This window comes from Solea senegalensis, linkage group LG2, assembly GCF_019176455.1.
Source record: "Solea senegalensis isolate Sse05_10M linkage group LG2, IFAPA_SoseM_1, whole genome shotgun sequence".
Taxonomy (NCBI): Eukaryota; Metazoa; Chordata; class Actinopteri; order Pleuronectiformes; family Soleidae; genus Solea; species Solea senegalensis.
In genome coordinates, this window is record NC_058022.1 from 7,209,711 (window position 1) to 7,315,144 (window position 105,434).

Below are 105,434 nucleotides of genomic sequence, written 5' to 3' on the forward strand. Positions count from 1 at the left end.
AATTAAACGTTAGCCAAAACAACTTTATCAAACATTTTTAGAAACACAACACTTTTAAAGAAATCACCAGGTACCTAATAAGTGAATGAATAACAGATAAAAACAATCATTTTAAACCCAGACTTAAGACTTTTAAGTCTTTGCACATTTTCAGCACTGGTGACAATATCGGACAGTTAAAATATACTTTTATAGAAAGCATCTCAAAACAATGTGCAACAGCAATTTATTTACATATATATTTTTTATTTTCTGGAAACCAATTTCAGTATTAAAACTGAATATCAATTTACAGTCAGGTGGTCAATGTGAGCAGCTTAGGTTTCCCTCACTAGGTCAAAATGCCCTTGAGCAAAAAAAACCCAGTATCCCTCAAGAGCTTTACTTCAAATGACCCTATACTGTAGCTACTAAGTCTTACAGTTTTGTAGTGTAGTTATTGTTGTGTATTAAAGCATGTAACCCTTCCTCGTAGTGCAAAGTTGTGGACTGCTGCAACACATTCATTTCTGTTAATATATAACATAAAACTGTTTATCACTATTTACATAAAAATATAAAAAGAACTACTTAGTCCCACTTAAAAGCCAAAACAGAGACATATTACTGATTTCACAGCAGTCAAGTTAACAGGTGTTAATAATGAGTCTTTACTCAATCTAACCAAAAACTTGTTCATATCATTAGTTACCCCTGTGTTTACCTGCCGTTTCACGTCAAATGGTCGTCTACATTCTTAGGTTTTTGCTTAGTGACTGCATCACCATTCAGAATTGTTGAGTTTATGAACAAATAAAACACTTTGTGCTCACAAAATCTGAGATACAAAAATAATAATTAAAGCCTAGTGTTTAAGTAGTTGCCTGCTGTCTAATGGAGTGTATTCAAATCAGAATGTTTTGTTAACATTACAAGTGAAGTAAATTGCACTAAAACCACTTATTCCCTGTAAAACCTTAAATCTGGGGTACACAACATATTTTTGGTGTTATTAAATGAAAAATTCTATAACAACCTTACAATATAATCTAAAAAAAAAAGAGAAGCTGATTCTACTCATCCTTGGAGAAATATGTCCAGTGACTGGAGTTATTCTGCAGAGCAGCCATTTTGACAGGTCCCATTGGGAAAATCACTGATGTAAATAATTAAATGCATATATATTGATTGATTGTTTCAGGGTGAATACTGGTTCAGGCACACTGATCTGACTTATATAAAATTAACAGGGATGTTGTTAATGTGATCAGTAACATCTGTGATTTTCCTCTTGAAACATGTCAAAATGGCTGCTGCGCAAAGAGCCCACTGACCAATCACAGTGCAATTTTGAGATAATATGCATTCCTACTAATGTATACAAATCTCTTGAAGAACAGGTCATTATTTCAGCATCGGTGACAACTGCCTACGCTGCAAAGGAACCCAAAAAACAAAAGGTGGGACAAGTGCGATTGTTTTGAGACATCAGTCAGGTATGAAAAGAATGCTTTTGTTCCTGCACATCTGGTGGGACGGGATTATCACTATTACAGCAATCCTGCCTACCCCAGCTTTTAGTAGGACCAAAATGACTAGCATGTCCAGTATCTGCGGTTGGTTTCACTGCTGCATTTGCAAAAAAAAAAACACCAAACAAACCATAATTTGATCAGTGAAGATAAGGAATATTCTCAGGATATTTATGAGGCCTGCAGTTTGCCATGTTGTGACAGAGAAGCTGCCGTTCAAGCTGGGAGGAGAAGTTTGATCCTCCGGTATCTAGCTGGATTTCTTCAGCCCAGGCAGCAAGAGTTCATACCTTTTAAAGAGGAAAGATATCCGAAATATTAAGATACAAAAAACATTTGTTTCATCGCATGCAGATTAATCGGTTCATCAGCAATAATAGGAAAGAAGGGAATATACCATTCAGTAGTGCCTTTGACCAGATCTATTTGGGAAAGATCAACCACGACCTGTGGAAACAAGCAGAGCAGTGACGACCACAGCAGTTAGGACACTGGACACAATATTCTGTACATTTGTAACAAGCCCTTGTGTAAGGAATTTAAAAATAAAAGCACATGCATTAACTACCATGCCAATGTCTTTCCTCTCTCGTATGTGGAACATTTTGTTGTTTTTCACAGAAACATCTAATTTCCTTGTTTGCGCCGCCTCAAGTGACACATCAAACTCAAACCTGCGAGAAAAGAGGACCAAAATAAAGACCAGAAAAAACATCTACATAGAGGTCGGCTATCCGAAAATGACAGCTTACTTGTCGTTGAAGACGGGATTGACTGTCCTCCTTTTGACATGTGTCCTCTTGCGGTGTCTCCAGCTTTGGTCAGGGAGCAAATACAGGCGAACATAGGAGTCTGTGCCGTTGTCACTGCAGGGGAATATGTTCCTGTGGGGAAACAGGTAGATACATTGAGTTGTTGTGAACAACTCAGAGTTTGGCCTAGGTTAATTTGCAAAATACAAACCAGAAAATACTGATATGTGTTCCGTAAAAATGCTTCTACAGGCTTCAGTGTCTTTTGAGGGACCACTCAAAGTATTTCGATAGACCTCCCTTTACACCTGAACAAAAGCAGTGGCCTGGTGGAGATGACCCCTAATTAATTGGTAACATGTGTGTTTGTCTGACAATTTAATGTCAAAAATGGATGCTGTGTAAAAATTAAAATAAATTTAAAAAAAAAAAAGGCCCATTACAACACTAGGTTTATTGAAAACATTCTTGAGCATGGCATAAATGCAAATACAAAATGCATGAGTTTAACTTACTGGACGTTTACTAATACATAAAACCAACTGTCAATCACCTGACATGAAAATCATAATTTCACATCAGCAAGGCCAACGCCAATCTGACCATTCATTTCTACATAAAATGTCCATAAAATGTTGAAAAATGTTGATCAGTGTTTGTCAAACATGGAAGTGACGATGTTCTCAAATGTCTTGTTTTTGTCCACAAACCAAAATGATTCAGTTTTAAGGATTTCTGTTTTATGGAGCAAAGAAACCAGAACATATTCACATTTAAGATGCTGATCTTGTTTTAATAATGAAAAAAGCTTCAAACCAATGAGTCGATTATCAAAATAGCTGAAGATTAATTTAGTGAACAATTATAATCGAGTAATCATTTCAGCTCTAAAAGTAATAATGTAAATATTCTCCACATTAAGTTCAGCTATCCTATTTACAATCTGCGTCTTTTATCATGTCCTCCTAATAAAGTTGAAGTTCTAAAATTATATTTGACCTCAACACTATGTGTAAATCCCTGCTGGTGCTGCTGGGTAGTGAATTTCTAAGTGTACCTGCAAGCGTTGACCAGGACGATGAGTTTTTTTCTCAGAGAGGCATAGCGTACAGTCAGGTGGATCTCCCCAAAAGAACCCTGGTGATTCCTGAGGGCCCTGTATTGATTCATATATAAAGAAAAGTTCAGGTAATGAAAGAAATCAGCGCATGACACAATTGAAAATAACACACAGAAACATAGACTCACAGTGGATACGAGGCCCCATCTGAGAGGTCAAAACGCGAGGAAGCGATGGAGTTCTCCGACAGGAGGCTGTGAGAGTCGTACCGACGCATGCTTTTCGATGCGGGCTGTGACCGCATAGTTTCAGAGGCCAGAAAAGACCCACGGCGGTGAGTCAAATGATCTCCTCCAGTGCCTCTCTGGGAAAGAGCTGCTGGGTCATTGGTGGTGGGAATATTGTTGGAGGAAAGTGCTGGAGAGGAGGACGTTGCTTCGGAGGGAGTGAACGCGGAGCCGTTGTTGCTTTGTGGAGAAGGATTCAAAATGATCTTGGGTGGAGGCTTTTCCACTGTAAGAACCTGTTGTGGGATTGACGAGACAGCAATTTTTAACAATTGCAGGTTTAGATTTAATTCAATGACCCTCCTGTTAAGTGGCCAAGACCAGTTTTTCCTTCTGTCCCGCTCTCAGGAGGTTCAATGAAAACAGTCAATGTTGATCATTATGTGCCAATACCACATGAAGAGGTTCAGGTTCTGTGTACTCACCCTGAGAGTGGCCTTCAGTTTGAGCTGGCTGTTTGCTCCAGAGCGCTCCAGCAGGAAGCGCTGGTCCAGTGTCATGTCGGACGCGTTGAGGAGGCGAGTGAGGGGCAAGCTTAGCGACCCAAGTGGAGTCTTCTTCTCAGGCTCTTTGACCTGAACCATTTTTAGAAGATTTAAGCGTTGAATACTTTTAAGTTTGTATTTCTTGTCCATATCTGACATTAGTCTATTTTATCCTGTGGTCATTTTTTTACTTTTCAATTTTAGTTGGACTTTCCATATACTTCCATATACGTAGACTTTCCAGGACCAATTCCCTGTGCTGACACAGTTTAAGATGGGAGGGATACTTGTAAGAGCCGCTTGGCCCATGGTGTCCACTATTGATTTGCAGCACGCTCTGTATCTGGACAAGTGATTGTCATAGACATCTTGAGCAAAGTTAGTCTTTGTAATTTCCTTTGGTGAGCCAGAGATCTTGGAATTTGCATTTTTGCAACCACGTCACGTAATTGCTCTCTCTTGCTTAATGTTAGTCTCAAGTCAACAACAGAGAGAGACAGTGTATGTACAGCATCCACAACTCCACGTTTGTTCTGCGTAGGCCTAGTCTACGTACCTCAAGAATAGCAGGGTGCATGAAACAGTAGATGGTGTCGTAACAAACGAGGGCAAATCGGAGGCGGGATACATTTACCTAAATATCAACTTAACTTCTTTCTTGCACAAAATGACCTGTCAATGACCCATGATTTTCCTTGGAAAAATAAAAAAAATTCAAATTCACAAAATTAGTATTATTTCTTATTAGTATTTCAAGGACCTGTGGCAACCCTGTTTGTTGTAGGTGTGCGATAAATAGATACTAACTCATACAGGACCATAGTGATCAGCTGTTTTGGGTACATCTGGTCTTCGGTTAAAAGCAGAGTGACTTTCAACAGCAATGATTGACATGTTAGATCATAGAACATACCATCAGGCACAGTTGAGCCAATTAGATCTACTTGTGTTCAAATGTATGTTACAAACCTGAAGACTGAGCTGCTGTGTTTTCACGTCGTGCACAAAGAAGGTGAAGCCCTCCTCCCACGCTGGGTCTTTGGACGCAAACACAACCTGTGGAGGGAAAACAATTTATTTAAATTTTTGGGGGGCGTTTTTTGTAAACAACAACTTTACGCCACACTGATTAAGCATTCTGAATGTCGTCCAGTGGGGGGCAGTACCTTGCTTTTCTGAACTTCATTATCAATGGAAAGTTCCACATAGGAGTTGGGATCAGGAACCCTCCTTGTGAGCTGAAAACAAAGCAAATATCCACATATGCAAATAAACTCATAATTGCTTAGTTGACTCTTTGTTTGTTTTCTTCACGTCTTTGATGCTGCAGTTTAAATAAACAGGGTCAGGAAAATCCATCAGCTATAAAATAATGGTCGATTGATTAATCAGTTTGGATCAATTATAATCTCCGAGCAAGCACAGTCATTTAAATGCTTCATATGAAACTTTTGTTTTGCACCCACCGACAGTTGAAAACTGAAAAAAATGTGGCTGGGATCACCATCTATTTTAGTTTTCTTGATTTTCTACTTGTTTATGTTTCCTCTGAAGTCTTTGTATCCTTTCTATATGCTGTAGCCTGCAGTTCTTTGTTAAAAGGAACACATACACATTCCTTGCCATAATTTTCAACATTCCAGGACAAGGTAACATGAGGAGACTCAGTTTTTCCATTTTGTGAATGTAATTTGAGATAGTGACCAGCAGGGGGCATTCAAACCCCATTGCTTCTTTGAACAGGTCAAGTTAGGTTCCAAAATGAGATAGGTTTGTTTAAAAAAATCAAATCGAAACCTTTCCCTTTAATTGTTCTTGGAGTAAGATTAGAATTACTGAAACAACCAGATGGGTGGGATTCGTAAGATTTACTCAAGTCTGAACGTGCAGCAAACGGAGTGAGTAACAGAAACTGTGAGGGAATCTGTGACCACAATGGCAGTTATTCATTTGTCCCATAAAGCAGTACCACTATTTGGTTTACAAGTCTATAAAGCAAAGGTCCTCGCCAGAAATCAGAAGGCTTCTGTGTGTTTCTACGGGCCTGTGGAACGCACCCTGAACAAGCCTCCGGGGTTAGGTAGCAAACACCAGCCTTCAGTTTATCAGCTGGTGCACCAACACCAGCTGGTAAAAACACACCCACATAAAATGACAGACGTGTACCAGACAAACAGGATATACGAGCTGTGAACCTGGGACAAACGCACCTGGAACACCAACAGAAAGTATCTGATTCACAGACAAACAAAAGGCCTGTCAACTGTGAGACAGTAAAAGTGAAAGAGAATCGACCAGAAAATACCAATCTGCAGATTAAATCCAACATGCAATCCAACCAATTCTTTCCAAACATCTTTTGAATACAATACATTCTAAAGGTGTTTTTAAAAAAAACATAATTCATGAGGACATAGGCAGCCTTTTTATGCTACACATATATTTTCCAAAAATTGGAAGATAGTGTGCTCTAACAGAGATAAATCTTAGGGGGATATTCAGCAATAAAGTGTCTGCACGAACAGGTTGTGTTAGAGAGAGAGAGGGAGAGAGAAAGACGCCTGCATACCTAAGATTCCTGGATTAAAAATCCTCATAAACCTGTGTCCAATCAAGCATAGGCGTCACACTATTGCTTAAAAGAAACAGTTTGGTTCTTTTAAGCAATAGTGTGACGCTGTGATTAAAGAAGTAAAAGGATTAGGAGTGACTTCTGATTCGAAACAGGTGTCGACAAGCAGCAGTGCTTTCATGTTTACTTTTAAATAGCGATGGTATTTAATCTAAACAAACCAACCAAACGTTAGATAGCAGGGTTGATAATAAGAAGAATTTAGACACATACAGTGTCTTTCAAGGTATCCAAGGCCACTTTTTTTTAAAGTTGAAAGAAAACTAAGAATGGAAAATTATAGCAGGAATACGGAATAGATGAATGAATGGATGACCTGAATTCCTGAATATATGAGACTGTAGAGGGATTCCTACAGTTTCAGACCTGGGCTTAATTTTAGTCTTGACTGAGAGACAGGGTTGAGCCAATGTCGCCCGATGTGTCTCATGTGACCATTTGTGATCTGCTCTAACATCTGGTGACCGCATGCAAATGCACACGGACGTCGGGGCAGCCCGTGGCCAAGTGGAAAGGGAACTTGACTTGTAACCGGAGGCCCAAAAAGGGCTGGGGTACCCCTGAGCAAGGTACCCAACCCCCAATGCTCCCCGGGCGCTACTCCTTGTGGCAGCCCACTGCTCCTAATTCTAGGATGGGTCAAATGCAGAGGAATACTTTAATAAAATTCAATTCTTAATTCTTTCTGTGAATTCATTAATATGTGGCCACATGAGTCCTCAAACCTGGATCTGAGGTCACATTCAAGATTAGGTGTGTTCACACCTGTGCCACATGTGATGGGATCACTCAGGACACTCTGAACATGCCATGTGACGTGAATGTAACACTGTTTATGTGACGACGCTCTCTGCTTCTTGTCTCACCCGAGCTTCCTTTGCGTGCTTCCCATGTTTGTGGAGGTCAGCGATCTCACTGTGGTCTTTCTGAAAAACAAGCACAAATACACAATATCAACACACAAGTTTAAACCGTGTTCCATCACCTGATCTCCACAACAACAACAACCAAAAGCCACTCACTGGTATATTCGAAGCACTGTCCAGATACACTGAAAGCATTGCACAAGCAAGGCCGTCTGTAGACTGGGAGAGAGTCAAGGCACAGCACAAAACACAGTTAAAATGCACTGGTAACTGTGGCAAGGAGACTGTCAAGTTGAGATTGAAGCAACCCTGGTGCTACAGTACCTTAGTCAGCAGACTGACATCTGTGTTCAGGGAAAGCCACTGGAGCTTGAGATGAACTTCTCCATTCTGGACCCCTTCCAGAGGAAACCACTACACCAGAGAGAGATACAGTACATTCATCAACTCCACTTTGATATTAAGGCATATTTATAACAAATGACTGCGTGTGTGGAGACTACTTTGTAAGGAATTCATTTAATACTCTGAGGTGTCCTCTAAAGCTGGCAATCATTTTGTTAACACCACATTCTTTTCCCCCCACAGCGGAGGGAAAACTGTACATACTCGACAAAAATCATTTAGCGTAACCACAACAATAAATAACAACTCACCCGATCCATTTCTTTCTCCCTCTTTACTTCTCCAAAATCAAGGTTGTACCTGTAACACAGAAGGTGCACATGTCTTTATGAAATATGATAATAAAAAAACAATAAAAAGTACTAAATTGTGTAGTTTCAGTGCCAATTACATCATCATTTATTATATACATTCTACAGGTTCCGTTTCTCCAAAGAAACTTCTACATTTAAAGATTTATTTTCAAAAACGACTCTATAGAATCTCTATAGAGATGAGGAAAAACACCCATTCACACCACTCTCAGATTTGTACTTTTTTATTTACTACCTAACAGTTTTACAGTAATTGCCAATAAAAGGTGCAAAAAATTCTGTTCTTGTTGATGTTGTTATTATTCTGTCTCTGTTTGGCCTCTGACGTCTGTGTGGATTTTGGCTTAACAGTTCATTGAAATTTCATCAAAATCGCGATGCGGCTTGCTGCAATACTCAATTCGCAGGAGTTGCAATATCTCTTAAAGCCAAATGTGTTGACTAATGACCATTTTAGATTAAATATTGTCCTGGCCTACACACACCTAGTCTACAGACTGAAGAAAATGCAAAAATGTCATTTTAAACATGTTATTCAAATTAAAAAGAGAATAATTATGTAAAAAGTACCATTCCCTCTCATATCGTGAATTATATTGCAATAGCAATTTCAGGCAAGAATAATCCCAATTACATATTTAGTCAAAAAAGTTCCGCCTTAGTGTGGATACAGCAGTGCGGGGACAACAAGCTTTTATCATTTCACTGTCCATGGAGCACTTTAATGTTTCCGTTACCTCTGTCTGTCTTGACATAAAAAGAATCACTTCCTGTGTGTGCCACATAAATGTCGCCAGGCAACACAAGATCTAAACACTGCTATAATGATTAACAGAGAGAGTCATGTGGAGCTGCTGGACTGGGCTGGAATTGCATTTGCTTCTATTTAAAAGCTACACACTTTTGTTTAACATAAACAAATTAGAAGGGAAAATAGAGGGCCAAATATTCTACACGCGACTCAAAAGAGCACTGGTCCTACTTGTCAGCAGTGATTTTAGACAGTGTCTTACCTTCCAATGAAGTCGTCTTTATCTGTATCATCATCGTATATCTCCAACTCCAACTCTTGCCCCGGGGCCTCGTGGACAACAAACTGCACACAGACAAAGAAGAGGAGGAGGATGTTTTGAAGATGGTATACGATTGATGTAGAAGGACTACACCCAGACTCAGCTTAAAATAGCATCAATAACAATCAAGAAGGAACAATCTCTGCACTGACATTTAGTGATGTAAGAAACCCAAAGCAAAAAATAATACTAAAATGACTGAAGTTCTACCACCACCTCACCTGGAACACTTCATCCCATACTGGGTTCAGATTCTCTTTCACGATCTTGCTCTTGAAATGGTTGTTGCCGACGCGTAGTGTCGCATATGGGTCAGATTTGCCCTTGACTAATCCCATCATGTACGTATCCTTGGGCACCAGGTCTCTGGCCTCCAGTAAGTGAACCCTGACCACACCCTGAGGAGCAGAGTTAAAAAACATAACATTAAAAATACTTATTTTCCCTTTATTCAAAATGTGTAATGGTATTTTTTTTTTAAAAAAAAAAGGGGGAAATGGGATCATGCTTGCGTGAAACGTGTATGCAAAAGTGTGTCTTACATACACGAGGTAGCGGGAACCTCATCTGATCCACTTTGACCTGGTCTATGAGCGGGATGCACATGCGATTAGGCAACACCATGAGCGAGGCGATGATGTCCAGGATGGTCTCCTCAGACAATGAACTGGGACGAGGCAGGTGGAACAAGAGAGCTTTACAAAGAGACTGATAATGAAAGCAGAAAACACTGGTGCAACCAGATTAGGCCTCACCAAACAAGTCCAACTCCTGAAGATAAGACGCACTTGTTTTTTTTTTGTTTTTTTGGGGCCTGAATCCAAAGCTGGCTATATCCTTAAATAAAATTTTGTTTAAATTGACACCTTCCAGTATTATGTTTGGGGTTCTGGGACAAAATAAAAATTAAATTAAATTTGCCATGAATAATCACTTTTTGAGAAAATACTTGCTTGATAAAAAAGCACAGTGGAACAATGTGGTGTTAAAAATGCATGCATACTTGCCATATCCTTTATTTTAGAACCGTAAAAACGATTGTATGAATTATTAAAAGAATCCTGTTTCACTTTCTTTCAGGATTTATTCATTACATTGTTGTTGTTGTTGTTGGTTGGGAGTTGTTTCCTCCACATGAGGGTCAATGGTGCCAATCCCAGCTGACAAAGGGCAAAAGGCGGGGTACACCCTGGCCGGTCCATCACAGGGCCATTCATGCTCACACTCAATTTAGAGTGTCCAATTTTTCTAATCCCATGAGGAGAACATACAAACTCCATGTATACATGAAAGGCCCTTAACATATTAAAAAATAAATAATGATAAACAAAAAAAAACCTGAAAGCAGGACTGTCCAGGAGGTTGGTCATGCCGGTCCAGTTGATCTGCAAGGTCTGAAAGATTTGACGATTTAGAGTTTGAAACACAAATAAGTGACACCACTCCACGTTGTGTGGGAACACTCACCGGGCGACGGATGAAAAAGAAGGTGACTCCTCCCACTAACGGCACTTGACCAATGAGAGGCTCCAAAATGACCCTGATCATTCCTTTGAGCTGGAAGATTCAGGACAGGTTAACACATGCAGCATATGACGAGGGTGACGTAAGTGCAGAGGAGAGGGAAAAAAATGGATGACGGTGCTCACTTTGAGGCCTTTGACGCCGGCCGTGACGGGCGGCTTCACCGAGGCGTCGATGTCGACGTCGCCCTCGTAACTGTGGAGTGAAAAGTGTGAGTGAAAATGCAGAACATTGTTCAGAGTGGAAACACAGATGAAAGAGAGCGGTTGTGACAGACCATATATTCATGTCCAGAATCACCTCCCTCTGGTCCACTTCTTCGGTGTAGGCTTTAATTCCAGTGATTTTCAGAGGCTGGAATTGGGGGTAACTCGTTTTAAAAGGACACTCCTCAACCATCAGTTTATGAGATACGGTTGTGATATCGTTGTAAATAACATTGTAACCCACTGTACATGTGCCAACCACATATACACATGTGAGCTCATGACAGACATGCATGCATATCAAAGAGACAGTGCTTGATGGTAACATTTCCTGGTTACAAATGTGGTTATTTTTAGGCACAGGAAAAAAAAACACCTGGTCAGAGTTTTTCCTCATAGCATCAACATCTTTTAGATCAGTGGTTCTCAAACCAAAGAAAATATTATATAATAAAATAAAATAGAATAGGAGGCAGATTTATTTCCCAATAAGACAATTTGCTCTCTCATCATCATCCTCCTCTTCCTCAAATATAGTTCACACACTAGTATAATGAAATTAGATTGAGGGGGAGTGAGAGATAAGGTGACTACGCACTCCGGTCAGAATTCCTAGGCTCCTATTCAACCACATACCTTGGTATATAAAGTAGAACAGTATTTCTGATTTACTACCACCAGAGGAAGCTCGCGTACCACTAGTGGTACACGTACCACAGTTTGAGAACCACAAATTGTGCCATGTGGTTGAAACACACCTGGATCATGTCTCCATAACGGCATCAAATCCATAAAAACACAAGCTATCGCAGGGTAAAAAAACAAAATACACCACTCCCCCTCTGACAAATATGAAACAATTGGCCAAAACATAACACAATCATCTTCTTCCTGTACAGAATACAGAGTGATGGAGGACAAACGTCAACTTACTATGTGTCCAAAGTGGACCTTAGTGAAGGTAAACATTCTGAGGGCCGCGTTGGAGAGTCTGACAGAAGGCTGGATATTTTCTTTGAGGAGTTTCTCCATGTACATCCCAAAGAAAGGCCAGGCCTGGTCCAACACCTGGACACATGACAACACAGAGTGTTACATTAAATAGTAAGAATCATTTAGCAACATAATCATTTTTGATGAGTCACTGATTTGCAAAAGGAAAACATTAGATCTTTCAATCCCAGTCTACACCTAATGAGAGTACAAAAACTGTGATACGTGTGTAACTTAACCCTTGAACACAGCCGACACATTCATGCAAGTGCAACCCAGTTTCTGAAAGCTGAGAAGTTGCACGTCAAAGTTATTACAGTAATTTCACACGTGCTGTTGCAGGAAGCCGACAAATCAGTGGCTTTGTTGCCAAAAAGTGAAAGCGTGGGAAAAAACGCCTGCACATAGTTTTTTTTTGGCCTGTTTTTGGACATTGAGACAAAAACTCAAATTCTTTTATTTCAAATATGTACTGTTAAATATACTGTTAAAATATATAAAATATAATATATATGAATATATATATATATATATATACACATATATAATATATAATATAAAAGATAAAAATATACTGTTCAAATTTCAAATTTAATCTGCAAAATCTGGTGTTCATGTACAACTACAGTGTACAGTCTTTTTGTTTTTCCTTCATTTTAAATTGTAACATGCAGTAAATTGTAAATAACTGCCAGATATTATAAGTTATTCTGGAAAAATTGACAAAAGCACTCATAAACGTGATAAAAATAACAAAAACATGGAAGTCGGCTTGGATATCCACTGTCTGTTTCTGTGGGTAATACTGTATCTGTCGTTGCCCCTGGAAGCGAATGGGTTCTGATCTTAGTAAAAGTGAAGTTGCACAGTGCTGCTTTAAATTGTGAAATAAATGAAAACTAAAACAAGTACTTGGGCAGTCAGACACATACACAAGAACTTAGTCTCAATAATATGAATCAAATGTGTTCAAATAAAATTCAAATGCAGGCCATGAAGACTCTGCCATGATGGAATAACTGGAGTAGAAGTTAAAACGGTATAAAAGCAGTAAAAAGCTTTGCAGCATTCCACGTAAAAAATAACTTTCTCTTTTCTTTTTTTATATACTGCACCTTGTTAACCCAGTCAACTTTCTCAACATCAGGGAAGTGGACCTAAAAAACAAAAACAGACAATTATAATATTTGTTAAATTGATCTTGAAACATATACATGATCAGAATCACAATCAGGTTTATTAAAGTTTACACAAAACTAGACAAGTGTTCTGATCTGTGGTGCAAGATAAGAAGAGAGAGATAGAAACATAATATAAGGAAAATAAAATAGAAAAGGCATTACAATGGGATAATTGTTGTTATTGATTTATTTTGGAGTCAACTAGGCAGATATATAAGATCAAAAATGTTTCTGTGATTGTTGCATATCAATTTAGCAATGTGTTATTCTGGGCTTCTCTCTCTTTTGTTATTATTATTTCAATTCCATGTCATGTTTACTGTCATTTGTAAGAACATTAATATCATCTCTACCTCCAGTTCTCGTCCATTTTCTCTTCATTGTGTGAACAGTTGGGTTTCTCTACTTTTAAAAGGGTCCTGTTTGTGATTGTGATTTATTTATGTTAGGTTTATTTTATTTCAGGTTAAAGTTACTTATATTTAAAGACAAGAGTCCTGTTTGTGATTGTGATTTATTTATGTTAGATTTATTTTATTTCAGGTTAAAGTTACTTATATTTAAAGACAAGAGTCCTGTTTGTGAATGTGATTGACTTATTTTAGATTAATTGAATTTATATCAGGTTGAAGTTAAGTCTTTACTTATAAAGATAATTAGGTTATGCTGTAATTGTGCACCTACTTTGTATGTAAATGTAAAATTCTGCTGAATCGGGCCCCAGTTTGCCCAGGAGCGGCCCTGCCACTGTTGATAGGAGTGTGTTTTTAAGTAGAACATGAATCTCTAACATTCCCATGAGTCACTGTTTGAGTGGGTGTGGTGAAGAATAATGTGCTGCAGAGGGAAAAACATCCAGCAGAGGAAACAGCAGCAACATACTATTCAGTATTTTTTCTCACTTGTCAAGTTAGACGTGGTTCCCGCCCAACTGTGGCATGTCACGTCAATAAAAAAAAGGCGTTGTTGTCATGGCAACAGCGAACATAGAGGAGCAGCACTGGTTGCCAAAGTGTAACCGTGATCGACTCCACGTCCAGTGAATCACTCATTAGTCCTCACTCACTCACTCACTCACTCACCCATGATGCCATCTGCAGCGCGCTGTGCAGTTCCCTGTTGATCACGTGCGTCTCGTTGTCCACGAAGTCGATCGCGGTTCCGATGCGCGCGTCCTTCCACTGGCGGTTCTTGCCCCACCAGGTGACCATCATCATACACAGCAGCACCCAGCTGACGCTGAGGCCCAGGTAGCCCGTGAGGTAGACCGGGTAAAAGAGGAGCACGGCTCTGCCAAAGTACGTCAAGCACTCCATGAGGATGCGGTTGACCGCGTTGGAGTTCAGCTTCTCTGAGCTGCCGTGGATCGACAGACTATCCCGGAGGCCCGCCGGCCCGACAGGCTGCAGTTGTCCGGCGGACGCCATCTGGGTCCGAGTCCCGCCCGAGACTTCAGGAAGAACCTGAGAGAGTTTCTGTCAGATTAAACTGAGAGAGAAAGCAACAGCTCAGTGTCTGCTGTTCTCACTGTGTGTGTGTGTGTTTGGAGGCAACCTCACTGCAAACTTCCGTGTTTGAAAACCCACACACACACACACACACACAGGTACACAGTGACACACCTGCGCCAATGGGTGGGAAATATGTGCAACTAAAACAGGAATTCCACCCTAAAACATTAGAGATGGGACATACCATTTTGTGCGTGCGTGTGTGTGTGTCTGATACCGATATCGCAAATTCGAGTATCTAGCAATACCGAAGGTATTCCGATATTATGCCGTCATTTTTGACCATTTTGAATGCAGTTGGTCTTTATTTATCAGTGACAATGTAGTGAGACATTAAGTGCATCTGTGGTGTACTGCACATATATAGAGCTGCAATCAACAATTACTTTCATAATGGATTAATCTCTCGATTATTTTCTCAATTAATCAATTTTATCCATAAAATGTTGAAAAATATTGCATCAGTGTTTGTCAAACCTGTCTTGTTTTGTCCACTAATGAAAATGATTCAGTTTTAACGATTTCTTTGAAGATATTCACATTTAAGAAGCTAAAACAATCATGAATCTTGTTTTAAAGATGGAAAAAAAACCTCAAACCGGCAAAAGTCAGAATAATTGACGATGCATTTAGTAATCGATTAATAATCAATTATTTGATTAATTGTTTCAGCCCTACACATAGAATATATAGCAATTTGCGAGTTTTGAAACTAAATTACCCAACTTCAACTATAAAATCAAATCACTTGAGATAAAGACTATTTAGATATCTAAATATATATAATGATATTGCTTTAATAAGTTAAAATGTTTGGGATGTTTCTTTCTCTCCAACTTCTCTCCAAATTTCTGAGAACAAAAAAAATATGTAAAATGACAGTATGTTTGTAAACTTAGAAATAATATCTTACTTATTATTAATATGAGCTATGCCCAAAATTATGGACAGATCTTGAGTTTCTTTTTTTGTAGCTACCCAGCTCCCTGAGTTCAACGTTAAATATGCTGTGTCTGCATTAATCCAGAAGATGGTGCCCTTTCATACTTTGTCAACACACATTTGTCTTAATCCACAATAGTCTACCTTCATTTCACTGTATTTTCACCTTTTATTTGACCGTTTAAATTACTGTTATGTCTTCTTATACGTCAATGTGTGTTGAAACTGTTTCTATACATACAACTTCCCTTTCCAAGTGTGTTGGAGAATCTATGCAGCCTTCATTTAGCATCAAAAAAGATGTAGATTGTGGCCTTTTGTATGAAACTAATTTCAGCTACATTTTTGCACACTGCTCCTTTACAAACACAACACAATTCTGTGCTTGTATCAAGTTTATTTGCAGTGACGTGGATTGTAACTGAGGAAAAAAAAACAACAACAACAACCAAACAAAGAGCTTCCATGATAATATACACATGATGAGACGAAAAGTTAAACTAACTCCTCCAATTTCCATTGTATAAGAGAGACAGTTATACTGGTGTCTGACTTGTGATTACCACTGACAACTTGTAAACCAGGAAAGAACTAGATTAAACTTTTTCCATTTACATAGATTTAATAAAAATGTAAAAGAAAAAAAAAAAAAAGAAAAAGCACTACGTTATGATAAGGGTATGCTTTCCAGTGGCAGCATAACATTTTAAGGGATGTGTTATTGTTATGACAGTGCATAGTAACGTCATTTGAATGTAATCAAATACTCAGGACAAGCCTGGCTGTCGTGGAATATTACAAACATGCTGGGATTGACCGCATTGTCCACGACGCTGTCGTACATCTGGACAGAGCTGGCACCCTTGGCTGGCGGCGTGATCATGTTTTTTTGTCCGACAGTGAAATCCCCGGTGAGCACCCGGCAGAGGTACATGCACTTCTCTCCATTCGGATTCGGCTTGGAGTATGTGTCATTGGCCGAGTAGTTCGCTTGGACGGCAAAGTATGTGCCATTGCCGTAACAAGCAGCTGAAAATGTAATGTAAGGAGAAAAGTTAGATAATTCACTGTCTTAGCACCTATCATAAATATCACCTGGAGAGGAATTAGTGTACTCTGCAGCTCTGTTGTCGAGGCAAATACAAGCATTTAGTCAAAAGATTGGTATCGGGTGATCGGTACACCCCTGATCATTCACAATCTATCTGGGATTGTCCTCAGGTTTTCAATAAATATGAAGGAAAGGTCTGATGAAACAACTTCTCACCGTTCTTTCCTGCGTAGCTCCTGTTGAAGCCGAGCTCGTTGATCGTTTTTATGGTGGTCTGGCAGGTGCCGTGAAAGAGACGTCTCTCGTTGTTCTGATGACCGTTCCTCTGCTCCATGTCACGCTTCTTGATCTGAAGGCTTTTCCACAACACAGGATTCTGGATTCTCTCAATCTAGAAGCCAGTTTATGAATTCGGGGAGGGGGGGACAAAGTGTTTGAATTTTCAGTTACAGATAATTGTCGGTACAATATTGTCACCAAAGTATGATGCATTGAAGGTCCAGTGGGCTCCTAAATTTCACACACTGCGCCTGTAAACATGGAGCGTGTTAAATATGGGATACCTTAGTGACGGCACGATTGCAAGAGGCCTGGAACAGATTCAACACTTCAGTGTACTCGGGTGTTCCAGCCTTGATGGTGACAGCGTGACTCGACGTGTTGGGAGGCATAGGATCCCAGTGGACCGGTACTTCTTCTCCTGGTAGCAAAATAAACTATTATACTTTTCGTGTATGTTTGCTTTGTAGAATCAAGATATCAAATTAATTTATGGTAAAAGCAAACACTTGATGGATTATCATCTCTTGAGTTATTATCTTTGTTTGACAAGCAAAATTTCAAGATGTCTCTATCAATACCTTTCAGTTTGTCAATTCTCTTTATCTGCAGAGTATTGCCCTGGCTGTCAGTGGCTGGTCCTTTCGGCAAAGCGACAGTGTAGTTGCGGCCCTGTACTGTGACTGTGACATTTGGTTGATTCTTCTGCCATGCTTGCTCGAGCTGGAAGTTTGTCATGGAATCAAAACTCTGAAACTGACTCCCTTGCGGTTGGTACTGCCAGTCTGCCACTGTGCTCACCATCTCCACGTCCTTTTGTAGATCCTCGTCATCCTTCATCTTCTTCAGCATTTTCATAATCACACTGGTGGCCTTCAGAACGTTCTTGCTGAATCCCTCGATTGTCAACGTGGCTTGGACCTTGTCAATCGTTATGGTCACCCTCTTCTGGATGTCAGCAATGTGATGAAGGTCTGCATCAGAGAAGCTTAGGACGGCGGGGTCTGAAATAACGTGTGAGGTTTGGTCACTGGTTATCCAGTCAGTGATCCACTTCTTGGCTGACTCAACTTTGGCCTTTGTGTCGCCGCAGATGTGAAACAAAGTTGGTTCTACTTCCACGGGTGGGAGGTCTCCTCCTCCATTCTGTTGTTTGTCAGCACCATCGCCTTTTATATATGCTGAAAGAACATATTCCACAGTCTTTGTTAGAAATGACATAGTCAAAACAGATTACGGATTGAGTGACATGAACATTTAACAGCTTGTTTCCACAAAGCTCTGTGTCTGTATGAGAAAAAACAAAACTCCTGCCCTCTCATGTTTTTCTGTCCAAAATCAAAGCCCTGATTCTCTTCTCTGTACTTACATCTGATGGTGCGTAAGCTTCCCCAGAACCAGTTGTTGTCCTTATCATTAGTTCCCTTATCTTTAAGTTTAGGGGCTTCTCTTTGTTCTCTTTGGAGCATACTACTGTGGAAGTCCTGCAGCATCTGGGGCTGGAAAATAACGATCCGAATTGTCTTCAGGGAGACGGAAGTGTTTTGGCTCAGCACATCAGTCACTGCGTCAAACATGGCGTCGGCCACCTGCCTTGGCTGAACATTGCCTTGACCTAAAATGGCACAGCACATATAATTATAGACTTATGCAGGCATCAAAGGTTACAGCAGGGCTTTTTCTTTTTATAATAGTAAGTGGATGCACACACAGACACATTTGTGATCACAGAACATTCTATTAATGCAACCCTAACCAAATTCAGAAATGTAAAGTGACAACTGTGAGCCAGATCAGGCAGTCGACTTATAGTAAGCTGCACTGATTTAATCATGTGACATATCTTCCACTTTACAACAGATATTTGCTTAGACATTTCAAGCAAAAACATAAATATAAAGTAAAAATAATCAACAATAAACAATTCTATTAACTGCCAAAATTACCACTAAGAACCAAAACGAATAAAAGGCTCCAACAGTTTTATATTATATTTATCGCATAATTAAATGTATTAAATTCCACATTAAATGATGTATAAGCTTGTCGAGTGTTCTACTTACAATTGTCTACATGTTTTGATTTTATTGTATTTCTATTCCTTACCAGACTAGAAGTTTACTGGCCCCCAGGTCATTTGAGTTAGGTCCTTGCCCTATTCCCTTACCCTAACCTTAACAATCAAAACTAACCCTAACTGTTAACCTAACCATACATAATGCCTTAACCTTAATGTAATCATTTACATTATGGGGGACTTGCTTTTTGTCCCCATAAGGAAGACAAGTCCCCATAATGTGAGTGTAAAAACAACTTTTAGATCTCGACAACATGAGTAAGAACTGGAACACACACATTACTTTCTTATATTTGAGGATTCCCCATGAAATAAAAATCTATAGACCAATAAGTTGACAAATCTCACCTGTGCCAATGGCAGGAATTGAGACCGAGGTGAAGGAGTTTTTCATACACATTTGGAGTGCGTCTTTCACAACATTATGGATTTTTACTAGGTCAGTCTGTCCGGCCAGGTGGAGGATCTTCTTACACTTCAGGTTACCAGGCTGGGTCAATATCATGCCTGTGTTGGCCTGGGCACCTACATGTACAGGTGACTTTGTTTTTACAATAACAATCATGTGCATACATTTGGGTCACACTTATTTCTGTTAGGATGTGGACCACAGAATTTAATCACAGACAATTGTCCTCGCTAAGCATATACAGCATTAATACTGGGGCTATAGTGTCACGTCAGGATGTGTCGTAAGAGGTTTATTTGTAAACCTATGTTTCCTTACCGAGGGTTTGACATTCTGCTTCAACAGCCTGTCCAGCTGCATCCAGGATAGCCTTGGATACTCCTGGAGAAGAGAAAGACACAGTAAATGTCATATACTGCATAACGTCATCACAAAATAACTAGAGGGCACAGTCAGTGTTGATGTTAAACCAGTATGATGTGTAAAATATGTTGAATTTATCAAATGAGTCATGTCATCAACTATATGTATATGTGTGACTATATATAACTTAATCTAAGATTATTCTGCATATTTCTAACATTCCAGTTCTCGCTGTCATTTACCTGACTTCAGAGAGAAGGCTTCATTGGAGGAGTTGACAACGACTTCACTTGTCTCCTTGGTTATGTCTCCTGTGACCACCTGGATCACCACACTTTTCATTTTTGTCTCGTGTGCTCCCGAGCTCGAGACCACTTTAGAGAAGTGACCTTAGAACAAATAATGGATTTAACCACAGCGTTACAAACCGCGGGGTACAGTTTTGTTGACAAATAATGAAGTGTTTGCTCAATGAATTGAAAGAGATACTTGATGTACTGGTGAGAATGTGAGGGGTTGATAAAACAAGAGACAATTATGACTCTAGGTCCACTGACAGTACATAAAAAGGTCAGATCAATCAGGAATAACATATCATTTAAATCCAGTGGCTTTTCTTGTGTTGCTTCTGATTATTTATCAACAACTTATTTTAAAATTTAAAAAACTATTTATACATTATTGTTAATGACCTCTCACAGCCCACCTGCATTGCATTCAGACCCACACACCCACCCATCACTGATTTAAGCAAATGAATCATCAAGCATAACAAAAATATAAAAAAGCTGTCACCAACCTTGAGCTTGCGGTGAACTCGGGGACACTGAACCACCTGAGGCACTAGTGAACTCGTTCATAAACTCATCACTAAAAGCCTGTGAATAGAATCAAAGGATTATACAATACACTAAAAAAAGGCTCAATGTCACTTATTTGACATTGAAGTTTCCTTGGAAATTAAACACAAAAGCAGTGCAGGGCTCCTTTTGTTCCCTTACCTGAATAGTCTGTGCGTCTTGTGGATAAAGGATAATAACAACCGTGTTCAGGTGCTTGGGTTGTTTGTTACTGCTAAAGGCTGAGATTTCTTTCAACAGCAAAGAAGCCACAAGGTTTTTTGGGAAACCCAGGTTTCCTGTGCCAATGGCGGGGAAGGATATGGAGGTCAGGCCAGTATCCTCAGCCGTCTCCAAGCAACTCTTAAAAATGTCACTCAACGTCTGTAAGGCAAAGGTTAAGTAGGTTAAGGAGTGAGCAAAGATGTCCTTTGTTTACAGTCTGCACTCTCATCATTAGACGTCCATTAGATTAATCAAAGTCAGACCAATCACGGAACACACATGAACACGTATAAAAGGTTTACCTTTTCAGCGGTGCCTTGTCCGTTGTCCCAATGAGGTGCAACTGCATGAAAGACTTGCTTACTCTTCAGCTTGCAGCCATTCGTCACAATTATCTCCCCAATATTTCCACCAGCACTCTTGGCATTTACCAGCTGCTGAAGTTGGGGTCCAGCCACACTGAAGATGGCGTGTGACACTGCTCCTTTGTTCAGTGCAAGATCTTCAGACACAGTGTTTACAGTCACCGCCGTCTGAGAGCGGGTTAACACAATGTTAGCACTTGCATGTTCTTCATTCTATGTTTGCTTAGACAATCCATGTAATGAGACAGGCAACTGCGTGTTGCCTCTGTGTGTCTGACTTACCGTGGCTTTCTGGATTTTTCCTTTTGTAAGAATAATGTCCAAGCCCTCTTTGGTCTTCACGTGACCCAAGCAGTTTGGGTCACCTGAGGAAGATCCTACAGGTTTCTTAAGTGGAGATCTGGTAGCTTTAGCCTGAAGACGTGGCGACTGACTGGCACTGTCGTTTTTAAACTCACGTCTAAGAGCTTTCTCTATTGCCTGAACAGCAGTGTCCTCGTTGTCCACCAAATGAATCCTCCTCAAGTCATCATCATCATCATCACACTCATCGCAGTGTTCCTTCACTGCTTTGACGATGGTTGTCACACACAAATCGAGAGGAAAGCCCTGGACTCTGCTGATGGTGGGCAGAGCAACAGAGCTTAAGCGATGCCTTTCAGCAAGTTCTAAGCTTCCTCTAACGGCTCTTTTCATTTGTGCCACAGCCTTCTGGGATGCAGCTGGATCAAATATTGGTCCCACCACGTGGATAATTTTTTTGCAACAAAGCTGCCCTCCTGCATCAGTTATGACACATTCTCCGGGCTTGAGCTGCCCCATCGAGGCAATTATTTTGTTACATTCAACTTGCAGCTGGTGACCAGCGGCTTTCAATAGGGCTGCTGAGAGACCTCCATCATGTTTCAAGACTTTGTTAGAAGAATTGACAACTGCATCCACTGGGTAAGTGCACATATCTGCCTTACAAACAGCTATTTCCACTCCATGAAATGTCTGAACTTTGTAAACAGGGATTGGTCCCTGATCCTGTTTACCATTGGTGTCATCAACCAGTTGGACCAGGCAGCCAGTTTCATCCAACAGTGAGGAAACATACATTCTTTCATTTTCCCTGAAGAATGTTTGGACTGCAGGATTGGAGACTTTTAATCTGTCACAGATGACAGAGTTGACCAAGCCTTCAACCGAACTCTTGCAGTATGTGACCTCAGCTCTAGAACCACTCAGACAAATGGCTTCATTTCTGAAGGACACCACCACGTTGCCTTTCACCTTCTCCAAACAAGATGATTTGCGTTTTTTAACATATTCAACTATGGTGTTGGGCTTGACGACAATAATTTCTTCAACTTGAGCATTCTGCTTTAGGAACTCGTGAAGCTCACTGCTAACTTTCACAACACTGTCCGTGTGACCGCACACCACAACTTGTTGATCAGTGGTGTGGATCTGGAGATTTCTGCATGGCTTACTGTTGGCATTCTCTACTTGACTGACTAGATGCATCCACTCTGGCTTCTCCAGAATACTACAATCTTCAACTTCAATGTACTCTGATATCAGAAGCCCTTGCAGGTGTTCTGTAGCTTCATTAAGATCTCTATCTGAAAAAGCAAGAAGCTGCACCTTCTGTGCATTGATCTCGAATGCGGCATTTATTCCATTAGATGTTAAGAGAGCATTTGTAAGCTCGCCTTCCTCTTCACCCTTCAACAAATCAAGCACAAATGTATCCATTTCTAAAGTTGATCGTTTTACTGAACATGTTGCATCGCATATGACTCTGTGTGCTTCCAAAATCTCCTCGCTGACGCCGGTTACTATCAAAGCTGAACTCTCTGTCCTGAATGACATTTTGAGTTCTGGGTACACGCTTAGCAACTTTTTCTTTAGATCGTCATGAGACAAGAGGCGGAATACTGATGGAGGCACATTGATCACTTGGGTTATGCTCGATTTCTCCCTCTGCCTCCGTTTGACAATTTCTTTTATGACTTCACAAAGAGTGTCCTCAAGACTGTTGACATCGTCCTCAAGGCCAACCACTGATAAGATGCCACTGGTTCTGTCAGGCACAACGACAACACCCTTATTCTGTAGCGTTTGTCTGAAATTCTCCTCAGACTCTTCCCACACCTCTGACTCAGGCCTAAACTTGATGGATTTATATTTTGACACAGCTTGCGCAAAGGCTGACTTCACAGTTTCCCCCCACTCCCTGACCATGGCTTTGGCTTCCATTTGCTTAAGTAGTGAGGGCATGGGGCTCAAGCACACAGTAGATTGGTGGAGGTTTACATCACAGAAGTGTTTAGCTAAGTCACTGCGAATGGACTCTGCTGCCGATTGACTGTCCTTGAGGAATCTCCAGACAGCGTTGTCAATGGGTTTAGAGACAGGAGCTGGGAGATTTAGGGAAGGCCTGTCTTGGCCATAGAGGGCAGTTCCCAATGATTTATAGAAAGGAAAAACTCTGATCTTTTTCTCTCCGATGCAATGCTTCTTCTTCAGGATTTTCTGAAAAGCTATGGGAGAAAATTGCAATAGTTTTCAAACACTCTTTGATTGTCATGTATACTGACACACTAATATGCAACATGTTGTGCAATTGCGCTACCTTTATCGTCTTTAAACGTGATGACGGCAGATTGTTCCACTTCATTGAGCTCAACATTTTCCACATCTCCACCTTGAGTCTCAAAATACAGCTGTAAGACACCTTTATTTAAATTTTGGATGTCTTCCACCGCAACCTGCTTTGTGACTTCAAGAGGTCGCACTGACAGTCCCTTGCTTGTAAATGTCCTGCTTTCAGGGCAGCGCCTGACAAAGTCCAGGTTTTCTGTGGAATAGAGAGACAAGATAGTGAGGCAACAACTCTTTCATTCTTTTCAGTCTTTCAAAAAGACCTTTGGTAAGAGGAGCTGAGGGTTCGTTTAATTCATTTTGGTGAATTTTACCTTTTGTCGCCTGGAAAGAAACCACAGTAGACGAGATTTCAGGAATGATTTCCAATGTGAAACATGGGGGGTCAGATGGAGAGTCGTGTTTCTTTAATATGTCTTCCACCACCAACTCCAACATCATCCGGTCAAAGGTCTCTGGAATGTTTCCTAAAACAGCTGAGGTGGAGTAGGGCTCTTCCTCTTCTGCATCATCATCATCTCTGCCTTTTGCCTCTGCAACATCCGCTGTTGAAAGGACATGAAAAGCATGATTCATTCATTGTCTATCGCACGGCAATCTGGTGCCAATCTCAGTACACCGCAGACATTGCGTTCTCACATTCACACCTACGGTCACGACTGTAGGAGGAAGCTAGAGAACACCTACATATGCACGGAAAGAACATGCAAACTCCATGCAGAAAGGCCCTTGTTCCGGCTAGGTCGTGAACCCAGGTCTTTTTGCTGCAAAGGCACTGACCACTACACCAACCATGTGGACATATAAAAATTAGTGGGTGTTTCATTTCAGATTACCTGTGCCAGCCTGTGTAAAATTCTCACACACTCATTTAGAACTGAATGGAAAGAGCAAGAACAAGAGCTGTCTTAGAATATAGAACACTGCCGTGAGATGCTACAGGACTGTGGTCATTAACTTAAAACTTAATTACCTATAATTAACCAAAAATAATAGGGAGAGGAAGATAGCCAGAAAGGTGTGGTAGTGACAATCACAACTCGAAAAAAATCAGTCCATTACATGCATGAAATTCTCTTGTTTATCAGTTAGATGGCCTAAACAAGAGCCTAAGCAGTGCCACATGCGAATTAAAGAGTCGCTTAACGTTAAAGTTCATTACAATAACTTGTTTTTGTAAAGGCTGGGTTAAAGACACAATTTTGGTGTGTACATTATGATCATAATATAAACGTTTAACATTTGTATGTACCCAAACTTGGCAACAATTTGGCCTCAGTGTAATATTAAATTACAAATAATAATATATATTTAACAGGATCTTCCTGAATTCACCTCAGCTTGGTGTGAAAATGTCCTTCCAGAGATATATACCCAAAAACAGAAGACTACCTTATTTATTTTTCTTCTTCTATGGATTAAAATAATCATAAATTGAATTATGGCTTGGAATGTACAGTTTCTGTAATCGGACACTATAAATTCCCTTTATCTTTTCTTATTGTAATGAGAAGACGCAAGAAGGTGTGAGGTTGCAAGTAAAACGGTACCTATACCAAACAAAAGAATAAGAAACATGCTGGTTTTATTTACACCAGTAACTACTTACATTTCTTGTCAAGTTGATCAGGTGAACCTGATTCCTGTTTAGAAAACACACACACACAAAAACTAATGTCAGGATATAGGATCATTTGACACGTGCTATGTAACTTTGAATAGTTTTGATTTTAAAGGAAAAGAGGAAGAAAGATAGATGGTAACACATTCTGTGGCCCCTTACATTAACCTTATGTCTATGAGGTGTGGATAAAATATAAGGTTTGTGTGTACCAGGAAATGAGAAGAACTTAAAAACACTGATACAGCACATAATTGGGTGCGATGACTCACAAGATTATCAGCGACATGTCAGCTGTGAAAGAGCCAGTTTATATTCTCACACAAAGCATACACAAACCATTTCAGTGTGAAACATTTTATTGGGAGGGTGTGTTGAAGGGTCATTAGGAGGAAAAGGTACAGAGAAAAAGGTTAAGAATCAAAGCAAAACTTTAAAGATAAACAACAGAGGTTCCCAAAGCAGTGTACATTCTTTGCTTACACTGACCTGTGCTGCTTTCTCATCTGGAGGTAAGCGAACTGTCATTTTGAGAGTAACACCTTTACTCAAAGTCATCTCATGTGTTGCTTTCCCCAAAACATTCATCTGGTCTGTGAATGAAAAGAAGTGAGGTGAGTGGATTGTGGGGCTGCGAAAACCTTTTTTGACGACTGATTATTTGGTCTGAGTAAACGTCCAGTGTGTGCCAAAATTATTTCCATACCAGCAGGAAGGCAATATAAAATTTAAATTTAAAAACGGCTGAATTGTTGTTGTCATTACCACAGAATGAGCTTTTTAAAATCGTATCAGAGGCAGATAGTCTCTACAGAGGCCACCATGTTGGACCACCATGTTTTTAACGCACATGCATCAGTTTCATTTACTACCCTCATAAGTCATTAAGGACAAAAATGTCCACTTCAAATTTTTTTTTTTTTCTGCAAACAACTTCAGCCCTGCTCAAAACTATCAAACATTAAATCATTTGAAGCCTTTAAATGACAGTTTGCTACTAAATACCACAGACAATTAGTGTTATTTCACATAATAACAAATGTTGAGGGGCTGGGGGATTTTTTTTTTAAATCAGCCCTATATATATATATATATATATATATATATATATATATATATATATATATATATATATATATATATACATACATATGTCAAAAAATAGCCAAACTATTGACTTTAATGCATTATTTTAGTGTAGCATGAGATTTAAAATGCACTACACTCTTAAGTTATCAAGGACAAGGACTTAATGACATATCCAAGACTGATTAAAAAAAAATAAAAACAACAGTGACATCAAGTAATCAACATTTTGACATTTATGACACCACACAGTACTGCCCCAAGCCTTTATGGGACCCTAAGCTGAATTTCATATGAGGGTCCCACTCCCACCTCCAAGGATTAGTTGGTGCTTGATTATTATTGATACAAATTCAACAGTGTAAATTGCATTAATTATAGTTGTGTTATTTACACCAAACCAGTGAAACTTTTTCAATTTTTTTCTGACATTAGAGGGCAGTAAAATCACAAAAGTGCGCAAGTATTACCCAAGTAAACCAGTTCGAAAATATGTACTAAAATGAGCAAATCTTCAACTCCAAAGCAAAACCAAATAACTTAAACTTAACACTATGTTGATATCTAAATAGATCTTAAGGCATCTAGATTTTTGTGAGTGTGTTTTCTCTCTCTCCACACAAGTCTTTGGCCATGCTTGGAAAGAGTGAGGTGAGAGATATTCAGCTGCAATATGTAACTTCACCAGTAGATCCCAGCAGTTAATTCCACACAATACCTTTAACACGTGAATTGTAGACATTTGAGGATGTCATCGGTTTCGTTTTGAGTGCAACTGACCAACATTTATCCCTAAGTTTAAGAGCACGCCCCGCCCATTGTAGTTACGGAGTTCAGAGCCGGAAGTGAAGGGCAGTGTGCGAGAGACGTGCTCTGACTGAAAAGATTTACTGAATAAAACTAGCCGGGAACACGTCTCCTCGTCACTTGAGAGTGTTACTATATATATATATATTTGTTTTACCATTTTCTGACATTTTATGAACCAACAACTCATATACATCGATAAATATAGATATATGAGGGTTTTTTTTATCCTCTGTGACATCCTGTAAATTAATTTGAATTGTAGACATTTGATGATGTCATCAGTCTAAGCTTTGAGCTGACCTGACCAACATTATTCACCATGTTTTGGCATTTTATGAACTAACAAGTTTTTCTTTGAGTGAATTAAACTGGTCCATACTCACCTCCCTGTGTGCGGAAGCGCAGCGCTGCTGTTCTGCTACCGCTTTCATGTTCCACTTCACAGTCTCCGCCGTTGGCTTTCTTGCTTTGAAAGTATTTAGTCAACTTAAACTTTAATCTCTCTACGTTGTTTTCCTCGAGCTCGACGAGCAGAGGGTAAGAATACTCGTCTGCCATATCTGCTTGCTGTTTGTGTCTGTGTTAGTTTCACTTTTGTTTCTCGGGAAATGATAGCGTGATGTTCGTGTGTTAATGACAAGTTGGGTTACACTTTCTCTTTCTCGGTACTTTCCAGCGTACAGCAGGTGAGCACACATTGCAGTATTGTTGTTCTTATTCTGTAAAGTTGAACGTTAACTTGGCTGAACTGAATATCTTCACCTCAACGGTTGCAGTTAAACACAACACACAGGTGCTGTGTTTTTTTTTTGTTTTGTTTTGTTTTGTTGTGATGTGTTTTGTTGTGTTACCAAACATAAGATGGCGGCGGTTTGCAACGTTCGCAAAGAAAGCTAACGCTTCAAGTGTATCCGTGAAACTACGGGTAAAATGATAAAACGAAGATAGATAGAAACTGACACACACGACGTTGTTAACTGCTGTTCACTGAAGCTAACTTTGTTTTTAAACGTGCAATGCGAGGCACACACGGAACATTCTAGACTCCAGTGAGGCAGAAAATAATGTCTGTGAGGCGACATGGCATTGAGCTACGAGCACGTCTGTCTTCTGTCGCTACGGTTTCCAATCTTTACGTTAAAAATAACATAAAACTTTGGGCTGTCGTATTTTAGAGTGTTCATTAGTTGGCCATGTCTCCCTCTGCTGGAAGGGAAAGTTAACACAGTACTTGTTTAAAAAATACCAGCAAAAAGTGATCTTGGGAATGCTTTTTTTATTGTTGTCTGTTGAATATTTGTTTGAGTATTTTATTTTTGAGTATATAAAATCACAAAACAATATAAATAGGTGTGACAATGCCATCAATGAGCCAAAATATATTGTCAATAATAAGCATTCCCAACTAATAAAGAAAACAGGAACACTAAATGCTGATAAAGCATTCTCAATTAATACTATAAAACGTACACTAATTCTGCTGGAAGGAAGATGAGAAGTCCTATAGACCTATAAAGACTTATGCATGTACTTTTCCCCATCTCCATCATTTTATTGCAAACACAAAATATTGATTTGTCACCCACCCCTAACGTGAGAATGCTTTGTAATGAATATCTCAAACAAACACTCAAGTCACTGTATGGGTTTTTCCTTTTCTATCATAGCTCTGATTCGGGAACCATGTCTGCTACTACTGTAGTAGTTCCGCTCCCAGAGTCTACAGTCAGCATCGTGAGACAGTGTGGACCCACTCTGATTGATGTCCTTCTAAGCAAATTTGGGTGTATGACCGTCATTGAGGGTGTGGATTTTGAACAAGATCCAACCGTTTCATGGCAAAGGAAGTCAAAGGTTGTAGCGGAGAAAAGGTTCACATGTGCACTGCGTGGAGCAGTAAAGGTGTCTGTGTGGAAGGATGATCTCGTCAATTTGCAGGTGGATGCTGTCGTAAATGCCGCAAATCCCAAGCTTCAGCATTATGGTGGCCTTGCTCTTGCTCTGTCCATTGCTGGTGGTCCACAAGTCCAAAAGGACAGTGATGACTATATTAAACAGCATGGAGACTTGCAAACAGGAGATGCAGTTATTGGTGATTCTGGGTCCCTGCCTTGCAAGAAATTAATCCATGCTGTGGGTCCCTGCCTGCCCCCACATTCCAGCAAGTCAGAGGTTACATCGGGTCAAGTGCTACTGGAGAAGGCCATCAGAAGCATTCTGGACAAAGTTCGAGAACACCATTTGAAGACTGTCGCCATACCTGCTATAAGCTCAGGACTGTTTAACTTCCCACTGCCACTATGTGCAGACACCATTGTGTCCACTGTGAAACATTACTATGACCATTTGAAGACAGGACATCGTCCTGAGGAGATCCTCCTTGTGAATAATGACGAACCCTCAGTAAGGGCAATGGAGAAGGCCTGTCGTGAGATACTACACTCCCACCCACCCAAGACCCACAGCTATGCAGCAGTGGACAAAACCATTTCTGTTCACATCGATAATGTTCTTCTGACACTGACGTATGGTAAAATTGAGGAACAGCAGGTATTAATCTCTTTTCTTCTTCATTATTTGTTGAAGTAGCGATGTACTTATCTAATGCCTCGAAGTGAAAAATGCTTTATCCATATTTTTTAGTTGCACAGAATTGGCAAATTAGGTGTCTTGTGAAATAGTTTCAGAATATAAGTCTGCTTTTTTAGGCACTCTTGATACATAATCATTAAGAATTCCTTGTTTTGACACATTTTTATTCACATTTTTGTATCTTTGCAGACTGATGTCATCGTCAACACTGCAAGATCAGACTATAATTTGAGCTTTGGCGAAATCGCCAATGCAGTGCTGAAGAAAGCAGGTCCTGGAATACAACAGGAAATTTTTAGAAACCCAAAAAAAGATAAAATCATTGCCACGGCAGGCCACAACCTGCAGTGTAAAAAGGTGTATCATACTTTTTGCACTGAGAAAGGAGCGCATTCAGCTGAGCAGGTAAATCACACGTTTGAATTCATGTGGCATGGAGGGAAGAGTTATGAATAGTAACATATAATATTCATAATAAATATCTACCAGATTTGTAGTATTTGTACTATTTTCTTCTTCCTTCTTATAAGCATATGTTATATTTTGTTACATGTATATGTTGTTGCAATATCATATCTTCTATCTCTTTATAGTAAGTCTTGTTAATTCCCTGTATACATTTATACATATTAATACCCTAAATTAAGTTCTTTTTAAATTCATTTTAACATAGCAAAATAACAAAGTTTTTTTTTTTTAACAACACTATTCCACAAGGTACCATCTCCAGTAATTTCCAGACTAGGCTCTCACCACACTTTAAGATAAGGAAATATACATTTTCTAACTTAAGGTTGTGCTAATTATGTTTGCTTTGTGTCTCTACTTGTCATTCTTCACAGACCCTGTCAGCATCAGTGTTGGAGTGCTTATGGACGGCGGTTTCAGATCGACACAGTTCAATTGCCTTTCCCGCCATTGGCACTGGAGCGCTCGGGTTCAGCAAAAAACATGCTGCTCACATCATGTCAGACGCAGTGGCTGACTTTGCCCTGAAGTCTGGCTGCCAGTTGGAAGTTGTTTTTGTCATATTTCCATCTGACAAAGACACATTTAAGGTTGTATTAAGATAAGGAAATCCTGATGAATACTTTTTTTTATTCAATGTTGACTCTTGCTGCTCTGACTGGAATAACCGTGTGTGTGTGTGTGTGTGTTAAATGTCTGTCTCTTTCCAGGCCTTTGAGCAAGAAATGGGATCTCTCCGAAAAAGAGCACAAAATCCCAGCTTTCCACAGGGTGACGACACAATGCTTCTATGCTACGTACTTGATGTAAAGACTAAAGATGTCCCATCATTAGTTTTTGTGAATTTACCATTAGAGCAATAGTAATATCACTTTCATCCTGAAGAAGCATGTTATCATGTTATCAGCTGCTGAAGGTTTACATTTACATCTCTGTAATTTGGCTGATGCATTTGTAAATCCTCCACCCACGGGCTCGTTAATACCCCTGCCACTGACTTACAATCTGCGATTTGAATTATTTAAAAAAAGAAAAAGAAAAAAAGCTCAAGCCAATTACTTAAGTTGCCAGTGAATTTAGTAATTGACTAATAATAAATTAACTGTTGCAGCCCTAGTCGTTTTCTTTATTTCTTTTTCTCTTTATGTTTTGAAAATGGATGCGTGTAATTAGGACTGAATAATAATATTATTATTATCGAATTATATGTGTGTCAAATGACTGTTTTAGTCAATTCTGTCCTGACCTTTACACATCATATTCTACAGCCTGAAGAAAGTGTTGTCGTTTCACACAGATCTGCACAAATATCACACACAAAGAAAATGAGAGTAAATGTTGTGTGTGTGTGATCCTAAACCGTGGCAGTAACTGTTGAGTTATGCTTTGTCCACTAGCTGGAATGCCGAGAGATCATTTCCATGACACCAAACCTCCCACCCCACACATCAGCCTGATCGGCCCGTCCGATGAGTTGACACGCGAGGCCAGACGATGGCTCACCCACCTTCTCCAATCCTCTGGTGATGTCACCATCTGCAACAACTTCATCCAGCACTTGGGCGACAACGAATACGTTGCCTTGTGCCAGCTGACCGAAAAGGGAATTTTCATTGAGGAGTCCTTTGAGAACGGTCACTCAGAAATCAAGTTAATTGGGAGTCCATCGGATTTTGTTGTTGTCGCTGCTGTGCAGGTGGAGGCCATGCTCTGCCACGTACAGAAGGAGTTTGTCAGAGAAGAAGAGCGTGCCATGCATATGATGAGTGCTGAGAATGTGTCTTTTTTTAAAAAGAAGACAGTCAGTAGCGTCAGCGATGAATTCAACCGCAAATTCACTAAATTGAAAAAGGATGGGCTGCGAATGGTGAAGGTACAGACTTGTCTGTCTGTTACGTCTCTTCAGAGTTTTCACCACTGCTGCACTAATGTTGTTTTTTTTATTATGTTTCAGTTGGAAAAGGTGGAGAACCCTGCACTGGAGATGATATTTGAAGTCAAGAAAAAGCAGCTGCAGTGCTATACTCATGACAAAATGTTTCAGCGCATACCTGCACAGTTCTGTGACATGATCAGTCGTATTGGATTCCACACAGTGTGTGCACCACCTGCAGGTATGACGCATGTACAGCTGAAATAGACACTTTAAGTTTTACCTTAACTTTGTCATTCTCTTTGCTGCTGGGTTGGGGTTTCCGTGGGAAACGGCTTACAGCACAAAGGAACGGCATTTTTTTTAACCAGAACAATGACAACAATGGCCATCTTGACCTTCATTTTGTTTCCACATTTACATGTGTTAATCTTATGTGTTGGTAGGGATGGGTGAGGGTTTGAGTTGCACTGCTTTGTATGAAAAGCGCTATAATAGAGTTGTCATCACCTGCTCTTGGGAAAAGTATCCGTGTTTTTAGCATCGTCTCAGTACCTTCATTACATCTAACGTAGAGACAACTTCAGATCAACAACTTAAGATAACTTTAAGTTATTTATGTATTTATTTACTTCCCTTCTACACACAGAGCCAGCGTTTGGAGAGGGCATCTACTTTACTGGTACGGTGAAAAGGGCCATGCAAGTGTGGAAGCAGCAAAAGGAGGAGTATGTGTACTTCGTGGAGGCTGACGTGCTGAAGGGAAAATCCACCTCCGGTAAACCCGGTCTCATCGTGCCACCTGCCAGGGAGACAAATCCCCAAAGTCTGTATGACAGTGTGAGCGGAGGACCTGACGTCTGTGTGATATTCAGTGGTTATCAAGCTCTGCCCAAGTACATTATTACCTGTGAGGCGATGTGAAGGACTAAATCCTCCACTCTGTCCTTTTGGTTTATTGTTTATTGTACACAATTATTTACTGGGGTTGCAACAATCATTGGTGTATAATTATAATGTGTATCCAGATATAACTACAGAAATCACCAAAAGGCTGCTCTATATGAGGCTTCTTACTTTTATTTGCAAAACCAGTACTGACGTTATTTAGAAAATGTTTAAAACTCCCCTTTCTCGTGGGATTAAACAAAATCTCTCCTTTAAAACTTACCTCCTCTAGCAGGTAAAAATGCACCATCTTGTTGCAGAAATACCTTTTACTTTAGGAGAAGATAGTTTCTCTGTGGCATCACATGGCATAAATAGAAAAATCGTTAAATCTGATCTAATAGAAATATCAATTGATTAATTTGTTCATCTTTGACAACTGATTGTAAGTAAAGAGTGAGTAAAAGTTTGTCTTTAACACCATTATAATGATCATCTAACCTTTTTTTTCCTCCAAATAATTCACATTTTTATTAAAGGAATATTACAACAATTTTAACAGCGACATCCTGATCGGCTCGATGCATTTCATGAGATTGAATACAATTCAAAATTTTACGATCGCACTGAACAGCAATCGAAAAGGAATAATGTATAAACATAAAATACACCACATACAGTACATAAGACACATATTCTTAATGGTACAAAACTATTAAAGAGCATTAAAGTCACTTTGACGACACAAAAAAAACAAACTCATGTTCCACATAGTTTTTACTGGAGCTTTGAGCTCCATTTCGCAGTCATCAGTGGCCATAATCTGTAATATCATAATAATAATTTTATGATTGTCTGTGAAACCATATAGGATATTTTTGACACATCCACAGCAGTGTGCTAAAAGCTGTTGACATACAACTTAAAAATTACATGGCTGAACTAAGACTAAAATCACCGAGCACCTCAACAGAACAGAATTGAACAAATATGACTCCTCTCCTGAGCAGTGCACACCGGAATGATGCTACATTCAAGGAATAGTCTTGTACCCTGATATTTAATCCTACCGTGCAGCATGGAATGCAGTGAGTGATTTGCAGATTTAAGTGAAAATAGCAGAGGGCTACGTGAGCCAGGTTGAAGGGGATAATCTGAATTTACTACTCAAAAAACTGACAGTAAATCACCATTTGTGATCGAAATATGTCTGCAACTTCTCTTCTACAGCTGCCCAAACAGCAAGTCCTTTATATAATTCACTGCTAACTATACAACTTCTATCACACAGCCTTTACCAATATGGCTAATATATCCCCCAAAGCTTGCCCATTATAAAATATGAGAACATATTTTTATGTCAGCTGGTCCCTGACACCAACATATTGAAAAAGGACTATCCCTAAAGCCATGGCTACGAAGAGTCACACGTGTAAACCGGCCCAGATGTGGATGCGCGCGCAAGTCACTCTGTGCACTCGGCTATTTCTGTGCCGTCCACGAGCAGCGTGTGAATGATGCCGTCTCGTCTCTTGCCGCTGCTTACGGCCTTCACGCAGCAGTTGTGGTCTCCGAGCGTGAAGTGTGTCTCCGTGCCGTCGTCCACGAACTCACCCTGAAAGATGTCCAGTCAGATGCAGAGATAAGACAATCGTTCAGTTACGCTACAGTTGTTGCTCAAATTACATTCAAAAAAGAACGAGTGCGTGGAGACAGTCCTCCAGTTTCCTCAGTGAGGCAAATCAGAAAGTACCAATGTAGTGATTAGCCACCAGAAGGTGACTCCACTGGTATCAAAAAATAACTATTTACAATAAAATTATGTAGGAAATGTAGCCTACTTCTTATTTGATCTATAATGTTAATGGTCTTGTTGACTAATTTCAGCTCTTCTGCACAAGATACATGATGTCAGTTTTATAAATTATGTTCCCATATCGAGAAAAATAGATAAAGTACGGCACCCATGGTGCCAAAACCAGAGATTCAAATTGTTAAAGTTGTTATGACAGGTTGCAACTTGATTTAGATGGACAATTGTTTTTTTCAATTTCAGTTTAACCAATTACTTTTTGAAAGTGGCCTGTGTATCCTTTTTAATAAATAACATTGACACATAGATATGGAATAATTGGTTTTATACTTACTGCAGTTTCTATGTTTTGTCCATTACACCAAACATCCATAGTGTCTTTCTCTGCAGGAAAAGAAACACAGAATCACTATAAACATCCCACTGTTGGAAATAAAAGCATGTCATGCGACTGCCAGTTGCTTCAGAAGTTATAGAATGCATGTGCAGCTGGTTTTGAGATGTTTCTGTCTAACTCCGTAAGGTAGTGGTGAAAGATAGAAATGCACTGTGTGACAGTTTTCTGTCATTCAGTTGAGGAAAAAAGTGATTTGTGAGCATTAGCTAAAAATCCTTTAGCCCTAATATGAGTCCTTGTACAAAGACCATATTTATAAATATATGTAAAGATTTAAAAGGGTAGCAAGGAGATGGTTTTCTGTCAATCTCTGACTTGTTGTTACATGTAGTTGGCTGAGTGAGGGCTCATATATTCCTTATCTAAAATGTTCTAAAAAAAGTAAAATCCATTGTCTTCAGCTCCTAGAGGTCAAAACAGACATTTGTGTGGCTGAAAAGCAGAGGTAGAGCAATGAATCGTATTCAAATCAAAACTTGCTGAAACAACACAATTAGCAAATTGCATTGGAATTAAACTATAAAACTTGCACATTAGAAATAATTCAAAACTTTAAGCTCTATTCCTTGAATTAGAGTTTAAGATTTAACTGAAGCTTGACTTCAAAATATTACATTGCAACTGCAGTTTCAGTATCTGTCATAAAAGTCAGAAAGTAGATATTTTCTATTTTGTCTTTGGGCTGCATCTCTCTAGAGGTCACCACATTTGATTTGGCAGAAATCTTAACCCTGCCCTGCCTGACGCACTCCTCTCATTCATCTGGGCATGGGACCAGCACAGGGAGTACAGTAGATGTAGCACACAGGTGGCTGGGGTCAATTTAGAGTGTCCGATGGGCAATGGGGCTTGGGAACCTCGCTCAGGTGTACCCCAGCACTTGACCTGGCAAGAACTTGAACGGACAACGCTTTGGTCACAAGCCAAGTTCTCTTTCTGTTTGCTAATGGGCTGAAAATCACATATATTAGATATTTTCCCCAAATCTTTCAGCCCTACTGAAAGGTTAATGACCATTTCAGGTCCTACACTGACAAGTTTATCTATGTTGTGTGTTGTCAGTGAGTATGTAACTATGAACAGCAGCTTTAATCAGTTTTAACAGCCTCAAAGCTAAAAACTGCAGACCACACACCCTCTATTTCTACCAGCTCAGTGAAATTATTCCACTTGTTAAAGATGTTCAGATCTATAGATTCAGTGTAGAGTATGTCTCGTACATGCTGTACACGCTTCAGGTAGTTTACTGCCCAATCAACTGTAATTGGTATAATTATAAGAAGGATAATCTGACGTCGTTGACAGAGGTGGGGAAGATGGTGTAGGGCTGAAAGGAGTTTAAGAGCTTAGCCTCGGTGCTTACATATTAGTGAGTCATTGTGAGAGAGCAGAAATCACACTGTGCTAACTAACATTTCATGTCTGTTCTAATTGACGACACGAATGAACCAAATAAAAGCAGACATAAGTGACTTTTTAAGGTGGATTTACTTTAAAGGGGACTTGGCTGATGTGTTTGCAGGACAGCTTAGTACATTCGAATACAGTGTATTAAGACAGAGGAGCTCACCCAGCACTACTCTGCAGTCTGTGCCATCCAAGTTGAGCACCCAGGTGCTGGTGACCTTTGACCTGTTCTCCATGTATTTCTTCAGGCTCTTCCCATTGATTTCCAAAGTGTACTCGTAGGCGAATCCACTGACTGCATCAATGTTGATGGTCGCTTTGGTTTCTGACTGGCCCACGCTGAACACCTCCTTCCCCACGAGCTTAAACATCCAGTCCCGTCTAAGTATCTCCTGTGGAGCAGTGTCAGAGTAGAAAGTTGCATGTTAAACTGACCGTAGGAATCTCGCCATCCTTGTTTGGCAAACTTGGGCCCCCCAAAGAGCTTTGGTATGGATATTCTTTTTTTTATTTTCAAGCAACATTTTAACTTCAAAATAATCACCAGGACTGCATATTAACGAGCCAGGCAGCATTTTCATGAAACTTAGGTGCGATATTAACGATTTTAACCACTCACAATTACTGCGACTAAAAAAAATCACCAACAACAACTTATTATGAGTCATTTTCTCTTCGCGATGCGCGATACTACCGTATATTGTTGCGTCAGTTACTTAAAATACCTGATTCATACCTTTCCATCGACGTAGATGACCCTCTTCCCGGTGGTCGTGCCGTGTTCAAACTCTATCCTGTGGACTCCATCGCTCAGCGCCACCTCCCACACACCAGCCAGATCCGCGGACATCGTGACCGCATAAGAACCTGCTGGACACGGCGGCGACAGCACGACAACAGCCACAACACTCAATGTCGAGGCAAAGGCACCTTTAACAGCGACGGTTAGCCGTGTTAGCTAACACTAACACAACGTTTATCGGCTCGTAATGATGGAATGCGAATTCATATGACTTTAATTGTGGCCCGGAGACGCTGCTCCTGCTGAATAACGGCTGTTGGAAGGCCTAATATTTAAAGGTCTACAGTTAGATAACTTGCGATGAAATAAAAAAACGTGGCTAGACGATTAAAAACAACCGTCAATTCGTTACTGATTTTTGTGCAAAGACTTCCTGTGTTAGGGATTTGCTTTCAAAGTAAAACAAACATGTTTGAATTAAGTAACCTGAATAACCTCAGAATTACGGAATGCAGTCATAGAGGTTCTACTAATGTATAGTTTTTACAGCTGGTTACAATATGCATCCGCGTGTCAATTGTTAGCCCGCTTTACACTGTTGTAACAAAACATTGGAGTTTTATTTTGAAAAGCCAACGAGAGCAAGACAGCACGCGCCAAGCACTACACGGTGTATTTTTCTGTAGCTCCTAACGCTAATGTTTCCCTTTCTACTAAACAAGAATAGGGATTAAACCCCCTCAGAAAAAGCCTCTATCATTGTACATCGGGATTACCTGCACGCTCCTGTAAAGAATAGAAGACGACTTTGCCCGCTGTTTGCTCACAGACACATAACAGTTAGCTGCTAACGCACAAGCTGTGGCTATTCCGTTACCATGGTAATGTGATATCCGCCTACGTCCACACAGGGCCACGCCCACCATGGACCAACAGCGAATGTACAACTTGATATAGGAGTTTTACAAAGTGCTGCAGAGAGAAACAGGAGCACTCGCTGCACCTAAATCAACACGGAGAGACTATGTTACCTAGAGTCTTAGTATGACCACTTTCAGTTCAGTAAAAATTACATTTATTGTTAAAATAGAGAACAACGGTCACATGATGTGACAGGGTTACTGTTCTGTTCACCCTCTGATTAAAAGTCAGTCTTAAAAATTGTTTATTAAAATCAAGTTTGACCTTAAACCTCCCTGCAGATATAGACCATGACTTCAAGATCTTTTTGTCTTTTTTGGAAAGATAATGTTATTTGTTTGTTCACAATTTGTCCACTAGGGGGCAGCAGCAGACTTGATCCCATCCAGCTCCATAGCTAGCTGGAGTGGGACATCCTAGAGTTGGAGGAAGAAAACAAATACTTGAAAATGTTATGATATTGGAGTGTGGTGGACATTTCAGTGAAACTTTTAAAGGGACAGTGCATCATTTTTTATACCCATGTTCATTTACCTCCATGTGTACTGTTCTATACTATAGTATACTTGCCCTATATGGGCAGCCCGTGGCCAAGAGGAAAATTGGGCTTGTAACCGATCACCAGTTCAAGTCAAGGGGCTGAGCAAGGCCCCCAATCCCCATTGCTCCCCAGGCACAGAAGCAATGTGTTCGCTACTTGTCTTTATAAAGGATGCGTTGAATGCTGAGGTCAAATTCACTACCACTAATTGGTTTATTTTTAAATGACTAATTCTAAATCTAGGATCCAGTGTTATAAATAAATTGAGTTAGAATACTCCTCATCTCTGCAACCCCCATTTCTCCCATTAATCTGCAGATTTAATGGTGCTGCAAAGCTAAATTGCTACATTAACCCCCCCTTGAGAAAATCTGCATTTATTTCTCCTTTTTAATGAAACATAAAGTGAAGCAATCAAATTGTTTATTAATAACACATTAAGAAATATGAAATGATTCAATAAAAATAAGAATCAAAACATAGCAACTAGTGTTATTAGTGTGTGATTATTGATTGTTGTGTCTTGTAGGGTAGTGTTTCCCCCAAATCTGTAAGAACTGAGAAAATGAAGAAAACAGGAATGTCAGCACCTCCCACCACAGATGTTAAACTACTTGGCTGACAAGCCACCACAGGGCTCACTGGTAACTGTTGAATCTCAGCGACCCCGTACCTGCCCTCAGTGCATATTCAAAAGTAAATGTTTCCAAATATAACTCCGCCACGTCCATTTAAAGACTGTTGTCTTTTTTCTTCCTCTCCATGTGTTCAGCCACACACTGCTGCTGCTGCTCTAATCAGCACAGTGACATTCCTCCTTGTCCCCCCCCCAGCCCGTTCCCCTCGTGCTCTAGTTAACCAACACAAAGAGCGTTTGAAGCAAACACACTTCAGGACAAATTCATCTAGATTGTTCTTGGAGAAGCGCGAGTCATACGCTCTGAGAGCTTGGTGAGAACCTGGGGAAAATACCACAAAATACCTTTAAAAGGCAGTTTAATGTCATTCTTGATGGAAAGATGAGTAAAAAAAAACCCAACAGGAATGTGAAAGTGTGAATGTAGGTAGGAATAACCTGTACCAACTGAAAAATAAACAAAGAATATACATGTATGAGTTTTTTTCTGCTGAATCAGTTTCAGAGAGGCGCTGAGTCAGCGTTTTTAGGTCTTTTTTTTTTTAAGGGAAGTAGCTTGTTTCCGCTGCCCTCAAGTGACCAAAGGGGGAAAACGTTACTAATAATATTTTGTAAAGGAAACATGCATTTAACTACAGGGCTCCATACATGATCTTAAAATCATTCACCTGCATTGTCTAATCAAAATTACTTCTTCGGTCACCTCTTTCCACTGCTTCACAAACCTTTTTTTTAAATGTAGGTTTCTGCACTGTAGAGGGTGAGACCTTTTTGTGTCTTTTGTTTTGTTTGTTTGTTTTCTTTCTGTCTTTCAGACACCACTGAAAATGGGATGCTTCATCTCCATTGGTGCCCTTTAAATAAATCTGGTAAAGCAAGGTATGATTAGATGTTTCAGAACTTTCTTTTATTCTTCTTGTAATCTGTGTTACAAGACATGTGCATATACATATATATCATGTGTAGTCTGTCAAAACTGGGACAAAAGAACAAGCTAGAGCATGTCAGATAGGAAAATGCATGGTATGTACTTCTATTCAAAAGAGGCATTTTTCCACACATATATTTAGGAATTAATAACTTATATTTGGACAAATTAAAAGAAAAACCTTACAAAAGTACAATTAAAAGGCAAGAGTAATCAATAATGTTAAAAAAAAAACATTCAATATTTGAGGTATCACAACAAAATAAACAGATCAAAACTAAACTTTAATTCAACAGAAAGAAAATGAAGAACTCTAAGAATCATAGTAAGACCACATAGTAAATGAATACACACGAAAACAACAGATAATCCAACACAGACACCAGGCTGTTTGAGAATTGTCATTCTGACACAGGACCCCTCTCTCTCACACACACACACACACCCTTTAATCTGCCCAACACTCCCTGTTTGTTTAAGTATTTGTGTGCTTGATGGCTAAAGATTATAGGCTGTGGACACTTCACTGACAGGTCCTGGCTATTTAACCAGGGTTTAAGATGGACAAGAAAACAGTAGCCACTCTGTTTGTACACGCCTGCTTTTCAGTGGAGACGCTGTGACAGCGACAGCTTCCTTCAGCCTGTGTCGGTTATCATCAACCTTAGTAAAGTGACAAACTTCCTCCAAAGTTATAACGTGTTACTCACGGATAATTTAAGCTGACACTACAGCTACGCTGTAAGAGCCTTCTTTACACTTTTTTACTAAAAAAAGTGGAATCCTTATGTATACGTATAACACCCGCAAAACTTTTATTTATGACCCCTTTATTTTATTTGGCATCAGCCTACTAACTCAGTACACAGCACGCTATTTACCATCATCATCAACTACTTTTATGAGTCTCTTTATATTTTTTGTCTTTTTCTTATTCTTGGTCTAAATATATATATATATATATATATATATATATATATATATATATATATGTTCAGACCAAGAATATATACGTAAATAACATGCTTTGTACTGAGTAAGTAGGCTGGTGCCAAATTGTAACAAATGTTTTCATACACAAATTGTGTCTATTATATGCAAAACACTGACATTAAGACAGGTATTTTAGGCAGACAGGTAGCTTATCTTTTAATTTTTCCAAATAAGATTAATTAATTCCTACAAAAAACACCTACCATGGACATTGTCTTTTTTATTCTGTACTTTATTCTCCTTTAACATAGACTCATCTTACTGTTATTATTGTGTGTAGCTTTGGCTATAATCTTGCACAGTTACATTTGTATCACCCTTCAAACTGTGTTGTTTTTTAAAATATTCAAATCTACTGAACCCTTAATTGTGGAGTTCATAAACCAGTCACTTTTTTTTCTTCATACAAGCAGCGGTTGAACCCAAATGAAAGAAATACAACTTAGATCTTACAGAAATGAACATTAACACTGGTCTGTACACGTTTTCCCTTATCATCTTGTTTTATGTGTGAAACGTGCTATAAAACTAAACTTTATGATTCTCCATTGTTTATTATCAGTATCTTTTTCTCTGATTACTTCCTTTTTGTTTTGTGGTCACCTGTTAGCAGACTTACAGTATATACTGTACATATCTTCACTTTTTTTTCTTTTTCTGTGTCTACAAGTTAAGATAACCTTGTAAAGCTAACTGATGTAAGACAGAGGTATGTCTTGTTTTCTTAACTCTGCCTTATCTGCACTGACTTCTCACTCCTTCCTCTAATGGTCTCTAAAGTCATACTATACTTGTGTTTGTTTTGCGAGGACAAAAGGACAAATTGTAAGGAGTGATGCCCTGAATTTGTTTTTGTTTTTTTGTCTTGGACACAGGAAAAAAAAAAACCCAGCTCTTATTTATTCAGTTAAAGGCGTGTCCTCAGACAAGGAGCCCAGAGGCTTTGAGCCTTGGATTTCAAGGTTTATGTGACACTCAGCATTATTCACAAAAACCTGAACCACAGCATGTTCCAGAAACCAAGCCTGAACCACTGTGCCATTTAAGATATTTCCAAGCTTCCAAGGCAACTTTAAAATAACATGTCTGCTCTCACCGAGGCCGAAAGAAGCCATAGAAACCATGTTGCCAACTCATACACTGTGTTTTTGTGTGCGTGTGTGTGCCTTAAACAGACGGACGTCTGTGTTTTTAAAGTGGTTGGAAAAGACTTGACGTGTCCGAGCTCCTCGGACATAGTGACTGCTAAGCCCTGAAGGTTTGTTCTGACATTCTCACAAAAAAGTGCCAACAGGGCAACGTCCAGTGATGAGTCCAAACTCGACAGTGAGGAAGGTGCAGAGTTACTCATTTCTACTGTAGTTTAACACGAAACAGAAAAACACCACCTTAATAAGTAAAGTATAAGTAAACTTAAGTATGTCATAGTCTGTCAGGTCCCAATAAGTGACCTTAATTATGTTTTGTTTGTCATTTAACCTCTGTCTACTCTCCCTCCAGTGCCGGATCTTCTTTACCCCAATGTGAGACATTATCTTATCCTTGTGACTTTGTTGTGATTATATCTTTGCCCATGTGATTGAAATCTAATTCCTGTCTCTGAGTCTACTTTGTGTGTCTTCTGCCTTGAGTTTGATATCTTTAGCTCATCAAAACCTTAAGTCATCACAAGTCTGATCAACATATATGACTCAATAATTTGTTTTTCATGCACATTTGAGCTTTGCATACATGGAACTCGGGTCCCAAAGCTCCCTATAAATTATCCAGTGAAAATAAAGTCATATCAGAGTGCTTTTCGTTGTGCTTTTGTTCCTGCGACTGACCAGTACCCAGATATTTTTTTGGCTGTGGAGGTGATCTCCTTTATTTTTCTTTAACTCCTCTATAAGCTTTGTTTTGGTCTCCACCACCTTCTGAGGAAACCAGTGGCATTTTAGCTTTAAATCGAATAAAACAATTAAATAAGATACCATTAGTTTAAAATCAGCATCATATAATGTCCATGGTCTTTTGACTGAAACGTTTCTTACTGCAACACTTTTATTAAAGTCACTCCCCAAATGTCAGCTGTCTGAAAAACTGCTTCTCGCCAAATAAAACTATAAAACAAGTGGGTTTGGGCTGCGTGTGAAGGCAGGTGTGTGACAGTGCGAGAGAAATGTTTTAGCCACGGGCAGAGAAGGCTGACATTGAAAATATGTAAGTCTGGACACCAGTGTGATTGACAGCTGGTGTCGTCCAGTGGGAGACCGGTTGCAGAGGATGTCCTTGTTGGTCTCGCGTTTGCAAAATTGGCCACATGGTGCTGGCCAAAGTTCAAACTTCCCTGTGTGTGTGTGTGTGTGTGTGTGTGTGAGTGTGTGTGACGTCGTCATGAGCAGTTGCCACTTGTGTGGAAGTTCACTAAACCACATCAAGTCACAAGAAATTCTCCATACACTGAAAATACCCTGTCATCAGAAAGCTTTCACAGAATAGAAGTGAGTAAATCCTGTAAGGCAAAGTTCCAATGTGCCAGAGGACACGCTGTAGACACAAGATTCTTTCAGTGACCTGGATACTAATCTTTTCAGTCTCCAGTGAAACCATTTCTTCGCCATGAAACCAAATATTGAACTTTTTAAAACCGAATGGGCATCACATTATACACCGGGCATTATAAATAGGCTGGATTTGCCATATCACTTAACCCATTTACACAGTGCCTTAATAAAAGCAGCAAGAAACACAGTGTGTATACAGGATTCAGGTAGCTACTGTGATCAGTGAATAGAATGTTTTCTTGTCACCATCTTCATTGTTGCGGGGGTTTATTAGTTTTACCGTGCAAACAGCAACAGCAGTAAACCTCACACACTCCTGCATAGTTGTTTTTTTTGACGAGTCACCATGGAGACAAAAATTGTACAAAAAAAATTCCAATAGCAATGAATGGAAAATCATCAAAAATGGTGAAACCTACTCCTCTTTAGAGTCACTCTGTCGATATGCATTAACACAGAGACATTGTGGAATATGTAAAGCCATAGTCTTGGTATTTGGATAACTATTCCTCTAAACTATACCCTCCAAAGTAAACTAAAATCAACATGTATTTCACTGGGAGCTTAAAAGACTGACGACAGGAATCCATTGATCAGTGCCTGTGTTCTTAAATTGTTACTGCAACCATAACTCCTGCACTTAATTTGTCTATTTACTTGCACTTTTATATTTCATTCAATGTTTGTTTTGTAACTGTTATCTCCCTGTTTTTTTTTACATGCTGCTGCCTTTATTGGCCAGGCCACCCTGGTTTTAAATAAAAAAAGGAGACACTTAAAAACATGGCAAGTTTATAGGTAACAGCAGTGCCAGCAAGTGTGCTGGTAAGGTTAAGATAATAAAATGAAAATATTTTTACTTTTTTTTTTATTTACCAGTCTCTCCTGATACCTCCATGTACTAATACTGAAATGCCTCTTTGTTTGCCGTCACCCTTGGATGCAACTCTTGCCCTGGACGACGCTTGAAGAAAGCTGCTGAGTCGTAAAAGAGTCAGACATCATCACTTCCTGTCACAAAAGTGACCCAAATGTAAAAGACACATCACACAACCGATCTCTGTGTTGCAGACCAACAGGGACCTCCATTGTCACCAGAGAGCCCAAAGCCTGTAGTTTTATGGGGCGTGGCCAATGTGTACAAATTTGAAAACAAATATGCATATCCTGAAAAAGAAAAGAAAAAAACCAAACACTTAATAGCATCCTGAACCTAAAAAATAGAATTGCACCACATGATCTGAGAATTAGATGATACATTAACATTTTTACACCCTCTTTTCTGTCTTTTTATAAATGCAGAAAAAATATTATACATGCAAAGTCACGTGTGTGATGCTGCATTCAACAGACTTTGAATTTCCAATAAGCACATGTTGACGTTAGTGTGTAGTCACATCCTGGTGAGGCTGGTGGCCACTCTTTCCACATCTTTTCATTTTCAAATGTGGTAAATCCACAGTTTATAATTGCAGCCTGTGCCGTGGTTTCCCAGACAGTGATCATTTTGACCCTGGTGTGTGTAATATGTCCCGTCCAGCCCACTCATACACCAACTCACACAGTCTCCCAGAAGTCTAACTCTGACCCAGTGTCTAAAAAAACATGGTCTAATAAGAAGCTGTGAGACCCAAAAAAACCACTCTCTTTTCATGACATCAGCACTCAGACATGAGACGGCAGGGCCAGATGGAATAAACACATGCGCAAGAACCATGACCAACCTGTCCACACTGATGCAAGGACAACTCATAATTTCATTTATTCAACCAGCGTTCACCTTTATATTTCATTAGAAATGCATTTTCGTAAAGAAAATGACATAATTATTTACATTTCTACAGACAGTGTGGCTTCTTGAATAAGTGACGGGGATGTGTTTCCTGTATGTGAGTGTAGGTTTATATAATCTGTGGTTAGACCTGGAAAACAATCATTATTTTTTCCCATATAGTGTCAAAATCCTTTTGGAATGGAATCTACTGGCCATATGTGTGCTTGTGTAAGTGTGTGATCCCTTTAAAATAAAAATAGTTGGAGGCTTTAAAATAAGGCTTTTCAAGGGCCTTGCTTACACCACCATGTTTCTGCAGGTGCTTGAAACAAACAAACAAACCAGACAGTGAAGCTGTTTTGAATAAACTCGATGCAGGCGACATCGGAATCAATGAGAACCTCATCTATCGAGAATCTGGAGAACACACTATGATTGAGAGCGTCGAGAGACTCGTTTTTTAGAGTTGAGGGTTGAGTTATTGGAAATAAAAAGACAACTGACGACTGACACTGACGAGATACCAGCAACTGAAAGATTTCACTTTTTAAAATGACATTTATATAACAGGTACCTAATGTGCTCTGTATTACCCTTTGGGGTGAGGCTCTAATGGTGTTTTTCCATTCTAGCACTACTCAGTTTAGTATCAGTTAGTTGTTAGTCATACTGTAGCTATAGCTTAAAAAGATTAGTTGAGTACTTCCTGCAAGACCGGAGCACAGACTCCGTCTGACACTGAACTGAAATATGTCTGAACAGGTTGTGATTCACCAGGTTTCGTCAGTACTGTCGCTAAATACACCAGAATCCTCTGTTAAATATTGAGATTATGCTAAATGCTATATTGCTAAGATTGGTGGAGATTGGCACATGTTTTCGGGCTTTTGACGTCTTTTTAACTGATCTACAGTTCGGCATTGTTCTGTTTGATTCTTGTGGCGCTCATGACACTCATTGACCAATCAGTGGCCGGCAGTCTGTCTACGTCACATTCCAGTATCGGCGCAGCTCGCTTGGAACCTCGCCGGAAATAAAACCAGTAGAGTCGAGTAAAGCCGAGCCACGTTGTGCTAGAACTGTGTCGTGGAAAAGCCACTTAGTTCAAAACAGAACTAACGGCACTGGAATAATTCTGTTCCCTCTTTTAAATCCTCTACACAATATTTAAAAAACAACAACCCACAATTGTCCCTAAATGCAATAGACGACCAAGGATTTCCAAATGAGCTGAAGTTGGGTTCAAACACAAATTATTTCCACTCTGAGGCTGTTACTGAACTTCAGCCATGACTTTGTATTCTGAAGTCTCGCCGTGTGTAAATCATCTTTTCCAAAGCGGCCTCTTGCTGCCTCTTTGATGGACGATCTTATTTTCCCATCATCCGCAGGAGAGGTGCTGTCCATGCTGAATCAATGGTGATCCTAGCACTTTAACTCACCCCATAATTCCTCTGCGTCCTACTTCACTCTTGCCAACATGGCTGCCAAGTCTTTTTTACGCAGTTATGACTCTTCGGAGCAGTCATGCTGACATCACCCGGAGTGGTGCGTTTATGTCAAACAGGCGGAGGAGTTTAACAGTCTGAATTAAGGCAAATGTTTGGTTCTCAGTCATTCAAGAAATGCTAACAAGTCTGGTAGCGTCCGCTCTTCTCTTACACATAAGTCTGCTTTTGGGCTAAACATAATATTGTGTGTGTGTGTGTGTGTGTGTGTGTGTTTTAAACTGGGCGGTGACTGCAAATCTTACAAAACCTCCAGAACAGATGTGAGCAGCTGGAGAGTTAAGTTACACATGACCACAGAGACAACTATGTGTGGGAGCCCTGTGTGTGTTATCGGTGGTGCATTAAAACATTAAAAATGACGATAACTTGTGTGTTGCAGTTTGACTGTAATACGTTTTTAGGAACGCTGCCCACTGCTCTCGATCGGTGCCAGCTGGATGCTGCTGCAGGAAAACAAGAAGACATTTTACGTAGCTGCGGATATTTCATTAAACGTGTTTTCTATTCATTTAGTGTGACATATTTGCGCGTGCGTGCACCAATATAACATTTTACTGCTGCTTACTCTGCAAGGATAGGAGTTTGCTGCTCAGAGCAGCAGGGACAGGAAGAGCAGCAGAGCACAGAGGTCATCCTCTATAAACACATTTCCTGTGCCTTCAAGTGGATCGTTTCCTCTCCGATTGCGCCCTCCCTCCCTTTACCAACATCAAACCTGTGATAATGTAATACTGTACCACAAGAGCAGGAGTCCGCAACATTTAGAATGAAAAGAGACATTTTTGTCGCCTCTCCACCCAAATAAAATTAACCTGGAGTGGCAAAAATCCAATTTGACCCCTTAAAATGAAGATAATATCTTGTATAAAGGTTTTTTTTATACATATACATACTATATTTAAAGAACTACAGTTTGCCGTTTACAGTTTAAAAACTACAAAAAGAAAACTGTTGACATGTCATTGCTATTTATACCCAATCTCTTATAAAGTGTAGAAAAATCAACTAATTTGAATTGAAATAAAACAAAATTTGGATTTTATGTATTCCAAAGAGGGCCACACGGTGGAGTAGTGGTTAGCACTCTCGCCTTGCAGCGAGAAGACCCGGGTTCGAGCCCCAGTTGGAACAAGGGCCTTTCTGCATGGAGTTTGCATGTTCTCCCCGTGTGTGCGTGGGTTCTCTCCGGGTTCTCCGGCTTCCTCCCACAGACCAAAAACATGCAATGTGGGGATTAGGTAAATTGGACACTCTAAATTGACCATAGGAGTGAGTGTGAGAGTGAATGGTTGTTTGTCTCTAGTTGTGTGTGGCCCTGCGATGGACTGGCGAACTGTCCAGGGTGTACCCCGCCTATCGCCCGATGTAGCTGAGATTGGAACAGCACCCCCCGCGACCCTCTGGTGGAGGATAAAAGCGGTTAGATGATGACTGATGTATTCCAAAGATGGACAGGATTTCAAATGTCCAATATCGTGTTTGCTGTAGATGTTGAATGTGACGCAGAAAATATCGAAACACTCTTATTTACGCCTTTATCTCTACAAAGAAGGTGAAAAACACAGCAGAGGGGCTGAAGTGCCACATGAGGCCCTAGAGCCACATGGTTGTAGCCGTGAGTGTATCGCAAACGACACATTCACACAAGTGCAATTTGCATTACCGTAATTACGCGACAGTTTGTGCTATCGGAAAAATACCAACTGTTTCGGAAAGCTGATAAGTTGCACGTCAAAGCCAACGTGTGTTTATCATAGTAATTTCATCCGCATCTTTCCTCTCAGAGAGGAGAGAGTTGGAAAAACGCCTGTACATAGTTTCCATTTTTTGTCCTGTTTTTGGACATTGAGACTAAGACTCAAACACTGTCATTTTAAATTTGTTTTATGCTGTTCACCTTTAACACACACAATCAGGTGTTCATGTACAACTGCAGTGTTTTTTTCTGAATACAACTATTTGTTTTTCTTCGTTTGTATTTGTTAATACACTATTTTAACATGCAGCAACATGTATATAAGTGCCAGATATTGAAAGTTATTGTGGAAAAATGGGCAAAAGCACTTATGGCTTAAATAAGCAAAATAAAAGAAGGTTGTTGTCATGAGAGGAGAATGGGACAAAGCAGGAAACACATCACATAACAGGAAGAAACACCACAGAGAACAGTGACTACACTTTTATATATATTTTTCCCACTACTGTCCTCATTTTGAACTCGGCAGCAGCTGAACGATTTTTGATCGCTCCTTAAATGAATGGTGGGTGTTAGAATATTGTGCCAGAAAAGTTGCTGCCTCCGCGTTTTTTTCCACTGCCAAACTGAAGTGTTGTAGTACAGGAAGAATTAGGTGAATTCACTCAGGTGTCACATGTCACTGCATCACAGCTGGAGCTGATAAATAAAACCCTGTGTTTGCTGCACCGTTATTTGACCTCGGAGTGAATGCTGATATATTTTCCTACTGTTGACAAAATCCAGATGTATGGCATGTTTTTTACCAGTGGAATAAGGGCAGAGAGCTGAAAACTATTTCAGTTACGCCTTAGCACACTACTGCATATTGACACAGTATTCCACCTCTTTACTGAGAGCGACACTGGACAATACTGTAGAGAGTGACTCCAGGCTGACAAATTCAAAGTATGCATTGATAAGTGTTGACTCGTTTGGTCGCGTGAATAACTTGAATAAAAAAAGCAAGATTCAAATCTGGGGAAACTGCATTTAAGTCGCTCATCAAGAAGTCGATTGTGAGGCAAATCTGGTGTTCACACAACAAAGTAACCGACCAAAGTCAATCACCATGGAAGCGATTTGTTAAGTGGAGTCCATCTGTACCAACAAATGAGCCATTTTCTTCTCTCTCTCTTTTTTATTTATCACCGTGTGTAAATCCAGGCCTTCCCTGAATTTAGCAGAGAAACACAAAAGTGTAATGAAGAAGGACTTAAATTAGAGAAATGCTGGCTTGCATTTATCTTACGCAGACTTCCAAACCATCAAAGCTTTGGCTTCAGTGCAGCCGGAAACAAAAAGCCATATTTCTACACGAGGTTTTCTTCATTTCTTAAGTGGGAAACGAGTAGGAACCGGTATCTCTTTTCACACATGAGGATGTGAGTAATGCTTCAACTTAGATTGCACTTCTTTTTTTTTTTAAATTTTCCATTAATGTTACTAGTTTCATTTTAAAGCCAACAATTTCCGTGTGTGCCACAATAAAAACTAAATCAAGTGTCACAGCGTTATAAATTGTCTCTCCCGTGCGCCGCAGAGCGCTTCTTAGCCCAGATCGAAGCCACCTGTTTTGCTAAGAAGACGCACAGAAGCCGTTGTTAAACCTGGGACAGATAATCATCTCTGACTCCCGCCACCACTGCACACCCAGCCCCCGATAACCCTCACCACCACCACCACCACCATCTGCTTCGGGGGTAGGGCCGTCTGTTTCCATGGTGACTCCATACCCCTCCTTCCTGTAAGCAAGCTCCTTTTGTGTGTCCCACGTGCAATCTGTTCCATCTGTAACCCAAACCATGCTACTGTTGGGTGCTGGTGTTAACTGCAGGACAGAAAGCAGAGTTTCTTTGTAATAGGAGCTCTACCAAAAGACAATAAAAGTAGCCTTTTGTCCACAAGGGTGGTGTTACGGATTTGATGCACTGGAAAGACTCGCAGACAGTACACACAAGAATGAGTTTAGGAGAAACCACAAGACTTTTGTATTGTTTCGGCTTTTTTGGGGGCTCTAAATGTTCTTTTTTTTTCTGGGAAGCAGAAAAGTCTCAAAACGCTATCCTTGAATTTTCGTATTCAGCCAATTTGCAACTTTGTGAAAAGGATGATGTCACAGCCCCACCTTTCTTCAGTCAGTTTTAATTCACTTGATGATGATGTTGTCTATTTTCTTCTCGAGTCGCCCTGACTTGGTGAGGGGGGCATGTTTGCGGAAAACAAGGTGACCTTGCAAATGAAGTCCACCCCTCTTTACCCCAGTGCCTTGTCACCCTGTTCCCCCCTGCAGACCCTCACAGAGGTGCGGTGTTGGAAGGAGAAAGCTTTTTAACTGTTAACTGGCAAGGAAGTCGCAGTAAACCGGAATGTAACACTTCAGAGACTCTTTTTGTCAAAGCGATAACTTATCAGCAGCAAAAAGAAATAACATAATGTTCACTTTCTTTAAGTTAATGCTAAGAGATTGTGTCTTGAACATGCCGCGCCACAGTACTGTTATTGCACCTCTGAGTATGATATTGCTGCACATTAAGTGACTGTTGCGTAATAAAGGAACTCTTCAGTCATTTCACGCTGCACGTTTGATCCTGCTGTGACACGGGCCTTTTTAAAATCTCCTCTAACAGTCAGTATGACTCCATGCACAGTTAAGATGAGCTATGGTATTGGCTTGACTGCTCTGTTTAACTGGACCACTGTCCTTGTCTCCAATATACAAGCACTGACAGGGAATCGATTTATTGAATGAAGTGTTTCCACTATGCACGGTGCCAGCTTGTCAGTGTTGACATATTATGGTGCAGACCTGAAAACCAACGGTAGCCGGTGGCGTGTCTTTCGCTGTATCATGCATTAAATTACATATTCAAAGTGACAGAGCATAAATTCCCAGCAGTCTGACGACTTCACGTATATCGTCTCAGCTCGCTTAGATCCTCGCCAGAGCAGGTATTAAAAAAAAGTACCAGCTACTATCACTTATGGCAAAGCAAAAAAAAAAACTGTGCTGTGCTGTGCCAAGGCGAGTCGAGCCGTGCTGGGACCATGTAGTGGAAAAGTGGCTTGTGTGTGTGTGTTGTATTTTAGGGTTAAGTTAAATCATGCAACCCTGATCTGAGGCAGAACCTTATTAGGCTCTATTTGGGATTCACAGGCTGCTTACCAACACACAGATGGAAAGCATTAGTCTTGCTGGCAGGAAACTGAACTTTTGTTGTACTGTGAATTAGAATGAAACAGTGCGGGCTCGGTTTACTGCTTATCTTAATCACTTTCTGAATCTCTGACAAGAACCTACAGGTGGAGGTAGATGTGCTACCTTTACGTCATGTTTGTCTCTTGAACAAAGCGCTCGTGTTCACATAGTTGTCGATGACTCTACAGAGGAATGGAAAACAGTTTGAAATGTTTCACAACTGACAGGCTGGCTGCAAGGGCAACAAGTTAGGACACAGCTGGTCATTTTTCTAAAGTCATGTGGGACGGTTGCCAGGTTAACCCTGTGCTAATGCCATTTAATGTGTATTTTCCACAGAGCGTTGGCAGGGGAGAGTGCCCCAAGAATGCAAGTTGAAAGATTAAACCCAGCAAGAGCGTGCAACAGGAATTTCCACCAACTTAATGTGATTGTAGCTTATCATTTATCTTAGCTTAGCTTTTGGAGACTCAGTCACTTTCAGAGACAAAACGTCTGTAGTGCGGGCCATATTTTTTCCATCTTCATAACCCTATCAAGCATTTCAGCTGGCTCTGCTGACAGAAGAGCTGCCAGGAGAGGAACTTTATGGCTTTCCCCCCCCTGTACAACTTGCACAAGTCCACAGCCACAAAAACCAGTTCTTCCATCATGAGTGTGAATGAGTTAGCAAATATCGCACAGGGATGATTCACAATGGGTCAGACTCTGAAGCAAACAAGAGGGCAACTCATGGCCCACACCCCTTTAACCTCTTTGGAATAGTTGCAACATCATAACTGTGTCAGGCTCCGGGGAAAATCTGTTAGTAAGAAAGTAGTCACGAAAAAACAGAGACTTGTTTTTTTTCTTTCTCTTTTTGAGGTAACACAGACAGAGCATAGCAACTTTGAGAAGCATAAAAACCGTCACAAACGAACCACAAGGCTGGATTTAGACCACGTCCACACTGGATGGGGATGAATAATATGTGCTTTGACGCACACAGTGAAACAACACGACAAAAGAAGAGCGTTTTAAATCTCACTCTGTTGGATAATCATGGGCAACTTGAGTAGGCAGCTTTGAGCAGGATTGTGTGTCGTGCGTCAACATTTACACAAAGACAAGAAAAATCACAAAATAGTTATGAAAATGCAAAATAAGCCTTTTCTGATTTGTCTGTCTTGCTTTGTTTTTGTTAGTTGTTTTTTTTTCTTTTGGAATGGTCTGTTTTTTGCAGTTGTTTTCTGTTTCCCCTCTGTGAGTTTCAAACTTGTTTTCTGAGACAGTTTGTGTCAATATACATGAACTGTATTCAAACCTTTGAAATGTGATCACCTTTGTGTATCCTGCCCTGAAAATGACACCGTGCTGCTGACTGATACTACACTGTGGTTTTCCTCAAGATAAAGGCAGGGGAAAACAGCCTTGACTTGTTATCCAGACACCATCACCGTACATGTACTATGGGCTGGCACAATAAAGTCTTTTGCAAAGCTAACATGTGATTTTTGACCTCAGCGCAACCCCATAAGTGAATGTTTTCAAAATAAAATCTAACCATATTAAGGCACACTTGAAATCCTGACCAATGTATTTCCAGACATTCTCAGGAGATTGACTGTGGACCAATATATATATATATATATAGTAACATTTTATGCATCCCAAGCTTATTATGCACTATAACATAGTAATTGTATAATTGTAGGCACTCAGTAATGCTTTATACAATATTCTGTATGTATTATGAATGCTTATACAATAATAAAATAATAAAACTGTAAATAAGGTAGGCTTTACAGTACACAGAGGCTAAACACAGAACATGACATGCTGGTGGATTTGATTGTGTGACCTTCCGGACACAAGTCCACTTCCTGAACCTCTAGACTAACTTCCTTAGTCTGTGTCAGCCGGAGATTTAACATCTGCCATTGATGACAAGTTTTCGACCGCAGATTAGAACGAGAATAAAAGACGCAAAAGGGCGTTGAAGAAACACAGCTCGCAAGGGAGTTGCGGTTTTCTGTCGCCCAGTCGGTTGACACACCGTGCCGTACCATTTTTTTGGCACCCTACCCTAAGGGAAGGGTGCCAAGCATGGAATGGTTGGAGACAGTTATTTCGGTACTTTACACCTTTTGCACATACACTATACAACAATACTTTAACATAAAAAACACACACACGCCATGCAACTGTTATCATTTCAAATTTTATAAATTCTGCTCCAAATACTGTCCTCCACAGTGCCCTGACATTTTAGAGCCACAAAAATGGAAAGAACACTGCCGGCTCCATTTCCATTTGAGAGCTATATTTCAGTAAAGCTGGGCAAAAACTAAGACCTTTGGAAACACGGTTACGCGCATCCGCATGTATTTTACTTTTCACATTATTGTTTTGCATTAGAATTTACTGACTGAAACTAAGTAAACAAAGGAACAGGAGAGAATCAGCTTCCTGTTTACACTGACATGCACATGCCTCGTTTACCTGAGCAGTCATTTTGGGCATATTTGTATAGATGTGGATTACTTCTAAATACAGAGCGAAAATATCTGGATTTATTTGAAAATGCCTTAGTATGGACGCAGCTTTAGTCGGTGGAGGCTGAGAACTTCATTGCTCGGTAACCATGTGGCCAAGCTGTTTAATCTGAAGATTATTTTTGCCCTGTCATTTGGGCTGTAGTTTACCAAGGCTCCCCGCATTACACCCTGAATAAAAGCATGCTTGTGGTTCACAATAGAGCTTTGCTGCTCCCCAAGTTGGGGGGAAGGGCATTGCATTCCTTCACTGACCCCCTGTTAGCAGCAGTAATCAAACAATAACCGAGCTTTAAATGTGCCACTGCCAACCATAAGAAAGAGGAGATAAAATCTCAAATGATACGCGGAAGTGGGGGTGATCTGCTTTGTCTGTTTTTTTTTTTTGAGACTGGTCCTTCACGAGATCTGGGGAAAACAATGCAATCATTCAATCTGAGTGGTTACCTCGGGAGACTGATTCTGACGGGATGTCTGCAATATTTAATCTGGATACACGCGCATACCTTACTTAACCCGCTTCTCTTGTGACAGCGCAGCATAAGACTAACTGCTTAACGCCACCTTTGGCTGACTAGTAAATACCAGAGATGCCACATTAATTCTCAAGGATAATCAATTCATTTCATGCTGACTTTGTTCATTTTCCTGTGTGATTCATGACACAAGCTGCCCCAGAACCCCTTTAATCATAATGTGTGTGAGATAAATAGAACGTACTGCCCTTTGTCTTGTAGTAATAAACGTAAGTGTTGGACGTGGCTTCAAAGAGATGTTGAGTGGGGGTGCGGGGGCTGAGGAAACGCACGTGCAGCTCTTGGCAAAGAAAGTGTAACACGGAGAAAGGGGGCCTCCTGATAGCAACAACTTCCGAACATCTGCAGCAGCAGGAAGAGGGGGCACGCCGCTATCAGTCAGCGTGTTTGTTGTTCCACATATCCCCAACAGAATACAGGGGTCAAACGGTGACAGTCCACACGCTCTTGAGAGTGCCACACTCTGCGATGTGAGCACTTGCAGGTTTAAACCCGTGGTAAGAAGCACAAGAGATTGTTATAGTGACGTGAGCAACTCGGCTCTTTAAGCTTTTTACGTGGGAAACTGGAATTATTTGAAATCCAAAATAAACATATATTGCATGCATTTTATATCCCTAACCCTTTTAGTATTAGTTTAGTATAATATGGAAGTCACAAGTGGAAGTGACTAAAGAGCCATTGCTGAGCTGTGCCAAATTATCCTGTGTGAGTTGCCATCACTCGACATTTATTTTTGCACTGCTGTTAAATACTTTTAACCCCATTGCTTTTGCAGCCTGTGGGTGTGTGTGACGATGTCTGCTTTTGCTTAGAGAAATGGATCAGGCCGCAATCCATTTTGGAAGCAGTTTCCATTTATAATCTGATGTGAAAAAACAGTATTCAAGTCAGTATTTTGAGTTTACGTAACTTTGTTGATTAATTTGACTTTCTCTGTGGACTTACGTGCAGAAAGACAGCAGGTTACAAACTTACGGTTCCAGACAGAAAAGGTTGTCTAACAGCAAGAAAAAATGACTTGTGACTTACGCTCGTGTAGATTTTATTGACACAGCATAAACCTGTTTTCTCCTCTGTCTCTACTGGCAGCCATGTTATCAGTCAGTGCACTGAAGGCCCATTTATACTCTACGCAAAAGACGGAGACGGATGGAGCCTTTCGCCCGTAAGGTGCATGCATTCATTTTGTCTGTCATTGTGTGCCAGGCAGGGGGAGCTTATTATGACGGAAACGGAGCAATAAAATGGTTGGAGAAGTATAAAGTCAATTGCCCAATTAGTCACGGAAATGACACAGAAGCAACCTACAGAAACAACCGTAAAACTGCCAGAGCTCGCTGGTTTATCCCTGCAGCCAGAAAACAGAGAGAGACTGCCACATACTCAGCTTCACTCACTGGAACGCTGTGGTTTTATTTGAGGAACTATCCGGTGAAGCAAGTTATCAAAAGTCATGATACTCCCCTTTAATGGAACAACAGAACTTATATTTAGTGGCCTTACATTCCACCGCCACAAAATCTGCTTGCATTTCAGTCTATTTCAGATCCAGCACAACAAAAATAAGTATTGTGTATACGTACATATCAGATATGTAGGGTAGTGGCAGAGATAACGTTTGAGATGGACAGATGTAAAAATTGAGTAAAAATAGGCCTGAATGCTGCCATTTGAAGTCGCAACTCTGAATTTCCAAGGTTTCGACTTCTTTCCAACTCAGAAACTCAGAGTAACTTCATGTAGTTAGATAGTTAGGTAACTTCACGTAGTTAGATAGTTAGGTAACTTCACGTAGTTAGATAGTTAGGTAACTTCACGTAGTTAGATAGTTAGGTAACTTCATGTAGTTAGATAATTAGGTAACTTCACGTAGTTAGATAGTTAGGTAACTTCACGTAGTCATGTAGTTCCCCAGTTAGGATTCCGAGATGGCTGTCTTCACACAAACACTGCTAATTTTTACCATTCTTAGCACTTCTGTCACATCTGCTTCGTGGTAAATTGGATGTACAAGTCATAATGTTTAATTTTTATCTGTGGACAAGTTTCTAGGCTGTTTGTGTGCACCAAATACCAAATAGAGCATTGTTATTGACAGGTATTGGTAATAACGGCTAGCCTGGCCAACCTGAACTATTCATTTAAAAATAAACCACACACAAAAACTTGTTTTACTGCAGTATATCTGGCATTATTACACTGAAAAGATGTGTTTCTCGCGAACCCATCACATAAGAGTTTTCAACTGAACATTTTCCACCACACACAGACATGTGGATTATTTGCTTTGCGTGGAACTCGTGGTGCTTCAGATTCCAGTCTTTAAGATAAAATGTGAGGGAAAAGGCGAAGCAGGGATTGCGTCAGGAATGCAGCTGGCAGTTGATCGTTTTCCTCCAGTGCTCGCAGACAGGGGGTGGGGAGTCCGGCTGCTGGGAGGAGAAAAGGGGGGGAATTGGGAATATTCTTTGTCCTCACCCCGCAGTGTAGCACGCAACTGGAGACGTGAACGGGCTCCTCGCTGAAAGAGGAAAACCCTGGATGGCTTGATAACAGAGCGGGAGAGCTTTCCTTTCATGAAGAAGTAACGGGAGGAGGAAACAAGCCCCTGAAATAAACAACTTGAAGACGAGAGGAGAAGAGAACGCCACGGCTGAAGGTAAAATAACATCACAGACGCGGCAGCGTCGCGTAGCTCTTTAGCAGCGTTCGCTAACAATGGTACTGAGGCTCAACTTGTAGCCTGTGTTTTAACTTTTACGTCTCCGTGGGTAGTGTGGCGTGTTCGGAAGGTGCTGAGTTAACACGGACTCTTTAATTGATGTACCCCTGCCCACATTAGCAGCGTTGCCGAACGTTGGCTTTGGACGCTGGGTTGAGATTACGCGCACGAGCTGGCACGAGAAGGGGCTAATTGCTGCACGCAAACTGGCCGCATTGTGCGTGGACTCGTTGGGCAAATTTCGGCAAACTGTGGCGCAGGTTTTTTGTCGCCCCTCGCCGTGAAAACTCAACCGGTGAGATTAGGGTTATATAAATGTTGTGTGAAATGATTGACACGGTGATGTTTGGGTGATGGACGGACGCGCAAGGATCTTGTCCCGTGTTTAACCGCCACTCGTCTGCTGAACCCCCACATCCTCCTGCCGCTGCTGCTCTGTGTCTGTGCTGGTAACTGAAAGTCGTATCACAATGTGTTTTTCTGTCCATGACTTAGGACTTAACTGTTTTCTCTTTTTGACTTCATTCGTCACGGAGACACAAGAGAACACGTTTCAGGTGGCAGCATGTGGAGCCCCGACCGCGGTGACGTCGACTCGTTAGCCACGAGGACGGTGTTTCATTGTTTTTTCCCCCCTTCAGTTTATACAGGAGGCGGGATTTTATAGACATTGAATAGAATCGCAAAAAAAATGTCACGCCTGAGGGAGATGGAAAAAGTTGGCATATATGTGTATGTGTGTGTGTGTGTATGTATATGTATATATATATATATATATATATATATATATATATATATTAATATGAATGAATTCAATGGATGTAGATTCAATTAACACATTTATTTTGTTTAGAAATGAGTAGGGGTGGGAATTGCATTATGGTATTGTCACATCAGTGATATGATATATTGGTTTTTTTTTTCTAACACCCTTTTCAACTTGAAACCATGGCCACAAACTTTGTCAACATCTGTTTCAACCATTAAAATAAATTAGGTCTGTGGGCCCCACAGTTGGTGTAGTGTTTAGCTCTTTGCAGTGAGAAGACCTGGGTTTGTGACCCATTTGGAACAAGAGCCTTTCTGCATGGAGTTTGCATTTTCCCCCTGTGTGTGCGTTTGTGGGTTTTCCAAAAAACTTACAGATTTGGGGATTAGGCAAATTGGATTTCAGATAGACCGTAGGTGTGAGAGTGGATGACTGTCTCAGCTTGTAGTTCAGTCTTCATATTCCAACTTTACTGAGTGCAAATCCTGGACTGTGTATTTAGTATTAAATGTCCTCAAGTGTCTTGAGCTTGTAGCAAAACCCTTTGTTTTCAATAACACAACATGGTTGCATGTATTTGTACATGAAGTAGGCAAATTCTATTATTTAAAATATATACTTGGTGTCTTCAAAAAGGGATATCACCATACAAAATATTTCACTATCAATTTATAAATCCATTTTGATTTAACCCCCCAGCAACATTTTTGTTTCTTCTTCTTCCATGGGTTAAACAGCGTCTTGCATTCATGGTGTTGCATTGCCGCCATCTTCTGGAGTTGGCAAACTCCTGAACTATCCAGTCCATCATTCTTTTTTTCTTCTGGACGCCGCTGAAGTTGCCTGCTTTCACCTCATTCTTATTGGCCTGAGGCGACTATCAGCTGAGAATGAAAAGCTCTGCCAACTTGTTCAGTTTCAGATTCACCTCTTTGTTGGCCTCATGACAGTCTTGTCCTTACATTCCATTGTTTTTGTTTGCCATACTTTGTTCAACTAAGCAAACAACCGCAGCTGAGAGAGAGAGAGAGAGGGTGTGTGCGTCATGTTTACAATGGCACACTCGTGCCTAGTGTGTGTATGTGTATATGTATATGTATATGTGTATATATATATGTGTATATGTATATGTATGTATATGTATGTATATATATATATATATATATATATATATATATATATATATATATATATATATATATATATATGTATATGTATGTGTGTATGTATATGTATGGTCATGGGATATTTGTTTTAGTGATGTGGACCAGATTCAGATCATATCTGAACAGGATCATACCAGTGACTTATTTTGTTTCTCCTGCAGAAATCAGTTTCCATGGTGATGTGGGTGGTGATGTTAAGGAAGGATACATTTATTTTTCCTAGTTACACCACCACGTTTAGTGAGAGTCACTCCCCTGGTTTGACTAATTTTTCCTCTGCAGGCACACAGGGGCCTCAGAGTGCCTTAGGGATATAAGAGGGATAACCTCCCAGATGTGCAGAGGGACCACAAAAGTCTCTCTGTTCTGCTGGGTCTCGCTCACTGACGAAACTCAGCTGCTTTACTTGGAAGCAGGCTTCTTTGAAGTGCTGCGGAGAGATATGGGATATCCCAGTGGCTAGGAAGACATGGAAAGGAACCAGTAGTCTAAGAGGGTGGATCAGATGGAGACACCCAGAGTTGATCTGAAATGTATCCCTTTTTTTGTGTGTATTTGATCAGACACAGAGCAACATCTGGTTTGGTGACGCACAATCTTCTTGATGATAACACGAAACAAAGTGAAGTTGATTTGTTTGTTGGCCTGTACACTGCAGACAAACTATTGGTTTTTATGTTGACACCAATTAGCCACAACATTAAAACTGGTAGGTTGTTTTACTGTTGTAGCAGGTCTGTGCATTTTTGACTAGCTTGAGCTGTTTTATGTAAAACTAAATCTACAAAATAGGTTTAAAATCGTATAATTAATGTCTGAGAAGGACACCTATGTTCACAACGATAAGGATGTTGTTTCAGTTCCTCCCTGAAGATGTGATCAGCTGACCTGCTGACAAAACTTATTATTACATTTTTAACCCTTTTTTCACAATTAAAATATTGAAACATCTCCATGTTTCCCATCCAAACAGTACCTCTCACAAACCTAATGTAAGCCCAGGAAGTGCTCCGACCCAGAGTTTACACAGGTGCATTATTGAGAATTGGTGACATACATTTTTTTTGTGATTATGCAGGGTTTCCATTGTCATATGTTGAGTAAATTACCAAATTAATCTGCCCCTGTACTGTCCCTGTAGACATCCCTTGACTGTAACAAGAACACTTCCTAAGGGCAAAGAGCTGAACTGCACTGTACCACTTGGTGGAATTGAGGCTTTGGAGTAACGAGACACATTAAGGTGGATTAACTTGGAGAGACTCTGCATTAAGGCTGTCAACAAGCTATTCATTCATTCATTCATGAAGAGTGCTCCGTGTGTTGCTATGAATGTACATAGTTTTTCACAATTGATTGATCTGTACTTTTTTGATTGATCATTAAACAGTTATTTTTAACCCTCAAATCCTTGTTTTGTCCACAAAGCAAAGAAACATAGCATATTCATATCTGAGAAATTGAAAATCAAAACTTATTTATTATCTAAAGAAGGAAAAAAAAACTTCAGTTCAGCTTCATCCTTTAGGAGTTGCCACACAGATTGTCTGCTCTATCCTTTGTGTCCTCTTGTGTTACACCAAACTGTCCTCATGTCCTCCTTCACAACATCCATGATCCCTGTGCGTCTTCCTCTTTTCAGCTCCATCTTCAACACCCATTGTCCAGTATAATCGCCCTCCCTCCACCATCTCAACCTTGCTTCTTTTACTTTATTTACTGACGCCTCCAGCTCTGCCTCCTGTCTTTTAAACCGTGCCATCGTCTCCACCTCATTCCTAAAATTGTTAATAGGTGATTAATCCATTCTTAAAATGAGTAATTAACTAGCTGATGATACAAAATGTGAGTATTAACACCTGTATGGTTTCCTTTTTTTTTTTTAATTTGGTTCAGCAACTTTTAATTTTAATTGATTTCAAGGAAATATGCTTGATTACAAAAAGGTTGGCTACACAATGCAGTGAGAACGAGCAGCATGAAAACAGCAGTTTCAGTGTGACAGTCAACAATATTTCAACAACCACCAAAAGAACAGTAAATTATAACCAGAGTTTAGAAATTGGCTTTCTCAGAGGGTCTGGTTTGCTGTCTCTGTGCAGAGGTTACTGCTTTTTATTTTCTTGTTTTTTTTTGTTTTTTTTAAAGCAAATCTGACACACACTTGCTGAGCACTTTTCCTGTGGACATGGGTGTCCCTTGGACAGAAGTTAGGGCGTCTCCAAACCATAAACCCAGAATGAAGGCAGTAGCTCATAAATCTTTTGATTTCCAGTCTATAATTGAGTGGTAAAAATATGCCCACATGAATTTTCAGCCCAATATCAAGCGCTTATACTGAGCCGAGGGTTCTGTCACGTTTTTAACTTCATGCTGCCTCTAAAGATGTGTGTGAACTATGTTAAGATGTAACTGTGAATTTAGCTCCACAAAGGCGACTCTGCAGAAACCGCACCAAGGAAGACAACATAATAATTACTAGTGAATAAAAATAGATGACTATGATGGAGACATTTGTGAGAGATAACATGTTGAAATTAGCTTCACTGCTAGCTGCTTTAATGGGGTGTGTATACTGTTTTCTTTAAGTGTGAACTACATGAGAATGAGTTAAGGAGAATAAGCGGGTCCTACAGTGGAAAGATCTAAAGGCCGCCATTGCATTTTTATGTATACAACTAGTGCACAACAGAAATTGTGTCATAGCCCAATGTCTCTTGCTCTTGCGTACACCGTCTTCGTCCTAATCTTGCATGTCTCCTTTTGGTTTCAATGCATTTCTGTTCAAACTTTACAGCACCACATACAGGCCTCTGGCGTACATAATACGGCATTTAGTCTCATATTGGGGGATTTTGTTAAATGTGAAAGAAAAGGATTGTATAAGTAAAGTTCTGTTTCCATGTGGATAATAAAGCTGAGGGAGTCTGACTGACTTGAGTCAAGGTAAAGGTGAGCTGTTTTTCCAAGTCTCTTTGAAAGCAGCTCATTCATCAGATTGTTAATATTACCTGAAGTGCTGCAGCACAACGGAGACTTTTGTGTGCCATTCTAAACCTTTGTATCAAAGGATAGTTTTGACGTCAGTTGTGCACTTACAGTGCTCCCATTGACTCTCGGAGTTGCCCAATGCAAACAGTTTTTATGAAGCATTGCTTTGCTGGATTTGACAGTGGGTCAGTTTTAAGTCACTTTTGCTGTCTTTAATCCATTTGAATTTTGAGCTTATTAGTTTTAGAGTAGATCTTTGTGCACAAGGACACGAGACTGGTCAAGATGAGGCAGATGATCGGACCTGAAAGAGAAGCCAAAAATGATTATGCACACAGTTTTGTGAGCTTTGTAATAACTTTGAATGTCAACACTGAAAATTGTTGGTTTAGGGTTGGTTTTATAATTGGGGGATTTTCACTTCACTGCTCTATGTTTACACAGGCAAGTCACTATGTCCTTCATTTGTCAGTATAGTTTTTGAAATATTTCATCCTTTGCACATTTTGAATTGAATAAGATTGCAGAGAAGAGATAAAGGCATGATCACTCTGCTGTCCCAACTGAATGTTCTTGGTAAATGTGCAAATCTTCAATTTCTAGTTCCCAATGTTCACAATTATGTACATTTCAGCTTCAGTAGGTGTCAATTAATTTGATATGATTTTGGGACTGTCATTTGTTGATGCTTGGTCGCATAGAGACAATCATGTTTTAGTGTTAGTATTTCTATATTTGGTGTCTTTGTTAGAATCTCTTGCCTCATGTTGCTCTGCGTTTACGGTCTTGGTAGAAAGTATTCTCAGGAGTGAAGTTGTGCCTGTGTTCTAGTTGACTGACTCTTGAAACCTTTTCTGGCATCTGCCTCTCATCAAAGTGCCCTGTCATAGGCCCCCAAATTCTGAATTGTCTCTTGGTATTAGTGGTGCAGCTGCTCCACCTTGTGGTGCTCTGGTGTAATAACATAATATAGGAGTGTAGGGGAAGGGAGGGGGTTTAAATGTTATATTGTTTCTAGATGAGGACTGATCTACATTTTATTGATGTATCACTTGACTTAATTGCCAAAGACCAGCTGTATAAAGTAAACATTATGTTTTAATAATGTCTTTTTATAAAAAGCAGAACACATGAGAGCTCTAAGAAATTTAAAGAAAAAATCACAAATTGAATGTGAAAACTTTTGACGATTACTTTGATTAATTAATAAGTTGTTGCAGCCCTAGTATGCACAAAAACAACACCTGACACATTTATGTTTTTTTCTTTCCTGTAGGTTTGAGAGGTTCTCTCCTATTCCCCAAGCAAGATGAGCTGGAGCTTCCTCACGCGTCTGCTGGATGAGATCTCCAATCACTCCACCTTCGTGGGAAAAATATGGCTCACTCTCCTCATCGTCTTCCGCATCGTGCTGACGGCGGTCGGGGGCGAGTCGATCTACTACGATGAACAGAGTAAATTTGTGTGTAACACACAGCAACCTGGTTGCGAGAACGTGTGCTACGATGCGTTTGCGCCGCTCTCGCACATTCGTTTCTGGGTCTTCCAGGTGATTATGATCACCACCCCCACCATCATGTACCTTGGTTTTGCTATGCACAAGATCGCCCGAATGGAGGACGACGACTACCGGCCCCGGAACAGGAGGAGGATGCCGATCGTGAGCCGTGGTGCCAACCGGGACTACGAGGAAGCCGAGGACAATGGGGAGGAGGACCCCATGATCCTGGAGGAGATTGAGCCAGAAAAGGATAAGGAAGTTGTTGAGAAACCCAGCAAAAAGCACGATGGACGCCGCCGCATCAAAAGAGATGGCCTCATGAAGGTCTACGTGTTTCAGCTGTTTTCGCGTGCCATCTTTGAGGTCTCGTTTCTATTTGGACAATACATCCTTTATGGATTAGAAGTGGCGCCGTCCTACGTATGCACTCGCTCGCCCTGCCCGCACACCGTCGATTGCTTCGTGTCACGTCCCACAGAGAAAACGATCTTCCTACTCATCATGTACGCCGTCAGCGCCTTGTGTCTGCTCTTCACCATGCTGGAGATCCTCCACCTCGGCATTAGTGGCATTCGCGACTGCTTCTGCGGTCCGCGGTCTCGGCCTCCCACCCCTCGTCACCCAGCTCTGGCCAGCCAGAGGTCGTCCATCTCCCGCCAGCCCTCTGCGCCTCCGGGCTACCACACGGCTTTAAAGAAGGACCCAACAGGAAAAATGGGCTTCAGGGACAACCTGGGAGACTCAGGCCGTGAGTCATTTGGGGATGAAGCCTCATCGCGGGAGCTGGAGAGGCTGCGCAGACACTTAAAACTGGCCCAGCAACATCTGGACCTGGCCTACCAAAATGAGGAGAACAGCCCGTCACGCAGCAGCAGTCCGGAGTCCAACGGCACCGCAGTCGAGCAGAACAGACTAAATTTTGCCCAGGAGAAGCAGAGCAGCACATGTGATAAAGGTGAGATTTGAACCCTGTTATATCATGGAGTCATTCTTTCATTGGCTTTTATCTTTTTAATATGCAATTCAAAATGCTCAACTTGATTTTGAAACCGTCTCTCTGTTCACAGGTCTCCGTGCGTAGGATGTCATCAGCTGAACTCTTTACAACAGCAAGTGCTCGTACAGGAATCGAAACAGGCGTGTGCGTGCGTGCGTGTATGTATGTGTAGTCATGATTGTGCTTGAGGTGGATGAAGTCAGCTCAAGCCTTCCAGTGTTAGGACCGGCCGTGGTCAAGCGTGGAGGAGAACGGTCGTCTCGACCAAGCAAAACTCGAGACACCAGCCTGTCTGTAGATCCAAAGTGCTTATTAATCTACGGTTGAGCAACAAGAACGGTTAAGGTTAACTTCTCCCTCAGGGCAGCTTCTCCTTTTATTATATTTTATTTGTTGTTCTGAGACTTTGAGCTGTTAGTTTGTTTGTTTTTTAAAAAAAAAAAAAGTTTGTTCTCTGTTGGAAGTTCACAGTGAGTGCATCTCAAGTTTGCCTTAGAGCTAAACTGGAACGCATTTTCATAAGGCCAAGCCAGTTGTAGTGTAAAACATGTTTAAACTGTAAGAGATGAATCTTTTTATTTTGGGAGGAAGTGAAACGATGTGTGCCTGTCAATGCAAAAAAGGTCAAAGTTTAAGGCGCCACTCATTAAACAAAGGTACTGGATGTTTGTCATGCTGATGAAGACTTTGAGGTGTTCATACAAAGGTTTCTTTAAAGTGTGTCTCTCTTTTTTTCTCCCCCCCATCCTCAATGTTGGTACGGCACCAGTCAGCGTTTGAAACGTCAGCTGGTTCCTGGTACAGTAACTGGAACACACTGGGGGTGCCTTTGTCCAAAGGAATAAACAAACCTGGGTAATGCTTGAAAAAAAAAACATGTAACTCTTGATATTGTCTTGTATTGTTTGAACCTCGTATTTGATATTCTTTATTTTTGTATTAGTTTAGAACATTGTGGTATTGAAAAAGAGGCTCCCGTTACTGTGGCCGTTATTATTTTTTTTCTTTCTTCAAACTCTTACATTCACGGCTGTCTTGGCTATCAAAGTATAATTCATTTGAAGGACCAGTGCACTCAAGATGGTTCATGTTCCACTGCAGCAGTTTTTCATTGTTCAAACACACACAGTTTAATTTTACTAGCTTCACGTCGTCTTTGACCAGCAGATATTTCTTGATTATTTTTTGTTGTATGGATCCAGATTTCAATGTATCTGGTAAGTAAGGGATAACACTGTGATATGTGACTATGCCTGAGAAGTGCTGATTTATTTTTGGACTAGTGTTACGACTGCTCCAGAGTCTCGCTAAAGGGTCGTAAACGATCATTTCAATGTGAATTCAACTGCTTGAATGCGCTCTCCTAAGATGCCATCTTTTGTATCCTGAGTCATACTCACAGTGCCAACTCAAATGTTGTCATCTCAAGTTATTTTTGAGCAATGCTTTTTGTACTTTTTATACGTTTTGTATTGATAGTACTTTTGTGGTAGTTTTTTTTTAAATAAATTTTTTTCATCAAAAAAACTGTTTTCAAATGTGTCTTTTTCGCTCAAAACGTATGCTTGCATTACATTTGAATTTTCACTGGCTTGTAGTGGATTGATCTGATTCTTACGCGGCAAAGCATCAGTTAACTGCATCCATAGCTATCCCCTTCAACCCCAGATAGGTGAAACAATCTTTCTACCGTAACAAAATTAACACACTTTTACAAACTGGTAATAAAAAACAGTCAACTGCCATCATTGTGTAAAAATTAACCAATGTTTCACTTCTGCAAGTTGCTTTCCAGCTTTATGGGTTCTGGAAAGACTGAAAATTCATTCTGACCTAATGTTTTATGTGTGTTGGAATGACGATAAAGGAATCTTGAATCTTGAATTATCTTTAGTTTCTCAATGAAAGTTCAAATAATAGTCGGTTGTGATTTTCTTAAAGATCTCTTAAGTTTAAAGCAAATCACAAACATCCTTAAATTACAAGGCCCAGAGGAAATAGATGATATTTTGGTAAAAACTTAGCTGGTAGTCAAACTGAGTCTTTCCTTCAGGCATCGCAGTTGTTGACTGTCTTTTGGTTTCCATGTTATTGTGCCTAGAAAGAAACCCTTCCATATTGTAAATGCATATAAAAAATTTAAAGACGTGTTTAGCTGATGCTTAAGCAAGGTTCTCTTAAAATTATTTATTATCTTACATATATGTGCAATACTTGAATACAGGAAGAAAAGTTTTTTATAAACAACTTCACAGATGCATCTTAGAAGATTGAGTGTCGTTTAGGATCAGTTTGTGAAATATTACATCATGTAGATCATGTGAAAACTGTAAATGTATAATCATAATCAGCAACAGTAACATAATGGATGTGTTGGATAAAAGCAAAAATAAAAGACATTTGTTTTATTGCGCTCTTAGGACAGGATTTAAATAGTTTTTAAAGCCTTAAACAAACTTAAATAATCATATGAAGTTGCACCTTTTTGATAACAACAAAATCAGCTTCTAAATCTTCTGCAGGATTACCGTTAAAAACCTATTTTCCATCTTCATACTTTCTACAGACAAGCTTTTCTTTCATTTACGTTTCAACATGCAGATACCAATTAATGAACCAATAGCGACAAACACTGAAACAACCAGTAGAGCAAAGGTTGTGTTAAGTCCAATCTCAGCATCACTGGTCGTAAGAGTCATTCCCAGGAATTTCACCGTGTTGTCAGTGATCGGCGCAATCGTTCCTGCACTCGTTTCCATAGACACTGTTGTACTCGTTTCCATAGACACTGTTGTACTCGTTTCCATAGACACTGTTGTACTCGTTTCCATAGACACAGGTGCACTAGTTCCTGCAGACACCAAGAATATCACAATTATTTTAAATAAATCTCAACCCCATATGTTCATCCACATAACAGGCAAATCTTCCACACCACAAAATGTTCAGTTCTAACCTCTTCTACCATCAATTAAACTTGAATGTTTCAGTTGACTAGATCTCTGCTGCTCATGTTTTTCCAGCACCTCTTATAAATAAATAATGATCACACAATATAATCAATACAAATTATATCACTTGTTTAATATGCTGGCATGACACAACACCAGTTCCTGAGGAAGTTATTAATACTACTTGCCTACACTCTAAAACTGTCAATTTATTTAGTCCTTGACCTTCACAGTAAACATTCACATATGTACTGTACTGTAGGTAATTTATATGTAATTCATAATTTTAGAGGTGCACTAATTCATTAACTCATCAAAACTTGGCAATTCTACATCTTTACCTTCAGGCACAGGGTTCATACACTCATGGGGTCCTGAGGTGGGGTCAGGGTATCCGTTGCATGTGATGATGGTGGAGTAGAGTTTAACAGAGGACTTGGGCACTCTGGGAAGTTTAGGGTCCGATCGGTTGACATAGAAAAGGCCAAATCTGTCTTCATAGCCAGTCGCCCATTCTAGGTTGTCCATCAGTGACCATGCTGTGTAACCACGGATATCCACACCATCTAGCAAGTAGGCTGTAAGTAAAGGTGAAAATGAACACCTTTATAAAGTGAACAGTAAAAATTGTTGGTAAATGTTTCCCTCTGCCTGACGTCATCCTCATGAAAGTTGTAGTACGATACCTTTTAGCACCTGGTTGATATATTTTTCATAGAAATGGCTCCTGTGGATATCATTTAGGTCAACAGGCCCTCGCTCCGAGACGCCATTCTCAGTGATGATAATAGGTGGATTTCCATACTCCTGCTTTATAAAGTTCAAAATCCTGCGGAATCCAAACGGTGAGACCTTCAGCCACCCTGAGCCCGAATCCAGCCACGTACGATCAGCAACTGTCCCTGCACCACTGTGAAGATTGAAATCAGTTCAATGGTTTACTGTCTCTCATACTGTAGTATATATAGCACACACTGGACACTTGTGTACTTACGCACCGATCTGCGTCATAGTGCTGGAGATTTTTGTAATCCACGGGGAAGGCTAGAACTGTGGTGTAATGGTTGAACGCAAAATAATCATGGGTACCCTTAATTCTCTTAATCTCTTCAGGAGAAAACTCAGGCAGCCTAGAGAAAACAAAGTGAAATAGTTCAAAGGATCCTGCCTATATACAGTATATCACATCATGATTTCAGAATTGAACAGGTCCATTTGTTAATACCGAGATTTTGCCAGACCAGCAGCTAAACTTCGCTCCCGAATGATTGTCTTCATTGTGGGGCTGTAGTCTCCATTAAATATGGGATGGGCAAACCAGCCAATATAGAACTGCACAAAGAGAGACACGATAGCTATTTCACACAATAAATGTTGACATGAATGCACATACCTGCAGTAAAATGTAGAAATTTTGTCAGAGTTCCTATTTTCAAAACCTTTACCTGCACTACACGTCTTGCAGCATCTACATCCTCCTGCTTGTAGGGGTTTCTGGGTTCTGACCAGTCAGAGTTGATTGTGATAGAGATAATTCCTTTCTGTGTGGCTCGGTACTTGTCATTGTAGAGGTGCCAGGCCTCGGCATGGGCTTTAATCAGGTTGTGGCCCACATTATAGGGAGCAGTTCCTGGTCGGAAACTGATGCCTGGACACACACAGAGTAAAAGCCGCATTTGTAGGTTTGTTTAGCTTAAGGTCTAACACACAATTTGAGTTTACTTAAAGAGATTTTAATTTGCACCAAAAACAGGACAATAACATGGTAAATGTGAAACAAATGTAAATTGGAAAATGGAGATCATACCTGGGGCAGCTGCTCCATAGCCGTGGCCTACATTGGCTATATTGTATGGCTCATTAATAGTTATCCAAAATTTAACTTTAGGACCAAGCCTGCCAAAGATGACATCAGCATAGTCTCTGAATTTGGCAATAATGGTGTCATTCTCCCAGCCACCAATATCCTGCAGAGCTTGTGGAAGGTCCCAGTGGTAGAGAGTGATCTGATAACAATAGAAAAGCAGATGGTTTAGGATTTTTTTTTTATTTCTAGTGCAAATTTGTTTTTGACATGCTGGCAAGAAATCTGCATACGTGAGGTTGGATGTTTTCAGCAAGTAGTGCATCCACCAATCTGTGGTAATAGTTGAGGCCAGCCTCATTGATGTGCTTGGTGGTGCCATCAGGAAGCACCCTCGACCAGGATATGGAGAAACGATAGTGGGTCACTTTAAGTTGCTTCAACATGGCAACATCCTCCTCTACTTTATGATAACTGTCACATGCTATGTCCCCGTCATCATCATTGAACACTCTGAGAGGAGTGTGAGCAAACTTGTCCCAGATGCTGAGACCTTTCCCATCTTCTCTCCATCCCCCTTCAATCTGTAGAGAGAAGATTTGAGCAGACAAACACAGTGTGAGGTATGTGAGTGCACCTCCATGATCACGTATTAACAATGGGACTGTGTCCAATTACCTGGTATGATGCTGTTGCAGTACTCCAAATGAAATTCTTACGGAAATGACCGTAAAGCATTTTTTCATCATCTGGTGTGGGGAAACCATTGTCCCTCATGACTTGATAGTAGTAATGAGCTGAGTACTTGGGTGTCCTTGGTCGGTTTGGGTTGGTGAAGTCCACATGGTGCAACCCAAATCCAACTTTGTACCCATGAAGCCACTCAAAGGAATCCATGAGGGATGTAGCCACGTAGCCTTTCACCTTCACACCATCAAGGTCATGGGCTGTTTTCAAAATATACACACACATGCACAAATGAATGGCCCTAAATACCATCAACAGTCATGACAATCATCAATTATGCACTTAAGAAACCATTTGATGTCAATTCACCTTTGAGAGCCTCATCAATATAGGTCTTGAAATAGAATACTCTAGTAGAATCATCCCAAGTGGTTTTTGAATCTGTAGATACACCATTCTCAGTAATATAAATGTCTGGCCCCCCATACTCCTCTTTGATCCAGTTGAGGAGTCTTCTCAAGCCCCATGCGACAGCTCTCTGGTTACTGATGGCTGTAGTGGGTGAATCACCTTCCTCTGCTTCTGACACATCCTTGTCATATTCATAAGATTGTGGTGTAAGCCTGAGAGTAGCATGGCTTGAAATCTTTGTTGTGTAGTGGTTTATGCAGAACATGTCAGCAGTTCCCCTGATAAAACTCTTCTCTTCATCAGTGAAGGAAGGAAGTCTTGATCCCGAAAGGCCCTGAAGTTCACTTTTGTTCCCAACTTGCCACTTCATTGCATCAGGATAGTCACCGTTCTTGAAAATAGGGTGAGCAAACCAGCCAAGTTGGAACTGCAGCGCACGATCAGCTGCCTCCACCTCTCTGGGAACGTTAACATCTTTAGGTTCAATCCAGTCAGCATTGAGAGCAATGGATACTAGACCACCTTGGGATTTGCGGTACTTATCATCATATGTATGGTAGGCCTTAGCATGAGCTTTAATCAAGTTGTGTGCAACTCTGTATGGCGCAATTGCTGGACTTTTAACATTTGGTGGGATCTGTCCAAGTCCATATCCCGACCATGCAATTGTGTAAGGCTGGTTGAAGGTCATCCAGAATTTCACTCTGTTCCCAAATGTGGCAAAGCAGAAATCACAAAAGTCATTAAAAATGTCAATCATTTCTGTGTTGTCCCAACCTTTGATGGTCTGCAGAGCTTGAGGGAGGTCCCAGTGATAGAGTGTCACCATGGGGGTGATATTATATGCTAAGAGACCATCAATGAGTCTGTTGTAGAAGTCGACACCTTTCTGGTTCATGGAGGTCCGCCGACCATCAGGAAAGATCCTGGACCAGGACAAAGAGAATCTGTATGACTTTGCCCTCAGAGCTCGCAGCATGTAGAGGTCTTCATCAAGTCTGTGGTAGCTGTCACAGGCTACATCACCAGTGGGATTACCAGGAATACTGCCAGGTTTTTGGGTGAATGTATCCCAAACACTGGGCCCCTTTCCATCAGCATTCCAGCCACCTTCAATCTGGTAAGCTGATGATGATACTCCCCAACTGAAGCCATGAGGGAAAGTACCATAGTGGTAAAGTTTTCTCTGAAAATTACTTTGGCTCGAGAATTTCCTCCAGACATCCTTGGCTTGAGATGGGACTGTGGAAGGTGGCATTGGGGAAACTCTATGTGGTTGCATGTTGTTCACTTCTCTTACATGAACCAACTGTTTTTTGGAAGCAAAACCGTTCTTTTCAATAACCTCAGAGTAAAAATAGGCAGACTGCTTTGGAGTCCTGGGTCTGTCAGACAGGTCAAAGTTGACATGGTGAAGTCCAAACCGTTCACTGTAGCCTTGTGGGCCCTCAAAACCATCCATTAGTGACTGAACAGTAAACCGCTGCACATTTACTCCATCCAGATGTATAGCTGTTGAGATCATAAACACAGAAAACATAATTTTAAACAGGTCTTGGTAGAGTTCATAGACGTATGGTTGAAATCATCAAACAATTAAAATTATAATTGAAGAGATTTAATTATCCCATGATTTTTGCAAGTGGTGTCTGTAAAATATTAACAAAATAAAATCCAGTCTTAGAACAATCATCAGCATACCTTTCAGGGCCTCATTGATGTAACTCCTCATGTAGTCTATTCTGCTCGTGTCCTTGAGTGTGTCCCCTTTGTAATCGGTTGGCATCCCATTCCCAGTTATATGAACAGGCACTTTGGTAACATTTAGATATTCTTTGGAAATGTAGTTCAGGAGCCTTCGGAGACCCCAGGGTGCAGAATATATCCAGTCAGAAGCTGTAGAGGACCATGATGGATCCACATGTGCCTGGAAGTCACCAACCGCCTGAGGACCAGGGGTGCAGCCACCATCACTGTTGTTGACCAGCCTGGACGTATAGTGGTTTAAACCTAAAAAGTCTGCTGTTCCACGTATCCTCTTTTTCTCTTCAGGGGTGAAAACTGGAAGCCTTGCCGGCTCAGAGAGGGGACACTCTTTTCTTTTCTCTTCAATTTGGGCCTTCAGTGTTGCAGGATAATCTCCATCTACAAATATGGGATGTGCAAACCAGCCCAACATGAACTGCAGGTAACGATCTGCAGCTGCTATGTCTTCAGGGCTGGAGGGGTCTTTGGGCTCTGCCCAGTCAGAATTCAAAGCTATGCCCACTTTTCCTCCTTGTTTTGCCCTGTATTTGTCATTGTAGACATGCCAAGTCTCAGCATGGGACTTCAGTATATTGTGAGTGGCCTGCAAAGATGAAAATAGTGTAAGGTAAATGTATAATAAGGATATATTTTAGCATAGATGCAGATTATGATTATAATTTAATGCTCACCTGATAGGATGCAACCACATAGTCCTTTATTCCAGGAGGATGCTCACCAGTGCCGTACCCAGCATGGCTCACCACCCAGGGGCTACTGAATGTGTTCCAGGTCTTGACCTTGTCTCCAAACCTGGAGAAGCAGAAGTCTGCATAGTCCTTGAAAGCTTCAACAATGGAGGTGTTGGTCCATCCACCGTGATCCTGCAGTGCCTGTGGCAGATCCCAGTGGAAGAGAGTGACAACAGGCTGTATGCCAGAGTCAATGAGTGCATTGATCAACTTGTCATAGTAGAGAGCCCCTTTCTCTGATTGGCTGCTTCGGTGGCCTGAAGGGAAAATACGAGCCCAGGAGATGGAAAACTGGTAGGTGGTGACATGAAGACCTCGCAGGAGGTAGACATCATAATCCACCTTGTGGAAACTGTCACAGGCTAGATCAGCTGTCTGATTTGCAAAGGCCATGTCTTGGTGGCCAAAGCGGTCCCAGATGGTTTCCCCTTTTCCACCTTCTGACCAGCCACCTTCAACCTTGAAGGATTCACTGGAGGTGGCCCACTGGAAGTCAGCAGGGAAGGATTCATTCAGGAAACTGTCTCTCTGTGTTGTAAGCTGGGCCTTGAATGTATCCCACACAGTCTGATAAGTGTTCCTGGACTCTATCGTCCCTGTATAATCTGGAATGCTGTCAGTTTTGAAGACAAAAGGATCATGAGCCAGCATAAATAAAAGTGGAGACAGTGAATAGTTATATTTTAACAAGACATTCTTACCTGACTCCAGCATCCTGCATGTCCAGTGTACCTAGCACGTCCCTCATGTCAAATCCCACAATGTTCAGGTTATTGTTGTTCAGGACTGAGAGGTGCAAACAACAGTTACTTTACATTACATTCATATTGTACACAATTATTTTACTTTTTTACTTCTGTACTTTATCTAGTTAAAACCTAATTCAGGCAGCCCATAGTTCCTTGTCTGTTATATACATACGTATATATATATATATACAAATAATTATTATTTATTTTATTGTAACGTATTTTTTTATTATAGCAGCTCTTATATAGCTTGTTAGGTATTGTTTTTCATACTTGATGTGTATTATTGTGAAGGGTAGACCGGAAGTGGCGTGGTTGTTGTTGACGGGAAAAGGGTTGTTGACATGTAACAAAAAGTAATAAAAAGTGAGACGCTGTTGGCGTCAACACCGTTCATATCTACGTTCCCAGTATAAACGCCCTTATCTCGGCTCCATTATTATTTTTTACTTTTAAGTAATAGTTCGGTTTGATCAACATTTCGATCCACACTCCATAACAGATGGTGGCGGTAATGCACAAAATCGTTGTTTGCCAACCGCCATAAAACCTCAGAGAAGAAGAAGACGCGCACAGAGACTGATTGATTGGTGACACCACACACACCTGCTCGTCTTTGCGCAGGTGTTTTTCAGTCAGCTGATGACCGCTGATTGCTTCCTCCTGTCCCTCTTCTTATTTAATCTCCCTTCAACCAACAGTTCCGTGATGTTACTTTGACGAGAAGCTGCACGAGCCGTGGAACGAAAAAAAAGACGTGAACAAAGTGTCGCTGCTTAACTACTTAAACTGTTCCGGGGGGAGGGAACTTGTGGCGGCAATGCTCAAAAAAGAACGAGGGAACCTTTAAAAAAAGAAGAGGGGAAAAAAAGAGAACTACCGCGGCGTGACGTCAGACGCCGAAAAGGTGGTCGCGTGCATCAGCTTCTGTACAAAAAACGCACCAAGGCGCTCCAGGATGGCGTGTTCGATTGGTGGCCCGTCCAGAATGGTGAGTAACTTTTGTCAAGTTATCTTAATTATCTTAACTTTATGGAGGACCGAAAGGGCCAACATTAAATAAATAAATACACCTTTAAATAAATGTGTCATAATGTAAGTTCTAACAGTTTGTTTTTGTAGTATTTTCTCCCACCACCAGGAGGCGTTGTTGTAAAAATTTTCAGTAACATAGTCATCCTAATCACTCTTACAGTTTCAATAGGGTTCCACACACTGTGTCACTGCCATATGACAACACTCCCAAGAAAATAAACTTTTATGACTATTGCACTGTAAATGTTTATGATACGACGGTTTACAGCATGCCAGCCTTGGTAAGTTTAAGTTGTTATCTTATTTTATTATTGAAACACACTAGCTAAACAGTTTTGATGACTATCTTGATGTGATTGTTTTAAAAGTTGTCTTTATTGCAACACATTTTAAACCTTAAAGCCTATGCATGTGTGTCCATTGTTTGGACAGCATGCACACAACTGTTTAGTGGTACAAAATATTAAAAAAGATTAATTTGTCTCTGAGTTTGCTTGGAGAAAGAGGCTGTAGTAATAACAGATTATTCATTGTTTGTTTTTACACATAATTGGCAGTTAAGTACTGTATTATATTCTTTTTAAAGATAATGTGTTTTTGGTTTCAACTATGTGTATGTTATACATTTAAGATAAAGTGAAGTGTAATGTCCTCACCTTGCAGGATCTTGCCGAGGAGCTTGAAGTCACCGTAAGGGCAATCGGGAGCAGTCATCTCGTAGATGAGGATCGGCAAGTTCCCACTGTACATCTACAACATGACATTACATGCATGTGGTTGTCGTGCAAACGTGAAACACAATGTGAATCTCAACACCTCGTAAATGTTTTCTGGTACCTGTATGTTCCTCAGATCATTTGTAAAGTCTGCAGTGGAGGCACAGTGATATTCAGTGTGTACTGAAAGGAAATCCATCTGTCACAAAGAAGGGAGATAGTGAACAATTACGCTGTCACACTCTGGATCCCGAGTCTGTGACTTGTATTTCCAAACATGTTAAGGAAACACATTTAATAGTAACTCGGGAAGCTTTTTTTTTTTTTTTTAGATACTGTGTATCACCAGCAGGGCTGTTTTACAGTTTCATTGGCATTCTCCCTGCAGTTTGACTGTCTACAGCAGAACTTCTCAAACTCCAGGGCCAAAAAATCAAAACTTCACAAGCCCATGCCCAAATTTCTACATTAGCAAGAAACTAGCACAACATTGAAGTTAACAGATACCAATGAATAATCATTATAAATATTCATGATTTCAATATTTTGTGTAAAATATTTGTGATTACCATTTTGGCCATTGTGTTTAGTATTATTATTAGTAGTAGTGGTAAATGAATCATGTGTAAGTAAACATGGAATATATCATTAAAATGAGAAAATATTTTAATACTTTACAATTTACTGTCCACTTGCTTTACTTCCACAGTCCACCAGTGGGGTGCTGCCCATGCTTTGAGTCTGAGTTCTTTATAAAAGGGATTCTCTTTTCTGACAGTACTCAAGTTTATTGTTTAAATATAAAATTCAGTCTATTGTGATTGATTGACTTCACCTCCACAAAATGCTTACATATTATTGTCAAATGATTATTTTTTTGTACTGTCTGATGTCAGAAAAGTTGAACGTGTTAACTTACTGTCGTTGAGTCTTTAATCTGAGGGATGATGCCCAAATCCTGAGCTTTCAGACCAAGTGACAAACGTCCCCCTGTGAACAATCAGGTGGCAAAAAAGTGCTTAACAATGTAATTGAACAACTGTATGTGAACAGATACTGGATATCACAGCGTTCTTGTAATCATGCTCACATGGACTGATTATTGACATAGCCTTAAAATCTGTAATCTGATCTGAGCCAATAAAGTCATCGATAAGAATTTTCAAGGAACTTTGAAAAGGAAATGGAACATTAATAAAAAGCATAATACAAAAACACTAAATACTTAATTACATATACATATTATTCTACGGTTCTTTTCAAGGAAACCTAAAACTAAAAAAAAATATACTTTTTTCACAAGTATTTAAATGCATAGAAATACTGAAACACTAATATCAGGTAAATATTTTTTCTTTGTCTATTCAGTGGGTCTAAATAGTGAATTCTTTAATTTCTACTTTATAGGTAAAATTAAAAACAATTTTATTGTATTAAAATAGGGACAGTTTCTCTTTAATACTGGGATCAAGGGATTATGTATTTTTATCTGCTTGTATCACCATGCTAGTGAACATTTTGACATTTTTACAGACATTAACACATTTACACACCTCAGTGTATATACAACTAAAACATTAAGGCCAGAATCTATAATATGTGAGAAGTATAATAAATAATAATTTAAACAGATACATATACTAATAAAATACAGATAAATCAGCAGGAAATATGATAAGTAAGTCAAATTAAAAATGAAAGATTGACGAAGTCTCTATGTTGGATAATATCATTACATCGTAGCTTAAAATTGTGTTAATGTGAAAACATTAACTACATAAGTAAATCACTATTGTTTTGACTCACCTGCTTCATGCAACTGATGATAGACCCGGTAGATTTCCCTGTTGAGCTGGAGGAAGTTTTGCTTGGGAGAAACTTTAGACTCTAACTCACGCCAAACATCACCCAGGTCGCTCAGTGTCACCCACGAGTGTGCCAGACCTCCAAACTCCTGGAAGGCAAACTCTGCATACTGTTGAAACCTGTTGACCAGCTCCTGGCTCTCCCAGCCTCCATACCTTGACCTCAGAGCCTCAGGCACAGTGGAGCCATGAAGAACAACCAGAGGCTGAAGGCCCACGTGAAGCAGCTGTTTGAGCAGGCTCCGGTAACAGGTCACTACGCTCTGCTGGGGCTGGTCAGGACGGCCTGTAGGTAACAGTTGAGCCCATGACAGCGGCACTTTGAAGTGAGTCACCCCTCTGCTTGTCAGGTACTCGAAGTACTGTCGAAAGCGAGGAGGTATGGGGTGACTGCAGTCATAAAGGGCATCATTCACGCCACCGTCTGTGCTGAACTGCATTGTTAGAGGCCCGGCAAGAAGCATGAAGTCCTGTCCATTCTCCCCGTTGCTCCAACACTCACGCAGACACAAGACAAACAGACACAGCAGCCACAATGGGCTCTTCATTGTGGCTCGGAAAAGGATGGACTGATATTATCCACTGATTGCCAAGCTATTTAAAGCAATAATGTTTTCCCTCTCGTTGCATTGCTTGACAATTAAGATCGATATCACGTGCAAGAGGTCCAAGTTACCATGTTTTACTGCCGCTGCGTGATAATCGGAAAGACTCTGGACTCACGCATGTTCTCAATTGTGAAAATGACACATGCTGCGATAGGATGATTTCCTTTAATGGTGTCTGTACAGGTGAGAGAAAACTCTGGCCAATGTCTGACTGACCAAGTTAAGCTAATTTAAGTCTATTCAAAGAGTATATTTCTTTTTTAAGACCACATCAAGTACAATATATGACTGCTATTCATCATTGGCATGGTAGCAATGAAGCATGGTATCGTCAGGGGTGGAAATTTTGCTTTTTGTTTTGATATAAATATATATGTTAAGTATAAGTGTTTTGTCTGCATTAGTTTTCTAAATTAAATCAGTGATAGTGAAAATGTATTTTTGGGGTGCTCTTTAAAATGTGTTTAAAGTGAAGTAAGAATTGTCAAATCAGTTACAACATGGTATTGACAATTCCTGGCGAGCCTGAAACGCAACCTTCTTAACCAGTTAAAAGTCAGTGAAGCAGGAATAAATGTTATTTTTATCTTGGAAAACTGCTCTTGTGCACTTCTACAAAGTTGTAAAAGCCTTGCAGCTCCTGATAACTGAAGGTCAGTAGAGTTTGCATACAATACATTGCCCACAATGCATCAGTGCAGATGACACAACATACTATCAATTATAGGGTTTATTTTTGTATTTAATTTGAACTTTTATGATAGTTTACAGAAAGTTGTGATAATTTGGAAGTTATTTATGTATATTCAACTTCAAGATGGGTAGATGCAGTGAACCCATCTTTGAAGTGAATTTCCAATCCCATCCTGTTGGATCCATGAATGTTTTATAAAGTGTATGTTTTTGCCACACACTGACACTATGGACATTTTATTGTTATACTTTGTGAACCACATTCTATACGTTTTCCTTCTTGACCTCTACACAGTAAATTGTTACCCTCCATAATATATTCCCCCTACTCCTTGTTTGACCCATTGCATTTTATCAGAAGCTTTCAAGGCTGTGACCACTTGTGCCAAACATCATAAAGCACCATGGCAATCGTGACCTCCGCTTACAGAACAAGCAAATGTTATGAAACGTGTTGGACTGAAATTCCAAGCTTGTAAACGACGCCACTATAAATGGATAGCTACACAAAGTACAGATCACTTCCCCCATAGGTTGACAATATGTCGTTCCTGGGGAGAGTTGTGTTTCTGTGTTTGATAGTGCTGTATGGGTGTCGGAGGCACGACGACCAACAACAGGCCATGTTCGTCGCAGGTCCCGTGACCAATGAGCAGGTGGAGAGCCTGCATGAAGAGGCTTCTGGGGGCGCATTGCTGAACACATTTGACTGCAGTCATCCCACACCTCCTGGCACCCGACAGTACTTTGAGTACCTGAAGAGCAGAGGGGTGACCCACTTCAAAGTGCTGCTGTCATGGGCTCAACTTTTACCCTCAGGCCTTCCTAACCAGCCTCAAAAGACTGTGGTTACCTGTTACCAGAGCCTGCTGACACAGCTGCTGGAGGTGGGCCTTCAGCCCCTGGTTGTTCTTCATGACTCCGCTGTGCCAGATGCACTGAGATCAAGGTATGGAGGTTGGGAGAGCCAGGAGCTGGTAAACAAGTTTGAACAGTATGCAGAGTTTGTGTTTGAGGAGTTTGGGGAGCTGGGAGACTCGTGGGTGACACTGAGCAGCTTGGATGAGCTAAAGGGTGCTGAGCTACAAAATGCCCTTGATGCACACGCCACAGTCTATCATCGATACCACCAGCTGTTTCCTGGGAGAGGTAGGAGATCTGTGTCTTGTTGTGTCGTGTGCTTACGCCTAGATAATTACAAAGCTCAACATTTCCTGTTCAAAGGCTGCTGCTGAAACTGGAAGTCAGTAGTAAGACTGAAGCATGCAAATATGCACCACTGTTTAACTATTTTATCACTGAAGATTTGAAAATATTGAAACACAGAAACAAGTGTGGCTGGAGAAATGGAGATGCCTTGTGAATTCTATATTATTTTTAGCACATTTCCCCCCAAAAAACTGTGTTTAATTTAATCTGTGTCATAGTTTGAAGGTTTGGGGGTTAATTTCCAACATGAGTTAATCACTTTTTCAAGAGGAAAATGATCAGATGATGTCAAAGTTTTTTGGATAATTTTATTGCTATATAGACACCAATAAAGCCTAATTGGTCTGTTTTTCATTCTTTATCACAGCATCTATCAATAATCACTGACTGCGTAAAGAGCAAAGTGGAATTAACTTTGACATATAATAACATTTTGTGATAGTTTATCTTTGGCCGCACTGTTGTGCATGTTTATTACATGCACACCGATAGTGGCAACACTAGGAGAGATAATGCTTTAATCTGTTTTCCTTTAGTGTCATTTGGAGGTGACGATAAGGAAATACTAATGTGGGGCGGCAATGTTTAGATCTTTGTTTTATAGCAGTGGGGGACAGTAAATGATTAACTCAAATGAGTCATTTGTTGCAGATGGACAAGTATCAGTTGGAGTGAAGGGCAGTCAAATCGCAGTCATCTGTGACACCCAAAACCTGGTAAGATCTCACAGTTACATTTTTTTTTTTAAATTAAGCATTTTCATAGCTTCAGCTGTTTGATAAACATGTTGAGCTGATTTATTTTTTTTGTATTTGTGTGAGAGAAAAGTAACAAACATGTCCTTTCCAGAAATATGTAGATTTCCTCTCTATCAAAGTTCAATATGACTGCAACTCTGGCAGAAACCTGGCAGAAGAACTGCAAAATGTCATGGTATGTAGCAGTAGACAATGTTCTGTCATAAGTAATAACTGGTATAATACACGGTTATCTTAGCAGTTGTTAAAAGGTATTGAATGTTTTTAATATTATCATTGTTGTTATTATTATTATTATTTTTGTTGTTTTTAGGGAAAGTGTGGACAGAAACCAGTTCTCTTTTATGAGGTGAACATCAATGATTGTTCTCCTTACGACTTCCTGTCTGACACCAAAACATCAACAGGTACATTTCTGATTATGAATGTGATTATGTAAGTGCAGTTTATATATACATGCTGTAACACACTCTTTATTATACTTTCACAGACCAAAATGTTATTGGGTTGGACATGATGAATCTGTTATGGCCAGTTGACGCTATACCAAAAAGGTGCAATAGTTCATAATGACAGTGCAGAAACTAATCTACGCTATCTGTTAACCAATCATTGTGAAGTTGTCTTGTGACTCTAGTAAAAAGTACTTTATGTTTGTTTTATCTGTGTATAATAACCTTGACATTATTGGCTTCTGGCCACTGTACTTGTGCTACTTGTGCAGTCAGTTGCATTTCACCTTGATTTTCATCTAATTTCATGGTTTTCCTAATCTTCACTCCCTCACATCAAAGGGACGATGCTGTCAGAAACAGTCTTGTCACACCGACGTGTTCCGTAACCTACTGCAAAACTTGGAGCAATTTTGCCACCGTGACCTCATCTCAGCGAGATACCTTCCTGAATGAATCCTTCCCTGCTGACTTCCAGTGGGCCACCTCCAGTGAATCCTTCAAGGTTGAAGGTGGCTGGTCAGTAGGTGGAAAAGGGGAAACCATCTGGGACCACTTTGGCCACCAAGACATGGCCTTTGCAAATCAGACAGCTGATCTAGCCTGTGACAGTTTCCACAAGGTGGATTATGATGTCTACCTCCTGCGAGGTCTTCATGTCAACACCTACCAGTTTTCCATCTCCTGGGCTCGTATTTTCCCTTCAGGCCACCGAAGCAGCCAATCAGAGAAAGGGGCTCTCTACTATGACAAGTTGATCAATGCACTCATTGACTCTGGCATACAGCCTGTTGTCACTCTCTTCCACTGGGATCTGCCACAGGCACTGCAGGATCACGGTGGATGGACCAACACCTCCATTGTTGAAGCTTTCAAGGACTATGCAGACTTCTGCTTCTCCAGGTTTGGAGACAGGGTCAAGACCTGGAACACATTCAGTAGCCCCTGGGTGGTGAGCCATGCTGGGTACGGCACTGGTGAGCATCCTCCTGGAATAAAGGACTATGTGGTTGCATCCTATCAGGTGAGCATTAAATTATAATCATAATCTGCATCTATGCTAAAATATATCCTTATTATACATTTACCTTACACTATTTTCATCTTTGCAGGCCACTCACAATATACTGAAGTCCCATGCTGAGACTTGGCATGTCTACAATGACAAATACAGGGCAAAACAAGGAGGAAAAGTGGGCATAGCTTTGAATTCTGACTGGGCAGAGCCCAAAGACCCCTCCAGCCCTGAAGACATAGCAGCTGCAGATCGTTACCTGCAGTTCATGTTGGGCTGGTTTGCACATCCCATATTTGTAGATGGAGATTATCCTGCAACACTGAAGGCCCAAATTGAAGAGAAAAGAAAAGAGTGTCCCCTCTCTGAGCCGGCAAGGCTTCCAGTTTTCACCCCTGAAGAGAAAAAGAGGATACGTGGAACAGCAGACTTTTTAGGTTTAAACCACTATACGTCCAGGCTGGTCAACAACAGTGATGGTGGCTGCACCCCTGGTCCTCAGGCGGTTGGTGACTTCCAGGCACATGTGGATCCATCATGGTCCTCTACAGCTTCTGACTGGATATATTCTGCACCCTGGGGTCTCCGTAGGCTCCTGAACTACATTTCCAAAGAATATCTAAATGTTACCAAAGTGCCTGTTCATATAACTGGGAATGGGATGCCAACCGATTACAAAGGGGACACACTCAAGGACACGAGCAGAATAGACTACATGAGGAGTTACATCAATGAGGCCCTGAAAGGTATGCTGATGATTGTTCTAAGACTGGATTTTATTTTGTTTATATTTTACAGACACCACTTGCAAAAATCATGGGATAATTAAATCCCTTCAATTATAATTTTAATTGTTTGATGATTTCAACCATACTTCTATGAAATCTACCAAGACCTGTTTAAAATTATATTTTCTGTGTTTATGATCTCAACAGCTATACATCTGGATGGAGTAAATGTGCAGCGGTTTACTGTTCAGTCACTAATGGATGGTTTTGAGGGCCCACAAGGCTACAGTGAACGGTTTGGACTTCACCATGTCAACTTTGACCTGTCTGACAGACCCAGGACTCCAAAGCAGTCTGCCTATTTTTACTCTGAGGTTATTGAAAAGAACGGTTTTGCTTCCAAAAAACAGTTGGTTCATGTAAGAGAAGTGAACAACATGCAACCACATAGAGTTTCCCCAATGCCACCTTCCACAGTCCCATCTCAAGCCAAGGATGTCTGGAGGAAATTCTCGAGCCAAAGTAATTTTCAGAGAAAACTTTACCACTATGGTACTTTCCCTCATGGCTTCAGTTGGGGAGTATCATCATCAGCTTACCAGATTGAAGGTGGCTGGAATGCTGATGGAAAGGGGCCCAGTGTTTGGGATACATTCACCCAAAAACCTGGCAGTATTCCTGGTAATCCCACTGGTGATGTAGCCTGTGATAGCTACCACAGACTTGATGAAGACCTCTACATGCTGCGAGCTCTGAGGGCGAAGTCATACAGATTCTCTTTGTCCTGGTCCAGGATCTTTCCTGATGGTCGGCGGACCTCCATGAACCAGAAAGGTGTCGACTTCTACAACAGACTCATTGATGGTCTCTTAGCATATAACATCACCCCCATGGTGACACTCTATCACTGGGACCTCCCTCAAGCTCTGCAGACCATCAAAGGTTGGGACAACACAGAAATGATTGACATTTTTAATGACTTTTGTGATTTCTGCTTTGCCACATTTGGGAACAGAGTGAAATTCTGGATGACCTTCAACCAGCCTTACACAATTGCATGGTCAGGATATGGACTTGGACAGATCCCACCAAATGTTAAAAATCCAGGAATTGCACCATACAGAGTTGCACACAACTTGATTAAAGCTCATGCTAAGGCCTACCATACATATGATGATAAGTACCGCAAATCCCAAGGTGGTCTAGTATCCATTGCTCTCAATGCTGACTGGATTGAACCTAAAGATGTTAATGTTCCCAGAGAGGTGGAGGCTGCTGATCGTGCGCTGCAGTTCCAACTTGGCTGGTTTGCTCACCCTATTTTCAAGAACGGTGACTATCCTGATGCAATGAAGTGGCATATTGGGAACAAAAGTGAACTCCAGGGACTTTCGGGGTCAAGACTTCCTTCCTTTACAGAAGAAGAAAAGAGTTTCATCAGGGGAACTGCTGACATGTTCTGCATAAACCACTACACGACAAAAATAGTGAGTCATGTTACAACGCAACTAAGCCCCGCATCTTATGAATATGACAAGGATGTGTCAGAAGCAGAGGAAGGTGATTCACCAACTACTGTCATCAGTAACCAGAGAGCTGTCGCATGGGGCTTGAGAAGACTCCTCAACTGGATCAAAGAGGAGTATGGGGAGCCAGAAATTTATATTACTGAGAATGGAGTAGCTACAGACAGTATGAATACGTTTGATGACTTAGACAGAATATTCTACTACAAAACATATGTTGATGAGGCTTTAAAGGGTAAGTCTCAACAGATTTTCAAGGTTTTACTGTTTATGTTATTTCTTTATTATTACTAATTTTCATATATATCTCTGTCTATCTGCTTTTCTACTATATGCAGCCCATGATCTTGATGGTGCAAAGGTGAGAGGATACATAGCAACATCACTCATGGATTCTTTTGAGTGGCTTAATGGCTACAAAGTTGGATTTGGGTTGTACCATGTCGACTTCACCAATCCAAACAGACCAAGGACTCCCAAACGCTCAGCTCACTATTACTACCAGGTCATTAAGGACAATGGTTTCCCATTGCCAGATGATGAGAAGGTGCTTTACGGACACTTTCCTAAAACCTTTAACTGGAGCACTGCCAGTGCTGCTTACCAGGTAGGCAGTTGTTGGAGATGACTTCATAGTCTAACAACTCAAGCATTTTGGCTAATATGGGGTGTCCTACAATGGTGGTGCAAGCTGCACAGGGTGTGTCTAGTCGTTTAATACTACTTTTCTTGACTTTCAGGTTGAAGGGAGCTGGAGAGCCCACGGCAAAGGACTGAGCATCTGGGACAAATTTGCCCATATTCCTTTGAAAGTGGCCAACAGTGATGATGGTGATGTTGCTTGTGACAGTTACAACAAGATTGATGAAGACGTGGAGGTGTTGAAGAAGTTGAAGGTATCCTACTATCGCATGTCTGTATCGTGGCCCAGGGTGCTTCCTGATGGGACCAACAAACACATCAATGAAGCTGGACTGAACTACTACATCAGATTAATAGATGCTTTGACAGCTGCAAATATTCAGCCACAGGTACGCAATGTTGTTTTTAATAATTTACAAAAACAATATTATTAATCATGTTTATTATTTTAACATTTCTAACTAATTTGCTCAAATAATTGTGACCTCACCAGAAAAAGTTTTGCCTAGTGAGACATGTACAATCTTATTTTAGGTCACCTTGTACCACTGGGATCTTCCCCTGGCACTACAGACGGTGGGAGGTTGGGAGAATGAAACCATTGTGCACAGATTTAAAGATTATGCCGATGTTTTATTCAGCCGACTTGGACACAAAGTCAAGTTCTGGATTACCTTAAATGAGCCCTACATTGTTGCAAACCTTGGCTATGGATACGGTACCTTTGCTCCAGGTAATCAGGCTTTAGAAGACATGCAAACTATTTTTTTCATATTGTAGCTTAAATACAAGTTGCAGATGGAGTTGTCCTGGGGAAAAAAGAAAAAGCTTAATCATGGATATATGACTGTATATGTATTTATATATTTATATGTGTATATATATATATGTGTGTATGTATATATGTATGTGTGTATATATATGTATATATGTATGTATGTATATATATATGTGTATATATATGTATATATGTATATATGTGTATATATATGTGTGTATATATATACATATATATGTATATATATGTGTATATATATACACATGTATGTGTATATATATACATATATATGTATGTATATATGTGTATATATATATATATATATATATATACATATATATGTATATGTATATGTGTATATATATATATATATATAATGTGTGTATATATGTGTATGTGTGTGTATATATGTATACACACACAAAAGTTCTTTCATTACAATTCTATTCTGTTTATACCCAAGTATATCATACATGTGGTGCTTTACACAATGTGATGATTAATGTGCTGTTAATACTACATGTAATCTTTGTGTATCAGGCATTGTAGGTAAGCAGTATGTCGCAGCGCATAACCTGATCAAGGCCCATGCTGAGGCTTGGCACCTCTATAATGACAAGTATCGTGCAACACAGGACGGCATCATCTCCATTACCATTAATTCTGACTGGGTGGAGCCACGTAACCCGTACAAGCAGGAGGACGTGGATTCAACCGACCGCTACTTGCAGGTACAGCCAAATAGACGTAGGCTAAAGTCTTTCTAGTCGTCGTGGCTAATTAATTTGCAATAATTAGAAAGCATGTGATTCACTCAGTTCTTCATCGGCTGGTTTGCCCATCCCATCTTCAACGGTGATTATCCCGACTTGATGAAAACAATTGTTCGCAGAAGAAGCCTTGCTGCAGGTCTCCCCGAGTCACGGTAAATGCATAGACATTCATTTGGTTGTGTTATATACACTAGTATTGAGGCACAGAGACATTTACTGTACATTTGGTATCGGAGACTTAATTAGTACCTGCATGTTTTGAAGCTCAACTCACACTCACCCAAATCCTTTTATGTTTGGTTATTACTTGCATGAGACATCTGTAGCATATATGAAGAAATCTCAGAATGGGCTCCTTCAAAAGACGTCTTTCTTCTCTAGACTTCCTGAGTTCACTCCCGAGGAAATCAAGAGGATCAACGGAACTCATGATTACTTTGGCTTTAACCATTACACCTCAGTCCTTTCATTCCCTATTGATATGGGAAATCAGCAGGATTATGAAGGTGACAGGTGGGTCTTATGTTTGATGCTCACCTCCTCCGTTTCTCACAGTACTCTGCTCTGTCGGCTGATGCCAACATGTGTTTATATGATATGTCAAATCTCTTCTTTAGGGGCACTGGAGTCACACACGACCGCACATGGCTCGAATCTGGCTCCTCCTGGTTGAAGATCACTCCATTTGGATTCAGGAAAATCCTCAAGTTCATCAAGGATGAGTATGGAAACCCACCTGTCTATGTCACAGAAAACGGGGTTTCAGAAAAAGGCCCAGTGGATTTGAATGACATCCACAGGACACACTATTATGAGAACTACATTAACCAGGCCCTGAAAGGTATTTTGGCCTACGGCTATGAATGAATCATGTCATCATTTTGTTATTATCATGAGCACAAGTGTAGTGATTATTGTTGTCTTTCAGCCCAAGTTCTGGACGGAGTGGATCTCAGAGGCTACACAGCCTGGTCGTTAATGGACAACTTCGAGTGGGCCTCGGGCTACTCTGAGCGTTTTGGACTCTTCTTTGTAAACCGCTCCGACCGGAGTTTTCCTCGCATTGCTAAAAACTCTGCATCTCGCTATGCCTCCATCATCACCTGCAACGGCTTCCCAGATCCAGCCCTTGGGCCTCATGAATGTTTGAACCCTGAACCTGAAGGTAACATAAAGCTAAGTCCATAGATCCAAAAACAATGAAGTAGCATTGATTGTATGTTTATCTAAATGCAAATCCTAACCATGGGAAGTTAAATTAAACTTATATTGTTTCCTTTCTCTTTGCAACAGCTACAAGTGCGCCCCCTGTGACAGAGAACTCGCTTCATACAACTGTCTCTGTTCTGCCTCTGAACATGATGGTAGACTTCCTGGGGCTGGAGCTTTCACCTCAAGATGCTGAAGTGGCACTTTACGTCATCTTTGCATTTCTTCTTGTAAGTGCACTGGGGATCATCTCTGTTGTGTACTGGCTCCTGAAAATAAAGAAGAAGTTGAGGAGGGCACCCACAGATTCTGTAAAGTTGGAGAGAATGTGAGGAAGGTTTTTGGATCAAGTCTTTCATTAAATGTGTTTTGTTAAGAATTAGTTATTCACATTTTTATTAAGTTATACAAAAATGATTGTTTCCCCTTCCTGTCATTATCTATGTGTTAATATAATGTTGTAATCACTGCAGTGTTTTTTTCACTTGTTATTGTATGAAATAAAGACTGAAAGACTGAATTATTCCCAGATGCTTGTGTCAGTGTGAGTAAGTGACCTCTGGGTGGCGCCAGGCAATCATTTCTCTGTACTCTGGGATGCTGTTGCTCCAGTGTGGAGCCGTTTCACATTTTGTCAAATAAAAGCTTAGGCTAAATGAGGGTATAAACAAAAGAGAGAGAAAGTTCATTTATTTGGACAACGTCAAACCAGAGGTGTCCAAATATTTTTTTAATCAGAGCCACATTTGTTAATGTGGGCAATGCTCCTTTCAGACAGTTATTAAACAGTTAAAGTTACATACAAATGCACTGTTTTTATAACAAATTTATTTTCATTGTCACATTTATCATTTTTAAATGGGAATTTAACCAAATCTAAGCCCCACAGCAGCAAGCAAATGCCACATGAAGCCAGATAACATATAAACATAGGAACATAAAGTCATACTTACAGGTACACAACACCAACAGTTAAAGGCAAACCTTATTCAAAAGTTAAATACAAGATGTCACAGTCGGACCAAAATGCCAGGGCTGATTTTCTGTCTGTCCCTGGCCATGAATAATACATTATAAAACCAGAGCTTTCCCCCTAACCTTAACCATGACTAATGATCAACTTGAACCTCAGCACAACCACAATTCAAATCTGAGCCCCAAATTTAACCAATTTCTCAGAAAACCAGGTTTTGGTCTCCATGAGAAAGAAAAAGCTCCTAAAGAGTTAACGAATACAAGTACACACACAGAGACATCTCAGAAACTAAAGAATAAGACATTTATCATCAATATAAAACCTGCAATAGTCACATTTGAGAAGCGAGATGGCTCCAGCTGTGATTAGTGCTGACACCCAAACATGTAGGCCTGCTCAGTGTGAGCTGTGTTTTTAAAGAAACCCATTTCACCGGCTGAGGTCTCTCACACGGAGACCCAGACGCTGGCAGGAGAGTCCGGTCATAACCAGTATTATAGTTATTTGTTTTTACTTCCATCATCATCATCATCATCATCCTTCTGCTGGGCTCTCCTGTCTACCTTCCACAACACACAGTTGAACACCTCCCGGAATTCTCCCTCAGCTTTTTGGTTGCCACTGTTTTACCAGTGACCTGTGGCTGAAACCTTCACAGCCTGTGGGAAGCTGTCAGACACAGGCCCCGCGTGTCTTTCCGACTCAATAACATCATCCACACAAACAGCTCTTCCTTGACGGAGGGGTTATTAGGGCAACTATACACCTCTTTTCTGCCCTCCTGCTAGGAAACCTGCGTCTGGTCTCCAGGGCGACCAGTCTTTTCCACAGGATTTACGCAGTAACTCGCCGTGGGTGTCTGTTCTCCGTGCTCTCCTCGGCGGCTCCGATCAACAAGGGGCCTGTTCAATATTTGAAACCGCAGAGTCTGTCTGGATGGTGTGCGAATGAGAGGAAAACATATTCTCTCATATTTGTCGTCAAATGTCTTTTCTTTTTTTTTTGATCAAGTTGAATAACTTGTATCACAGTTTCATGACTTCATGCACACCCACACAATACACTATTAGGAGCTATAATAGACATAATAATGTGAAATGAGTGGATTCAAGTTGAGTAAATCTTGTACATGTGCTACTAAAAAGGAAGAGAAATACTTCTAGGGACGATTATTGTTAGAGGTCTTTACCATCTTGCTTTAAGCACATGTTCGACGTACACTGATTAGAAACAACATTACAATCGGTAACTAGCTTTAAAGGGATAGTTCCGGGATGTTTGGTTACCTGTGAGCCATCGGACCAGGAACTTAGAGATTTTAGCTTTTTAACAAAAGACTCACGTCATAAAAGTTCTACCTGAATTAGTCTATTACATGTTAAGAATATTTCCGCTGTTTTAACTCACAGTTACAGTCTGACAGCCTTTTCAGACAGGAAGTCAAAGTGTAACTTTGTGAACTGCTCACTCCTCCTGCACCAAACTGCATAGAGAACATCAGCAACGTTACACCACAGGTGTGGATCCACATATTTGCCCATCATACATTTCAAATATGTTATTTTGTATCTAACTCACACAGTTGCACATTCCTTCCACATGCAGAGGTTCATTGAACACTCTAAATTGCCTATAGTGTGTGTGACGGACAGGTGACCATGGTGTGACCCCGCCTTTCGCCCTATGTCAGCAGGGATTAGCAGCAGCAGCCCCGCAGCCCTCATGTGGAGGATAAAGTCATAGACGATGAATGAAACCAGGCAAAGTGAAAACACAACACTTTTTCTTGAGACTTTGGTGTGGTAGAGTGAGCAGTTTACAAACTTCAGTTTCCAGTCAGAAAAGGCTGTTAATACTACTCTGTTGTTATGGCTCATCCTTGTCTTAAATTATAATTACACTTTTGAAACTTATATCGTGATTACTGTTGATGGATCATACATTTATTGGTTTAAGAGATGTGGCTGGTTATATATCTTTACTTTAAAAATTTTTTTTAATAAATTGGCTGCTGTATTAATGTTTAAATCTTTAAAACCTTTTAAAGTTTATCGTCGGGCTATTAAGTGGAAAAGAATTGTCATACAGTTAAACATTTCCAAAGTCAAAACAGTCATTGGCTCGATTAAATCCAATAAAGGACTTAAACTTAATGATTACAACAGTAAATTATGTCACTTTAAGTACATGTCACATGTCAGGTGAGAGCACATTTTTTATTGTAGCGCCGCTGTGGCAACCCCTAAAGGGAGAAGCCGAAAGAAGAAGAGGAAGAAGTAGAATTTTTATCACCTTAAGCTATGTGGATAATTTCTAGGCGAGGTAAGGTAGAACTTTCATGTCCCTGAAGGACAGTTTCACCTACAACCTGATTCACAGATGATCACTGTTGTAATACATCACAATGGGGGCAAATGCAAAACAGTAGGCTCACAGGGTAATCTCCCTTTGGGGGAAACGAAACCTCCGTCGTGAAGGAAGCATCTGAAACTCAGCAAGTCATTTAAAGTATAGTTATGGATACGTTTAGGATCACATCAAATAAAGTGTGCTACACACACACACACACACACTTTCCTGAAAAACAATACAATACGTGACGTACAATTTCCAAAGTCATAACAGATGCCACGTTATGCCTTTGGCCCCTCAAGAGTCCTGTCCTTCATCTGGGTCCATGACACCGTCTTTTGCAAAGACACAGCACATCTGCTCCCCTGCACATGCAGCCCCTCCAGTGTTGCACTGGCACAGAAATGAGACTTGACTCTCTGCTGTTGCTTTAATCAAATGCTTGCTGGGTGGAAGTCTCCCCAAAGTGTCATGGAGGCAGAGTGATGGTGATTACAAACTGCTGCATGCCATCTCTGCTCCCCAGTAGGCCCTCTGCTTTTATGGGCACAAGACAGAGCCGCGCGCCTGCTCTGACGAGACTGTTTCAAAGTCAAAAAAGAAAACAGTTGGCACTTTTCCGGCTCGCGTTTTAATTTGTTGTTGCTACACTCTGGCCGCGTGACACTTGTGTTCAGCATTTACATTGTTGGGCTTTTTCCGATTTGATCTGACAAACACTGAGCGCTTGCGATGCAAAAAAGAAAAAGGGTGTTGTTTTGAGAGGATTGGAAGTGTTTTCCTCCCTTTCCAGGAAAAAGGTCCAGATCCTTCCTAAAGTTGTAACACTAGATCAGGAAAACATTGTTAAAATCGTGTGGGGTGGGTCCCTGGAATCAGAGCCTGCCCAAAATGGTGGGGGGAATATTTTTGTTCCAAAAAAATTGCAATGTGATACCTCAAGAATGTTTCCAGCTGAGCAAAGGCTGTTGGAGCCAGCACTTTCTGCAACATCTATGCAAAGGTTATACCAGGTGTCGGTTCAATTCCACAACAATCCCAGCGACACAAAATCACCAAATAACATCATTATGGACAATTTACATCTCTGTCATCCATTGTTGTCTTCACTTTATTGTTCAATGTTGGCTTTCAAGAAAAAATATATGCATGTTTTCATGACCCCAGTTATTGTGCTGCGTTGGAAAATTTGGGGACGTAACAGGAAAAAGTAAAACAAACAAACACACAAACAAACAACAACAAAAAAACTATTCACAAAATATAACATCTGTGAGGAATTAGAGTAATAACTGGTTGGATGCTGTTGTGTCTGCTTCCCTTGGCAACCTCAGATGTGGTCATTCAGGTTAGTAAACATGTTGTTGTGTGTTACTTTTATGAGTCTAGTTAATGGAGCATGTGCTCTCACACACACATACACACTGATATGAACGCACTAAGTTTCGCTGCTGTGTGAGTTGCTGGTTTTCTTCTTTTTTAAAGGTATAATTGAGGCATATTTACCAAACAGCTATATAACAATAACACTAAATGGCTCTATATGCCACGGTTCACGTCAAAGTATTTTTATTTTAGAACATTGTCCATTCTTGAACTGAAAAACCTAAATTTGAACTGAAAAACCGGGTTATTACGCTTGGGCTGAGGTGGAAAATACTACGAATCAGTTACAGCGAAAGGAGCCGTCGTAAAATGGAAACAAACTCCCTGACATACGTACGTGGAACGTGTATAAGTGGCAGACTGAAAGGAGGAGACTCCACTGGAAAATAAACACAACCAGCCAGTTTATCTCGATTCACCACCTTGTTATATTTGCATAGGCTAATAGAGGTAAACAGAGATGCACAAACACATTTATTTATTTATTTATTTATTTATTGTAAAAAAAAATAAATTCTGAAAATGTAAACTTTGTGCCACATTTGGAAGGAACCTCAGGGGCTAGTGTGTCCACCAGGCTGTGCTGACTGCTTTGTTGAACTGTAAAATGTCCCGATCAACGTCACGTCTGCATCCCATAGACCAGGGATTCTCAGACCTTTCCTGCCAACCTTGACCTCATGAAGTAACACCATTATCACCACCGTTAAATCACAGTGGTCGAGCAAAGATTTATTCCCAATAAGATCATTTGCTCTCTCCTCATCCTCCTCTGTGTACAGTGAAATTAGATTAGGATGCACTCCAGTCACAATTCCTCAGCTCCACTCCGATCACATACCCCAGTAGAACAGTATTTCTGATTTTTCCTCCAAGTACCGTGAGGGTAAGCTCGCGTACCACTGGTGTTACACTTACCGCAGTTGGAGAACCGTGGCTCCATAGAATAAATGGGCACAAGAAACACACAGAGGGAAGTCTTCCAAGAAATGTGGATGCTATATGCAACTCCATATTAAGGTCCTGTATTTATGTATTTTAATACTTCATCTCAGTCACTGTTAGTGTAATGGTCCGAATACTTTTGTCAGCATAGTGGGAACGCATGTTTTTAGGATTTGTAAGTCTACTTTAACTGATCTACAGTTCGGCATTGTTCGGTTTGGTGCTCATGCCTCTTCCAGTGATGGCACTCTGACCAATCAGCGGCCAGCAGCCTGACAACGTCATGCATAGTATCGGCTCAGCAAAAGAAGGACCAGGTACAGTCGCTGTTCTGTGCCGTGCCTGTACCATGTTGTGGAAAAGCGGCATTAATAAAAAACAAATCACTTCATGTGTGCAACATGGAGAAACACAGAGGCTTGATCAGCATTGTGTGAACTCATTTAAAACAATTAAAGCGCTGTCATTTGTTTATTTTCAAAGGTTGCACACTTTTAAGTCTAACATAGGACATAAAAAAAAAAGAATCCTGACTCCTATATTATTACATATCACTTTGACGTTGCTTTCAAAAACAGTATGTATATCTAATTTAGCCGTGTATGTTAACTTAGATAAAGGCCTCTCGTGGATTAATTACATTAGACACAGCCTATGAAAACACTGGCCCGGGATGTAAAGACATCTGCCACCCAGATGTGACTCTTTGGCGACTAAATCAAACACATGTACATCAACATCGCTTAACTCCGGGCTGATGTCAGACTTCTAAAGACAAGCCCCGGTTTGAATATGGAAAAAAAGGATACACATCAGGTAACAGGCTGGCCTAAAGTATGGAGTGAACAGCACTTATTGTAAAGCTGGTTGGAGACCACTGCTGTGTTAGGAGTAAAATCTCCAGAGGGAATCCCGCTGGAGCTGTTTGAAATCACCCTATGTTTTTTTATTGAGATCATTATCACAAATATTGCCTTTGACAGAATCAATTTCCTTGTTTTGTGCTCTGTGGTACCATATCTGCTAAATGTTGCATTCTTCCTTAGCGAATCCCACTTTACAGGTCCCCGCACGAAATAAAGTAGGAATGGAAACTGGAGCAGGAAATTGAAAAGAGAGGTCCTGTTGTGTTGTGGAGACTGCTGTGCCTACCGCTATTTCCTCTGAACATACCCGTCTCTTACGCTCACCAGATGTACGTGTGCCTGGGCTAATAATCCTCACAGTCCTTGAGGGGAAAATTCTGGTCAGACATGTGATGCAGCATTACCCATAACACTGTTGCTGTTTCAAACATCCATTACATTTTATTGTTAGGGTACTAATATGGCAGTATATGCCATTTGGCATCCTCAGTCCCGTCTTGGCTCATTCCTCGTGCTGCCTGGTTGGCTGTAGCACTTCAAAAGACATGTGGCAGGATGGCACACAACAGCTGGCATACAGCTTGGCTTACAGACTGTTCACCAATGTTTACTGAATGCCAAAGGCTGTTAAAAGTCTCTGAAGACTCCAACACTTGGTTTTCAGGTGTAAAAATGCGAGACCCGACTTACGAAGATCTGTTTTTATTGCTGCATCGCACTCATTTTACCCTTCACGGTGGTAGTGCAAACAGGGAGAGTCACACTCGGTGCAGTATGTCAGAGACTGAAGGAGGGGCAAAAATGAGGCGAAAACATGATGTAAACAGTCCCCCGTTCAGAAAGAAATGAAATATTGTAGCTATTAGGTTAGAGTGATTTAAAAGGTCTGCCGCGCCTTAAAGCTCTTGCGCAAAGCTTTTAAATATAAACAAATGTCCCTTGCGCACAGGAAGTGATTTGTCTTATGTCAGGACAGACGGTGCCAGTGAAGACTATGACTGTGAAACAGAAAGAAGCAACCACAAAAAAGTTTCAGAAGTGAATTCTACTGCTCCAAACAAGCACTGATGTTCAGCGGTTTGATTGGATAGGACCCCGTCCTCTCCTGTGGCGCTGGTGTACACACACAAACGCTCCCATGAGGTATGAAAGTATTGCTCGACAGAACACCTTTTCAAATTAAAGGTAGGGTTGGACATCCTGGAAAAAAACAGTTTGAGCCGGCTACTTTTTGAATTAAAAAGTCCAAAGAGTCACTTTCGGTAACTTTTTAGGATACTTGATGCCGAAAGAAAACAAATGCTCTCAAAAGATCACAAAGACATAAAGGTAACCAGTAGAAACAGCGCCACCATGGCATCACTTTGCAGCCCTTTCTGTGTTCTTTTTCCCTTTCGTTTGCGACCAACACCTGCTGTTGACACCTTTTCTGCCATAACGTTGCTGCAACTGTCTCATTGGATTTAGCATGCTAGCATACGCTCTGGCATTGTCTTCTGAGCATGTGCAATTAATGCACAAAGAGGGGTATGTGCGCATGGGGGGGAACCCTTTGATTGATGCCTCGCGATCCAATTAATTCATTCGGGCTATTTAATATGAATACAGTAAAAAACCTTTAAGGACGCATATTGCAGATAAGAAATGTTCTACAGTTGTTGCAGACTTTCCCCCATATATTCAAAAGTCACGTAACAGTATGTCTCACCACTGGTATTGAGAATAGCAGAAGAGTGTTTTCTGACACCATCATAGTAAGCTAACTTCCTCTGGCAGGTTGAATTGTCTGAAGATCCTAATTAGGTCTAGCTGTCTGATGTGCCACTGGTCTCCAGGAAACAATTAGTAAAAGCTCCACAGTGGCAGGATGTAGTCCACCATTGTGCTGCAGGGCTCTGTGCTCACCCTGCTGAGGAGAACCTGTGCTATGGTCACTCACAAACAGACAGACAGACAGACAGACAGAGTGTAGAGTTTCCTGTGCCAACTTATATAAATGTATAAATGAACTGGCGGCGGGAATTAAGTGCGTGACCTTCGTCGCTCCTCCGTGTCTCTCCTTCTCCCTGCATGTTCGAACATGCTGAGGAAAGAAGTGCATTTGAACCGGGTTTCGTGGACTGTTTTTATTTAAGGGCTGCCAGTCGTATCCAAATGAGTCACTGAATGACTCATGCCATTCACTGCCCCTGCTGCTGCACGTGGAAGACGGACAGTGTCGAGAGCACTGATTTAATACTGGACTCATTCACAAACATGACAGGATGTGCTCTCATTTTCAGCGTTTAACCAAAGCCGACACAAAAACCAGATGTATTTCAGTGACTGAAAAATGATCGCATGTGGAACATTGGTCTCAGATGTCAAGAGCAATGTGCTCTTATGTGGATTGCAGCATTCTTCCTGGATTGGAAAAAAAAATAGCCAGTGATTGTAACCTAGGCAACACTTTGTATTTCCTCCAAAACAGTTTAGATCTGCCAGTCAATGTACTTTGAACACATTCATGGTACATAAATGGTATGTGTGGTTTAAGGTCAGGTAAAATGGTGGGACTGGACCATGTGATGTCCACTATGTAAACTGGAGACAACACATATATAATGTTTCTTTACATGTCAATGCTATGACTTCATGTCCATCTGTTGGTCTCACTCTTCAAGACACTACTACGTGAGTAGATTTCATGGACATTGTGCAGATATTTGTCATGTGACTGGATCAATATCCACAGAGGAGGCACCAAATAAATCAGCTGAAATTCTATGTACTTGAGATCTATTAAGTAACCTATAATAATTATAATAATATTGAATTAGTTCTTTTTGCACACACCCAACATTTAGTGATAGTAAATTTGACCTCTGCGTTCGACCCGTCCTTTTTACAGTAGTAGCAGGCACAGGAGCAGTGGAATTGGGTGCCCTGCTCATGGGCACCCCAACCCTTGCCCTACCCCGGGATTTGAACCGACAACCATCCAGTTACAAGCCCAGTTCCCTTTCTCTTGGCCAGGTTTTGCAGTTGCAGACTTTAAAATTGAGGAATTTTATATTGCGTTATATTTGGGTCAGATCATTTTTCATGTTTACAAAGCGGGTCCTGATGTTTTGGACTTTCTGTAGTTAGGATGTTTCATCTCTCATCCAAGAGGCTTCTTCAAGCAATTCCATAACTACTGAGGACAAAGTCACATATGATAACACATGAAAAAGCCTGCACATGGTTTGACAAACGAGCCACAAACTGATTCTTGAGTTTTTAATACATTTCATTTTGATGTGGGCGTTCTGCTCCTTCAGGGAAAAGCAATATCCGACAAACAGAGTATTTTAATAATCGTAAATACGCGCGTCCTACTGTTGATACACGGTCACAGCACATCTGACTTTCACTTACTTCACCTCCCCAAAGAAAATCTCACTGCCTGCCACTGATTGGTCCTGACATTCATGTTCTCTTTCAGGACAAACGGTATTATTTGCTACTGAGTGCCGTGTACTCTCTCATTACCTTTTATCAAAAATAACTAGATCCACTGCCCATGTTTAACAACGGTTACATTTCGTAGATGAAAGTGCCTGCTGCGACATGGGGTTCACTCACCATGTGAATACTGGTTCTCTGCCTAATTGCTTTCCTTAATTTGAAAGCACAATGAAAATGTTTCATGCGGATCTGCATTAAAAGTGTTTTCACTGAAGAAAAAGGAATAAATGAGTTAAGCTTGCACTGGGGAACTTTGTAATTAGACATGAGAGGTATACTTGCCCTGGTGGATTTCACTGTTGACTGGAGTGCACAGTGAAATTCCCAGTGGGTGTTCCCTGTTTGGTTCCCTCTGTAATATGGTGTCTGCAACACTGCAAAACGTTAAAATCACTTCAGATGTGTTACTGTATTTGCCATGAATTCTATTTTCCACTATCATGATGGAGGAGTTTGACTTATCACAGTGCAGATCACTGACAGAGGGCAGTACTCCTGGTACTCCTGCTGTACTCATCTACTCTGTATACGGGTCCCTTCAACATCTGCAGTGACCGTTAACATGGAAAGGAAAGGAAATAAGGAAATAATCTCAAAGAAGCAGCTCAGGACAGAAAACAAACTGCAATAAACATGAGAATTTAAAGGTCCAGTATGTAAGAATCTCCCTTTCCCAAGTTCATTCGGCATACAACTCCAAGTTTTACTTTTACTGTCTTAAATAAATTGTGTACTTTTACTCAGTTTCCTCTAACTATCTTTGTTACTCGTTACTACCAAATAAAATCAGAAGAAGTGTTGTTAATAGAGCTTTTCTAATCTTGATGAGCTGCTTCATCAAAAAAAAGTGACTTCAGCTTCTACCAAAGTCAATTTTCTGGTAAGATACTCAAGTATCCCTTTTTGGTACTTTATACAAGACTGCATACAGATATTGAAAAGCTCCTTATAAAATTAACAGTGAAGGTGAAGTATGCAGAGCTTGTTTTGAGTGACTCTTACTGAAGGTCACCTGTTTAGACATTCAGATGCAGATTTCAGTCACTGTGTGAAGCGCTGAAGGGGTTTTGAGATGAGTTAGCCTTGTGTGAGGCACGTTTGTGTGTGGCCCCCAATGACAGAGCACTCTGACTGTATAGGCTCCATGTTTGCCATAATATGACTACATCTGAGCCTCGGCTAGTAGCTCGGGCAGTTGTCCAGTGGAGTAATTAGAAAGAGATGGATTCTCAAATGGCTCGGGCAGCTGATTGCCAGGAATCCCACACAAATGCATTATGTGAGCCGAAGAATGACTTAAAACAGGATGTTGGAGCGCTGCACCGACACAACTGTCTCCTTCATCTTCTGTCAGTCTGTTACGCGAATCAATAAAATGGTGTGATCACAGCTGCATGGTTCCAAGTTTTCACTGCATTTCATTAAATGTTGCTTTCACAGATGTGTCTGTATACTTATCAATGTAATCGCTGCAATTTGACAAACCAGTTAAGGCACAATAGTCGTGTTTGTTTTTCAAATTACACATCAGTGAACTCATGTCCTGCAATCTGTCCTGCTTTTACTGTACAAGCCAGCAACAAACCCCGCACAATGTGACTCCTTATCCAGTAGATTTGAGAGTACAGCCCCTAGTTGTGTAATACAGTAGATGATAATCCACTGTTACCATAGCAATGCTGCTCACATCTGGTGGGGGAGATTGTGCCGTGGTAAAAGTAAGAATCAAACTATCACAATCTCACAGTTGTCTTTGTGTGCAATAATGCGTTGATGTAATCCCGTCACATTCTGTTCAAGGTGTTCTCCACACCTTTTACATTCTCGTGGCTCCTCAGGATCAGTGTAGTTTTGTTAATATGGATAAAGCATTGTATTTCGGTTTTGCTGTCAGTGGTTTGTGTAGCTTCAGAAACAAATATGAAACCTAAGCCACTGATTTTACACGTTCCATCTTCTACTGTTGAACGTCTTAAGCCCAGTTTGATGAAAAAACACAGAAAACTGAGTGGAGTATAAATCTCTTTTCTGCAAACCATCGCAAATGTTGGATTGTCATATTCTTTGCATTTGGATTTTTGGAGGCAAAATTCTCACCATATCAGATTCTGTTTGTGCCTAAACCAAAACCACCAGCAGTTATCATCATCCACACGTGGTTTCAGCTGGTGGACGTAACACGATGAACTCATAAAAGTACAGTAATACATGGCGACACCTACGGTTTATTAAGTACACCCACAAATTGTCATAAATCACATGATAATTTGAAATGCCGCTGTTGCACGTTGCCTTGCTATGGCGCATAGTCCATGTATTTAGTCTTGGCAAATTGCACGTGGTGATTAATCGTGTTCACAGACCTGGTTTCGTCCTCCTCCAGTTCTTCACATGCGTTTTGAATGTTACAAAGCATTCTGAAGCATTCTCTGACAGATGATGCCAAATTATGTTCCATAATGTGTTGCCTCTGAACGACAGAGCATTTTGACTGAAGGCAGTTTGTCTCAATGGCACTCTGCCGTCTCCATTAACAGTGGCTGCTGTTGTTTGACATGTTCATTCATTCATCATTCAGTCATCGTCTACTGCTTTACCCCAGTCCCAGCCGACACAGGGAGAAAGGCGGGAGATGTAAAATTGCTTAATACATAAATATAAGAAACGTAATTTTGGTTCAGAGACGTGAAAGTGTAACATATGATCCTGGAAACTGTGTCGCTAAATCCAGAAAAGGTCTGTGCAGCTGGCAAAGCAGAGCGCTCGGATTACTCCAGTCTGTGAGGTCTCATATCTCTGTGATATCACGGGATCGTTGGAGTGATGTCTTTGCAATATACCCATGAGAAACATTTTATATTGGTCCATGGTTGTGCCAGAATGGTCTTAATAACTGACGTAAAATAAAAGACAGAGAATGAAGCACACAGGGGAGCGTACAATGAGAAAATCCCATGCATGCAGGCAAGATAACATTTCATTTGAGGGATCCGTGATGTCAGCAGATCCATGAAAGATCACTGAAGCTGCACATCTTGGATTAACAGCACTGGCTGGTGTATGTGGCGTGGATAACATTAATCCTTCTTATCCACTTACTGCACCTTAAACTGCGGGGGAAGGATCTATGGTAGAGCTCGCAGTTCATTATTGGCTATCGCCTGCTTCAAGGTGAATATTAAGAAAGTGGCACCAAGTGGCAACTGGACATGACATCAATCATGAGAATGTCAACTCCTGTTCTGAAACCTCACAGAAATCACCTGCAACCAGGCTCCTGCTGGACAAAGCTGTCAATCACACTGGCGTGTCCACTCATATGTGCCTATTTTCTTCAATTTCTTCATAATTTACAAAACTGGCAGCGTCTGCTATTGAAGAAGGCCTGAAACTAATGATTCAGACGATTGTCTCACCAGGAAAATGTGAGCTGACATTATACACCAAGTGATAGTAGGCTCATTTTCCCAAACAGTGTCCCTTTTTGCAACCGACTGATTGTCTTCAGTGAGGAAACCAGATGACTCCATCCATTATTTTTAATATACAGTCTATGATGTCGAGACGGGCTTGTCAGGTGTTAGTTTATTCTAATCCGTTATATTGCAGAAAACCCTAAATCTCTTAAAGGTAGGGTTGGAGATCCAACAGACTACATTTTGAATTCAAAAGTCCAAGCCCTTTTCTTCAGACCTCCCTCCGAAGCTCCGCCTCCAGAGCGCAGGAACATGCAACAAACACAGATTCACGAGCACTTTTCCGTGACGCTACGTTTTTTTTAGATATTTGTTCAGTTGATAGCATGATGATGAAAAACAACAAATACTACCTGTCCAGTAGAAACCGGGCCACCACGGCATCACTTTGCAGCCCTGTCTAAGCTTTCAGTTGTCGCCACCGTTCAAACGCAGCGCCGATGTTCACCCTGATCTTGGATCGCTCTGCGCCAGCCTTTTTCTTAGCAGTAGCTTTCCCAAAAACCAATAAATAAAGGAGAACTGTATTCAAAACCTTCAAATACTGTGGAAAACTGCACAATCACGGGTGTAGACACAACTTTACGTCTGCCTCAGGGGATCGTATTCTTGAATCACACGTTTGACCATGCTGCATTAATTCCTCAGTGCTCCTTTACTACGCTCTATAATAATTTTATTTGACATCTTCGATGACAGATGAACAAAAACTGCCTGCAGGCCTCCGTATCAGCTGACCTGTCAGTATGCTGTCACACAGCAGATCCGACATTATCATCACAGTATGAAACTTAACTTTTTTAATATTTGCATGTGAAAGAAAGTTATCTCTTCATCAGTTGGACCACTGGGCCAAATCAATGCTCTGAGCATTCAGGACAGAGAGGACTAAAAACCCCGGGCCTTAATTAAGTTAGCTGGATGCATAAACACACGCCATGTTAGCCTTTTCCCCTTTTATGTGGGCGGCTGAAATCTTGAAATTAAATAAGATAATGGGAAAGAGGAAAATTATTAGATTACTTCAGAAGGGTTACAAGTAAAACCCTGTCCGCTCACAGCGGTTTATAGCAGTACCAGCAATTTTTTTTTTCCTCTTCGTTTTTATCACTTGTACCACATTTGCATGCACTGGCATCTCCTCTGTATTCCTCTTTCCCACTCAGAATTGCATTAACCTACAGCGTGCAAATGTGCCAATGGCAGCTTATCTCCGAAAAGATAATGCTGCGCTCTCTGGAGAACGCTCGGCTATCGTGGGTTTGGAAAAATTGATCTTCCCATACAGGAAATCCAACCACTGCTGTCAAAGCAGTATTACAATGAACACACACACACACACACAGTGTGTGTTTCCTGCAGATCTTGGGTGACTTGGAACCACAGATGGATTTACCTTTCACGTCTGGAAGAAAAGCAGCTAGGTTTGACAGAGCAGGTGTGCACTGGCCGTCCCGTTGACAGTGTTTGGGTGGACGTGCAGCTTCTGGTTGCAGGGGGATATGAGTTGTGGCTAAGCTGTGTTTTGGTGTGACAAGTACAAAATGCATTTTATTTTTTTTGTGTGTGGATGAGCTGTTGATTATAATAAGGCACAGTGTGTCTCTGACTCAGAAAGTGTTTAACCTTTAGAACACAGTGCTTTTACGCTGCTTGTTTTCCAGCAGAGGCTTTAAGAATGTGGATTATAAAGTGTCTTATATCCTCTTTTTCAGCACAACCTGTATAAAGTACAAAATGTCACGTATCTGTACTTTATGGCATATCTCCAGCACCTTTTAATTTTACTCCACTATATTTATATAGAGCTTTTATGGTCTTGATGAGCTGCTTTACACTACAGTTTTGTCATTCACATGCTTCGACATGGGGTTAAGTGCTCTTGCTCAAGAACACATATAGACTAGCCAGGAATTGAACCCACAACCTTCCAGTTGAAAGACAACTCACCCTACCACAGAGCTTTTTGATACTTAAGTACAGTAAATGACATATACTTTAAGACTTTAACTTAAGTAATATTATTAAAAAAAAGTGACTTCAGCTTCTACCAAAGTCATTTTCTGGTAACATACTTTTATTTATATTTATTTACATATTTTTTATTTAAGTATCCCTTTTAGCTACTTTATACAAGACTGCCTATGGGCATCTGATGACACACAGGAGGTAAACATTCTTGTACAAGCGTCTCCCACTCTTTCTGCCGCTTCTTCTTTCGTTGATTTATGCATCAGGTTTTTGTGGCCGGAGACTTCCTCCTATATGTGTGTGTGTGTGAGAGCCATATCTGCCTCCATTACAGCAGATAAACTCTGGGTAGCTTTTTACATAACCATGGGCAAGATCCAGAGAATACTTATTATTATGCTGTCAGTGCAGAGTGTGGCCCGGGTTTGAGTTGTTGCTTCCATGTTCAAATCAGCTTTCCTTACTTGCCTATGCGTACAGGGCTCTCTTGACTGGATACTCATTACGCTGTCAGTGTTTTCTTTAGAGAGCATCTTCGCTGGGTTGAGCCGTTCCATTTCTTTTCACACGAGGCTCGAGGTTTTTACACAATCCTCGTGGTGTTGCATTTGTGACCACGTCAGGTGCGTACACGCAAGACAACTCGCCCTACCACTGAGGTACCATGGCTCAAACCTAACCCTAACCTAACTCACTTTTTTTTTACATTTTATATTAGACAATTACTTTTGATACTTAAAGGAATACTTCACTGATTTGTAGTTAGCTTTGTATTACTAGAATAGGGGTAGTATTTTTGAAAAATTGTGCTTCCCAACCCCACCAGTGACACTTGGTCTTGTTAGCGTAGCTGTTAGCAAAGATGGCAGACACTGTTTACATTCTGGGAATGAGGTCCCGTCCTCCTAGTGGTTCTAAAAAGTGCGGAATTAGGGTTGCAGTTTCAAGACTCGGAGCAAGGCTTGGACCAAGTGTCACTGGTGGGCATGTAACAACAAAAAGAGAAACTGAGGTTGGGAAGCACAATTTTTCAAAAAATACTACCCCTCTTCTAGTAATACAAAGCTAAATGCAAATCGGTGAATTTTCATTTTCTTTCTCCACCTCCTCCATCTGTGTGTGTGTGTGTGTGTGTGTTTACAAACAGCTCTCATTCTCCATGAGAT

The 105,434-nt window shown here is 40.5% G+C and overlaps 7 protein-coding genes across 8 annotated transcripts; 3 read left to right on the top strand and 4 right to left on the bottom strand.

Moving 5' to 3' along the window:
* Nucleotides 1–554: 554 nt before the first annotated feature.
* Nucleotides 555–14,860, bottom strand: esyt3 (extended synaptotagmin-like protein 3). Its single transcript, XM_044019541.1, has 23 exons — nt 14,372–14,860; nt 13,224–13,265; nt 12,049–12,183; nt 11,187–11,263; nt 11,035–11,104; nt 10,853–10,942; nt 10,724–10,779; nt 9,932–10,052; nt 9,607–9,783; nt 9,326–9,408; nt 8,250–8,298; nt 7,918–8,007; nt 7,750–7,812; nt 7,594–7,653; nt 5,262–5,333; nt 5,065–5,151; nt 4,036–4,185; nt 3,512–3,846; nt 3,321–3,419; nt 2,264–2,395; nt 2,080–2,185; nt 1,909–1,958; nt 555–1,801 (listed from the first exon to the last, which is right to left on the bottom strand). The coding sequence occupies exons 1-23, from the start codon at nt 14,714–14,716 to the stop codon at nt 1,762–1,764; spliced, it is 2,529 nt and encodes an 842-aa protein (XP_043875476.1). The 5' UTR covers nt 14,717–14,860; the 3' UTR covers nt 555–1,761.
* A 1,259-nt stretch (nt 14,861–16,119) lies between these two features.
* parp14rs1 (poly(ADP-ribose) polymerase family member 14-related sequence 1) lies at nt 16,120–28,074 on the bottom strand. Its single transcript, XM_044051145.1, has 17 exons — nt 27,900–28,074; nt 26,110–26,213; nt 25,609–25,642; nt 24,314–24,544; nt 23,971–24,195; nt 21,633–23,878; nt 21,288–21,518; nt 20,923–21,144; nt 20,721–20,799; nt 20,164–20,310; nt 19,877–19,939; nt 19,498–19,674; nt 18,442–18,687; nt 17,654–18,253; nt 17,357–17,493; nt 17,010–17,184; nt 16,120–16,771 (listed from the first exon to the last, which is right to left on the bottom strand). The coding sequence occupies exons 1-17, from the start codon at nt 28,072–28,074 to the stop codon at nt 16,488–16,490; spliced, it is 5,376 nt and encodes a 1,791-aa protein (XP_043907080.1). The 3' UTR covers nt 16,120–16,487.
* parp9 (poly(ADP-ribose) polymerase family member 9) lies at nt 27,971–33,820 on the top strand. 2 transcript variants are annotated; one of them, XM_044051160.1, is made up of 8 exons: nt 27,971–28,053; nt 29,184–30,066; nt 30,298–30,513; nt 30,951–31,166; nt 31,287–31,347; nt 31,974–32,449; nt 32,531–32,690; nt 33,099–33,820. In XM_044051160.1, the coding sequence occupies exons 2-8, from the start codon at nt 29,200–29,202 to the stop codon at nt 33,371–33,373; spliced, it is 2,271 nt and encodes a 756-aa protein (XP_043907095.1). In that variant the 5' UTR covers nt 27,971–28,053; nt 29,184–29,199; the 3' UTR covers nt 33,374–33,820. The 2 variants fall into 2 exon arrangements, with proteins under 2 accessions (XP_043907095.1, XP_043907086.1); XM_044051151.1 differs by having other exon boundaries at nt 27,997–28,202.
* Nucleotides 33,821–34,096: 276 nt separating this feature from the next.
* faima (Fas apoptotic inhibitory molecule a) lies at nt 34,097–38,594 on the bottom strand. Its single transcript, XM_044051173.1, has 5 exons — nt 38,473–38,594; nt 37,691–37,821; nt 37,118–37,346; nt 35,485–35,534; nt 34,097–34,952 (listed from the first exon to the last, which is right to left on the bottom strand). The coding sequence occupies exons 2-5, from the start codon at nt 37,802–37,804 to the stop codon at nt 34,803–34,805; spliced, it is 543 nt and encodes a 180-aa protein (XP_043907108.1). The 5' UTR covers nt 37,805–37,821; nt 38,473–38,594; the 3' UTR covers nt 34,097–34,802.
* A 19,413-nt stretch (nt 38,595–58,007) lies between these two features.
* On the top strand, nt 58,008–66,764 carry gjc4b (gap junction protein gamma 4b). Its single transcript, XM_044014815.1, has 3 exons — nt 58,008–58,213; nt 64,479–65,658; nt 65,771–66,764. The coding sequence occupies exons 2-3, from the start codon at nt 64,512–64,514 to the stop codon at nt 65,782–65,784; spliced, it is 1,161 nt and encodes a 386-aa protein (XP_043870750.1). The 5' UTR covers nt 58,008–58,213; nt 64,479–64,511; the 3' UTR covers nt 65,785–66,764.
* A 1,111-nt stretch (nt 66,765–67,875) lies between these two features.
* On the bottom strand, nt 67,876–79,030 carry LOC122759778 (lactase-phlorizin hydrolase-like). Its single transcript, XM_044014811.1, has 17 exons — nt 78,358–79,030; nt 77,471–77,541; nt 76,673–76,750; nt 76,492–76,585; nt 74,753–74,837; nt 73,992–74,664; nt 73,255–73,903; nt 71,512–73,065; nt 71,134–71,402; nt 70,749–71,039; nt 70,459–70,657; nt 70,097–70,299; nt 69,877–69,983; nt 69,650–69,781; nt 69,338–69,561; nt 68,993–69,229; nt 67,876–68,551 (listed from the first exon to the last, which is right to left on the bottom strand). The coding sequence occupies exons 1-17, from the start codon at nt 78,962–78,964 to the stop codon at nt 68,280–68,282; spliced, it is 5,745 nt and encodes a 1,914-aa protein (XP_043870746.1). The 5' UTR covers nt 78,965–79,030; the 3' UTR covers nt 67,876–68,279.
* A 1,214-nt stretch (nt 79,031–80,244) lies between these two features.
* Nucleotides 80,245–89,336, top strand: LOC122759794 (lactase-phlorizin hydrolase-like). The gene is made up of 17 exons (XM_044014812.1): nt 80,245–80,866; nt 81,578–81,642; nt 81,776–81,859; nt 81,998–82,091; nt 82,175–82,238; nt 82,479–83,160; nt 83,249–83,897; nt 84,087–85,640; nt 85,744–86,012; nt 86,146–86,436; nt 86,582–86,780; nt 87,366–87,556; nt 87,644–87,750; nt 87,980–88,111; nt 88,216–88,439; nt 88,527–88,763; nt 88,892–89,336. The coding sequence occupies exons 1-17, from the start codon at nt 80,260–80,262 to the stop codon at nt 89,137–89,139; spliced, it is 5,697 nt and encodes a 1,898-aa protein (XP_043870747.1). The 5' UTR covers nt 80,245–80,259; the 3' UTR covers nt 89,140–89,336.
* The last annotated feature ends 16,098 nt before the right edge of the window (nt 89,337–105,434 follow it).

Excerpts from the sequence above, each read along its gene's own strand:
- esyt3 (XM_044019541.1), bottom strand. The coding sequence starts at position 14,716 with ATGGCGTCCGCCGGACAACTGCAGCCTGTCGGGCCGGCGGGCCTCCGG. Across the intron at positions 7,813-7,917 it reads ATGTCAGTCTGCTGACTAAG|TCTACAGACGGCCTTGCTTG; the intron begins GTACTGTAGCAC and ends ACTCTCTCCCAG. Across the intron at positions 4,186-5,064 it reads CACAGCAGCTCAGTCTTCAG|GTCAAAGAGCCTGAGAAGAA; the intron begins GTTTGTAACATA and ends AAAATGGTTCAG.
- parp14rs1 (XM_044051145.1), bottom strand. The coding sequence starts at position 28,074 with ATGGCAGACGAGTATTCTTACCCTCTGCTCGTCGAGCTCGAGGAAAAC. Across the intron at positions 25,643-26,109 it reads CAGATGAGAAAGCAGCACAG|GAATCAGGTTCACCTGATCA; the intron begins GTCAGTGTAAGC and ends TTTTCTAAACAG. Across the intron at positions 17,494-17,653 it reads GAGAATTGACAAACTGAAAG|GAGAAGAAGTACCGGTCCAC; the intron begins GTATTGATAGAG and ends TTTTGCTACCAG.
- parp9 (XM_044051151.1), top strand. The coding sequence starts at position 28,150 with ATGACAAGTTGGGTTACACTTTCTCTTTCTCGGTACTTTCCAGCGTAC. Across the intron at positions 31,167-31,286 it reads CTGACAAAGACACATTTAAG|GCCTTTGAGCAAGAAATGGG; the intron begins GTTGTATTAAGA and ends GTCTCTTTCCAG. Across the intron at positions 31,348-31,973 it reads AAATCCCAGCTTTCCACAGG|CTGGAATGCCGAGAGATCAT; the intron begins GTGACGACACAA and ends TTTGTCCACTAG.
- faima (XM_044051173.1), bottom strand. The coding sequence starts at position 37,804 with ATGTCCGCGGATCTGGCTGGTGTGTGGGAGGTGGCGCTGAGCGATGGA. Across the intron at positions 35,535-37,117 it reads AGACTGCAGAGTAGTGCTGG|AGAAAGACACTATGGATGTT; the intron begins GTGAGCTCCTCT and ends CTTTTCCTGCAG. Across the intron at positions 34,953-35,484 it reads GACAAAACATAGAAACTGCA|GGTGAGTTCGTGGACGACGG; the intron begins GTAAGTATAAAA and ends GACATCTTTCAG.
- gjc4b (XM_044014815.1), top strand. The coding sequence starts at position 64,512 with ATGAGCTGGAGCTTCCTCACGCGTCTGCTGGATGAGATCTCCAATCAC.
- LOC122759778 (XM_044014811.1), bottom strand. The coding sequence starts at position 78,964 with ATGAAGAGCCCATTGTGGCTGCTGTGTCTGTTTGTCTTGTGTCTGCGT. Across the intron at positions 69,984-70,096 it reads CTGCAAGACGTGTAGTGCAG|TTCTATATTGGCTGGTTTGC; the intron begins GTAAAGGTTTTG and ends CTCTTTGTGCAG. Across the intron at positions 68,552-68,992 it reads TATGAACCCTGTGCCTGAAG|GAACTAGTGCACCTGTGTCT; the intron begins GTAAAGATGTAG and ends TGGTGTCTGCAG.
- LOC122759794 (XM_044014812.1), top strand. The coding sequence starts at position 80,260 with ATGTCGTTCCTGGGGAGAGTTGTGTTTCTGTGTTTGATAGTGCTGTAT. Across the intron at positions 86,013-86,145 it reads CTGCCAGTGCTGCTTACCAG|GTTGAAGGGAGCTGGAGAGC; the intron begins GTAGGCAGTTGT and ends CTTGACTTTCAG. Across the intron at positions 88,112-88,215 it reads CAGGATTATGAAGGTGACAG|GGGCACTGGAGTCACACACG; the intron begins GTGGGTCTTATG and ends TCTCTTCTTTAG.